Source organism: Larus michahellis, chromosome 2, assembly GCF_964199755.1.
Source record: "Larus michahellis chromosome 2, bLarMic1.1, whole genome shotgun sequence".
NCBI classification, from domain to species: domain Eukaryota; kingdom Metazoa; phylum Chordata; class Aves; order Charadriiformes; family Laridae; genus Larus; species Larus michahellis.
This window is the reverse complement of record NC_133897.1, coordinates 4,299,268-4,443,446: the sequence shown is the minus strand read 5'-3', so window position 1 is coordinate 4,443,446 and position 144,179 is coordinate 4,299,268. Positions and strand designations below refer to the sequence as shown.

The 144,179-nt window shown below is 42.9% G+C and overlaps 1 protein-coding gene across 2 annotated transcripts; it reads left to right on the top strand.

Moving 5' to 3' along the window:
* Positions 1 to 22,520: 22,520 nt before the first annotated feature.
* On the top strand, positions 22,521 to 142,913 carry VIPR1 (vasoactive intestinal peptide receptor 1). Of its 2 annotated transcripts, none has more exons than XM_074573975.1 (13): positions 22,521 to 22,793; positions 60,270 to 60,366; positions 79,982 to 80,089; positions 97,129 to 97,232; positions 102,334 to 102,434; positions 104,328 to 104,460; positions 120,718 to 120,871; positions 122,902 to 122,962; positions 125,350 to 125,419; positions 128,331 to 128,422; positions 133,323 to 133,452; positions 134,878 to 134,919; positions 136,432 to 142,913. In XM_074573975.1, exons 1-13 carry the CDS (start codon positions 22,737 to 22,739, stop codon positions 136,621 to 136,623), a joined length of 1,341 nt encoding a protein of 446 aa, XP_074430076.1. In that variant the 5' UTR covers positions 22,521 to 22,736; the 3' UTR covers positions 136,624 to 142,913. The 2 variants fall into 2 exon arrangements, with proteins under 2 accessions (XP_074430076.1, XP_074430075.1); XM_074573974.1 differs by lacking the exon at positions 22,521 to 22,793 and adding an exon at positions 36,465 to 36,592.
* The last annotated feature ends 1,266 nt before the right edge of the window (positions 142,914 to 144,179 follow it).

Genomic DNA, 144,179 nt, shown 5'->3' with positions numbered 1-144,179 from the left:
AGAAGGCAAATATGTAAAGGGTACTTAAATAACTAATTTCAATGGGAATGATGTTTCTTATAGCCCCTCAGAAACACTAACTTAGACACACACCTTTAAACTTTACAAGTTAACCCAGCTGACATCTAAAAGACCACCATTACAATCCCAAGGCAGATCTGCTCCCCCTAAAGACACAGAAGGATTCTTTTGTTTGGGATGCATCTCACCGAAGGTTATATATCCCCTACAAGGGTACTTTCTGCAAGAGTGACCCTGCTTTCCTTTACAGTTCATGGAGAGAAATATACCTTTTGAGGTACTGTTCATCTGCCCAGATTTGAACAGCTACTTTAGAGAGAAACAGATCATTCAGTGAACTTCAAAGACTGTAGTGACTAGATCTCTCTTCTCCAGAAAGGGAGTTGAGGTTTGTCGTCGCAGCAGCAGACATCAGATGAATGTCACCCTCTGTGGCATAAATAGTTACTATTTTCAATATATGTCTCAAAGACTATCATCCTTTCACCATCCAAACCTTCCTGGTTTGCTTGTCTGCATGCTCTACCAGGGCTAGCCTCAAAGTTTTTAGCTTTTTCAGCAACTAGAGCAAGGTTTCTCTCCTGTCATCCAAAATCTCTAACCCAGAAGCTCCCAGGCTTTTCTCACCTCTTCTCTCTTCCATAATCATAATATTACTTCCATTTATACTTTCATGCTAACCATTCTACTTGGGCCCCTGGTTACAGTGAAATCAAATATATGCTATTTTGGATAAGGATTGCAATAATCCTGCCCATCTGCTAAACATCTTCAGCTAAGCCCTGAGCTTCCTCCTCCAGAGTAGTGCTTTTCATGACCAGCTCCCTTATTAAAGCTCACCAATATCGTGTCCCTGCAATTACATTGCCTAGTTTTTTTTGGAGGGGTTTAAATTTCCAGTCAAGATGAGAACATGCTGGAGCTAATAAAAAGCAAGTGGCTCACTGCCACAATTTACTGGTATCCTAGTTCTGTTTGTTGCTATATATGTTTCTCCAAATGGTTATTAAGCAGATTGCTTTCCCTCCCAACTAGTTGAGAATGTGAATTTCTTCTGATGGTAGTGCCTCATTCCCTCATTCCACCCTGTGGACTTCTCTCTTTGGAGTAATTTCTCTGTAAAGATGACACTCAATGACGTGCATTGTCCTCCTTCTTCCTCCCAGAGGGGACCTGGCACAGACTTCAAACCGCATCTCTAACTGCCTTTTGCAATGAGCCAGCCCTCACCACTGATATTAATATGTGTCTGCAAAACATCTCACTCAGGTCATCATCACCATTAACTCCTACCTTGAGCTTTCCTTTGGAGAGCACAAAATGCTTTGCAAAAGAGAGAGGACTATCAGCACTGCTCTGCAGATGGGAAAACCCAAGTTGCCAGTTCAGGCCAAGCTCTAACCTGAGGTTCAAGTAGTGACCTGCCAGACTGCCTGCTCTGTCACTCTGATGGTGGAAACAAGTGCACGAGCTCTCATAAACCACTTCAGGGTGAAGTTCAGGAGCTGATCTTAAGCTCTTTCCAATACCTGAGCACCTCAGGCATGCACACACAGAATGTTCTGCTGTGCAGTCCACAAGTGCCACCAAGGCAGCAGGGACAGACCTGGTCCTGGACGTGGAGTAGTCAAGAGAGATTGAAGGGCTGCTGCTTGCCCTTTTTATGCCATCCTAGAAAGCCACATGGACCCAGCAAGGCCACATTCTGCACCTATTGCATCTATCCTGCAACTATCACATCGATCCTATCCCATATCTGTCCTGCAACTATCTATTCACCCTACAGAGGACCACGCTATGTAAATCCAGCACTGCACCCTCTGCCTTCCAAAACATACAATCTGGTGGGCACTGCTGAAAACTTTACAGGTCATCCAAAGGGACACAACTCAGGTTTTTACTGTCATCCTAATTCATAAATTGCTTAGACTACATCTCCCATTCACTTCCTATCCGAGATCGTCACCAGGAGAAATCCTTTATGCCAGATATGGTGTGATGTGACTTGAGTGTGACTCATCTGGCATATTTCAGGATTAATTGAACCAGAGCCTAAGGGGTCTCTAGGGAAACCAAGTCAGACGTTGGTGTCTAGAGCTATGTGGAATTAATCTCATTTTTAGGCTGACTGTTTCCATATTTATTCCTCTCTGTGGCTCCACTGTTGTTTCTTCAACCCTCTGTTCTCACTCTGACAGGCATAAAAATGCCTGCTTACATCTTGGTAGTGTGAGTATCTATGCGTCTATATGCACAGGAGTCAACTCCCACGTACACCTGATGGTTTGGGAGCATAACCCCCATATGGCTTTGTGCTCACAACACCTTTAATCACATTTGAACATTTTTCCCAAAAACAATGAAAACCCCAGTCCTGGGGAGAGCGTAGCTAAGGCATGCTTGCAGGAGATCGCAGACAGATCACAGTGCACAGAAGAGGGAAGAAACAGATTCATCATTGTGGATATGGAAATAACTGACTGACTTCTTACAATCACTGTCCAGGAAAAGAGCAGAAAGAGGCATTTAAATAAAGATATCAGTTCTCTCCACAAATCTTTTAGCAATTGCCTTTGGTTAAATTCAGTCGAAAGTTTCCCACTGGAACTGTTGGCATTGGCTGCTAGTTAAAAGCATCCAAATGGATACATTTAATTTACCTTTTTGTCATGTTGCAATGCTAGAGGAGATCTAAGGCAAACAACATCAGAGAGGATTACTCATGTATCCAGAAGCAAATACATTCCTTAAAAAGGAATAAAAAATCTCTTTGTGATTACCTTTTAGAAAATTCCTGGAAGGTTATTCAAGGGATCATAAGAGACCAGAACGCTATTACAAATAATCAGAATATGTTTTTTATCCGAGTAAGAATATATGAGAAAAGACCCAAAACCAACAGCTGTACTTTTAAGAAAAGGACTGAAGGAATCCTATATTTTTTAACATCCTTCCTCGGTGCTTGACCCATCAATACTTCTACTTTAGAGCTTCACTACAGGCATTGAATTCACTTGCGTCCAACTGGAATCCCAGAATGATGAAGCAAATGCTGAATTCCCAAGTAATCAGACATCAGTGCTGAGGATCGATTTTGTGCACTCGTCATTTCTTCGCTTGCCACTCGACAGGTGAATCCATGAATGAAAACAAGACCTTAATGAGGTTGTAGAGTGTCGTTTTGAAAACATATTGAGTCAACAGGCAGAAACAGCTTCTATCAATGAATTTTCAGGTTTAAATTGTATTTACTTCAACTTAATAAATCAATAGTGCATGCTGTGACAGAGAGAGGATTGCTGCCTATGCACACAAGCTAAATCAAAAATGCCAAGGCAAGTGCGCAGGATGCAGACTCATACAAAACAAGCCTAGAAAGGACCTCAAGAAGTGGTTTAATCTATTCCCTCCCCATACTAGCCAAGCCCAGGCCTGAGAAATGTTTCTTTAACCTGTGCAGAGATCATCATTCCACGCTCTAAAGACACTGAATATGATTCATATAACTCAATATAACCATACAACCAATAGAAACTGATTGGGAATATAACCATAATCTCTTTCCTTCCCCCCACCCCCCCCACCCTCTGTAGAGGGTGTGTCAACATGGGGAATTGCAAAGCTTTGTGGGTGGATGTGGGAAAATCCCATGGATCAGCACATGCTGGGAACTGTTATGGGCATTAGGCCGTGTCCCTCAGCAGGTTTGCATGAGATATATACTGTGCTCCCTGACAATTTTGGTAGCCCTTTTCTCAATCCCTTTTAGTTTCTTCACATCCCTCTGGAGCTACAAGGGGTGTGGGAGCGCAGAACTGTCTACAGGGCTTCAGTAGTGACCTCAACAGTGATGGACAGGGGAAGAACAACAGCTTGACTCTATCTATAGGCCACGCTGACCCTCATGAATGCTGATATGGGCTTTGCCTTAATCTCAGTTGGAGCACACCATCGGTTTATATTCAGTGTGATGTCCACCGTAACACTCAGATGCTGCTAGCAGGGCAGCTGCTCAGATATAGACAGGGACATATCAACATCAGAGTTAATTGAAGCATACGTGTAGGATTTATCAGTCTGGACTGGGTATTACATCTCATTCCATAACCAAAAAGGCAAGTTGGACCAGTGATTAGGGCTAGGAACCAGGATTTAAATGCATCATCTTTTACAAACTACTTGGATTATTTCAGACAAATACTTAAAGGCCCTGGTCAGGCCATCTGTTACAGGTACTCAGCATCCTAATTACAAATCCCATGGCCTTTTTGTTCGAAAGAGTAAAACAGATGACTCAAAGTTTAGGGTTCCTATTTCCATTTAACTGTATAGTCAATGAAAAGAGTTAGACATAGTATCTGAATTAATCTATATCAGAACATGTGAGTGTATTCCTTACTTTATCCATGGCTTTTCTCTATCCATGTAGTTATTTCCTACTCCAAAAAGGCATCATAAACCAATTCATTCACACTATAATATGCTCAGGTAGCATAACAGAGAGGAATATCAGTTTCACAGGCAGGTCTGTCTCAAGCATTGACCAATACTACATATTTCAGAAGAAGCTGCCAGAAAAAGTACAGATCCTGTTACCTTTTTGTTGGTTTGTACCCTGCCATTGCTTTTAGTTTGTACTCTGAAGCATGAGCTATTTGCTCTGCTTAACACTGCTGCAGATACAGCCTATTATCCACCAATTTTCAGTGGAATGTGGTCATCCATAAATGCCACCTACAAATATGTGTTCTTGCTCTTACCCTTGTGTTTGGCTTTAAATTTATCTGGTGGCAATTAATTCCTTGGGTTATTCACTGTCTCTGTAATTAAACAAGCTTCTTTTTACTAATTTTAAATCGGTCACCATTCACTTTTATCAGTCATCTTGTTTTAGTATCAGAGTGTGCCTGATTTTTCACAATGCACGTTTTCTCAATACTCATTTTGTATTCTCCTATCACATCCCTTCATGTTCATCTCCCCACTCCCTGCCTTCCCTCTGCCTCTTGTGGAAATATTTCCCTATCAACAGTCATTGCTATCACACACCTCTGGAGATCTCTCAATCTTTTGGGACGTGAAGCAGCCAGAAACAGGGAATGGGGATGGATTCATCATAGTAGAAGGCTCATAGGCAATGTCAATCCAGTCAATAATACCTTTGGAGCTTGGTTTCTAATCACAATGGTGTGAAATCAGTGACACAAGAAAGGAAAGCAGTGGATTCTCCATTTCTTGACACTTTGAGGCACAAACTGCTCACCTTCCTAGGAGCTACGCTTCAGCCAAAGACTATTTAGCAAACTCACTGCAAGAAGTCCACAGTCCCAGTAATTTATACATCTTACATTCAAAATCTATTATAGAGAAGAATGAATTACCCTATGCAGGGAATAATCCTTTTCCGTTGATTGTACAAGCAGCAGAAGGAAACCAGCTCATTTTAGAGCAAGTGGTCTATCTCTAACTTCACTGCTTAAATAATGGTGAGGTGAATCCCATCCCTCATAACTATGTAAGAGATCAGGGTGGATGAGCTAGTGACCCCATCTGGCCTTTAAATCCATGAAAATTACTGAAATACGAGCTGATTCAGAGGACTGCTTTCCCACACAGTCAGCCAATGTAACCAATTTCTGCAAGAAGCTGAAACCAGCCAAGATTTTAAAAGGCGTATGTAGAGTTAAATACTATGATTTAAAAATACTGGAGAGTTTTGGGGAAAGGATTTACATTCTTTGCTTCAGAGATAAAAGAACCAAGAAATGGAGATTAGGAAGAAACTACTCATGTGGCTAAATTATCCCAGAGCTGACTGCTTCATGACTCTTTCTACTTGCAAACAAACCAGATCTGCCCCATTTTACGCTGTGACCATAAGACACACTTTTAAAAAGTCCTATCTTCAACCCACTCACCTTGTACCAGGATGTCATGGGTTTGTGATGCAATAACACTCCATCCTCCGGAGAAAGATCCTCCATCCTCCCAGGATCTCATTCATCAGGCACTGATATCAGCAGATCAGACAACTGTTCTTTGCGTATGAGGTCTCAATGGATTAAGGAAACCATGGGGATTTGCTACTTGGCAAGGAATGTGACATTAAAAACCTCATTCCCCAATACTGGCCTACTATTATGGGTTTTATCCTTACTGTGTGACCTGAAACTGCGTCCATCAAGTGACTCCATATAGAAAGTCTATATTCATGATATGAACAGCTGTCTCCATGACACAGCCCAGTGTATATCTTGCACGAGGTTTTGAGCAACTTGGAAGATCTGCCACATGTTTGTCACTATCAAAGACAGCCTATGGGACCAGAGAGACCATGATTTGATCCAGGATAGTAACGTCATACTTAAATTTTACTTAGACAGCTATAATTGAAATGGAGCCTTCTTCACAAGGGAAATTTCCATGTTGGATATTTTTTTTAAAGTCCAGCATCAAAAGAGAATGTTCAATCCTACTAAATTAGCCTGAAAAATGAATCTAGGGACACAGTCTTACATTTCTCCTCTGAAATGAGCATGCAATTAGACATTCTTTTTGCATTTGAGTAATATCTGTGAATTTCAAGCCTTTGGGCTACAGTCTGAAGTGGCAGATTGATTTTATAGAGGTTTTGATGAAAAACTGGCTATATTTTTGAAATTGATTCGATTTCTGTACCACTTCTGAGTGAGATTCATCCCCCTTATGATTCCAATGACTTCATTGGAGATTGATGCGAATTAAATATATCTGGTGGTGCCTCACAAATTTCCAGATAGATACCCAGATGGTAAATGGTTCTGCACAGTTACAGGACTAGTGGCTTTGGATGTATCTACAATTAAAGACATTGCAGCATGGCAGATCACTATTGGAAGGTATTGTCACTGACATACTGTTTGAGTGCTGCCTTTGCAGACAGCCTCCTCTGCTCACAACTACGAGACAGCTAGTGTAGCTGTTTTGAAATGGCAACAAAACACACCTCAAGCCTGAACAGAGATTTGCAAAGCATTGGCAGACCAGCCAGGTATGGTGTAAGAAGTAAACTAATCACACCATTGTGGTGATGTGCCCAAGTTAATCAGACAATGAGTTTATTTATTAATTATCTATTAATTAATTGTCAAGAGCATCATGCTTCCTTCATGTCTTCATTTCATTGTAAAGGCCAGATCTACTTATCACCTCCTAAAGAAACTTTGGAGAGTGTACATAACGCTGCTCTTCCTCAAAGACACCCACCTTGTGCGTGTTTGTCAGTTGAGGGAGATCATGGTGCTCAGATCAAAACAGGATCACCCTCCAGGAGCTGATTCAGCACATTATGGAAAAATACATCCACTTCTGAGGATGCAATCTGTGTTCCCTTGCTTCTGGACAGATTTGGAGGGTGGGTTCTTCTTTGGATTCATTTCTCACCATGTTGGTGTGAGGTTTCCTCTGGTACCTCAAATGTAATCAACATTTTTGTCTGTTGATCTAGCTTATCAGTGTGGCATACTCATGAATGGTATATATATGGAATGGAATATAAATAGTGTGCTGATTAGTCCCAGCATTTGAAGGCTGGCTATGTCTGCACGACAGCCTAGCCACCTCTTGAACTCCAGATAGTGCTTTCCTTAAACCACCTTCTGTGCAAATACGAAGGACTTGAAAATTTTCTGTGGTGCTGAAGCCCAGCCCAGTGGGATGGCCTAGCCAGCGTGGGAGATCAGAGTCCTGGCACTCCCTGCCGTGTCACGTGAAACATCCCACTAGCCAGAAATCAAGCCCTGAACAGACACACCTTGTGACGAAGTCGAGCAGCAGACCTGGAAGTCACACAGGCAGTCGAAGTATTTTGCCACATTGAGCAGCGCATGCAAAGTTCATATGCCTAAAAATAAAAGCTGCCTCAAGATCTCCATGTCATATCTCTGCAAATATTATCACTGTTACGAGATACACGTGAAAGAGGATCATAAGTACATAGTATGTCAAGGTTTTATGGCTTGGCCTCTATAAATATGCTTCAGAATCCTTCCACAAGGTGATTATTAATCCACCCCTGGCTAGGTAAGAAAAGGAATTTTTTCAATCCTGCTAATGACAATCGTGGATTTTGTAGTTATCTATCTGCCTCTATTTTCCCCCTCTCTGTAAACAATAGAGAGAAATAGAGAAGTCTTGATAGGCTTTAGAAATGAATAGAATATAAAGGGTTACACTAATGTATCAAAAGTTTTTAAGACAATTTATCATGTTTAATTATGTACCAAAACCCAAGTATCATGCAGTGATATTTCAAAGTGGATTTCAAGCTGACGACCATCCTTCGAAGGAGCCCACAGGTGATTGTTTCCCTGTTTCCCAACTCAACGTAGAAGTCAGTCCAAGCAAATAATTTCAGCTCTGATTGCTATTGTTTGTATAACCATTGTGCTTATTGGCTTTATGGATTGGACAAGTAAGCCTAAAATCTAAGCAAATTGATGGGATAAAAAGGAGAAGTGACAAGTTGTTGAAATAGCTGGAGTGAAGATCTCTAACAGATTTTAACTGAGGGTCCACGTTCACAGGTTGTGCTGTCTCTCTGAATTAAACCCTCAAACCCACAGTGTTTTGGAGCATTTCAGCATCAAGATTTCCATTCTGCCCACGATTCTAATGCCTGAAGTGACCTACTACATGGCCAAAACCAGAGCGCAGGGCACATCTGGAGGAGATATCACTGGCACGCCTAGATCAAGCACTCTTAGATGAGAGCATTGACAAGGAGAAAGGTCTAGATTGTGGTCAAGATGAATGGGTCTCACACAGGCTTTCTGTTAAAGTAGTCACAGCTGGAGACAACAAACCCCTGAATTCCAGTGAAATCTGTGTTGCCCAGCTTTAGACATCTATGCTCTAGCCTTCTCACCTGACCTAGTCAACCCTAGCCTGCATTACTGTTGAAGGACAGAACTAGGTTTTTTTCCAAGGGGATTTATCTGATTTGTTTTAGATGTCTACATTAGGATGACCTACATCAGGATGACCTACATCATCCACTGAGTTCAAGTAATTAAACTTCCAATGATTGTTAAAAGCCTGGGAACACCTGTAATACAATGCTTCATAGCTCAAGAACCACAACCACAGTTTGAAAGAGCAACGCTTTTTCTCACACAATACCCCCATCCTGCTCAGCCTTAGTTGCCTGTCCAGAAAATCATAGATGTATTGCAAATCCTGTAGATCCTGTATCATGTTTGCCACACTCACACAGCTATGATGGGGCATCTCAAATGACATTGTCTGCCTTTGTTTAAGCAAACAAATTCCACCCAGAAAACCCAACAAAGAGGTTGTATAAGGGAGCAATACTCTTTTTTATGTACAAAAGACACAGTGGCTCCAGTAAAGCTGGAAGATTATCTAAAGATGAAAACTGTGGTGCACTGTGATAACACTTCACTATTTACAGGCTGGTTCTTGACAGGGAGTGTGCTTGCTTTTGTGGCCACGATCAAAGAAATGTGTAAATACTGACATTTGTTACAGGGCCCTTTTGCTGTCCAGGAATAGACAAAGCCTTGCACAGCATGAAAAGCACAGGTGGTGTGGAGCATTGCACAATGCTGAGTTTTGCTATCCTGACCACCTCAAGGATCTTCACTGTGGAGAGACTCTCTGGAAAATAATGTGGTGGGTGGGACTGGGATTTCCTTTGCAGTGAAACTCATTCCACTCGGGACTGGCTCAGCAAAGGCTCAAGCTCTATGGCCTCGACAGGCAGGGCAGAAAGGAAGTTATCAGAGGAGGTATAAATGCCATCGCTTCTCCTTGAGGTGAAACAGGTTCCATGCTGCTTGCATTAAAGAGTTAAAACCAGTCACCTCCCCTGCAGAGTGCATTTTTTTCAGCCTGTGGTTCACGAGTGTGGCATGCACTGGCAGCAGAGAGCAGATCTATCTAACCCTATATGATGTTTGACTCCTGTCTGGGCCTGGCTGGTTGCTCTGATATAGAGTCCTATTTATCTGATCCGGGATGCTTTTGACACAGCTCAGGAAAGCCCTGAGTAAGTCCCCAGACAGGAAATAGTTTGAATAGTTGTTTAACTTTAATCACTTACTATAACCCCACCAGCTTCAGTAGGATTTGAGTAACTGAAACACTTCTATATTTTTTTTCCCTGACTCTGGATAATTTCTTAAAATGAAGACTTTAGCTGATTATAACCCTCAATTAAGAGATTCCTTGTTAGTTTACATTGTTTAAAATTATTATTTTCTCACTTGTAAGCAAATTGGGAGACTGGATTTCATTTTGGAGGTGATTATGATCTCACATTTTATAGTCATACTTGGTATACAGGGTAGCAGAGAACCTTAGTTTCACCTGGATGGGGATAAATGGGCAAATCAGAACATCTTTAGATCTGCAAATTGTATCTGCACATCTGATGCTCTATCCTGTGGTCTCCACCCATACTGCTGAAAAACTTTAATGGAAACTGTGAAGACTTGATGCAGTAAGTTTCCAGTGCCGCATGCATCATCGATCAGATATGCCTGGAACACACACATAAACAAACGAAAACTGGTAAGCTGCAGTTAAACAAGATGGAGATGACTCACTGCAGAGTGAGTACAACCCACTCACCTCCCCAAACAGTATGAGATATGGCACAGCTGCCTTTGAATTCACACTCAGAGAACTAGTGGCATTAAAGAGGGAAAAGATATTGTAAGTTTTCTAGCCCAGCTGCTCTTGTCAATGCATTGTTTTATACACAAAACACATCCATCACCCTCAGTTTCTCCTGGGAATCTTGCCTGCTATGAATACCTGAAGACAGCAGGATCTCAGTGGGGTCAGCACAGAGTCATAGAATCATTAGAGTTGGAAGAGACCTTAAAGATCATCTAGTTCTGACCCCCCTGCCATGGGCAAGGACACCTTCCACCGGACCAGGTTTCTCAAAGCCCCATCCAACCTGGCCTTGAACACCTCCAGGGGTGGGACATCCACAACTTCTATGGATAGCCTGTTCCCATGTCTCACCACCCACAGGGTAAAGAATTTATTCCTAATATCTAATTTAAATCTCCCTTCTTTCAGTTTAAAACTGGTACCCCTCATCCTGTCACTCCACTCCCTGATAAAGAGTCCCTCCCCAGCTTTCCCATAGGTCTCCTTTAAGTACTGAAAGGCTGCAATAAGGTCTCTCTGGAGCCTTCTCTTCTCCAGGCTGAACAACCCCAACTCTCTCAGCCTGTCCTCATAGGAGAGGTGTCAGTCCCCTGTCTTGCCTGTGACTAAAAACTTGGGTACCTGAGAACAAAATTTCCAATGAGCTATCCATGAATGCTTGATACTGTCCTCAATGTTTGCATTAGAATATTTTTTCCTTTACCAACTGCATACAGCCCAGTTTTTCCAGCCTGGGATGAACCACAGATGCCACTCCTGATGTGCATGAAATTGTGGAGCCTGAGTGATTGCTCTTTGCTATTCCAAGCCAAAGCATTTGTTTGCTGACCAAAATGTGTGTGATGTAGCATGCAGAACAAATGAGAAAAACTGCTCTGCTCTGAAGGGTTTACAATCCAAAAGTTGGACACAGAAAAGAAGTCACTGTAAAATCACAGAGGACTGAGTGTAAATAGAGAGATAAGGTAGCATTTGGGGAGAAGACTGATGTTATAAATGCCAAGGGTCATATTTTTTGTTGAAGCAAATAAAACTTTGTTCAGCCCTAGCGAACCTCACTGGGGCTATTCCAAGCCTTTAATACATAAAGAGCAAGTCCGAGGCACAGCAATGTAGCACCTTGGAGGCAAAAAATCCACTACCAAACCCTTCTGCCCTTCAGAAAGGCCAGTCACCTCTGTGTGAAATCCCTTTCAGAGATGAGCTAATACAGGAGGCATCAGCACAGAGCCTACACATCACGAAAGCTTAACAAATTCAATACCATTATCTTAACTCAAAAGAACTGGAGCCTGATGTTTCACTTCCCTTGACATATATTATGTCATCTTCTTGGACAATGTTTAGCTCTCTATGGGAAGCATGTCTTTATATGCCTGATATTTTTGAGATGGCTACAGCAGCTTCCACAGTTGAAAAACCTTTTTTATTCTTTTTTTTTCCCCTGAAAAAGCCAGTGCCAAACCTCCCAGAGACGGTTGCAATTCACAGGTACCAAAGTAATGCCATACACTTTAACTCCTTTGCTATCATTCATCTTTTGATACAGAAAATGAGAAGGGGGCCTCTCTGGGAATGCGATTGCTTCTGGAATATCATTATGTCATTGGTATTTACACTGTCGAAAAATGATAGGAACCGTGGAAAGTCTGTTGTTGTCAATCCAGTTAAATCTAACATGATTTAGTCTGCAAATACCCCTGGATTAGAAGAGAGTTTCCCTGTTTTGTATCGTCAGTCTGGAAGGTTTTGGGCATGAAACTATTTTCTGCTTACAAGGAAAGAATAGTTATCTGGAAAAAAACCCACACCAAAATGGTCTGGAAAATTACTTTTATGTCAGACAAATTCTTCCCAGACAGCATTCATTCAAAAGAATGAACTGTAATTTCTTATTCCCCCTAGAAACTCAGTTTTATTTTTCATTGAAAGGACTTAGAACACAACACTTCTCTCCATTAGTAGATGTAGTGTTTTGCTAACATATAGTAAGGATGCTGAATTTGCTTGCACAAATGTATCTTCGAGACAGCAGATATATAAGAAATGCATCAGATGAGGGAATCAAGAAAGTGGCATAAACCCATAACTGCGATATTCAGCTGTTCAGCCAAGAGCCATGAACTGCAGCAGACAGTAAGTCTTTCTTTAAGATCTAATTCATAGTAAGAAGGGAAGGAGGAAGAGCTCCCAACCTGGATGGACTCCTCCTCTCCGAGAGAATATAACTCTGAGCAAAAAGGGACAAGCAGAGCTGTTCTCATTTCTTTGCTGCAAGAAGGATTTTGAGTAACAGGTTTGAGTTGGAAACGAGGGATAACCCGGCTAAACAAACAGAAGAAAAAATCAATAGTCTTACAAACGGTGTTCATCGACTGCCAAAAATAAAATCAGGGGACTGCGGGAATTCATTCTTCATTGATATGGGAATAGCATCGGTTTTGTTGGGGAGTGAGACAGTGAGATCACTGGAGAGACCTCCGAGCAGGCAGATACCTTCACACTAACCACTCACAGAGTCTCTGATTTAATTTTTTTCTTTGGAAACACACAGATTTCTCAGATGTGTGATAGAGAGCCAGCAAGTTTCAGACCCAGGTGTTTTCCTACTGACCTGCAAAAAACTCCCTCAGTTTGGGGAGGAAATGTCACTGTATTCCCCTGTCCCTATTCGCCACCACCCAGCCCTGGACTCCAGCAAGACCTAGTGATCTCTGACCGAGGCCTGCTGGGGATGAGCTTGTGTGGCCCGGGCGTACCACATGGCTGGCCAGCGGCCAACTGAGACTACGGCTCCTGTGCAAGCAATTGACTTGAACACAGCTGAAAAGACCAAGGCCGTCGTCTGCTGAGATGAAAGAGCTCCCTCTTTGCATGCAAAAGAGGGGAATGAAGGCAGGCTGAGTTTGCTGTTCATTTTGAAAGAGGAGTGGAAAATATTATTATTTTTTTTTAAATTGCAGGAGCTCTTGTGACAGATAAATTCCAATGAGTGCCCTGGTGTATTTGGATGACAGCTCGACTTTTCCTTATGCTGGGGTTGGACTTGGAAAAGAGAAGAAGGTAACTCAGCCCAGCAGGTGTTAAAAAACAGGATAGTGCTCTGTACTGTGGCCATAAATGCTCTGCTGGGCACTGACTGCTGATCTCCAACTCCTTCCCCAGGTCTGGCTACCCATAAATGAGTCTAGTGTCCCCCCAGGGTTCTGCCAGACCCCTCGAGGCTCCAGCATTCACAGTGGCCCCACCAGTTGGATGGATCATGCGGATCTTCATTAATATCATGAAGGCAATGAACAATACTCACTTTTGAAATTCCTGCTGAGACAAATGCAGCAGTTCAGGCTTCTCAAAACTGGTTTCAGGCTCCTGACAAAGTCAAACACATCCAGTCTCATGGATTTTGGAGATTTTTTCCACAACTGGTAAAGGCAGAGGTGGATGAAAGCTGGGATCTGGGAGAACCAGTATGAGCAGGCAGCTTGGAAGAGCCCTGAACCTGTTATTCACTGTGTATCACACTTGTCAGTTTACATCATGATTTGCAATATTCATTTACAACATAAACCAACATGTATCACAGAAATTAGTTACAGTGTAGAAATTCCTGTTTTCAGCTGGTAAGGTCTTAAACACAGTTCATGATATTAGCCACACAAGTTCTCATCACCCAGTCAGAAGGTGTTTGGGGTTTGATCTATGGAACACCAGCAGCAAATACCCTCTGTTCAGAGCAGCTCTGTGGTGCATTTGACCAGGCTCTGTAAAATGTTCCATTTCCTGCCTCCTCCACAAAAACATCAGCTCTGTCACATCCTCTAACGATAAGGTGGAGCCTTTATCTCAGTCCCTAGAGCGTCTCTTTTTAGCCCAAGCTTTTAGCTTGTATAATCTCTGGTGTTAATCAAGTTGGGTGCCCTGCTTCATGGGGCTTCTGCTGCCAGGCTCTTCTTTGCAAGAGCAAACTGCTTCTTCATGGTGGCCACAACCTGGGAGGAAACCTGCCTCTGCTGAATACAGTTTATCTGATGAAATATGGTTGTAGTGATGCTAGACATTCTGCTTATCAGCTTTCTGTACACATACCACCGCCATTACTGCCTCCTCTCTTGTCCTTTGCTCTGCAAAGTTCTAAGGAGAAAGTAGGGAGGGAGAGGCAGGCGCCTTGCTTCCTCTGTGTCTTTAGCACATCACATACCCTGGAGTGGTTTTACTATGTTCCCAGTGTAAATAGCGCTGTTTTAATAATGCATGGTTTTCTACTCACCTTAATTCATTCTATTTCCAGCAGACTGCCATCTTGAGTTCAGAGGAAGTTCTTGCTTGCTTGTTTGCGTACTTTTTTTTGGTTTGTTTGCTCTTCCTGAGCACAGAGAGTTTCTCTTTCTCTGCCCAAACACAAATAAGATTTTTTTTAAATTATTTTTAAGAAAACTGTTTTATCCAAGTACTTCATGTGTGAATGCTCCCCTGTGGATATGTCATAGTAATTGCAAATCTTATTTTTCTGTTCCCAGTGGCATTGATTGTGTGAAAATAAATGTTGAGTACTATGAAGCAATTAAGCCTTAACTCTCATGGGAGTTTGGTAGGTAATTATTACTATCTTGAGCTTACAGAGTGAGGTGAGCAACAGAAGCTGGATAATTTGCCCTTGCCCCAGAGACCAAGGGTAAGACTGTAGTCTGCGTGTATCAAGTAGATCCTTTTAATTGGGATATTCTACTCATGCTCTTCAGTTGTCTCATGTTCTGCTCCGAAATATCCCCCTCTGCTGGTCTCGTAGCTTTAGGAGGCTACATCATTGGCCAGGTGGAGATTTCTAGTTGAACTTCTTCACTGGGTAACTCTAGGGGACAGAAAGGGAAGAAGGTTTGAGCTTTTAGCCCTGGTGGATGGCGGTCAACTTGCTTTAGATTTCTCCTAGGGCTGCACCAGTGTTTCACACAAAGCTAGACCCCACTGAACTGTGCTGCTATGCTCGACAGGTAGCTAGTTCAGAATTATCTGTGCTCCACTGAACAGCAGAGACGTAGCTAGGATATGAACAGGGACCATCAAAAGCTGCTCCTCTGACTTTCAGAATAACTGAAGTCACTGAACTCCTTGGGTGGGATTTAGCTCCAGATCCAGGCACCTGTATCTCGGTGTTGACACATAGCTGTCTAAAGTCCCATGGCAGTCAGAGGAAAGCTGGTCAGTCTAGTCAGTGGAGCCTGGAGAGCAATCCAGCTCATCTCACACATATATTTGGTTTGCTGAATCTCTTTTGAGGCTCCATTGACTTGAGGCTCCATTCACTTTCTGGATATAAAAACAAACAGACGGAGCTCATAATTCATTGCAAGACGGAAGGAGACTTCCAATGCTCTGTTGCTCTCATGGCTCTTATCTGAAACATTTGCAATGCTCTGGATGGTTGGCCTCACATTCAGGAATAATATTTCTGCTCCAAGTGCAGTGGTCTTCCTGGCTGAAGGTTCACCTTTAAGGATGCTTTGTAGATGACATCTGCTTATGGAGAAAGGGGTTGATGCTTGGAGAGAACTCAAAGCAGATGGTAAGTGGACGAAAGATGCTTTACAGAGGAGGTATTTAGAATTAGGATCACGATTAAGGCAAGTGAATGGAGAGTACACATTCTCAAAATAACATGGCCTTTCCTGGTGGTTGAACTCAGGCATGGCAAATGATGTTTGCTGGATCTGTGCATAAACTAAATGTAGTGTTATGATTAAATCTACTGTCTTAATCAAAGATTGTAATATTTCTCTGTGTCCCTTTCCCTAGTGGTCTCATTTACTGAGATCCTAAGGGTTACCTCTTCCTCTCTACCCACAAAAAAGTGAATAAATCCCAGTGACATGCTGAAGACCTCAGCCTGTTTGTATATTCTTAAATCAGAAAAAAAAAAAAAAAAAGAAAACAGGCCAGGAAACAGAGTTGTAACCTATAACCTATCACGCTGGCAGTACTGTTTCACTGAGTCTGAGCCCACCTTCTGTATCTTGCATTTTACTAATAATATAAGCTTGACAGAGTAAAACTTTTTTGTTCTACATTAGTACAGCACAGTGTAATCCTGACCCACAACTGGAGGCCATAAGCACTAAAAAAAATACAGATATAAAAATGAATAATAATTGTTAATAACCTCATAGTGCAATAATGGTTTAGTAAAAGGTAAGTATGATCTATATTCAGAGGATTAGGCCTCCAGATGGTAAAAAAAATCCAAGAAAATCCCATGGATATGATATGTGATGAAATGATATGATATAGCTGATTTACACCAACTGAAAATCTGGTCCTTCCCAGTATTTTTGGCTTGTGCAATTGCTCTTGTGGAATGATCAAATCAAATGTGGTTTTCCTATGTTCAGTCTCATCATTCATTCACTGAAACAACTGGTTAGTGTTTCAGTTGTTTTAACTTCTCTGGTTTTGATAGTTATAAGTAAGCTATAAAAGGGGCTCACAATATATATTTTATGGACTGTTCATAAAGCTGGCAACTGTATACAAATACATGAGACAGCTCGTTTCAGTTTTAGTACCTTGTTTATCTTTCTCCACTTTTGAAAGCTTTTTCTCCATAACATAATATCTCCCTGTACACACATGAAATATTTTTTATTGAAGTGCCATAGCCTTGATTCATAACTCTTTTTGCTTGGCTTCGTACAGAGTGATCTGAATTGTGAATGGTGAGGAGAGAGATAAGTCAGGTTCAGCTGGACGTTTGATGCCCTACCTGCACGGAATGACACCTCATCAGCTGTTTACATCTGCCAAGAAAATCATTCAGCAAAGAGGTTTTAGGGATATAGGCTGACTTCGAGTGGTGACTGTCTACCTATGAACACCTACACTTCATGCTTGTCATGAGAAATCCTTTTAGTCAGTAGAGATCTAGTCAATATAGTCAATAGAGTCTAGGGCTCAAGTCACTTCAGCCCAAAGGATGCAAAATAGATTAGATAAAATGTTTTCATGTGGCAGTATTTAAATTCTAAACATCCACAATTAAATAAAATGCATCCATTCACTAAGCTTAGAAGGAATTGATAAAGCCCATACTCGTGCACTTCTCATCACCATATTTCATCCAGCTGCTTTGTCCTGAGCCCATCTTCTGTGAAAGGCATCCAGCGGTTATGCAAAAACACAGAGAGATGGAGAACACTGAACTGAGTGGAGTTTTCTAGGATCGTTAGTCACCTCCATTAATTTGAGAAAGTGGGAAGTCTCATTCCTCTTTCAAATTTTCCTGCTTTCAACTAACAGCCATTGCTTTATGCTACCCTCTTTTTTATTTTTCTAATGAATTGTCATTTAGTACCCAACGTCTTCTCATGAAGCTGCTTAAATTTAAATAACTCACCTGCCAAATTTCATTAATAAATTGGAGAATGAAATATTTCACATTCTCCGTTACTGGTGTTGCTCTGTGGATTGAATTCTGCTCTGAATTAAGGAAGGTATTAAGATCTCTGGTTTTGCAATTAAAGACTTGGAAAGTAACTTTGGCTAAGTGTCCAAGCAGGTTTACAGACAAGATGTCCTACTGAATCTCTTCAGTTGGTTATGTCTGTGGACACCTGTACTTCTTGGCAGAAATGGGTGCACAGATCAACAGAACCTAATTTTGAAAATTAAGGCTGCTAAATTCATTTATTCGTTATGACATTGGAGTAAGAAACTGCACTGGATAAATAGTTGGAGTAAATGGAGAGGGCTCTCTGCATTGCAGTGGAGTGATGCTGGTTAAACCAGCTCAAGGCCTGGTCCAATGCATTGATAATAAATTAGGGGAAACCTACAAAAAGAAATACAGGGGGTGAACTGGAATAATAATTAAAAAAAAAACCTCCTTAGATCCACCAAACCTGAAAATCTTCCTCTACTGATTGAGAAATAAGGAGACTTAAAACACAGGAAACCACCAACTGTTTATGCTACATTTTGCAAATAATGAAGTCCTGTAGGTGGATGTAATTGTTGTGTTTGCAAAATGACACAGTAAATGTTTTCTTGTCTCTAATCCCAATGCAAAGACTACATGGAAATACATTTCACAGTTTGTTTAGGGAACGTGGTGCTATTACTTTATTTAAATAAAGTCACAAACTGGAAAACAGAACAGATGCACTGTATTGGGTTTGGAGAGAAAGCTAAAAGGGGAACATAACCCCAAGGGCACAGAGGAGTAAATCCAGCCTTCAGCGAACTGCCGCATGAATCAGCTTTTAAATTTTGTCCTTCCAGACACTACTGTTAATAGTCTTTGTATTTTCAATTGCCAGGGGCAGAGAAGCAAAAAATACGGGACAGGAAACACCCCAGTTGCTTTTATTTACTGCTACTATTAGTCTTCACCAAAATTTTGTATATTCATATATTATCCCAAGCAATGTCCAGAAAAATAAGCCATTTTATGATGGGTGCCTCAGCTCAGATGTTAATTATCTTTAAGAAGAGGGTTAAATAATGGAAATGAGATAAGGCAGCCACAGACAAGGTGCACGAGCCCAAGACAGTGATGACTGAAATAACTCTGCTGCTACTGATGTGAAGAGGAATTAGATCTTGAATAGTTTGTTGAATTGTGCATGACTCAGATGAGAAAAAAAAAAAAGCCTCCTAATCTGCTACATCAATCTATTAGTGAAGAGCCTGTTCAGCACCAAGCAGCCACTAGCCTCCCAATCTCACAGCACAGTCCTGAAGAGTCATAAAATCTGTCGCAGAGGTATGTCAAATGGAAACACAGCGGGGCGAGTGCCAACCTCCCAGCAGCACAGCAAAATGGCAGCTGAACTTCAGCAGAGTTTAGTGGAAAGTGAAGCTAATGAGCAAAATCTCCCACAACATATCCCACAGATTTATACAGAGATAGGCTCAAAACAGAACCATCCTTTGGGGGAAATACATCTTGGCATTATAATACATCAGTAAGTCAACTTAATACTTAGAAATGCTCCTGTCCCCACCCACCTAAGGTAAAAAATAAACATTTAAACTATGACCATCATTTTCCGTGGTTTAAACCGTGACCATCGCAATTTTTTTCACCCTGTAAAACCACAGTGCACCAACATTTTGAATCCTTCTGGCTTCCATCTTTGTCTCAGATAGGAGACAGAGGGTCAAGAACAGGTACAGAAGAGGGCAAAAAGGATGCCAAAGGTATGGCCCAGGCTCCAGGCAAGAGAGCGTGGGCTCTGCAAAAGGGGGATGGATCCAGTATCTTAAGCCACATGGAGAAGGAGAATGCGCTGTCACTGGCAGTGTGAAATTTGGAGGCATGGGATGAAATGAGCAGGAGGTGGGTTCAAATCAAACAAAAAGGCTGCTCCCAGCACCGTGGAGTTCACTTGATCCCTACAGGACATTGGGCTACCTGGACCTCCACCCAATACAGTCTGTGGGTCAAAATGTACCGTTCAAAAGTGGTTAAGGCTTTTTCTGTAGAATCACTGCCACAAGACACAAAACCTTCAGATTCGCTCTCTGTAAAGAAACTAAAGTGCAACATCTGCCAATACCTTCGCCTCTTCCCGCCCTCCCCCCCACCCCCCCGGGAAATCTGTCCTTAACAGGCTACTTGAAAGCATTCAGGCTGCATGAATAAATGAAATAAGCAAACATAAAGTGTCTATTATTAGCTGTGAGAGGCAGTGACCGGCTAATCGGCCATTCCCCTGTCATTTACGATCCAAACTGAGCTTTATATAGCTTTGTTGCGTGTTCAAATCGTTCTACAACTAATTGATGTAATTAACATCTTGTCCCTCTTTTTACACTGGCAATTAGAAGCCACCATTAGGCCTACAATGAGAAACAAGAGATAGGACTGTGATTTTTCTTGTCAAATGCAAAAGGGGGGGAAAAAAGTCCTTCATATACGCACAGAAGCACAGGTCTTTCCATAAAGGGAGAAAAAAGATACTAAACTGTTTTTTCTTATCCTTTGCACATTATCTTTAAAAAGTGAATGTTTTAGCAATTTGTTAAAGAGAGCTAGAGATTGGATATAACTTTAGGATTTTAACCTCTTAAGCTCTTTCCTAAAAATGCCAGGTTTACTGGTCGTGTCAGTAAATTGAACAACCTGGAATTAGGGAGGTGTCCAAAGGGCCTCCCAAACACGAGGATTTTGTTTTCTCTTCTTGGCAGGTGGTTTAAAAGACAACAAATCTGTCCATCTTTTTAAGCCTGGAAATCTAGTAGGATTGGGGAGAAAAGAACAGCAAGGAGGATATTATTTTTCTTATTGTTAGCTTTATTTATGGGACTTGGTTGGGTTTTTGCACTAAAGCAAGCCTGTGGTTTCTCTTGAGTTGAAAAGAGCATTGCCCTTAATATGAAGTGAAATGCTTCACATCATGCTGGAGAGGGGAGGGATTGCCACATTTGCATCAAAAATGCAGGTCAAGCTGGTCTTGAGTTGTTCTTCCAAAATGAGAAATCCCAAAATGTCACGTCGTTGACCTGCACCTTGGAACTTTTCTGTCTTTTTCTGGGGAGAAGGACAGGGAGAGGACATACAGATTCACTGGATCGGGTTGTGATTTGCAAACTTTGGTCCACCTAACCTCTTACAACCAAGCAGCCCTTTCAGAGGAAGGCTAATGCCCCAACCAACAGTTCCTCCCCTTTCCCAGCATCACTGGGTCTCTTTCCCAGCGTGACTCAACCCACTTGTAGAGCTCAGGGCAATATTGGGACATCTCCTGTGCCTCTAACTACTACTCCTACTAACAAGACCACTTCCTATCACCCTCCTCAGTGTCTCTCAGGGCTGAACCCAGCAGAAAGCCCCAGGCTCTGCAAAAAGATGAGATGCTTTTGCGTCTCTGCGGCTCTGCAAAATTCTCACTCTGGAGCTGGAGGAATCCCATAGTGACTGCATGGGTTTGTGGGTGAAAATGGAAAATCAAGCTTTGCTCCTTTCCTCACCCTTGGCTTCTTTCCAGCCCATTGCAATGATTTAAAAAAATTAAATACAAGGAAAAAAAAAAAAAAGAGGGAAAAAAAAGAAAAGGAAGGTGAAAAAGAGACAAATTAACAAAGGAAGTAACAAGGAAAGGAAAGGAAAGGAAAGGAAAGAAAAGAAAAAGGGAAAACAAAAAGGGGGAGGGGGAAGCAGAAAAGGAAGTGGAAGGGTGAAAAGGGGAAAATGGTGAAAATGTGAGGAAAAAAGGAGACGGGAGAAAAAATAAAAAGTGGAGGAAGGAATAGAAAGGGAGAAGAAAAAAGAAAGGTGGAAAAAGAGAAACAAAGAAAAAAGGGAAGAGAGGAGAAAAGAGGGAAACAGTGAAAAGGAAAAAAATAGAAAATAGAGAAAGGTAGAAGAAAGGAGAAGAGAGGGAAAAGAGGAAAATCAAAAGAAAGAAAAGGAAAGAATAGGAAAAAAGGCAGCAAAAATGAAAAGGGGAAAAAAGGCGGGGAGGGAAAAGGGAAAGAGGGAATAAAGGAAAAAGGAAAGGGGAAAGAGGGGAAAAAGGAGAAAGGAAAGGCGAAAGAAGGAAAAACAGGAGAAAAAGAGAGGAGAAAAAAGGAGGAAGTGGCAAAAGAAGGGCAAGGAAATAAAAGGGAAAAGAAGAAGGGAGAAAAGAAAGGGGAGGGAGAAAACGCGGAAGGAGGGGAGAGAGAGAACGGGGGGCCGGCGACGGAAGGAGGGGAGGCCCCGGGACGCGCAGGCTCCCCGCGGGCCCGGCGGCACCTGGGGCGGGGGGCGGGCGGGGGGCGGTGCCGGGCCCGCCTCGCGCAGGGAGGCGGCCGGGGGCGGGGGCGGTGGCACGGCCGGCTCCGGCGGAGCGGAGCGGAGCGGTGCGGTGAGGCGCGGAGCGGGGGGCGGTGGTGTCCCTGCCCTTCCTCCCTCCCTCCCTCCCCCCCCCCTCCCTCTCTCCCTCCCTCCCTCCCTTTTCGGATGTGCTCAAGCCGGCGCCGGGAGCGGAGCTCCGCGCTGCCCGCAGCCGCGCCGGGAGTTTGGGGTACGGGGTGTCCTCTGCTCCGGTGCGGGCAGCATGGAGTACGCGGTCCTGGCTGTCGTGGTGCCTTTGCTCGGCTGCCTCCTCTCCGCGGTGAGTGCTCCCGGCGGGACGTTGCGCGGCTGAGCCCCGCACCCGCCGTGCCGGCTCGCCCCCGGCGCCCGCTCCTTCGGTTTATCGCTTCAGCCTCGGGCAAACTTTGGGCAACTTTCATAGTGCTGTTGGTTTAAGGCAGGTGTATCTCTGTTGGCTTTCCTTTCCCTCGATAATATGCAAAATAGCAGTGGCTTAAATGTCTTTTTGTTCAAGGTATGGTTCCTCTTCAAGAGCGAGAGGATCTCTTGAGCTAGATCAATTCATTTTAGGGTTTTAGCGCTTTATTTCAAGACTGGCGCTTGGTTTCGTTGTCATTTCAGGTTTGCAGCCTGGCTTTCGGTTTGCTTTGGTTTCTGTTCAGGAGCTTGATTGTTTCGTGCAAAGCTCCCCACTCTCCCCAAAACTGGGGATAACGGGATGAAATTTCCCGGCGACGATTCATTGGTAGGGTAGGGGGCTCTCAGACGCGACCTTGCTCTGGTTGAAGAACAGCCACCCGTGAGAAGTTCAGCAAAGTGCTGCTCTCTGACACTGAGACCTCACGTGGATGCGCTGTTTGGGGGAAGAGCAGAAGCTGGGAGCAAAGCATGTGTTTTCTGGCTGTTGTGTCCCTTCTGCTTATGATTTCCATGCTTGCAGGTCCCTGATTGGGGCAGTGCTGTTTCCTCCCCCCGCCGCAGATGGCTCGTAGTACAGTGTAGAATTAGCAAACGGGATTGTTTCTCCTGGCGATGTGTCTGTGTGCGCACACACACACTTGTGCACGCAAAAGCTAATTCTCTGTGCAAACAGTGCGGACACGGTGCTTCTGCACATTTCACTGAAGCTTTGTTCTTGCAGTTTGTTTCCTTACACCGTATGATTTCTGCTGAGACCTCTCATTTTTATTTATCAGGCTGGGGTGGGGAGGAGATTGGGTGCTGGCTGGGGCTGAGTTTCTCTCTTCTAATCTTCTCCCACAGTGGTTTTCTCTCTTTGGAAGGTGAGATAGCCCCACCAGCATCCTCTTGGGTTGGTTGAGGTTGCCCACAAGAACTGGCCCATCAGTACTTGATTGCAGGTGGCTTCTGATGCTCTGCTTGGCTGGTGACAGTGGTTCAATCAATGCCACTCCAGCCCCCAGCAAGCAGAATCAGATTAACTGAGCTGAGCTTCAGAGAGTGGAAGCTAACCCAGATCTGGCACTGCATCACTTATCTCTCCTTTCCTCTCCCCTTGTCCCTTAAGAAATGAGACAAATAGCCTTATTTCAATTTTTTGTCTATCTATCTCCTTGAGCCAGCCAGCCATCTGCATCACCAGAGACTTTCTTTGCGGAAGAACAGGCTGGGAAAACGGTTTAAAGTATTAAAAAAATGACCAGGCAATTAGTTCCTGGAATTCTACAGGCTTTGCTTTAGGGAAGATCCAAAATAGCTTGTGTCCGGGGCTGGAGCTGGGGAAATGAGAAGGGGGCAGCACTCCCATCCGCTGCTGGAGCTGCTCCAACTCTCACTTCCACTGAAGTCCATGGCAAAAATCCCATTTCTTTAAACATTGTTGGCATGAAGAGGTCCTCTGGGGCCAGATCCTGCAGAGAGTTGAGTCATGTAGTCTACTGAAGTTCAACGTGTAAGTGGTGGCAGGATCGGGCCCTTATGCTCGTGCTCTTGGGTTCAGCATTCCTCTCGGTAAACACAAATCCCTAAAGCTTTGGGACAACAGCAAGGCACAGCCTAGGTGCAATCCTCTACTGGTTCCTTTTCAACCCTTTTATTATCTTGTTGTTTTATACTTTGTCTCACTTCCTTGCCCTTGGTTTCATGGAACCCTTGGTTGTTTTCTCATTCTTTCCCTGTGTTGATGTTCCCAGGACCTGGTTCATACCAGTGGGTTAATAGATTCACATGCTCCTTATCAGTGCGGATCTGCAAGTGACTAATACTGAAGTGCCTCAACGCTAGAGAAAATCCCTGCTGGTTTTGTTGCTCGGTTTAAACCTAGAATTTGGTGCTCATTTTTAAAGTAAAAGTAACTCTGGGATTGTAACAACCTGGGTCTGGGACCTACAATGGCTCAGCAGAGTTTGGTGGTTTTTTTTCTTATAACTTACTGTGATAATTTTTATTGGTATGTCCTTGGAAAAACTTTGAACAAGAACGATTGGCTGATTGAGAAGTTCAGCGCTGTAAAACTGTTGCAGCCATGTGGTATCTAATTGCTGTTATAAACTTTCACCTCAGCCTCTCGTGATCTACAAATGTGGGGAAAAAAGGGAACTGAGGAAATCTCATTTGCTGTCATTCATCAGCCCATGCTCACCCGAGACCTGCCTCCTGCCGCCGTCAGCTTTTAACATTTTGAAGAAAAGTGCTGAAGCTGTTGGTGGTGGGGACATAGTGTAAATCCGGAATAATCCCTTTTAGGCAGTAGTGGGTCAATTCACCTTTTCAAGGGTGTAACTAAGATAATCTGGCCTGGAGAGGTAGAAATTGGACTATTTCTTTTCAGTGTGTGTCTCGTAAATGAGATGTGGATAAGTCGAAGCAGTTGGTGGATTCCTTCAGACTGCAAGCCCGTTGAATTATCCAAATCTGTCCAACTGGTGTAATTTGTGCTTTTCTTCAGAGTTTTATTTTGCCCCAGCTATGAAGTAGACACATGATGAAAAGGAATAAAAAACTCAGATCAGATCCTTTAGCAATCCAAGTATAAATGCTGAAAACGGGATCATTGAGAAAAACCAGTTAAATTTAAGCTTATGGAACAACCACTTCAGCCGTATCTGTGTCTCTTTCACCCTGTCATTAATTGAGAATTTGAGAAGTGAGATAAATACATTTAAAACAAAATAATCGATGTTTTTGGCAAAGAGGCAAGGTACTCACTAGAATCCTTTAGCCGAATTCTTGTATCCGACACAAAGATCTTTTAGCAATGACAACTTGTGTTTAACAAAGGCTTTGCCACAAAACCTCATTGTATTACCAGGTGTACAATTTATTAAATTTATACATGTATAAACGCATGACTGACTTTATTTAAAGCCATCTAGGAGAACCAGTTGCCCAACCCCATATCTGGGTAGCTCTGAAAGTCTCATTGCCTCTCTATAATGCTGAAAGTTTCCAGAGTGGGTGTTTTTAGCAGTACACACATTTTAGAAACACTTATTCAGGGCATAACAAGGTAAAAGAGCAAAACAGGCAAAAAGACAGTTATCTGAGGAAAAAAATCCTATGTGGAATATTTAAGGCCGCTTCCAACAGCGTGTTGCTCCAGCCCACCAGTATGTATGTCAGCAGGGGGATTCACACCGTAATTATCACACCCTCCCCGCAGAATGAGAGGTCTGCCTCCTGTAGGAAAAACTCCAGAGGACCAGACAGGAAAGGGAATCGTGATGTATCGTAAGAGGACCTGAGCCCACCAGGGTGTGTTTTTTTTAAAAAAAGAGGGCTAGTTGCCAAAAATTCAGCATCGGGAGGCAGATGGAACCATGGACAGGGAAAGCTGCCTGCTTTGTGAATTTGGATGTATGTATTCATTATTTCTTTTTCCTCCTTTGTACGCTGATTTAAATATGTTCTGCTTCAAATTCCTTCCTGTTGTAATATCAGCAGTGGTGTGACAGCCAGAGGGCTGTACCGGATAAAAATGCGAAGTAGGGTGTGCTGGGTTTTGTGCTAAGTCCTACCAGTGCTGACTTGTGAGGCTGCTGGTACGCTTTGTTCTGGTTTTCATTGTTTCCTAGTGGCATGGCTTTTCTGAGTGGTATTTGTCTCTTCTCACTTGAATATCCAAGGAGGGGTCACGGTAGTTGGTGGATGCAAAGCAGGGAGGTGCTCTGCATGTTTTGCAAATGGGCAACTGGGGCGTGAGTAACTGATGGGACGGGTGTCATGAAGAGGTGTTTTAGCTCTCCCAAGGCACCAACTGCAAGGTTGCCTTGGAAATGGCAAACATACAGAGTTTCTGTTATTTTTCTGTGGGGAAAACCCAAAAAGGATAGCTTTTTCCCTTTACCAGATGGTCTCCAGCAGAAACAACTGGGAGGACTGGTATCTTGTTGAAATCAGCCTTCCACTTGCCTCATCATATGCTGGCTTAGAGTCTGGTAGGACTGGGAAGTCACCTGTTGTTTGGGCTAGCTTGTAGACACAAATCTTTGTTGGAGATGGAGAAGAGAGGGAAGAGAGACAGGAAGAATATCTCCCTGTTCAGCATCAAGTGTCCCATTTATTGGCAGTCTGAGGAAGGGCACCAGACACTCTGTAGATCAATGAGACCCAAGATGAGATGATTTATATTTTTTTTTTAAGTCAGACCTTAGCAGACTCGGAGGAGATTTGTCACACTCTGCATGGCATCTGTGGCTCAAATTCAGGAAAGGAATCAAATTATCTGTGAGGAATAAAAAAATGTTACTCAGGTTTTGATGAGAAGCAGGACTTTGCTTGGTTCCATGAACATGGTAGGTCACGTCCTGCACTCAGACCAAGTCAGCACAAGTGTGGTAGTGTCATTTCCCTGCTGCGAATGGGATTGTTGCTGCATCATGCTGGCTCAGTGGAAATGGATATGTGGTTTTCCAATACCTGGGAAAGCTTGTGTGATTAAATACAACTGCATTCTCTGGTCTCATCAACTTTCTCTTTTCCGCATTGGAAAGAATAGGAAAGTCCTTGTAAAAAACAAAATGTAAGAAATGTAGCCAAGAAAAAAATCCTCAGCCCTGGGCCAAAAACAGATAAAATGGGTTAGAGATGTCTGGAGACCCCAGAGCAGGTGGGGCTGGAGTTCTGGCCCAGCAGTTGGGATGGAGAGCAAGGATGGACAGACAGACAAGCAGGTTAGAAGTTCCTGCTCCCTCCGTGATGCTTGTTGAGCCTGCCTGTGCCGTGGCACTGTTTCATCCGCCAGCCCCATGCAGCCAGGCAGGGTTTCCCTCAGTGAGTGCTGAGCACTTGCCATTTCACTGCTCCCTCCCTTCCACGCTCCCAGATGTTTTCCAGAAGTCACAGCTTCGTTTGGGTGGGAACCGAGCCAAGAGGGTCTTTGCTTCTGAAAGTGAGATCCCAGAGGATTGCAGTGGAAGAAAAATCAGACCTCAAAACAGGACGAGAGGTGCAGGGAAGTGTTGCCAACCATCAGACTGGCCTCCATGCAGAGCTAACACAGCTAACACCATGGCAGGGAGGTCCTGTGCATGTCTGGGGAAGGCTGTTCACCAGCTGAGCAGTTTTCTTGTCACCATTCCCTTTTGGAGTAACTTGCAGCTTGCTTTGGCTTCATGCCTGACCACCAGGGATTTCTCTGGGATGATTCATGTCTCCGGGCATGAGCTTCACCTTTCACATTACAAGACCAGTAACACAGGGAGAGTTCATTCATTAGTACTCAAAGGGCCTTGGGGAAGGTTTAAGAAGAAGATGGGCTCCACTGCTTGCTGGATGCTCCTTGCATCGTTATACAGCCCTTTTATTTGTTGAATGGAGTGATACAAGACTTCTTCAGCACTGGGTTTTTAGAAAACATAAAGGTTTCTGGAGATGTAAATAAAAGTGTAAAGTTTCTTTCTGATATGGTGGTTGTTAATAAAGTACCAAGATGTTATACCCCTTCCATGGAAATGTTCAAGACCAGACTGGATGGGGCTTTGAGACCAGACTGGATGAGGCTTGAGCAACTGGTCTAGTGGGAGGTGTCCCTGCCCACGGCAGGGGGGCTGGAACTAGATGATCTTTAAGATCCCTTCCAACCCAAACCATTCCATGATTTTCTGTCCTGAAATTTCAGCTTTATTAGAAGCATCTACTGGCTGTTAACTTTGCTACAAATCACTTCTAAACTGCTTAGCCTCATGCATAAACCCTTATGAGGGAAGAGCTATAATAGCAAAAGCACCTATGTTTAATAATTGCCAATCTGCACCAATATAAATAGCCGTTGTGAACACGGCTTGACCTGCTGGAAGCAAGCAGGTAAGGTTAAGAGGCGGAAGCAGGTGTGATATTTCTTTGCTGTTACAGTCCTTGCCTCTGATATTCTTTCCCCTGCTCATCCATCAGTCTAGCAGATGCAAGGCAGACGCGGTGCCCTGGAGTCAGTGCAGCCCTGGTATGAAGTTAGCGTAGGTGACATCAGAACTCAGTCCGGTAATTTTTAGATGGTTGGTTTATAAAGTGAATTTAGGGACATTTTTGTGAGAAAGGAATATGTGTTGTGGGTTGCTTAAGGCTGGAAGACACACATTAGTGCTGCTTTAGTGGCGGTTTATCGTGTCAGATTTTATATACAGCACTAACTTATGTATATATAGTAATTCCGGGATTTAAGGACCTATTTTAGCTTCTGAGCTGTCCATGAATTTTAAAGACCTTGATGTACTTTACATTAACAAAGTCGCTTTTCCAGTCAACTGAAACAGTGTTTGCTAACAGCCTTAAACTCCTCCATTAGTCACATTAGGTAGGTTTCTCACCCCCAGGGCAGTCACTAACCACCCGTTTCACTGTTTGCACTGCTGGGAGATGGAGACTTACACTTCTGTCATTTGCATTTAAATTCAAGTGTTAGAAATGAATTGTGATTATTTTGTAATTCAGAACCAAATCGGGATTATTTTCTAATGCATTTCACTAGTGGGCTGGACAACACACTTGGTGATGTTGTTTGGATAAACTCTTATGGATGTCATGCCTTGGCTTCATTGATTTGCATTGATTTTTAAAGTTGAGAAGAGACCAAAGGAATGAAATATGGATACCCCATCTCTGTTTGCTGAGCCACCATCCCTATGATCCCCTTCTTGCTTTTGCAGCAGGCTCAGGGATGTTCCTGCTCCTGACAGTTGGGAAGCTGAGTATGACCTCCATGGTTTTTTTTAATCTCCATCCCTGGGAAATTGCATCTCATCAAGAGGGAAAAGGGGAAAAAAAAAATCTATTTAAATACAATTCTTGTCAGGAGGGAAAAATATCAATACTTTGTGTCTCCTTTGTAAAGCTGAAATCTATTGTGTGTCTTTTAAAAAAATGTTTCTTCGAGGCTTCAACCTTGATTCTGTGTTTAACAGATGTTTCAATTAATACCGGGTGATCTGTAACATCACAACCAACATCTGAGCAGCGAGTGTCTCCAGGGCCCTTATAAATGTCATTGTCTATCACAGCTAATCAGTCTGTGAGCTTCCCTGCAGGTGACCTCGGTGTGGGATTCACCGTGCAGATTAGGACACCTACGTTTCGGTGTTTCTGTGTAGGTGTCTACGTGTGACCCAGCTGGTCTGAACTCCTGCTGTGGCCAGCAGTGTTGTCAGGCTCATGTCAGCTGCCTGCTCTCAGGCCATGTGAGATGCAGGAAAAGATCCCGTTGTCCCACATCATCCCTTCTTGGAGAGCAAAGCCCCCGTAGGTGCTGTGTTACCTGCCCAGCCCCATGTGGATGCTATCAACACAGAAAAAAAAGTTCTCTCAGATGGCACCACATGCACCTTTTTGAACCCTCATTGACTCCAGCAGCAGTTCAGTCACCCTCAGATAGACACCTACATTTAGAGATCTTAAGCTGCAAGCTGAATCCCTCCCCATATTTCACTTGTGTTGTGGAAGAATGAAAAAAAGAAGAAAACCCGCTCACGCTGAGCTTTTCCCTGCAGCCTGCTTTATTCATTACTGAAAAGCAGCTTTGATTTCATCTTTCCCCAGTGGCCAGAGTGCTGCAGATCGAACTTTAAGAAAGGTATCCCTTTGCCAGGCAAAAAGGAAACAAAATTAAATACGCTGAATGTGATGCCCATTCCCCCATTTAAAAAAACAAAAAAAACCCCAACAACAACAACAAAACAAAAACAAAAAAACCCACCACCCTGTAACGATTCTGTTGCAATAAAATTAAAAGCTGCTTCAACACTGACACTCAGCATTTTTATGCACTCAGCTTGGAAACAGCCAGAATCCAAATCCTGCTGGAGATTATACCTCTCCCACCTTTATTTTGCTGTAGACAAATTCAACTCTTATTTTAAGTGAACGCAGTGATTATTTTTTATGGGTTCTTTCCCATTACAGACCCTTAGCTGCTTGTCAGGGGAGGGGTGAACCCCTTTAGAAAGTTCATCCCATTCATGGCTGTGTGGGATGTACGTACTTGGGGGTTTTTGTTGTTGTTTTTTCTTTTCTTTTAAGTCACTTTTCACAGCCCTCAGGATTTTGCTCAGCAGAGATTAAACCCCACTGCCCTGGCAGATGTCCTTTCTTGGGGAGGAAGGGAGCAAACGAGGTATTCCCCGGGACCATTCAGCCCTCGCTGGAAGGAAAACTGCTCAGGTGTGGAGCTGCAGCAGCGTTGGCTGATGCGGTTGTACGTGTCCTGCTGCTAAAGCCATTCCATCCTCCTCACCATCAGTGACTGGGCTCAATCCTGAGCCATGCCCAGTATTTCCTGGCTGTTTTTTCCCTTGTAATTTGGGACGATTCAGCAAGGAATGCAAAGGGACATGGTGGTTTCCTTCCCCTTGCTGAGTCCTGCCATGTGCTGGGAGCTTCCCAGAGTGGTGATGGAGCCCCTCTGCCAGCCTGGCGCTGGCTGGGGACCCCTTTGGGACTCCCTCCCTGGGGAGATGACAGGGCTTTCCTATTGCCCCAGGGCCATTTCAAAGCAAGGTGCAAGCATGAAAGAGTCTGCATTTAAACAAGCCACTTGTTTCCTGCAACGTCTGCATCCATTTATTTGCTTATTTTTCATTTGCACCCCTGGCTCTTAAACATAATTAGGCTTTTCCAGCTTTTTTCCACAACAGAACCAGGTTTTCTTTTTGCTTGACACACTCAAAGGGAGAGAAAAATGCTGCTGCTGAGATGGTTCCCAGCTTCACAGGGCAGCGAAAGGAGGCCAAACACTACGTGAAGAATTACTGACATGCTCAAGTATCGACTGCTAGGCTGCTTGCATTTTTTTGGGAGGGGGGGAATGACATTAAACACAGCTACAGAGCCGTGTGGGTCTCAGCTATGCCATGCACTTAATTCCAGTGCGGCAACGATTCATCTCAAAGAATTTTCCTGCCCCTTCTGCTTTTCTCCACTCTCTGAGCCTTGTACAGTTCCCTTTTTTTTGCACAGTTTCTCATTGCAAAGCTTTTTTTTTTTTTTTTCAACTTCTGAAGCTGGTGCTTTACAGTTGGGGCATGGGTTGTTGGGTTTTGGATGCAGGAATTTGTGCTCTTTCATCCTCTCCACTAAATTTTCTTTTGCAGCACCGTTTGTAGCAAAATGAACCTTTGTTCCTCCTTGTCCCGCTCTCTCCTCCCTCCCTTGGGAAGTCATACACATTTCGGCAAACCATGTGTCAAGGGTTTGTCTTCAGGCTGTTTGTGCACAACGTAGATGAGGCAAGGTTTGTCAAGAGAAATAACGGCATATATTGGAAAAACTGAAATATGTATTTTTTATATATGTATGTAAAAATATGAATATAAGATAAAAATACTTTCAGGCATGGCAATGCTTCCTGAGGTCTGAAGGAGAAACAAAACTGAGTAGTAATTGCTCTGCGTTTAGTCTGAAGGTATTTATGAGCGGGACAACACGAAAGGAAAGTGTGCTGATGGAGAGAGTGGCTTATTGCAAAACAATCGCTGCCATCCTTGTGTGTTATAGACCAACAACGTACCTCTGAAAGCCAAGCCCACAAATTAACCTTCAAGGTTCTGCTGGGCACTAAAAACCTTGAACTCAGTGGAGACACTGATTTTTTTGACATGCCGCAGTTTTCTTCATGTTTCACCACCTGCCTATTCCTTGCCGTTGCAGATGTGGTAACTCTCACCACCCCTGCGGTCCTACAAGGGCTGATGGTCTTACCATCTCCTCCCTGGCTAAGTGATTCATCTGCTGTGCAGGTGCTAATTGCACTTTTTTTTTTTCCTGTAATTAATTAACTTGACTAAACTCAGAACAATTATTTCAGACCTATGCGTATCCTGAAATTTCCTGAGTGTGGTTCAGAGTTAAAGAGCTACAAAACCTTTTTTTTTTTTTTCTCTAGCTGTACTAGTTGGTTTAATAAAAAAAAAAATAAATATGTCCCATATGTGAGTAGTCAATCATGGCTATAATAACAATAGAACTGTGGTGTGAGATGTTACCTTTAGAGATCCATTTGTCTTGGTACCTAGTTCTTTTGGAGGTTCAATGACTGTCAGTGGCTGAAGTTGTGCTGGAAATGCATCATCTGCACTATAATTAAGTTTACACACTGTGAGGAAGAGACTCATAATATTGGTGTGTGTATTTGTGCCTTCCACTTTGGCTGTTGTTTTCTTTTGGATCTTAAAAGCTTGTGGATATGAGGCAGGAACAACCTTTATGTCTCCTTGAGGCCTCTGACAACATAGGGCTCCTATTGTATTCGTAGGGTTATTTACCTTTCACTTCTTAAAGTTCACTTTTTTCGCTGTGCTCCTTTGACTGGGAAGCTGTTCCCAGAGCCAGACAGCTCTGATGGTTAAACTGTGTTAGCCAAGCACTGACAGTTTTGTAGATGGAGAAGAAATTAAAAATTGGAGCTTGCTGCCTTGGGTCTACTTGACCTGAGCCTCAGAAATGGCTTAAGGGACCAATAAGCATCTGGAAATATTTTTAAACCTAGCTATAAAGCTGAAGCTTTGGTTGTCTGTTCAATTTTTTTAAAATTTTTTTTTTTTTGCTATGTATTGTTGTCACAGGGAGATAAAACAAAGCCAGGATTTATTGAAGGAGCATCTTCCAGAAACAGAAAACTCAGTTGCGGAAGAATAGCTAAGTAAAGGGCTGAGGTTTTCGGAAGGAAAAGCATCTAATTTCTCAACAGCACTGCATTTACTCTTTGCAAAAAGAGATGCAGAAGGGAAAAGAGTCCAAGGGGCTGTTGCAAGCTGTGATGGAGGCCTCAGGGACCCGGTGGGATCTGTGATCCCAGCATGGTGTTTGCTTGGGGATATGGTGAGGACTGGGATAAGGGAAAGGAGAAGGTTAGAGTGTGGAGGGTCAGCTGGGAGCAATTAGGCAAGAGAAACATGAGGGCAGCAGTCATGAACTCCAGCTACAAAGAGGTTAGGAGCCGCAGTCTTTAGGTGGATCAGTTGGGGAACAATTCCACATTTGAGCTGAACCTGTTGCACAGGTTGATCACCAGATCTGCTGATGCCACTTGGATCTCTGCCCAGGAGCATCCCAGAGCCGTAGCACTCTCAGGGACAGCCTGTGCTGGGAACACTGAGCAGCCTAGGTGCAGTTGTCTCTCCTGTACTGCCTTTTCCCAGTACATTTTTTCACTGCATGTTGCTCTAATAGTGTATTTCTGCTCCTGTTCCTCTCTCCTGCAGATCTGACAGGATTTGTTATTGCAGAGTTGAAATCATCATCATAATAAAACAGCAACTGTGCCTTTGATTCGGGCTCGCTGTCTTCCCCACTACGGGACTGCTGAAAAGTCAAGTGTCTGTTTCTAGGAGGGGTATTAAAATGCTTGCCAGGTTGATGCCCCTCTACTTCATAATTCTTTCTTCTCTTCCAATTCCCCACTCAAGCTTCCTTGTCTGTCAGCTGTGGAAACGAGTATTAAATATATATTGCAGTCCTGGGAGCAGAGCCCAGCCAGTCAGAGTACAATGCACCTAAAAATAAATGCTAATTTCCCTTGCAGAGTAGCCTGGGGAGAAGTACAGGCAAGGAACAGCGTCCACTGGGGTAGCCATGAGTAGAAGGAGATGAAACAATAAATTCAGCTGCAGCTGGAAAGGGCCAACAGTTCAGGCACAGGATGAATCTAAGAAGCTCTTAGGTCAGTTCCAGGCTCTGTAGATGAACCTTCTGCTAGCGGTGGTCTGAATGCATAAAATCCAATGGGAATGAGAAAAATAGATTTCCTTTACTTGTCCTTCACTTATTTCTTTCCACTGTTGCCTGCCTACGCCATAGTTAGTGTTTGGTTAGGTTAACCTTACAAATCGATGTCATGGGGATGATGTGGTCACCCCCTACATGCGCACTCATGATAATACTGGGGAATGGAAGTGTCTTGTAAAGGGCTAGTGCTGGTGCAGGAGCGGTTGTATCCTTGATGGGATTGGATTTGGCTGGGTACGGGAAGGTTTGTAGCAGTGAGGGGAGTGAGATGTGAGAACAGCCTGTCAAGAGCAGCACTGCGAGCCAGAAAGCTGACTTCTTTTGTGGTGGAGGTTGGCCCATTTCCAGATGGGCAGACAACACAATCTGTTGTCTGTCACAGGAACTGCCTCAGAAGGAGCCTGCCTATATCACAGAATCATACAGAATGATAGGAGTTGCAAGGGACCTCTGGAGATCATCTAGTCTGACCCCCTGCCAGAGCAGGGTCACCTAGAGCAGGTTGCACAGGAACGCATCCAGGCAGGTTTTGAATGTCTCCAGAGATGGAGACTCCACCACCTCTCTGGGCAGCCTGTGCCAGTGCCCTGCCACCCTCAAAGTAAAGAAGTTCCTCCTCATGTTTAGATGGAACTTCCTATGTTCAAGTTTGTGCCCCTTACCTCTTGTCCTGTTGCTGGGCACCACTGAAAAGAGCCTGGCCCCATCCGCCTGACACCCACCCTTAAAGTATTTATAAGCATTGATAAGATGCCCCTCAGTCGTCTTTTTTCCAGACTGAAAAGACCCAAGTCCCTCAGTCTTTCTTCATAAGAGAGGTGTTCCAGTCCCCTAATCACCTTGGTAGCCCTTTGCTGTCCCCTCTCCAGCACTTCCCTGTCCTTCTTGAACTGGGGAGCCCAGAACTGGACACAGCACTCCAGGTGCAGCCTCACCAGGGCAGAGTAGAGGGGGAAGATAACCTCCCTCCATCTGCTTGTCAGAGTCTTCTTGATGCGCCCCTATACGATGTGTACGCTGTTCAGCTGCTCCGCAGGGAGCACAATTGGTGTGATACTGTTCACAATGCAGCGCTCGCCCTCCTGCTTAAGGAAAAACTTAGCAAGGCAAAACCACCTTTAGCAGGAGCAGAGCATTACCACAGTATGGATCTACCCGTCAGTGCAGGAATGGGAGGCTGGCTGGGCTTGGGGTCGCATCCATGTTTGTCTTTGATACTGAGTAGGAGATGGAAACATATTGTCTTCGAAAGCTACTGGTTTGTTGAGACATAGGCAGGATGTCTCTAGGGTTTCATATAGTCCCCCCAGTACTGCAGCTTTGCCAGTTCTCCAGTGGGAAGGTCCCACCAGTGATGCCTTTCATGGCAATCTTCCCCTTGGTCTCCTGGTTACTGAAGGTATGTGTGAGCACATTTGGGCGTGCTCTTGTTGCAGGACACTCAAAGCCAACCAGAGGGCTTCACTCTGTGTGTGACAGGAGTCACTGCTCTCTCCCACTTTTACCCCTTGTTTTGAAGGATCCGCCCACAGTGGACTCAGGCCTTCCTGTCCCAGCCAACAGTGTCATCATTCAGGCTGTCATTGAGGTCATGGCCGTGAAGGGAAAGAGGTGTTTTGTTAGGGAGCAGAGGCAGGGATAGTTTTTCATCAGGATGACCCTGGCCATAGCTGGGGGTTGGGTTGACAGTCCCAGCATGGTATTTCACAGAGCAGAGGCGATCTGTTTCTTGTAAATTTTTTGTTTCAGAGGCAAGGGAGAGGGGGATTAATATTTTTTGATCTCTCTCACACGAGCAAGAGGGAGTTCCCAGATCCTTCACGCCATGCTAAAATTACACCGGCAAGTTTAAAAATGGTGCCTCTCTCCGGAAAAGATGCGGTCAGCCATCTCCAACTTCACATGGCCATGAGCTGCTTACAAAAGGTGAGCAAAAGACAAGTTTAAAATTGACATTGTACACCAGCAGTGAGGTCTACAGTGGGGAAACCATTGTGCACAGCTCACCCAATTAGTGGCTGCAGCCGACCTCTGATTGTGGGGTGCATGGTCACTGTGAAATGAGATTTAATTAATCTTAAGGACAAGATATAAAGAACGTTGACTGATCTCTTCACATTAGACCTTGATGACTATTTGTCTTCCAAATGTATTTTCTTTAACAAAAAAGCTAACCTTTCACTTCAGGAATATTTTCAGGAAGGTGGGATTTTTTTGCTTGTAAAGTTGCAGGGGTGAGGGAGATATTCAGCCTTGGGGATTTTAATTCTTGATTGATGGGGGAGAACAAATAGAGTAGCTTTTTCCTTTTTGTCTTCCCATCAAGAAACTGGAAAAGTTAACACGTTGTGAGTTATTTTTATTGACAGAAGAGTGAATAAAGAAAGAAACCTTGCTTTTTATGGATCATTTTTAAACTTTCATTTTCTGGACAGAAAATGGGCCAGAATATGCCACATCTTTAAATGATGACACAGCTGTTTCTGGGAAGGAGGCAAATAGCACTTTTTGCAGGTTGGAAGGCTGACACAGTCAGAGAAGGGATAATGACCTGTATTTAATTTAATGACCTGTATTTTTTTAGATCATACATCAGATAGTGGAAAAGTTTCAATTTTGAAAGCTGCTCGGTCACAACAATTAGTTGGAAGCATATTCAGTCTTAGAGTCTGGGGATCTCTAACTCACTTCAACAGCATCAGATTTAATGGGGGAAGAAAATTTCCAGGTCTGCAAGGATAATATTGGGCCAAGTCTAGAATTTAAAGGTATTTAAGAATCTAAGAAAATCCTGACCGGTGTCATCAGGGTTTTGGTGTCTCCTGTGGAGTATATCAGGGGTACCCCCAGCTTATGTTTTCCTGCAAAAGGGTGACATTTAAATGGTGTGACTGAAAACAGCACATCTGAATTTCAGGAGAGGGAGGGCAAGAGGGGTTACAAGAGTAAAATTGCATTTTCTTCGTTATGTGGGAGACATTTGGAGAACAACGTGTCTGTTCTTGGATTTGTTTGGGAGATGGTTATTTCAGCCTCTGGAACTCAGCACCTTATGGCTGCAATGGGCTTACTGGAACTAAAAATAGAGTAACTTTCCCAATTGAAGTCGTATCTGATCTCATTTCTGTCTGTAAGGAAAATGCAGCTGAGTTCCTGTGACAGTGCTATTCTGATGGAAGGTCCCATAGGATTGTTGCGAACAGCATGGGTTCAAGACCTCAGTTCTAGCATCTGCCTCAACATCCCTTTCCCTAGCAGGACCTGGCACTGAAAACAGAAAGATAAAAGCATGCAGGCACTCAGTCATATATTCATTCAGGCCTAGGAATTTAACTAATAGTTGCGCTTGGGAAAATCCTACCCTGCAGTCACCATCCTCAGCCAGAATAAATCAGCTTAGCTTCACTGACGTTAACATTGCTGTGCTGTGCTGTCTGAGAATCTGACTGTGAGTTTAATGCTCATGAAAATTGTTACGGGAGCAACCCTGGAAGGTTGAAACCTAAAGGTAACACAGGCAGCAGCAGTCCTCCCTGTGGCCCAGAGCCTGTGGCACGTGAGATGTTCCTCAGGGAACACCTCAAGGTGTGTGGGTGGCATAGCTTGTGTGACCCAGCCTTGCCCGTATCATGACCCATGAATTTTGTTGTCACCATATGGGAAGGCCTCCAGCAAAATAAGCTGACTCTGGCAACAAGCCTGGATGATGGTGCTTGTGGAAAAAAGAGGTCCTTAACTATTGGAGTGGGATTCTGGGGTGTATCTGCTAGGAACAGGTGAGGTGTATGGCTCAGCCTTTGGCCTGAGGGCACTTTCAAGACAGTAGGAAACCCTTCAGTTGCCTATGAAGTTAAATAACAGCACAGCCAAGGAGTTGAAATTAAATGCGTAGAGATTCTTTGCTTCCTTAGGGAAGTGCCAGGAGCCAGCAAATTAAAACAAGAGTGAACTTCAGCAGGTTCAGCCAGAGAGAATGAACTTTTGTATATACCTTTTTATAGAGACTCTGTATGTTCTATATGACTTTTTCTAGTCCATAAATGGGGTGAGGAGAGCTTATGTAGGGCAGTCTCCAAAGGGTTTCACGTGGTTTAGCAGAGTGAGTTTGCTGCACAGCCTGGCTGGAGAACAGGGAACAGGATGCCAGAGGTTTCCACGTTTCTTTTGTAATCAGTTAAGTGTTCTCACTCTGATAAGCAAAGTATGATTTTAATTAAAAAGCCATTCCAGCTGGATTTAATTTTTATGCCACTGAAGAGGCAAATTACTGTGGATATAAAGTGAAAAAAAATATGATCGTCTTCTCATTCCAAAGAGTTTTAATCCACAGTGGCTTGGATCCCAGGTCAGGATAATTTCCCTACTCCTTGGAAGAAGTGTTGGCATTTTTTTCCTCACATCTCCTTGGCCGAAGAATCACTAAGATATCCCTGGCTTTGACTCCACATTTTAAGGAGTTAATTGTGCCATCCCAGGGGCTGCGGCACTCAGGGAGCCAATCTTGACCTTTGTTGCATTTTAAACGATGGCTTCTCAGAGAAGATCTGTACATTTCGGTGTACCCTGATGCTGATGAAAGCACTTTCCTCTATTTTCTATCCCTTTCATGTGCTGCATTTAATTTTGTGGAGCAAATCCTGGAGCTGGGCTAAATCTAGGGGACATTTAACTACGTTTATAGAAAGTGGGTGCACACTTAGAAGAAAATAAAGATGTTTTCCTGTTCACTTACATTGTTCGGTCTTATCTGCTCATGCTGTTTAGCTGTGGCTGAGATGCTTCTGTCAAATAACTCTAGTAACAGCTGTCTGATAGCAACTTGTATCAATGAGGATATGAATGACAAGTGTCTTTCCCAAAAACTGAGGTACAAAAAGAGCAGCTGGACTAGAAAAGCAGTAAAGTGATAAAGACCATCCAGAACTCTCAAAGGTCTTGCAGATTTATTTTTTTTTTAAGGTGTTATTTTATTTTATTTCATTTCTTCACCCACAAGAATATTTCCAGACCGTATAATCACAATTATAGTCTGGAGTGTCGCTGTAAATAGATGGGGCAGGATCTCTGAGTTTCATTTTCCTTAAGCACTTCGGGGGGCTGGGTTTTGGCTGTGTAGCTGGACAGGCATGCTGGGAGTGCGCACCAGCGGATGGCTCCTTGCCCAGGTTGGGAAAGCTGTGGAGGAAGAGAGTTCCCTCCTCACCTGCGGTCTTCTGAGCATGTAAAGCACATCAGTTACAACTGGCAGTAAATGCAGCTATGATTATTGAAATAATAGTCTTTATATCACTCTCTTCAACTACCTGAAAGGAGGGTGTAGAAGTGGGGGTCGGTCTATTCTCCCAAGTAACAGGCGATAGGACAAGAGGAAATGGCCTCAAGTTGTGCCAGGGGAGGTTTAGACTGGGTATTAGGAAAAATTTCTTCCCTGAAAGGGTTATTAAGTATTGGAACAGGCTGCCCAGGGAAGTGGTTGAATCACCATCCCTGGAGGTTTTAAAAAGACGGGTAGACATAGTGCTTAGAGTTACGGTTTAGTGATGGTTCTTGTCGGAGTTAGGTTGATGGTTGGACTAGAAGATCTGAAAGGTTCCTTCCAACCTAGGCAATTCTATGATTCTATGATTCTATATGCCTCTTAATAAGGTACTGAGATTTGATTTTAGGCTTTGTCGCTTCTTTTTCTTCCTCACCCTGTGCCACTGCTCTGTCTCCTGTGTGGTACCCTTGATCCTAACTGCGGGAATTTAAGGATGACATGAAGAGACAAAGCTGCATTTCCACACGTAGAGAAGCCGCTTTTTGTCAGAAATAACCATAGCTTGATAAACCTATGAGGGATGCACAAGGGCCACGTGTACCCCAGTGCCAGTTTCATTGTGATTTAAAAGCATTCCAGCCTTGTTGTATGTCAAAGTGCCATAAATTCTCTTCTACAAATAGCAGTCCTCGGTAATGTGTGCAGGGCTGAGAATGGGATGTTTTGGGCAGGAAGAAACCCCTTGAGGCAGGAAACCCAGTTAAGGGAAGTTAATGGCAAGAACCAGATGACGGTGAACACAATTTTTCATTGTGGTGGGCAGGCACAGGCTTCTGAACGGTATGTTCTCATTTTTCACTTGTCTAGCTGGTAGGGTGTGGAGCTGGGAAGAGCTTCTTAAGGACTCCTCAAATATGATGCCTGTTGGCAATAGGCTGCCCTACCTTGTCTGGAAGATCTTCCCTAGCTGGAGCAATCTCTGCCATGGCAGTATGAGCTTGTGCCACTGAGATGCATTTTCAGCTCTGAACGTAGGTGAGCCTCAGGGAAAAAGTTAAATTCTTCACAGGAAGAATAAAGAAATTGGGTTGTGAAATCCCAGCACTGCAGATATGTTCTGAGTCCATGTTCCCGGATTAACACCCAGATGAGTCTGATAAGCCACGTACAGCATAACCTTCTTTTATACGTATGGGGCATCTAAGATAGCAAGTGGGTTGAAACGCTGTCTCTCGGCACATCTGCTGTCACAGAAATTGCACAATCCATTTGTTTTCATTAGGTGAAGTACATCCAAATAGTTCGTAATTGTCGTAGGCAGCCAGAGTTCACTGTGTCCCCAGTTCAGTACTGCAAGCCTGGGCTTGTAGGGTCCAGTAAACCCAGAACTGACGACATGGATGTTCTTGCTTTGAAGACCAGAAGATAGCAAAAAAAGTGAGAATGGTGTCTCTTCCCTGGAACAGCAGGACAGCTCCTTCGTTTGAGATGGATTTCTTTCACCTGTACACTGGGGCAGGGGAAGAGGTTGTGCAAAGGACTGATAGGCTCCCAGCATCCTTCATTCTATCTATCCTATCTTCCTTTTCTGTGCAATCAAGATGACTAGTTTCCTGATGAAACCTTGGGGATAGGCAGCACCCAGTGGCTCCAGAATTGTCAATATGGCTTTATCTCTTCTTGATTCATGATGTGAATATTTAGACCTTGATCAGGCCTTTTGTATCAAAAATGCGTTAATCAAACACGAGTGCCCCTAAAGTGGAGTTTGTAAGGACTTCTGTGCAACATTTCCTCTTCTTGAAGTTCAGAACACTATTGAGACTTAATTATTTGAATGTGTTTTTTTCCAAACGTACACCAGCAAGATCAAGTGGGCTTCCATGATTATAGGCCAGCAGATATTTCAGAAAATCCAAGTGGAATGTAACGTCTCAGTGCCTGGGCCAAGGTCTGACATCAGAAACCCAGGAAATTTGTGCAGTTGTAGCTATATTAAGATTAGAATAATCCCTGATGGGAAGGGTAGATTATTTTGTTTGGCTGGTTATTGAGAGCAACTAATTTTCACCAATTACCTTCAGCAAGTTGAGTCCAACAACCTGTTTCTGATAAAGCATAACTCAATTGAACACTTCTTTTCAGGAGCTGATATGGACAACTCAGCACATCTGTTTCCCCTTGCCCTAGCTATTAATCGAGGCACCTTGGAGAGAGTTATGAATTTGCATAGATTTCCACTTTGCATCCCATTTTGCCTTTCTCTGCTAGATTGAATTGCCTTTCAGTAGAGTATCTCTGAAGACATTCAACACCAGATTGAGTTGCCTAAACATAGGTGTGCAGTGTCTACTGAGATAACGTTATAGTGAGGGCATCCAGGTCTTGCTCCAGAAGAATGTGGACCTCCTCTAATTGCTTTTATGTTTCCTTTCTGCACTCTCCCTTGGTCTTTATTGCCCTTTTAAAATGCCTGACCTTAGTGTCACAGCACAGGTCTTTCCAATACCATATAGAAAAGCAATATTATCTTCTTGTACTTCCTTGCGGTTCAGTTTATAAAGCAAAGAGTTGTGTTAGCCTGTTCTCAGCAGCATGTACTGGGAGTTCACAATGAACTATTTACCTTTTTTCAATCCTCAAATCTTCCACCACATTAATTCTTTACAGAATTCAGGCTACCATACTGGAGGTCTGTGCTGAATTTGCTCTTGAGTGCAGTTTTTGCACTTGGCTGTATTCAAACAGACCTTCTCAGCCAACTATTATAAGTGCTCTTAGGTGAAAGTTATCCAGGCCTGCTGATTTTAAATGTTTATCTCTCGTAGATGTTGTTTAACATCTGCTTTTGTTACTAATGGACTGGAAAAAACTTCTTCATCATCATCAGAAACACGCACGTTGCCCTGCTACTTTCCAAATACAGATCAAAATCACACGTTGAACTTTCCTCTACTGGCCTGTAAGATTTTGTTTGTTGTAATGCTTTTACAACAAACAACAAAAAAGCCCCCAAAACCCAACAAATCAAAAGTCCAAAACAACCAACCAAAAACCCCTGAAAATAATAACTTCTCATTAATGTCTTATTCTTACCAGCTGCAGATTGTTCCTGATGTCTTGAGGTTCCCATGTAATGCCTCTGAGCTTCATGCCCTTCCGGTTAGTAAATATTACTGGGTTTGGGTTGTTGGTTTACTTCTTTATTTCCACTTCTGATCCCTCCTTTTCATTCATAGTTGAACTGAGATTAGGTTTTACTCAAAGTTAATCATTTGGATTGGGAAACCATGCTTGGCTTAGTTGGTTATCTTTTTGGCCACTTGGCCCGTCCTTCCAGAAGAGCTGTGACCCGTCTCGCAGCACTGTGTACAAATAGGGCAACCAAGGACAAGTGGTGAAAGAGGTACCCAATCATCAGGCTGGTGCCTGGCCATCAGGAGGAGAAGGTTATGTGCCAGGTCGAACACACAGATCATAAGAAGAGTGAAGACAGTTTTTATTACAGAAGCATAGTTTGGGGGACAGTGGGGATATTGTAATAAGGTACCACAATGCACTGGAGTTGCTTTCTGGAAGATAGATCAGAAGTTGGAGGTGGGAAAAGATAATATTATCTTAATGACACAATTCTGAAATTGTAGGCATACATTCCCTGAAAAGGTATGAAGGATCCACAGAGAAGTGCACCTAAGTGCAGCAATTAATTTGCTACAACAATTGTTTACTCAAAAATCAACTTTTAATAAACATTGTGATCAGTGCAGTGAAATTTCCCACAGTTCACAGAGAGGATCTGAGAGGGGAACTTCATTCATTTCACGGGGAGAGAGTTTTAACATTGTTATGAACAATTTAAGTGCTGTTTCATTAACAGTTTTATGGTTAGTACAATTAATAATACTAGAGAAGAAAAAGAAACGTGCAAATGGGGATCTCCTGTTTGGTATTGTTGTTTCTAGAGATATGTCTGTGTTTATAGAATATATTCCTATTCATGTGACTTGGATGGCAAGCTGCAAAACTTGGCTGGGTTTTGTCAGCTAATGTTTTTAGAAAATTCCTGGACTATGTTTGTTGTGTGTCCATGCTTGAATTGTTACTGTGGTGAATGCCTCTGAGGGAAACCTGTGACTTCCAGGGGTTTGTAATGTGGCCAAGAAACCTCTGCTCAAGGTAAAACTTTGGAGGGAAGAGGCACTGTATTTTTTTCAATTATTATTTTTATTTTTTTTTATGATGCGCCTTAAGTGGTTTAAGATGCCTTGGGTTTTGTGGTCATTTCCCCTAAGTATTTTGTGTCTAGAAACTTTGACAGCAGCTTGAGCTATTGCAGAGGGATGTTTAACAGGGTTTTAAATCTGCTTGTAGTTTCATCTCTACATACATCCAGAGTTTCTTAAAGCCGTGACATTTATCCTCCTTGGATGGACACACTTGGCTGGACTTGTTGTTAGAGAAACAGAAAGTGCATATGAATGGCTTAGCAGGTGATGTCTTATTTCCCGTTGCATCCTGAATTAATACTCTAACGAGACAGTGGTGTTGGCTGGGGATTGCAGGTGAAGATCTTACACTGGTTGCTGTTAAACTACTAGGTAAGACTTCGCTTCCATGGGAAGTTGTTGTAGGCAAAAAGGTGAAGGAATATCACAAATATTGTGATATATCACACAAATGAACTAACAGGGCCCAGGCATCTGGGCAGGAGGGACAGCATGAGGAGCTACAGCCACCTCAGATGAAGTCAGATGCTTGGAGAAGCTTTCAGCAACCTGGGAAGAAGAGCAAACGTTGCAGCTGGGCGACTGTTGGCCAGAGCTGACACCTACCCAGAGAGAGTGTGTGTTTGAACAGGGAGTGCAATGTCTTGGGGCTGCAGGTGCACCACGGCCACTCCAAGGAGATCTTGCACACCTTTGCCCACAGCTCCTTGGAGACTTGCGCTGCTCACATCAATGCTTAGCAGTGTTGAAATCTCAAAGACAGGTCAGAGTGGAAAACAGCCTTTTCAAGAGCAGTAATGTATTGTGTTAACAGTGTCCCCCTCCGACAGATGCTGTGTTCAGGTCTGCTCACCCCAAGGGACAGAGAGGGTCAGATGTTGAGGATGACTCTGTTTAGAGGATGACGTCAAGGTCTGTTGGTTGACTGGTCCTGGTCGGCTGGACAAACCCTGGGGAAAAAAGTAAAACCACAGCAGAGATACCTCCTCTGCAGAATAATTTCCCTGGTTACCTCCATTCCTTCAACGTTCATTTAAACCTCCTGATGTTTGATGGCAATTCAATCCTTATTTATAATAAGGAAAGTCCCAAGTACGCTGTGAAGCCCACCTGTCTGGGGGGCTCTCAGTGAGGTTCACACATTAGAGCTGCTGGGCTTTATAAATGGAGATGAACTAAACTGAGGAAATACTGGGGTTTTTTTAATAAATTTTTTTATCAATTACCATTATTTTTGCAGGGTAAAGCTGTATTTTTACCTTTCTATTTCAAAGTGAACTTATAAGTCCAGGAGATATTGGAACCTGTTGTGGCACTTAGGGAGCTGGAAGGTACAAAGGGGGATGCCCTTTTCAGATAGCTTTTCTGCTCCTCCTCTGGAATGGAGGACGTTATTCCCTGTTGTTATTCCCCGTGGTTTATTTGTCCTGTTCAGCTGTAAGTGACGGTGCAACACAAAGTTCATTGGAGTGTGGCATTCACCTACTGCACCGATATTACCGAAATTTGCTGAAAGGTGATTTTGTTCCTAAGACTTAGATAAAGGATCTGGAAGAATTACCCTTTGTTCCTACTTCTGATGAAACTTCTTGCCGTCCTTGACTTTGTGAGCTTCTCTTCTCTGTCTGCAAAATCAGGATTTCTTAGTCTTTTTTTCCTCTTTTAGTTTTTTTTTTTTTTCTTTTTCCCCCACGTCAAGGGTTCAGAGGAGGGGCTGAACATGTAGGCAACCCCTTTTATGTTTGGCTGCTGATTATGTCAGGCTGCAAGTAACATAAACAATAAACTGGAACCAAACTTTTGTTTGGGTTAAAGGAAAAGAGACAAGTGATCCCTGGTAGACTTTCAGCTGGAGCAGATGTGTCTATTTTGGGGTAAAAGCCCTTGAAGAAGCCAGAGAGAGTCCAGGCAGGGCCAGAAGAATGATGAAATGTCTAAAAAATGCTGTCGGAGAAAAAACTGAAAGAACTGGGGATGTTTATTCTGGAAAAAAAAAAAAAACAAAACCAAAAACACAGAAAGGAGAAATCCCAACTTGTCTTTAAGTATGTGAAAAGACTACTGCAAGTAAGAAGCCGGGGCAGGGGGCAGGGGTGGGGGCAGGAAATCTGTTCTCCAGAACCAGTCTGGGTAGAACTAGAAATTTGTGCCTTAAATTGAAGGCGCAGAAATTTTGTGTTTCACAAAACAGACAAAATCTTTCTGATGGTGAGCAGAGAGAAGCCTAGGAATTGATTAGGGACTGTAAGGACACTGTGGCGTCTTTGTCACTGGGGACATTTGAGAAAGAATGGGACAGAAGCATGTCATAAACCATTACTGGGACTTCTTACATATCAAGCGGGGATAGAATAGTTGGTTCCTTATGGACCCTCCTAATCTTTGTTGGTTTTTCTTTGCCCTCAATCTGTGAATGTGATAGCTAGATTGATAAGACTCCCAGGAATCGCACCTGCTCCCTTTTCTCTTGGCCAGCTTGAAATCATTTTCACCCAGTATCACAGACTGGGTGAGGGGTAAGGGACCCCCGGAGGTCATCTGTTGGACTGTGTTGGACTGACCATCTGCATAGCCCCAAACTTTAGTTTCTGCTTTGGACCGGAATGATTTGAAGACACTCTTCCAGTAAGTCGCGCCAGTCAGTGTTAAACCATTCCCAAGCAGTGCTTTACTTCTAATCCACATTTGTCTCATTAGAGAATTCAGTCATGGGAATTTGTTAAGCCTTTTTTTTCCCATTAAATAGTTATCCTTGGTAGGAAATCTTCTTATGGTTTAGGCACTTGCTGGTTGTGATTGATTAGACTTCTCTCTCTCTCTCTCTCGCTCTCTCTCAGTTTAGCCGGGATGTTTTGTTTTGGCACTAGCAAGTTTTCCAGACCTTTAATCATTCTTTTAATGCCATTCTTAATGTTTGCTGACTCAGTTAGCCAAGGTGTATGTTGTGCCAGCTACCTGGAAATTAGGTGAAATCCTGGCTGTTTCCAAGTCAATAGAAATCTCTTTGACTGAAGTTTGTGGCTTACAATTTACTCTGCAAAAATGCTACTACCTCCCAATGCAAATTTACTGGTTATTATTTTTAAAGGTGAAAAAGTGGACAACTAACTATGCGGATGACCTTTTGCTGCATAAGACATAGTGGTATGACTGTTCTTTGAGCTCAAGTGGCATTGTCCTCAAGGCTATATTCAAAAGGTACTTGAAGAGTACTTGCCAATAAGACAGATTTCTACACTACGATAACTCACACCTATGTTACTTGGCTATAATGTTGGATGAACTTCCACCAGTTTATGAGACAATTTGTTATGAAGGCCATGGTTATGTTATTAGTTGGAGGCATTATACCAATGTCACTAATAGAGGATTCAGTTTTTCTGGGGCTCAGGCTCTTGCGTTCAGCTTGCCAGAGCATCTGACTGTCTCAGGTTTTGTTCTGTCAAACCCAGAAATCATCACTCAGTACCACTGAGAGATTATCAGTAGATTCCTAGGCTATATTAGGAAAAATGACCGCCCTTCTTACTGGCTTTGTGCAGAACCATGTTTCTTTATGTATGCACTGGAGGGTTGAGCATCAGTCTGAAATCACCCCATTTCATAAGGTTATTTGAGAACTGAAATCCCAGCGAAATCAAAGGGACACCTGAAAGCCTCCTCTTCTGTTATTCCATATTATATTCAGTGTTTGAAAGTCATACAAGACAAAGGAGGCATAAGCAACAGGTAGGATTGATTTCTTAACAGTAGTTTCCCTTTCCTCCCCTCTTTCACCCTTCTGGAAGTGAATGCAGGGGAAGTAGAAGTTCCCTGTGCTTCTCACTGATACTCTTGCTGCTCAGCATGCTACTGCTTGTCTCTCAACTAATTCAGTTTACATATTTGAAGGAGTTTTGGAGAGTCAGCAATATTTTTTTTGCCTTGATTTCATACTTTCTTCCCCAGAACCAAAGTTGGGTTTAGTTGCTATATTTTTTCTTTCCCTTTTCCCCCCCCCCTTTTCCCCCCCCCCTTTTCCCCCCCCCCTTTTCCCCCCCCTCCCGTTTCCCCCCCTTTGTTTCCCCCTTCTTCCCTTTTCGTCCCATTTTTTTTCCCATTTTTTTTCCCCTTTTTTCCCCTCCCTCCTCCTGGCTTTCCAGCATTAATGTAGCTAACACGCAGGACTGCAGTTTCTGGGGCAGCTGTCTGGTATCATTGCTGTCTCTTGATTTGATATGACCAAGCATTCAGCGTCAAGGGATGCTGGAGAGGAACCAGGAAAGATCAGGCTCTGGATGAGAAGTTGCAGCACAGGTGGGGTCTGCAAAAGCATGGAGGAGGTGGCTGTGAAGGGCTAATTAATCCTGATTAATACAGAGGGACCAGCATCATCCTTTAAATTACCCCTCTCTGTCCCTTTTTAAGGGCTCTTGCCCCCAGCTTCCATTGTAGGCAGATCTGCATTGGACATTGGCAGGCGTGTGAGAAGACACGTGTACCACCCTGCTCACCAAGAGTATTGTCCTCTATGGGGATGTTCAGAAAATGCCCCAAGAGGGGTTTGCTAGAAATAGAGACCAAGGGGAGAAGAGTATGTTGCCTATAATGTTTTAGCTGGTCGGCTTTGTTCTATGTGGTCCAGCATCCTTCAAGTTCAGTCACCTAACAGGTCCTTCTGCCCTGTCATTTCCAGCAGAGGTTTTAGATTCTCATGGACCTTTTTGTTGGTAGTTCCCTCTTTCCTCATCTTTCTGTCACTGCATTTCATTCCATCCTTTATACTGTAAAGCCTGATACTGTAAAAGATTCTTAACTAATGCCACTGCAGACTTCCCTGTGGTTCTGTGTTTCTGCCTTCATCCCAGCCAGAGTCTTCATGCTTACCCACTTCCTTAGTAGCCTTCCAGTTGTATTAATCCCCGTATCTATCGTTAAGGCAGTCATTTCCTTTTGGCATGCCATCAGACTATTTACTGAAGTTAGGAAAGATTAGATCCACTGATTTTCCTCTCTCCAAAAAAAAAAAAAACCAAACCACCCCAGGAATCTTATCAAAAAAAGCTATCAGTTACAATCCCATGATTTACTTTTGATAAACCACATTTTGTATTTTATCCAAATCCGTTTGCTACCATGCTTTCAATTACTCCGTCCTTCAAGTGGTGTTCAAAAGTCCTGTGTACTTTTGTGCTCGGATTAACTTGCTGATAGCTGTCTGGATCTTTTTTTTTCCCCTTCTTCTTATATATAAAAAAGCATTACATTTGTTGACTTTCAGCCAGATGGTACCACTCCCACCACCCAATCTGAGCATGTTGTTCTCTTTTGAGTAGCTTTCACCTCATGTATAACAGTTTCCTTACCCTTGTTTGCCTTCCCAGTCAGCCTTGTTGTTGTTCTCAATTATTCAAGCAATGTCATTTTCACCACATGTAACTATTTCACTTTTTTATTACTAAAATTATATTTTTAACTCTGATTCTTTGGAAAAGCCAGTGAACAGAAGTGGGGGGGTGGGGCTGCATGTGACTTCTCCTTTTCTGGGGCTATGTTTAGTTTTGTCTTGAATTTCAGCATTTTGCATAGCAATCTCACTTTTTTTTTTTTTCCTTTTGTTGTTCTCTTTTTATTCGTATCACTGAAAGACTTTTTCTGCCTAGCTGAGTTGGTTTTGACACTGAAGGCAAGACTTCTAGCAGTGCTAAGAGGTTTGCTGCTCCTGGTACTGCTCTGATCATCCTTTTCTTCCCAGAGCCATCAGCCACTCTGTCTGGGTGTTCTGATCACTCCTAATGTCCGGCTCAGGTTTTATCTTCCTAATTATCTAATCTATTATTTTCCTCATATTTGATATTCCTCATATGAGACTTGGAGTCTTTTCCTTGTCCCACGGAACAAGAGCCAGCTCCTTTCTCACTCTTGTTTCCATCCAAATTCTTCTTTTCTCTGCTGGCTCTTTGCTGGCTGACCAGCATATTATGAGGAGAACATTTAAATATTTCATATCAAGCAGGACACCTCTGACAGAGTTGGACATCAGCATAAACTAGCACATGGAAAGGTCTTTTAGACCTGAAGCTAACAGCCAAGCTGGGATGGTGAGGCCATGCAGGAAGCGAGGGTGAGATCCTTGCTTCCTTAAAGCCATAGGTGAACTCTTTCCTGGCCAAGTCTTGCCATGTTCAACCCATGGAAATTGCCGCTGGGTTGCTTTGATTTGTAATGCAGGTATTTCTAGCATCTGACACTTGGCTTTGTTCATTTGTTTCCCTTGACACTCAGCTGTGTACTCAACAGGAGTGACAGTAGTTGAGATGTAGCCCTGTCACAGCATCCTTGCATTCTGGAATCTTGAGTCTATTCTGAGCATTATTAAGAGGAAGGTGGTTGGCATTGTCAGAAATACTAGATGTGACCCTCATGCTCCTGGGAAAACATCAATGCTCTCTTCAGGTGGAAGTGTTGCATGCATTCCTGGTTTAGACAGTGTATGTGAGCGTGTGTCAAGTCATATTTGTTAAATTTTTGTGTGTGTCTAAGGCTCTTAGGCTCACGTTACAATCTCTTTAACCTGTAGCTTTCAGTCCTTTTCAGCCAGGAAGAGCGAAACCATATTTTGATTTATTCCCATGTTTTCATACTGATCCTTCACACAAACCACTCAAAATTGTGCAGGGTGAATGCTGGTAGTTTCAGCTCTCTTTTACTGTCCCCTTCAGGAATCTAAGTCCCTCCTAAAATCTCCATCTTCAGTCAGCCCACCAAGTCCTGATGAGAATATGTTCCTCTTTATCAATTGGTCATGTTTTCTATGTAGACTAGCCATTGGGCACAGTGAGGGTTACCAAAAACAATCTCTGCATCCAAAGCTACCAAACATAAACATAATTAACAGCTTTCCTCTAGGAGAGCTCTGGACAACCAGACAGTGGTTTCCGCCATGTTCTGTTCTTCTCAATCAAAGCTGTGTCCATGTGCAGGTCCAACCTGGGCTCTCTTAGGAAAGGATCTCTTCTGTTGCTCTCTGCATTTTCTCCATTCTTGTGAATCTTCGTTCTTCATGGCAGTGATGCTCCCTCGCTCTCTGTCACACCTTTTAGTGAGTCACTTGCCCTTTTGCTTCCTTCCATACTCAACCAAAGAAGGGAAGAATGGCCTTGTCCTCATTTTGTTGAAGATGGTGGCTCTTGTGCTTGGAGTGGCTCCAAATCACTGCGGTAGTTTTGACTCCCTCATTATTAAGAACAATGACTTGATCCTTTGTTATGAAACATAGCCTAGGCAGGCAGCTCATCCCAGTAGGCTCTTCTTCCTGGAAAACATGCCTGGATGCTTCAGACTGTCCGTGAAGAATCTTTCTATAGAGAGCTCTGATTCTTTACAATGGATGCTTTATAAATCCATAAGTAACTTCCTCAAACAGAGCCTTGTTGACTGAATCACTTCTGCTTCATTTGAAAGAGGGAAGACTCGTTTCTTCCTGATCTCTGAATGAAACAAACTCATCTTTTGCCAATATCTTTGTATTTTTTGTACGCTGCCTTGTAGGTAATGAGTCTTTTTGAAGTGAACTCTTTGAAATTAGATGCACTTACAGATTGTTGCAGGCACATACCTGGATTTCAATAGAAAGCTTTGAATAGTGGCACACATAAGCCCTGTTAGGGGCACTTTTTCACTATGGGGAGTGATGTATGAGTAGTAAAATCATCTTGGAGTTGGTCCTAATCTAATAAAAGATGTTGAAGGTATCAATAGCCAAGAAGGTTAAAACCTTATCACCAACTGAATTATAGAAAGGCACTGTGGTGACTGCAGGAAGACATACGCTATAGGAAGGATTATAATATGTGTGTCTTGTTTCTTGTGTTTTCTGTTTCTTGTTCCTTTATCTCCTCCTGGTTGCTCTTGGGGAAGTGGTACTGACCTTGATAAACCTGTGCTCTGACCCAATTTCCTTTTTCTTATGGTTGCTGTGCCACAAGATTGGAAGATCCATGTCCTACAGTCATTTACTGTTTATTTTGCTCAGGAAAGTTTCAAGCACCGAGTGCTCCAAATGCTGAATGTGTCCAGTTTTGACTGCTCAGCTGGAGATGCTTTGGCTGCTACACTTAAGCAAGGAGAGGGCACCCAGTAAATGCCAAACCCCCTCTTTCATCCATATTGCTAGTGCCACTGAGCTTCAGAGTGCCTGCGCTGCCAAGGAAAAGCATACCTGGGACACTGGCTGCTGTAACTTTGCCACTTTGCTGTTCAGTCCTTCCCTGACTGCCTGAAAACAAACAAACAAACAAACAAAAAAAAAACAGCCACAAAATCCTAAGCTTGCAATGAGAAGCTGGGCACAGGAAACACATTGTCTCCAGAGAGCCCTTGAGCTACGGGTGAAGTTGCTGCATATTGCAGCTGTGAGGATTTCCAGCATGAATGGTGGGCAAGCCTGGCGTCCGTCATTCTAGCCCTTGCTTTACTGATGGTGCAGTAATGCTGGATTAACGCTGGGTTTCTAGACATTCTCAGAGCTTTCAGTTCCCCTAAAAGTTAAAAGGAGCTGCCCACGCCGCTAACCAAAACTATTGTTCCTCAAACCAGACCACTGCAGTATTTCTGAGAACTGGAGAATATCCAGCTTGCTTTATCCAGCTCCCTGGTCATAAATTATATCCAATAGCCAGCTTTGCAGGAGGCTGTTGGGGTCCTGTTTGCCAAAGGTTTTGTGTACGTGATGTGTGTACACAGCTCCCAGGCAGTGGGAGAGGTCTAGGGGATGACTGAGAACATGAAGTGCACGGAAGAAACCACAGGGATTTCACTGTGGTTTTGATCTTATTTTGTCACAGCCTCCTGTGACACTGAACTGCCCACTTACATGCTTGGATTCCCCCAGGGTGTTGCTATAACTGCTGGTCTCCATTGCTCGGGATTTGGGAATCCCTTCTGCTCTACACCCCACCCAGAGCCTTACAACTTTCTGGGGCCATCTGAGTAGATCTGAGTTCAGTGGCAGGTCTTCAATATTGTGGCAGGTGGACCTGGTGGCTAGTAACCCCTGGGTTGGTTTTGGGAGGAAAAAGGTCAAAGGCCAGCAGTTCAAGGAAAACTGCAAGTTACTTTGCTGGCCTCCAATTTCTATGGAAGTCAGATAGTGGAGTCCTCTCCTTTCCTTTCATTCCTGCCCCTGTCTACACTTGGGATAATCACTATTGTTCCTTGCTTATTTTTTTTAAATCACAGCAGAGATATTATAACTTTTTGCTCTGAATTGTAGCTCTAAACACCATAGATTTCAGTGTTGCAGTATCCCTCTGTTTCTGCAATAGCCTTAACTGAAATTCTGCATCTGATCTTCCTGGAAAGGAAATTCATACTTACGCACTCCAGCTGATAATTTAAAGTAAGGAGCTAAATGTGCTTACCCAGCCACCGGAGTTGTCTCCTTTTCAGTTTTGGGCATTTACTTAAGTGCTGCCTCTCTTTTAATTGCTATGTGTCATTACGCCGGTGCCAGGGTGTCTCACTTCTTCCTTAAGACCCTAATTCAGCTCTGCTTTTGAAAAGAGGCATATACAAGCTTGTCACTAAGGAGTTAAGCAACACAGCTGCTCAGCTTCCCTTTCCTTCTTGTTCTCCAGGCTCTTTGCAAAACACTCGGCACATGTTTCCTTGATCTTCCAACCCCTCACACAGAAAGGGGACAATCAGTCTAAATGAAGGCCTCCAAGCTGCTGGATTGATTTGGCCAAGTTGCCTTTGTTTAACAGGGCCTGTTTAGATGAGTCGGAAAAGAACATCTGCTTTCCTTGTCAAATGATAGATCTGTTATTGGCATGATTATATTTGGCAGGAGCATAAAATGGAGTGATTTGAACAGTGAAGTGAAAGTCAGGATACTTGGGTATTTGCCTGGACCTCTTTTATTTGGAAAAGTCTCCTAGGGACACATGCTGCTACCCGTGCTCTGAGAGTCCTTTACTCATGGCTGGGCGCAGAGTAATGTATTTACAACATGAGTAGAGGTCACAGCAGAATATAGGTTGCCTCTGCTTAAAAAGATTGGTTTTGCAAGTTTCTTTATTGATCCTACAAAGGCCACATGGGGTGTTCAGTATGTTTTGAACTTGGTCTTATCTCTCAGTTTACGTCTGTGTTATTGATATCTAACATTTACTTGGTCTTGCTGTCATGACATATTTATAACATGTTTTGGATTCTTAGACAAAGGTCCATTAGAAAAGTAAAAAAATTGTAATACTCCATAAATACTTTTTTTTTTCCCCCTCTCAAGACCACTGGAGCTTTTGCAGCTTTTGTTTGACAGTGTTATTGTCGGAAATTGTGTTACCCGCCAGCGTAGATAAAAATCCTGTGTTGGTGTCTGTCTTTGGTCCACTCCCCTTGCTCATTCTTGCACTTGTACACAGTATTTTTAGGAATAGGGTTTTTAGGAATAAACCTGTATTTTCCTGAGGGTGTTCAAAAGGAAGAAACTAAAAAGAAACCGAAAATCTAGTTTTAAGACAGAGGTGAATGTAGTTATGAAAGAAATCAAAGCTGAAGTTGTTGCATGTGAAGTTCCTTCAGTCCCATGTTCCTGCAAATAATGAACAAAAATGAAAAGCCCCTGGACTTAAATTAATGGTCGAATTCTTCTGGCAATTAGCCAGAAGTAGTTCCTTCAGGTTATGCTACTGAGGCTTGAAATAAGACCTACCTGCTAAAAGCTTTCATTTCCTTTGCTGTCCACATGAAAAAGGCTTGAGAAACTTCATCTCCACCTCCAGCAGCGACTGAAGTCGTGTTATAGAGACTGTAGGAAGGTGACTGATGCTCTTGTCTTATACCATTACTACCTCCACAGGAGCTTTGGGGGGTTGGACTAGATGACCTTTAAAGGTCCCTTCCAACCCAACACATTCTATGATTCTATGATAGTAATGGTATAAGAGATCTTTGTTCAGGTAACTCAAAGTGTACCCATGTGTCACTGTTGTGTAGGCTGTGGGAGCTGAACAGAAATGGGTGAGGTACGTGATTTCATCATCTGTAGGCTTTTCAATTATATTCCTTCCTTGTTTGACTCCAAATCCTATTATCACTCTGGTCACCCTAGTCCTTGTCTCTTCTGGAGTCTCCGTATGGTGAGCTCCAGGTGAGCCCGGGAATACGCTGGAATCAGGAGAAAAGAAGGTGCTGAGGTTCACATCACTTCTTGTTAGCTCATACTCCTGCTTACCCACAGCTGTGGCTTCCCTGTGAATCCCACCTGCCTTTGAGGAGTTGCCATGTGAGCAAATGATTGGTCCGTGTTTAGCCAACAGCATAGATGAGAGTAAAAATTTCCGCGGCACCTTCAGTCTGTGACAATCCTTTGAAATGTGCTTAATTAAAGTGCGTACACAATGGCTTTCTTTGCAGTAGCAGACTGCAGTAATCCTCTAACAATTGTAGGGATCCAGCAGGAAGGAAAACTCTCATTAAGAAAGACTTTGGGGATAAATCCACATGAGAGTTGCTGCAGAATTCAGAGCTGCAGGAAATAGCATCCAGAAAAACATTCCCTTCATCCTTCTGCTCAGGGCTTCAGAGTGTATGCAGGAAAAATTACCTCTGACGAACCCACTGCAATTTTTACGTGGTATCTTGGGCATGCCAGGAGGCCTTAGTGAAGGAGGATTTACTGAGTTTCGGCTTCAGCCACAACGGATATGCCCAGGAAGGTGGATTGCTGTTCACTAGTTGATGTTAATGTGAGCCAACCAAAGCTGGTCATGCTTTCCCTTTATCTACATTTTTTGGACAGGAAATTGTGAATTAGTGTAGTCCTCAGTCGCATGTCTGCTTGGCCAGTCACTGGCTGCAGTGAAAGATGCCAAAGCCCAAAATCTCTGCCTTTTTCACAGGAAGAAACAAACAAAACAAAACTACACAACAAAAAAACAGAGCTGGGGAAGAAGTAAAGTGAGTTTGTATCAAGTTGTCCGTAAAGTCTACTTCAAGCTTTTCTAGGAGGAATACACCAAGGAAGGAGAGTTATTTAGCCTCTCATCCCAGGGAAGATCCCCCTTGGCAGGCAAGGCTCGAAGATCTTGAGTGGTCTCGTCAGCCATGAGCATTTTCTAAACTGGGAGGTGAATTAAGGCAGCTGAACTTGTTGCTTTGCTCACCATCATGCCAGCTGAACTGTTGACCTACCAATAAAAAATGACTTTTCTGTCAAAATCACACCTGTCTGTTTCCCAGTAATGCCCCAAACCGTGATTTTTTTTATTTATTTTTTTTTTTCAATTTCAGCTGCCTTAGTTAGTCTATAGCAACGATGGTTGTGATATGTGAGGGTTATTACTGTCATCACTAAGAAGGCAGAAGGAGGGTTGCTGTGATTCTTTGGGTTATTTATTTACTTGTTTAGTTAATGTGGAAAATGAGCCATAAACTAGAAGGCCTCCAATGTGAGACTGTTTGTTGACCTTGATGATTCAGTTAAAGGTCTTTAGACATTAAATTCACACATCACTGACCTTCTCCAGCTGAACAGTAGGTATTTTAGTTTGAACTGGTCCAACTACAGTCGGTGAAGTGGGATGAAAGCCTTCAGGGCTGTTGCTCGCTAGCTCTCTGTGGACTAGAAGGAATGGTAAAAAACAGTTCAGACTATATATAGAGCTTTTACACAGCTAAAATGATGGAAGATGTGTCCCACTGAGAGCAAAGGTGAGATACATCCCACTCTTTCTTTCTTTCTTTCTTTGTTTATAAATAATAGAATTATTTATGTTGGAAAGGACCATTAAGATCATTCAGTCCAACTCTTAACCTAACAATGCCAAGTCCACCACTAAACTATGTCCCTTAGCAGCACGTCTACCCATTTTTAAATACCTCCAGGGATGGTGACTCCACCACTTCCCTGGGCAGCCTGACAACCTTTTCAGGGAAGAAATTTTTCCTAATACCCAATCTAAACCTCGCCTGGTGCAACTTGAGGCCATTTCCTCTTGTCCTATCACTTGTTATTTGGGAGAAGAGATTGACCCCCACCTCTATACACCCTCCTTTCAGGTAGTTGTAGAGAGCGAGAAGGTCTCCCCTCAGCCTCCTTTTCTCCAGGATAAACAACCCCATCTCCCTCAGCTGCTCCTCGTAAGACTTGTTCTCCAGACCCCTCACCAGCTTCATTGCCCTTCTCTGGGCTCGCTTTAGCTCCTCAATGTCTTTCTTCTAGTGAGGGGCCCAAAACTGAACACAATACTCGAGGTGGGGCCTCACTAGTGCTGAGTACACTTCCCTAGTCTTTCTGGCCACACCATTCCTGATACAGGCCAGGATGCTGTTGACCTTCATGGCCACCTGGACACACTTCTGACTCATATTGCATTGGGCAGCTCTCCAGCCACTCTTCCCCAAACCTGTAGCATTGCATGGGGTTGTTGTGACCCAAGTGCAGGACCCAGCACTTGGTCTTGTTGAACGTCGTACCATTGACCTCAGCCCATCGATCCAGCCTGTCCAGATCCCTTTGTAAAGCCTTCCCACCCTCAAACAGATCAATACTCTTGCCCAACTTGGCGTCATCTGCAAACTTACTGTTTGTTTGCTTTTAAGTATCTAGTACTGTTCTAGAGAACTTAGTAAATATGAGGTTGCTGGTTTGGAGTTGGCCTATCCAACATACAATTTACGCAATCCTCTGCCCCCTGGAGTAAAATGTTGTCCACAAGGGATGCCCTAGGACATCTCAACTGAGGTTAGATAGGTCTATTCAGGAGACTAAATCCCACCTCAGCATCTGGCTCTGCTTGAAATCAGTGGGGATCAGGGTTCCTGATCAGTCAGGAACCTGATCCTATTCCTTCAGTCACTGGAGCCGCCAATTGCTTAAAAGCTCACAGTAAGTCAGCACCAGCACTACAAAAGCCAAGATCACATGTATTCTGGTGTTTAAACTGTTGGACACTTTTTCCAGTGGTTTGCCTAACATAGATATCTTTCTTCTTGGACTGGATGAAAAAAAGATGAGATTTTAAAAATTCTATCTATAATCAAGTTTACCTGAATCTATCGTGAGCCCACTTTTCAGAATATTAACGATGAATCAGCCTCTTTTTTAGTTTTTTTTTTTTTTTTGAAAGGTGATAAAATATTTACACAAAAGTAAATATTGGGCCATTAAGGTAAATGTGCAATCAACCAATTTAGATGTGTATTTTTAGTGAAGAGAAGGTGCAGCAGTTAAGTACTTGCTAATGGGCTTGGTAGAAAATTTACTGCATAAAAAAAAAATATATTAAAATATGTTGTAGAAGTACACAGTGCTTTGCCAACCCTGATCAAAGTTGGAGCTGTATGAATTAATTTATAAAGTGAAAACTTGAGTTATTTATAGATGTGAGATGAATTTGGCAATAGTTTAAGTCCAGAGAGTTAAAATTTTCCTTTGAAAAAATCAGAATGTTTTGAAAACATTTCAATCTTTACTTTTACAGTAACTGTTCCACAAATCTCTCACGCTTCCCCTCATGCTTTTTTAAGGTTAAAATAAAAAGGCAAGAAGCACTGTAAATCAAACCAAAATGAATTTATGGTATTTTAGATAAGCCAAGATAAAATTTCCTAAGATTTGTTTCCAAGACAACTCCAAATAATTCCCCCCCTTCTCATATTTGTTTTTTTTTATTATTATTTTTGACTAGAAGACCACATAATTAATTGTTTATACACTACTAATCAAGGCCAATTCCCAACCTAAAGGAAAATACAGTCTGAACAAGACATGGAGTGAAACAGGGAAGAGAGCAGGCTGGGTTAATAAGAAATGCTGAGAATAAATTTAATGTGCTAAATTATTTCGTAATTTTAATCCAAAGGGCAATTTACATCAAACAATTGTTCCTTCAAAGGATTTCTGGGCCTTCTGTCTTACAAACTTGTCTGGCAAATATATGGACAGAGAAATAGCTCACACATTTTGCAATGAGACATGAAAAGATCTTTTCTTCCTTTTCCTTTCCCTTTCCTTTCTCTGCCTATTTCAGGTGAAAATATATGCTTTTTTTCAAAGTCCATCAAGAGCGAACACTGAATCAATCACTTCTTACAGGCAAAAGCTCATCCCATGTCCTCAAAATCTGACCCTGAAGCTCACTCGTCTCATGTTTTTTTCTGCATCAAAATTTAACAGTGGCGGTATAAACTCAAACCAAGACTTCTGCTCCTTCACATCATTCCCTTCTTGCCATCTTGTTGCAGCTGAGCTTCTGCATAGGTTTCTCCTGTTGAATGCTGTTTCCAATCTCTTTGAAAGAGATGGGGGTTTCTGCAGCACCGTTCATAATAGGACCTCAAGTTCTGCTTGCAGTTGCTAGATCACGAAGCAAGGTGTTCCCTCTGAGCTGAGAGTGTGTTGTTGACAAGGGGACGCTGTTATGTGACCCGTTGTCCAGCTTCTGCTTCTTTTTGGGAGTGCAAATTGTTACTTGCATATTTTATGATTGAGGCAGTTTATGAATTACATGTTGTAAGGAGTCCACGATTAATTACCTGAACATTTAAAGCCAATGTTGTGTTGTTACAAACACAATGTAATTATGTCTGACTGAGGAGAAACCACTTGGGGGAGAAAGTCTTGTCATTGGGAATTTCCTGCTTTTTAGCTCCTTGATCTCCTAATCTGCATCAGAGATTTCATTCTTATTTGATTTGGGTTTTGTTTTGCTTTGAATTAGCATGAGCCAGGAGGCAGGCCATGTGAGAACGGGGAGAATAAACCATGTAAGCACAGATCCCACTGCTCTTGGCATGAATATTAAAACTGCTATCTTCCTGCCCTAGATAGCTGTTGGTGTTAGGTTAGTCAGGCAGGGTTCTGGGAGCATAAAGAAGAAGAATTGCTCCTGATCTTCAGAAAAAAATAGGTGGGTTTTTGGTTTTTTTAAGGAAGGCATGGAGGAAAATACTGTTTTTTCAGTAGGCTCTCGGTTACAGTCCCTTCTCTCAAGCAAACAAAAAATAAGGTTGCATGCGTATCCCCATTGTGCGGTGGCCCAGGAAAGCTTAGATGGCCATGAATCCCCAGGAATGCATCCCTGAGGATAGATGGGTTTTCTCACTCTCTTCTTCTCTACCCTTTCTGCAGGCATCCAGCACACGTCCGGAGTGCAGTATCATGCAGGAGATTGAAGAGGAGCGCAGCCAATGCTTGGCAGAGATTGTTCGGGATAATCAGACTTCAGGTATGGGGTCACTTCTTCCCTCCCTGGCCTGCAAGGCAACATCACCCAGCCTCACATCTGCCTTGTCCATGTCATTTCTCACCCCTTCTGCTGCTGGAGCAGGGCAGTCGCCCCAGATGATGTTGAGCTCTTATGTTAGGAGGGAGAGAAAAAGGTACTTCCAAAGTACAATTCAATCAACCGAGAGTTTGAATAGCTCGCTGGGGATCACTTGCTGCCTCCCAGCTGGGTAAGCCTAGCTTAGGTGTCTCAGTCTGTTTAATCACAGTCAGTTATCCGTCTCTCTGAACTGGAAATGCCTTAACCAATTTTTCCCTGGATCTAAAAGCTTCAAGTTCTCATATCCTTCATTTGCTTTTCAATGGAAGTCATGGCAACCTTCTTCTTCTGTTGAACTGCCCTCCCAACCCCAGGCCAAAACTGTTCCTGTCCTGGTGGTGAAGAAGAGGAAGGAAGGGTGTGCTCCAAAGCTGCAAGGTATCTACAAAGTTGGGTGAGGTGGCTGAGATCCTCTCCTTGTTCATGTGACATGGAGCACACACCACACTGGGCAGTCCTCCTGGAAGGCTGTCCAGTTGCCTTAACCCACTCCGTGCTTCAGTGATCAGGAGAGGAGGAGCAGGTCAACGATGCCACGTTTGCCCTCCAGCCTCCCAAGGTTTCTCCATCCTGGCCTCAGGCAGCAGCCATGGCGCTGTGCCACCCTCAAAGAGCAGGCATGGCACACCATGCATTGGGCACAGCACACCACGCGTTGGGCACATGGGGTTTCAGAGCAGGAGAGAGGCTGCAGGATGTTGCTGTGAGCAGAGGAGCTGCAGAGCAACCTGCGAGACAGGACACGGGTGGGTGATGTTGATGGGTCTACACTAACACAATTGCCCAATGGGCAGCCTGCAGAGAGCTTGAGAAATTTTAACACAGCCACCCATGCTCAGTCTTAAATTGTAGATAAGTGTAGCAGAGAAAACAAGCTTTTGGTTTTGATGCTGTCCCTTCCCATCCTGTCCCATCCCATCCAGCAGCAGTGCTGTCAAAGCCTCAGGTTGAGGCATCAAGTTGGATCTCTTCCCCTCCAAGTGCCTCCCTCAAGTTACAGGTCCTGGTTTTGTGAGCAAAGGAGGTGTAGGCACCAATGGTAGGCTGTCAGGCTCCGAAAACAAGGGATGCCATTGCTGGGGGAAGGGGCGGAAAGACACGTATCCTGCTTGATATTTGTATCTCATCTCCTGGAAGAAGATGTCTTCTCATCCTCTTTCACTTGGCATTGCTTGCAGTTAGGCTACAGACTGAAGGACTCTTCTGCACAATGCGTCTTAATGATAGAATAGCATCCTGGGGACAAGCTGATCCCTGGAGGAGTTTTACTGCATGCAAGGATGGCTTTTGGCCCCTGCTTTTATCTACTAAGATAAGCTTTTCTTTGATTCAGAAACTATTTCAAGTGTCCCTGCACAGTTAAGTGGAGTGGTTTGAAGAAACATTCTCCTGGAATCCAGTAAAGAGAAAAGTCAGGATAGTTTAACACACTCATCTGAAAGCCAACTAAATGCTTCGTTTAATTTTCACGGACATTTAAAGAAATTCTATTAAATACAGTGCATTCAAAATAGAAGAATAAATGCTTGAAGTGTTAATATATTTTTCTGCTTTTTCAGAATTATTTTTCTCATGGGAAAGTTTAATCCAAAACAGCTTTCTTTTCTCTCTATTGAATTAAACTGTTGAAAATATTTTTCCCAATTATGATGTAAAAACACACTCAGGCATGTTGCAAGCCCTTAATGCTCAAGCATTAGCAAGTATATAAAAATCCTTTGGAGTTTGTTTTTCATAATGGAATGCTGAAATATTGGACTGGGATAATTCTGCATTTCCACCAGTCACTACCCATAGTCTGGGTACCCATAGTCCCCATGGGACTGATTCAGAAATTGCAGTTGTGAGCAGCATAAAATTTGTTTTGTTCATGGAGATGGTACCTGCTACTCCGGAGTTAATGTCAGATGTCATTTATGTATGTCTGCATGTTCTGTGTAGAAATGGTCATTGGTGACATCCATGTGGAAAAAGCGTGGACACAGCATGTGTCCAACCAAATTTCACCATGCAAACTGTGTGGAAAGCAGTTGGCATCCATTTGCCTCAAAACATCAGCAGGTATTTTAGAGCTCAATACCTGACTTTTATGTAGACACTCGTGGCTGCCCTTGGAATCAACAGAAAAAAATCAGCATCTCTAAAGTGTTGGCTCTCAAATGGGTGACTACGGGTACATCATCTTATAAAGAAGTCTGCTTTGAAAGTGGTGTGGGCAGGTAACTTCAAAGTGCCTACATGGGATGTGTTTCCCTCTGGAGTGTTCAAGGTACAGCATGTGACCACAAGTAGGTCGAAAAAGATGTTTTTCTGGAGTGGGGCTCCATAACTCGCTAAATGTAGCTGAGCATGGCTGCAAAATAGAACTTTGAACTTTGACAGCTGGGGGTGAGGGGAGAGTTTGGGGAAAAATCTTATGAAGGCGATATGAGGTCATATGAAGGTGATGACTCTTTAGTCCAAGTGTTGCTGGAAAGAAAAAATCCTAGTAAAACTCCCAGGAAAAATGCAATTTTAACACAGTTCAGTCCCCCAGAGAAGGGGAATGGAAAGCAGTTGAGATGCCCTGCCATCCGTAATGTAATACCTTGATTTATGACCAGGTAGGTGTGTTGCCTTCTGCACATTCCACATCCTTTCGGCAAAAAGAAAATCACTTGAGGTTTAACAACCGATTTGTTATCCTTTCTAATTAAATGAGTGGAAATAAGGAAACACACCATTTCAGTACAGTCGGGAAATAAAGCTTTGTTTAGAAGCCATTATCAATTTTATTGATCGGAGGGGCTTAATCACAGATGTAATTTGATGTGTCATATAGATTAGTCACTTATTAAGAACACCTGACGGTAGTGCTGAGATTGCTCACTGGCTTAGGATAAGCAGGTAGATTTCCACTGATAACAATCACATCTGTCTTACTGCTATTTTGTGTTTGAACACACATTCCTCATAGTGGGTGTATATGCATGGGTGAAACCAATGGTTTCTTTTCAAATTAAATCCCTGAGTTTTCAGTGCAGGTAGTAGGTGCCAATTGCCGTTCCTGGTATCAGCAGTCCTGGACTACAGGACAACTGTTTATTACTAGCAGGATGGGAGTCTCTCTATTCCCTATTAGGAGCATGATTCAGTATCCGTGAAGTTACCCACGTTTGAAGAAGCTTTAGCAGGGACGCAAAAGAGACACAGGGGTCACAAAAGCGTAACCACCTCTGATGAGAAGAGGTTATCTTCTCAGCACAGGAAGGGCAGCAGAAGGTGCAGTCGGGGAGAAAGCATCCAGGAAGACTTAAGCCAGCAGTGTGTACACAGGAGAATAAAACGGCTGTTAGATCAAAGTCTGGACTTTAAAGGAAGTTTGCAACCATCAGAGGATACTGAACAGCCTTTCTGGAGGTCTTCAGGAAGGAGTGTTTTATTGGTTTCGTGGCAGAGCTTGCCCATTTTATGAAAGGGTGTGTAGGATGCAGTTGCGAATTGCAGCACAGGATTGATTCCATGAGCTGGGCTGCCCTTGCAGTCCTCTGCCCTCTTATCCTTTTACCTCTATCCTGAAATATCCAGTAAAGATGTAAAGTGACAATTGTGATTCAATGGAGAAGTGGATTCTTTACCATTAAAATCAAGACTAAGTAGACTGAGAGCGGTTTGGTCCACACAGGTAAATAGCCATTCTATGGGAATGACTTTTGGCAAAGGATTTCTTTCACTTGATTTTAGGTAGATCCAGCATTTTCTGGCCAAGTGTAGGCACCTCTTTTAGGATGTGATGATTCATGTTCAGATTGTCTTGCCTGTTGACGAGATCTTCCTTTACTTATAAGGGCATTCTTAGTAAGCAGCTCAGCTGTGTTGGAGATAACTACACTTTGCAGATGATTCCTGGTCCTGGCATTCACTGTCTTGGAGGGCATTTGGACAAATGAGGTGAAGTCCCAATTACATCATTAGGAGTGATGAGTCCGTTTGTTCACATGCAGAATTGCATTTCAGGGAGGTAAACTTTCACTTGGGTATTTGTTAGATGATCTTTCCAGCCCTTTGGCCCCCAAAGGGTGCTCACAATGTAATTTGAGGCTTTATTAAAAAAAATCTTTTGAAAAACCTGTTAGTGTGCAAGTGGCAGGATTTTTTCCCTGCTCAAGGCAGGAGACGATGTACAAAATGCCTCGTCTCAATCTCAGAGCAGACTGTGTTCCCAAAGGACCTAAAACTCAGCTCAGTAAGATTGACTGCACCATTTCTATCAGATCATATAGCAGACTTTTTTGCTGGGTTTTGACATGTTGGAAAAGGAGTTTTGTTTATTCCTTCCCTTATGACACGGCTAAGGAGAAAGTGCTGCTGGTCTGCAGCACACACAGACATACCTGGGTGTTGGACTCATGAAATTTATAGTTTTGTTATGTGTGGGATGTCTGGCTTTCCTTGCCAGAAATGGGCCATTCTCACAATTTCCCACACTAAGCATGTCTTATTTCCACTCCATGCTAGTTTTACAGTTGGTCTCCCTGCAAACTTTGCCTTGTTTGATATCCATAGATCCTTGCAACTGCAGCAGCACCATTTCTGCGGTTAAGGTGACTCCTGGGTGCCTTGCCCTTAGTTTTCCTCCTTTAAAATAGAAATATTAATATTTTCCTCTCCAGCAGAGGTAAGGTAAGGACAAACAAATTGAAAAATGTCCAGCTATTTTATGACTGGGACTTATAAAGGATACTGTGCGTTGACAGAGGAATAGAAAATGCAGTATTTTGCAGCACCCGCAATTTAAATTCACAGGAAGCTACTATGTATCTGACAAGAAATAACATCCCAAAAGAGAAAATTCATGTCATCCAGGTTAGGTAGCCTCTTCTCTTTCTCCACCTCTCTTGTTCCAAACAAATCTTTGCATAGTAGCATACATCAGTCTGCGGGTGTAGATTTTTGTGGATGATATTTTCCCAGCAGCTGCTTAGGGAGTTCCTTGGGAATGCTCAAGTTATATCTAACACACAGAAAGCCACATTGCCCTATATTCCAGTGTCAAGCAATGCAGTGCTGAAATGGGTACACAGAGGCAGGACCTAAAGTCCTGACAGTGCTCCATTATCCAGAAGAACAGGGACATTCAGCTCAGCAGCATATTGATGCAGCTACACCACCAGAGACCCTGCAGCCCTGCTTTCTGCAAGATCAGTGTGCTGCAAGGTCAGTTCTGGGGTTCAGTCGCATCATTCAAAAGGCTCCCAGGTCATCCCAAATTTTCAGCAGCCAATGGCTGTAGGAGTCCTGCCTGGGCAACTGCAGGACCAGTTCAGCCAAGTCCATCCCAGGGTTCTAATGCCTTCAGTGAGAGCTCTCTCTGCTGCCCTGCTGGGCAAACGTGATGAGAAGTTCTTGAGAATTGCTTTGCGGAAAAGAGTTTGCAGGCTGCCAGCAGCTGCGATGATACCAGCAACCTGGGCTGTCTTCTTTCCCCCTCTTTCTCTCCCTTCTCTTTGCTCTCTGAGTGTACAGGGCTCCTTCTCTGGTGGCACGAAAAGTCTACCGCCGCTGCAATGTAAAACAAATAAATGAGTGTTCAGTTTTGGGCCCTTCACTACAAGGAAGACATTGAGGTGATGCAGCATGTCCAGAGAAGGGTAACGAAGCTGGTGAGGGGTCTGGAGCACAGGTCTTGTGAGGAGCGGCTGAGGGAGCTGGGGTTGTTCAGCCTGGAGAAAAGGAGGCTGAGGGGAGACCTTCTCGCTCTCTGCAGCTACCTGAAAAGGTGTTGTAGTCAGGTGGGTGTCGATCTCTTCTCCCAAGTAACAGGTGATGGGACAAGAGGAAATGGCCTCCAGTTCTGCCAGGGAAGGTTTAGGATGGATATTAGGAAAAAGTTCTTAACCAAAAGGGTGGTCAAGCATTGGAACAGGCTGCCCAGGGAAGTGGTGGAATCACCATCCCTGGAGGTATTTAAAGGACATGTAGACATGATTTAGTGGTGGACTTGGCAGTGTTTGGTTAACAGTTGGACTTGAAGATCTTAGAGGTCTATTCCAACCAAAACGATTCTATGATTCTAGTGCAGTTCCACAGCCTGGGCTTCCCCATGACACGTAGTAGTTTTAGGAGCTTATAAGAAATAGAGGTCCTCAGTCCTCTGCATTACTTTAACAATGCTTACAAACATATTTCAAAAGTGAGGAATGCAATCCCATCCTCACTGAAAACCAGGCTTTTACTCCAGATATTTTTTCAGCCAAGACATCTGTATGCAGTACAGTGGGTGCTTAGCTGATAATACAGTTAGCAGCAGTAGGGAAGCTCTCCCAAGGGTTAGGAGGAGAGGGTGGCTGAAGGGGGTTTTGCTTTCTAGGCCCACAGAAGGTGGCAAATTTCTCTCTATATGTGAAGTGTGTCTGAGGTCCTAAAGGTTTGCTGCAAGGCAGGTCTCACCACTGCATTGCTTCTTGCTGACTTCCACTTACTTTTTTTGTGTACTTTTTTTTCCCTCTTCATGGCTGCAGTTTACAAACAGTTCAATTTAACCTAAAACACTCAAATAAAAATTAAAAAAAAAAAAAGCAACCCTCTCTTTTTTTAAAAAAGGGAATAAAAGAAATCAGGTCTAGTCCGATTGGCCCAGCTCATTATCTGCTTATCCCATTATTGCTAATCAATTTCCCCTGCAATCAGATATTTTTTCAGAAGCAGCAGAGACATTTAGGGATGGTAGTTGAACAAGGTACAGTGACTTGTGTTTGGGTGGGATGAGCAGCTCTGGAGACCATGCCACTGCGCAGGAAGCATGGCATCGCATGGTAAACAGCCTTTGTGGAAAGCAGTGGGAATATCAGGCGCAATTAAGCACAGGAATTCTGGCCCAGATTTGGAGATAACTTCAATGACATGGAAGTTTGGGTATGAAGGAAAATATTTAAGAACATAGAGAAGACCTATAAACCACAGAAGACTTTTAACACTAGAGCCTGATGACCTGAGCAGATGGGATGCGGTTTTCTGCATTAACATAGTTCCTTGGCTTTGTATCGCAAAGTCACTGAGGTTGGCAGGGACCTCCTGATATCACCTAGTCCAAACCCCTGATTAAAGCACAGCCAACCAAATCAGGTTGCTCGGGGCCATGGCCAGTTGGGGTTTAAATATGTCCAAGGACAGAGACTCCACAACCTCTCTAGACAACCTGTTCCAGTGTTTAAGTATGTTAACAGGTGAAAAAAATAGAATCATAGAATTGTCTGTGTTGGAAGGGGCCCTTTAGATCATCCAGTCCAACCATCAACCTAATCTTATGTTTAAATTGAATTTCCTGGCTTTCAGTTTATGCCTGTTGCCACTCTGGTTTGTTTTTTTTTTGCTTTCCCCTGAATGCCATCGCATTAATAAGACCCCACCTGAGCTTTCTCTTCTCTAGGCCAAACAGTCACAGCTCTCTCAGCCTTTCCTCATATGTGAAATGCTCCAGTCCCTTAATCTTCTTTGCATCCCTTTGCTGGACTCTCCCCAGTATGTCCACGGAGCCCAGACTTGGACCCAGCACCCCAGATGAGTCTCAGAAGCACTGAGTAAAGGGTAAGGATCACTTCCCTCAATGTACTGACAAAACTCCTCCTAATTCAGCCCAGGATACCACTCACCTTCTTTGTGGCAAGGACACATTACTGGCTCATGTTCAACTTGGTGTCCACCAGGACCACCAGGTCTTTCTCTGCAAAGCTACTCTCCAGCACGTATGTGTGCACAGCATTATTGCTTCACAAGTTTAGGACTTTGCATTTCCCTTTGTTGAACTTCTGTCACTTTATGTTTTTTTCAGGACTTTTTTTTTTCCCCCCTCCAAATCAGAATAATTTTCATTTGATTTGGATCCTAAATTCTTGCAAAAGTTAAGTGCAAGTGAAACGAGCTCAGAACTTCACAGCTGGAGTCTGTCAGCATCTCACAGAGTCAGACTAGCATTTAGTCTATCTGTTCCCCACAGTTCAGTATCGTGGAGATAGCTGAGATGATTTTCTAAGCATCAGTGAAAATTGCCAGTAGCCATCAAGGGGCTGCTACAGTCGAGCGGCTTCTGATACCTAAAGTACTTCAGCACTGCACTTTATATTTGCAATGTAGACCTGTCTGTCTTGCAAGCAGGATTTGAAACCTGATCAAAAAGTCAGAAAAGTCAGAAAAGTGGAAAACATGAAAAAAAAATAGTGCCAATCCCCCCCCCCCCCCCCGCAATGCCTGTTTATATTGGCTTAACTTGTAAATGCGTCACATTTCTTGTGGGTAATAGAGCTGAGTCCCGTGAGCTCATCACCAGTGTTGTCACATGCAAAGAAATCCAGGTGGGAAATGGCCCATGTTGTTTATTCCCTGTAAACTGCTTTTGCTATTCCACAGGCCTAGAGTGGAGGCTGGCTTGAAAAGCCAAATTTGGAGCTTAGAGTTCTTTGTCAGTCTCCCTTGAAGAAGTCAAGGCGTGTTTGATGGGAGAAGAAGCAGTGAACATATGGAAATTAAAAGTCAAGCTGGAAAAACGTTAATGAAGTTTAAATTAGGAGGCTGTTTATTCATCACCATCTGTTTATAGTGCAGTAAGATAAGAAATAATTAATAGTTCCTTGCTTGCAAAAGTTCAAGTGAATTCTCACCTTCCAGTTGCATAAGACCTCCTGGGATAGATGATGTGTTGGTTGGATTTGTGTGTTATCAGAAGGTCTCCAGGTGCTTCATCGTTAGAGCAGAGACCACGTGGCTGATGGCAGCTGAAGCGCTCGAGGTTGTGCACACAGCAGGGTGGAGAAGTGGGTGGATGGACCACTTACCCGAGGCTGGAGAGATGATGTGTTTTCCGGCTGCGTCAGGTTGGTGGTACATCCCTGAGACCTGCCTAAGTGCTCACATGAATGCTCCTTACACCTTCACATACACGAGGATGGATGGTTTTGTTAGCAAAACACCACTGTTTTAAACTCAGTAGCGGAGGGAGCATTCAGATGGGCCACTCAGCTGGCAGATTTGAAGGGTGGTAACTTTCAGGAGAAATATACATCTTGGCAGTACCCAGGGGGACCCTGGGTAATAATGTTAGGTGGCACTGGTGCAGTTGGAGGAGAGACCTGTACCCAGGCTGAGAAGGTCTGCAGGGGGGCTTTGCTTGCAGGGGAAGCAGGCAGGTTTGTACCCATGGTTCATAACAGTCGAAGAAAAAAGTCAAGAAAAATAGTCAGACAGGGGCTGACTCTTGTGAGCCCTTAGCCGTATGTCAAAGTTCTTAACAGGTGCTCTTGGATAACCAGTGTGACTCCATTTGTCATTTCAGAATTGTGTAGGGCTGTCATAAGCCTTGTAGGATATCCACCAGCCCCTCCAAAAATCTTGTGTATCCTGGGACATCAGGAACGGCATTAAATGACTACTGCTGGTCAGCTAAATCAAGCCCTGAGGATCTAGTCAACATATTCAATGAACCCTGGAGAACAATTTAGTTCAGTCTGAAATAGATACCTACATTTGATCTTAATGTTCTCTTTAAAGGCAAAGAGACCTGCAGGGCTTCTTTCTGTGTTGTCTTTCTTTAGTTTTTCTTTTACTGTACTTTATTACGCTGGTCTAGGTGATACAAAGGCTGTGTTGGCTTCAGTCTTGCTATGACCAACAGCATCAGGCAGCTTCCAGATATGACATCAGTCCTCTTCGTTCCTGCACAATGTGGCCTCTCCTACAACAGCAGAAAATTCAGCCATGTAACATCAAGGCCTTAAACCCCAGACTCTCGTTTATCTCTCTTAGAGGACCAGTACCGGAGTCGAGGTGCCTTTTATTTTACAGAAAGTTTTCTTCCAGTTATTGGACAGTGGCCATGATACTCAGTTGGGCAAGCCACTGCATGGTATGTTCAAATGGTCTTCCTTTGTTAATGTTTTCATCATCTGCTCTGGGACACTTCCCAGCCACCAACACCTCGTGCTGCAGCTCTTACAGAGGTGGAATCACCTCTCTGGAAATTCAAATGAAAGAAATTTGCCCTGTGTTTTTCAGAAGATAACCTTCCCTTGACCACGCTAGGAAACCTGGCATGTGAAACATGAGAAGGAAGCACGTGTTGCCGTGGTGGTAAACCCAGCTTCAACCCTTAGATGTGTGCAGCCCCCAGGCTTTTGTGTTGGTTGCTCCAATCTGCTCTGAAGCTGATGGCTATTCTTCCAGGCCATGAGTCTCTTTCTGTGGAGATAGTACCCAAAGGTGTTATCTGACTGTCTGTCCTTGCTTGGTAACCTGCTGCTCAAGGAGGGTGCACCTCTCCGCTCAGGACTGCTCATTCCCAGTTGAATAGTGGGTACCTCCTCAGTCGCTTGTCACTGTCTGAGCCCACCCTATCACCCAAAGTCCAGGCACCTACCAGCGACAGCATGAAATTCAAACACAGATCTACACAGCACCTCATCATTCTTCCTTGTAGAGCTAAGGAGCTGATTTTTGCCTTGACCTCACCTTTCTACAGACACAATCATGAGATAAGATGTTACAACGTCTGTTTTCTGCCTTAATACGCATTAGGGTTGGAGGTTGCTTTTGTTTTGCCTGCTGTTGACAAGTCCTGGCTGCAAGCTTTCTAACAAACAGCAGCGTTTATTTGACTTGGGAACAGCTGTTTTGTGGCTTGTCAGGATTAACAGCCATTTAGTGGACATAAGTCTTGAACTGAAAAAGACATTTTCGTTTGGAGAATACGTAACATTTTTAAATGCCATTAGACTTTCTGGTTGCTTTTTTTTACCATGGGATAATATATAAATGCACACAGCCTTAGTTATGCAAAGGTTATAAAAATAAGGGGAAAATGCCACTGCTACAGATCGATGGAAAGCAAATTCAAAATATTTTCGAAGCTCTGGATAATTGCTGAGATGAAATCTATCTATGCGGAGATTTTGTTTCTGACAATGGCTTGTATTTGTCCCCCTCACACCCCGTCAGATTTCTGGTTAGGAAATCTCTCCTTCCTCATATTTTTTATTTTTCGTTTCCTGCTGGCTGTATCAGAGCACTTTCATGATGGTATCCACCCTTTTTACATAGGGTAGGTACATTGTAAAATGTTGCATATGCCATAAATTATGTCAAACTCCTGTTATAATATATGGCCAAGATCCAAAACCTGCTGCAGCTGCTGGAGATTTTTCAACTGATTTTACTATGCGTTGGGCTTTCTGTAATCTAGGTGCCTTTATTTCTTGATATCCAAACCTTTTAACATATGAAAGCAAAACTGTGGAGAATATGAGAAGGTGAGGTCAGAGGTACCATGCTTTACATCCACCAGGCTGGGGTAGGGTTCCTATTATGGAAAGCTTTTAAATTATCAGTGTCTTACAAATTTAGCTTTTCTTTTTTCTTACCTTCTAACCATTGAATATGCCTCCATGTGAAACGAAAGCTTTCTGGTCCCTCTTTTCCCTAAGGTACATGGCTTCCACACAACCTTTCCTGCTTCTGCAGATGTCCCTGTATATTTATGGGCGAGAAACACATTTCAGCACAAACTTCATCTCATTTAATAAGCAAGAGCCAGGTCATGAAGATTTTACATGGTGAAGGTCTCTCAAGGTTTGCATAAGGACCACAGTATCTTTCTAGTAGCAGGAGAAGCAGCCTGTGGCTTACAGTTTGTAGAGGAAACTTCCATTTTGACCTTCCTTTTTTCAGTGGGGTGTCATATCTTAGTCCAATATTTACCGTGAAGAGGCGCAACACAGCATTGTCTGAAAATCTCCTCCATTGCAAAGCACGTCATTTGGTCTTGAAGGTACAGGATGATCCTTTAAAGCAGCAACAGGGTAAGATTCCTCTTAATCATGCCATAATTGCTATAGGAGAGACCTCTCCACAGTTTATTCCACATTGGTAAACCATGAGCACATTGTCACTTGCCCGTTTGCCTTCAATGAGCAAGTCAAGCTGAGTTGGTCAGTGGGGGAATTTAAACTTCATTAGCGTGGCCAGGTCTCCTGAGCTCTCATCTTGATGCTACCATTCAAGTTGCCATATACATTTAAGCAAGTCAAGGAATTGATGCAGATTGGACTAAGTGTAGGAAAGTTGAGGAAAAGTCTCCTGACTCTCACAGCACTTGAACCACCAGCGAGAGCTGCTGCACTCATGTCCTGGCCTTGCTTGGCCTGTTTTGTTAGGAAGACCCACAAAATCTCTAATACTTTCCTCCTTGCAGCATCCCTGTCTCCTTCTGGTAGGCAAGACAGTGAGGTACAGAGGAGCTACAGCCTGGGTGAGTCCTATTTTAGATCTTACATTGTCAGGCTAGTCACTCTTGCCTCCCCAACAGTCAAAAAAACATTGCTAGGGGTTGAGCATAGTCATCTTGACTATGAATTGCTGTCTGGATGTGCTAACATGGGAAAAGCCCTATTGGAAGAGTAGGTACCTAAATTCAAAGTCTGTTTCTTTATGAATCCAGTCCTCTACAACTTCTGGAAGAGCAGGGGAATTTAAGTGAGGAATGAGGAAACACTGGAATAATCCTCTACGCATGCTCCATGTCTCTAGAGATCTATCTCTTGTTTAGATGCTGGTGAGGAGATAAATTGTGTTTTTGGCAACCCACTTTGTAAATCTTTGCCTTAAATCTCGGATCTTTTGTTTCATTATACACGTTCTGGAATTAGGCAGAAGGGCTCAGCTCACAAAATTGATTTATAAAAAGAGAGATCTAGAGGGATGAAAAAAGTTAAGCGTTTGTGTAGTTTGATGGTTAAAGAAAGGATGAAATATTAGAAACTTTTTATTTTTTTTAACTTTTTTCCTAGTAGATGTTGATGATGGAAAAACACATAGGATTTTCGTGCTTAAAAATAATCCTCCAGAAATAGTCTCTGGTGATTTCTTCCACGCTGTTAAGAATGACTCAGTCTGGGGGCTTAAGGTGAGGTTCCTTCTTCTGTCTTTGAGTCAAATTTCTGCAAACATTTAGGAAGAAAGATATATTTTAACATTTCCTGTTGAGTGCTTGGACAGCTTCTGCTGGAAGCCACTGTGAAGTGCGAACCAGTTTTTATAGCAAGTAACAGAGTTCTTGTTACTCTCCAGTTTGTACACAGAGTAGGAAAAATGAAATCAATATCTGTCTTGCAACAGATATTGAGGCAAAGTCCAGGGTAAACTCTTTTCAGTAACCTTAAATCTGGGAATCCTTTTTGCTTTCTGTGATTGCCTGAGTCCATTTTCTGCTGAAATGGGACTGCAAATCCCTCACTGAGGAAAGAATAAAGGAGCATAAGTGCACCACGAAGAGCACAGCAGTGGTGGGAAGGAAATGCTACAGTGTCAGGGTTTTGCGTGCCCTGGCAGGATTGTGGTTTTCCTTCGGTTAAGTGGTTTCTCTGTCATATCCTGCCCACAGTGCCGGAGTGATAGCAGGCAGCACAGCAGGCAAAAAATATCCAAATTAAATGCAAAGCCATGGAAAGTTGAAAGGGGAGCTCTGAAGAGGTGGGTTTGCTTCAGAGCAGACTGTCAGCAATGATAAAAACAAAAAGGCGATGAGATGGAGCTGCGGGAGGAGAGATGCCCGCAGGATGCTTGAGTGGGGCTGAGGCGGAGGAGGGCACAGCAGTGAATACAGAGGGAAAGGGTTGAATTTTAGAGGGAAGTGGGGGAGGATTCATTTAGTGAAACCTTGGAGGCAAGCTAGCCCCAGTCAAACCCAATCTGTCACAGAAAAATAAGGTAAAACCCTATTCTGCAAGTCCAGGGCAGGGCAGGATGGGGTAGAGTTAAAAACACAAAAGACACAAGGGAGAAATGATCGGGAACTGTTTCCATGCTAGAAGCAACTAAAAGGGCTAGGACACTTCAGCTTGAAAAAGGGATGCCTGAGGAGCAATATGAAAGAGGACTTTATGTTTTTTCTCCCGAGGGATTTTCTGTCTTTGTAAAAGAACTAGGCAATTCCTAATGAAACCAGCAATGAGCAGGTTCAAAGTGAATTCAGAAAAGGATGTATTTTTTCTTTCAGTGGACACTTAAACTGTGCAGCTCCTTGGCCCAGGAGGTTGTGAATTTTAAAAATTTCCATGGGTTCAGAAGCAAAATCAAATTGCATTTAATTTCAAAGATTCATGGAAGAAAAAGAATCTATCTAAGGTATTTTTTCTTATTACATACAACTTTGAAGAGATAAATAGAAGATTATCTGTGATTCAGGAAGTCTCTGCGCATTGGAGTTTGGGGCAGTGGTAGTAACCCAAGGCTCACGATGGATTTTCCTAGCCTCTATTGCAACTGGATTCAAGTTGTCCATCTGGAACCAAGTCAGTAGATTGTTGCAGGGACCATCTTTTAGGGTTTGTTTTCTTTAGTCAAACAAAAGCTGAGTTCTTGACTGGGACAAGAAGGTTGATACAGTGATAATTGGTTGTAATGAGACCAAACTGCAACCCACGGTTGAGCACCTGAGCTGCACTTCTGCATGAGCTTGTCAGTGGGAGAATAAAAATCACCCAATAGCTATTTACAGTCCTGACTCCAGAGAGGCTGGAAGCTGCCTGCTGATATCAAATTGGAGTGAAAATGAGTTTCCATTGCAAGCACACCAGCCTGTGATGGTACCCAGTGGTACGTCAGCCTGGCTTAATCAAGCTTAATCAACCTTTGCCTTGCTGTTATCTACCTGTGGGTAGTGAGAGGTATGCAGAGAACCCGAGATATGCCAGGCATCAAATGGGTATATTTGCATCTGAACATAGATTAAAAGAACAAAAGTCTTGTATGTGAACATCCTTCAGAAGAGACGAGCAGTGACCCCATTCATTAGGGAGAATTGGTGCGAATGAGAGATGTGCTAAAAGGGCTTTTTTCTGGATTGGGAGTTCATCTGGGTTAAAAGAGTGCCTGGTACCAGCCTACTGCCATTCATTTCTCTCCTCAGCCAAACCTATTTACATCTCAGAGCCGTGCCAGTGCTCTGGAAGTCATGTTTATTCATGAAGGGAAGTTATTCTCTGCTGCTTCCTAGATAAGCTTTGACCACATATTTACTGTAAGTGTAGATATGACTCAACTAAATGTTTTTTGTGCTCTAGTCTGCTGGTTCTCCAAACCACTGTATACCTGCGCCTTGTGATGATTGACCTGTTTTCTATTTATTAACCTTTTAAAGTGAGAGGAAATGAGGGCTTGAGCTTTGATTCACATTTAGCATAGACAGTGGAAAAGGTTATCACCTTCTACAGCTGTGATGGGATTTCCTAACCCACGGCAGCCAGGACTGTCAGTGGTATTCGGCCACTTCTTCTGAGTCAGAGCCTCTTAGAGGAGGGCTCTGCAAAGCCCAGCTAAGGCTGATGCAACCCTTGGCTTACACTTGGGGCATTTGGCTTGTAAAGAGGTGATCTGTTGGATGTAAAGATCTGAGCTCCGGTATGTGGCCAACAACCTCCAGCCCGTTGGTTGATGGACCTCCTTGAGCAAGACTTCCGGAGGCTGCTTCAAGAGGGAGAGAGGTGGCTGCAAATAATTACACTAATTGCGTACCTTACAGTGTAGCGAGGAGCAGTTTGATCTGCTTATCTGAAGCAAGGTTAAAAGGCAGCTTCATTAGAATAGTGAAGGATTTCTCCCTGCAGCCCTCCAGAAGATGATGTTTGGCTCCAGAGAGCACTTCATGATCTACCAGGCAACAGCAGGACAAAACTGAGTGTCTAGAAGTCACAGTTAAAATAATTGAAAAGGAAAAGCTTCTCTTATATAGATATATATACATATATGAGAGGCTTTTCCTATATATATATATATTTTTTTTTTTAATGACAAGAGTTTAAAACGTATACCTGATTAGCCAGGGACATGGTAAATGCTACTGTCTTGAAAAAGTCACATGCTTGTTTTTTACGCTGCTTCTCCAGTCTCACTTATGATCCTTTTCAAAGCAAAACACAGCCCTTGGCAGTGTGTATTCCTTGGCTTTCAGTAACAAGCAAATGAGCAGAGGAGTTCTTTAAATTGAAACGGAGTGGAACAGTAGGTGTATTCATGGCTTATCTCTACCTGCTGCCTTGGGTAGGGCTTAATAAATACCTTTGCATCCTTCCTGCAGATACTGAGTGCAAGGGAGAAGGCAACATTTATAATTAACTAAAGGAGAAGCACTTAGCAATCACCAAACATGATCGGATCAGGCAAAACAAATTGTCATTTTTATTACATCCGTGAAGGCCAAGTGATGCCACGGGGAAGACAGGGATTTGGCTTTCCCCTTTCCAAGGCACATTGCAGCTGTTTCTGCCCTCAAATAGTTTTCTCAGGTATTGGTCTGTCACGGTGACATGACTTGAGGCTGCCCCTTGAGTACTGTGTTCAGTTTTGGGCCCCTCACTACAAGAAAGACATTGAGGTGCTGAAGTGTGACCAGAGAAGGGCAACGAAGCTGGTGAGGGGTCTGGAGCACAAGTCTTATGAGGAGCGGCTGAGAGAGCTGGGGTTGTTCAGCCTGGAGAAAAGGAGGCTGGGGGGAGACCTTCTCGCTCTCTACAACTACCTGAAAGGAGGGTGTAGCCAGGCGGGCGTCGGTCTCTTCTCCCAAGTAACAGGTGATAGGACGAGAGGAAACGGCCTCAAGTTGCACCAGGGGAGGTTTAGGATGGATATTAGGAAAAAATTCTTAACCGAAAGGGTTGTCAAGCATTGGAACAATCTGCCCAGGGAAGTGGTGGAGTCACCATCCCTGGAGGTATTTAAAAGCCAGGTAGACATCGTGCTGAGCATCATGGTTTAGTGGTGGACTTGGCATTGTTAGGTTAATGGTTGAACTTGATGGTCTTAAAGGTCTCTTCCAATGTAGACAATTCTATGATTCTGTGACTGAATATTGCTGACCAAGCCCCTGTTCCCAGCAGTTTGCCAGAGTAAGGTCTATCAGTTTTGGAGAAAGAAAACCATTTTCTGGAAGCCTATTTGGTAAAGGTTGCCTGTGTCCTCGTTTGGATGGACAGGCACAAATTTTTGCCGGATGTTGCAATGGGCTGATGACAGGGTGAGTGGCAAGTGTTGGACTGCAAATGCAAACCAGGTATCAATCTTTGTATTGTTCCAGTTCATTAAACTCGAGTTACTCATGCAGGCCCTCTTCTAGTCATTGGAGAGAAGACAACACCTCCAAAGAATGATTCATTTGCTGAATGTTAGATAACCATCCTACAGTGACATGAAGTGCCAGCCAGGGCTCTGGTTTCCATTGGCATCTTCAGGTTTACACGTCTGACTTTTAGATGCATAAATTTAGGGATATGACTCACACCTTTAAAACCTGGACCCTTGCAGGCAGCTGCACAAATAGTGTCAGCTCATCTAGGGAGAGCAGTAAGGAAGGATGGTGTTGGAAGAGCTCACAGGCAGATATGAGAGGTCTTCACAGAGGCAATAATTTTAAAGATCCACTTTGTGTATTTTTCAAGGCCAGTCTTGTGTATCTTCACTTTATTTTAATCAGAAACAGCTTTTTTACAAAAATGAGCCCTTAATAGCTTTTTTCATGCATCACAGGTGGTGGTGAAAAATTCTAACACAGGAAAAGATACAGATCACAAAAATTCTCGAAGTATGCAATTCAGGACATTTAAAAAGCCATCTGATACTATCACCTGGTATTTCATTTTGCATTACAACCTGTCCTCAGGTAATGGGTGCACTATAATTTATTGAGGTTGATGGAAGTAAAGATTGTAAAACATGAAAGATCCTGTCATGAAAGCATCTATTTTCCATGGGCAGAATATCTAATATCTTAATACTTTTGGAGCTGCTGGCTGTTTGGCAGCAGATAAGTATGACGCTGTGGAAACTGAGCTTTGCACCTGATGTTAGAAACCTGAAAACTGAATTTTAATGAACACTACAGAAAAGCTTGCACGAAGAAGATACCATCAGTTATTCGTTTTTTCAGGCTCTGATAAACTCACCTCAGGACTTCATTTGAAAAGTTCTGTTTGCTCATGAAAGAAGGAAGGTAAAACCTCTAAAATAACTTTGAAAGAGAGCTGAGGGTTTTTTTTTTCATCTTCAAAGCATTTTTGTGTGCTCTCTTTATTGATCTGAGACAGCATGCTGCCACAGTCTGAACAGACTGATGATGACACCAGACTTTTTCTTAGCTCAAGTAGTAAAAGATGATTTAAAGGAGGAATTTCAGACCGGGATATAATTACTGAGCAATGCAGCTTGACGGTGGTTTTCATGGTTCCCTTTGCTTGCGTGTAAAAAGTATTTTCTCAAAGCTTTCTTCTTCATATTCTAGTTTCTCTTGTTAGGCTGTTGACCTTAACAGCAACATGTTAGTCACATTTGGGGAAGTGTTGCAATCTAATGGGGCATGACAAATAACTGAGAACAGAGGTGCTATAAAAAAGTGAGGTCTGTTGACAACCCATCTATCTAATCCAGGCAGCGATTGAAGTGCCTGTCTGTTGGAAATTTAAAGGGTAAAAAAAAAAAAAAAAAAGTTTTCAAAATTCCAGTAAGAACTGTAATATACGTCACATGTTGAGGCAAAACGACGTCTGATTTTTTTTTTTAATTCAGGTCTGCCAACTCCTTTTGGCGTCAGTGCTAATGTTACATTATTCAACAGTGCAGGGTGTATGTGATGCCTTTTGGGAAAGCAGAAATCAAAGGACAAAATCATATTATAACTCTGTAGGAAGGACATGCTTGATGATTTTTTTTTCTCTAAGAAAGTTTTTGTTCTATTTAAAGCATCTTCAGAACTGCTTAATTTTAACAAAATCCTAAGTTTTCTCCCTGAAGTTAGCTCCATTAGTTATACCTTCATTCCTAGCTTGGATAGCTGGGAGCGTACTACTTTGCACCGCCCTTCCATAAAGAGCATCTCTTGGAGACAGCACTGTCCCTCCTCAGCCTCCAGGAGTGTTTTGTGCCTTCTCCCTTTTTAAGGTGCAAAACTGCTTCTTGAGAAGGGATTTGGCTTCTGATCTCTTGATTGTCTTCAGTGTCCCCTTCCTGCTGAGCACATCCCTGGCACAATCATCTCATTTCAAGGGGAAGAAAAAGCTGGTGACAGAAGTTTGAGGGAAGCAGAGGAAGGAGGGGAACATGTCTCACATGTTCACACGAGGTGTTCTAATGCAACAGGGAGGGATAAGGGCAAGGAAGAGAGATATTTAATTAGGCATTTTTACCTTTTTCATCTCAAAAAGGGCACCTTTCTCTATTAACTCTGATTTGCCTGGTTCTTGCACGGATCTGCTGTTCTTTCTGTGCTGATTTCTGGAAAATTACAGACATCACCAGTGCTGAGTTTCAGGACTGGGGAAGCTGAAAACTACATGTTTAAGGAAAATATTTCTATGTATGTCTTTCATTCCAAAAGGTGCCTGCACCAAAGTGGTAGGCTCCACATGCCTTTGCACAGCTGCTCTGCTCTGCCCCCGGTTCCTCTGCTCCCTCCAGCAGATACCACTCGTGCTTGCTCTACCATCTGCTTTTCTCTTTTCCCCAGGTTGCAGAAGGCAATGGGACAACATCACATGCTGGCCTGAAGCGGAGGTGGGAGAAGTTGTGGTACGGCCGTGCCCGAAGTACTTCAGATTCCTCACCACTTTTCTCAGTAAGCAAAACCAGACACCTCATCTCAGTGAAATGGTTTTGTGGTTTTTCTGCCTCTGGGGTTTCACATCACATCACTGGGGAAGCTTCTTGATATAATCAGAGGGAGAAACAAGACCTTTGCACTAAGTAAAGGATGTTTCCAAGCCATACATGAATGTCCAAACCATTAGAGCATCCTCCCTATCCTTCTTGCAGCACCTCGTGCTACTTTGGATCACAGGGATGCAAAAATGACTCCTGGTGCAATCCAATAATATGGATGTTATGCAGTGAAAAATTGAATCAACCTGTTTAACAGGATGTTTGTTGTACAAAATGAACAGTTTAGCACTGTAACTAATTAAGTCTCTGACATAAAATAAACAAGCTGCAACTGTATGCAGTAAAGTATTTTTCTGCTGAGATGACAAATTTGGCCACAGGCCAAGAAATTAACCTGACAAATAGCAGCCTGGGTAGTTTAATGGAGAAAGTAGCTTAACTCACTGTTCGGCATGTTCTGGGAAGCTTTAATTTAAAACTCAGGTCTCAAGGGCCATGCAGCGACAGGAGTCTTTGTCATCTGGTAGTTCATAGTCATTATTTACTATTTTTATTATAGTAGCCCTGCAGACCTCCTCAGAGAATTAAGCTCTTTTGCACTGCAGATTATGAACCAAGCTGATAAGTCTCCACTTTTAGAGCCTTGCAGTCCAAACACACATGATAGATTATGAACGGGAGTAAGGATACAATATCATCCCTGTTTAACAGACCAGGACACTACACTGATTAACCAGCACACGCTGATTCCATGACTTGCCCAAGACCCCACCAAAAGTCCTTGCAGACCCAGAAGGGAAATTAAAAATCCTCAGAGTCCTGTCCTAGCGCTGTAACTTCCCCATTTCCAAAACTTCCCAGTAGTTCATCACTGCAGCATCAACACCCAGGGAAAGCAGGCAGAAGCTGCTGTAATATCCCATCTTGCAGGATAGGGCCCTTGCATGTTGGTCATGCCATGTGGAGTAATTGCCTGCTGTTGACGTTTTGTGCCCTCTCCTCTCCTGAGTACAACATTTTCTCACTGGGTTTTAGAGACCCAGCAGAGTCAGTTAAACAGGAAATAAAAAAAAAACTCTCTAAGAAGATTTTCTAATACTTTCTAATCCCAACAAAGCAGAACTATGACAGAAATATAATATATATATTATAGTGTGTGTATATATACGATCATATATATCTCTCTCTCTCTCGTTGTGTCTATGTTGAACTTAAGCTAATGAAAGTGGGATGCCTTAATTGCGCTCTAGGGTAGACTTATGAGACTCAATAAAGTTGCCCACTCAGGGGCATCTACTGCTCTCTTAGATATCGTAGGACATCTCAGGTGGTCTCCAGGTTTCCCTGCAGAAAGGTGCAGTTCTCCCGTAGTTCACATGTCATGCGATGTCGCAGGTACTTCAGGGTATCTCAAAAAACCTACGCTTAGGCAAGTGAATGTTTCTATTCTGGAAAAAGTCCAGACTCCACTGAGAGGCTCTCTGTGCACTTATCTCAATGTGCCATGCCAAGAAAGAGCCTCAAACACAAGCCAGCCCGTGACCCTTCCCTGCATACCCATGTTGTAGCATGGCTGCTGGCATTTGTGTTATTCTGTGATCAGTGAGCCCCACAAATGTCATCTAGTCATGCAGCTGGCAATGTCAGCAGCCTTCCAGGGGGATTTCACATTGCTTTGGATGAGTTTCCTCTGGTTAAATGTAGTTTTCTGCATCTGACTCTCATCCAGGATTTCCAGTTGCTGGAGATCTGGCTGGTTTGGTCAGTGGTGGATAGGACATGATTCAGCTCTTCATAGATTAGTCACTCTAATCATAGATTAGAGATCAGATGATTAGCACCGTGAAAATATCTGTTTCTCCTCATTTCGTATGGTAAAGCACCGAGTGACTTGCTTTGATGGAGAAAGCAGATTCAGCACTCTTAATTTCTGCTGTTTCTAATGCAGATGTTTCTGTACAAGATAGATGTCTGGGATGCCATCAACATCAACAGTAATCTAGACAGTGCAATCAGCAGACAACTGGATAGTAGGAACCTGAACAGGTCTTTAGATGTCATTTGTTGTATTGATAAATTTTCTGTTGAGTGTAGTAGAAGTGCAGACACTAAGGTCACAGGTAGGCACCTACACTGTAGACACTGAGGTCTCTATTGAGCATCCTAAACAAGCATCTGGTGCCATTTGAGATACTTTGGGGTTTCTAAGAAATCCATGAGGATGCTTCAACTGGTACTAAGATAGCTGTCTTTACGCAACTGATTTCTAACCTGGAGTGACATCCATGTCAACTGATTTTAGAGTTTCCCATATGTAAACCTATCTCTGATTTACAGTCAGTGGTGAGAAATAGACCCTTTAGAGGTGCAGTTCAGCTGACTTTTAGACTTCGACTTCAAGATGAGTTGAACAAAAATTGATAAACCACATATTTCTCCCCATTTACAAGCAAATGATTGTAGAGCGGCTCTGGCAGATGTGAATGTCTTAAAATACAGGTGAATCCCACCTTTGCAGAGTATATGTGCTAGCATCTCCTTCTGTAAACAGAGAAACTGATGCCATTTCCAGAGCAGAAACTACTTTGATTTTCTTTGAGCTATGCAGTGTGTACAATCATATACAAATGTGGAAAGCAGATATGGTCTTAAATAAAGGGAGGGTAAGATTGCCTCTTGTTTTATAGGATTTGTTGCAAAATTAATGCCATTAAAGTTTGTGAAGTGGTTCTTCCTTTGTAGTAGTGAGTATCATTGAATAGCTTTCAAGGAAATCAATCATCTGGTTAATGTTTATGTCTTACTCTTTGATCCTTTTGCAAGAACATGAAAGCTTATACCAAAGTTGCAAGCAAGAGAAAATCTTCTTTATATTTATAGCAGGAAAAGGGTGAAAACAAAGAGTTTGGGAAACAAAGAGTTAATGTGATTTTCCTGCCTAATGAGGACTATGCTCTTCAAATGACTAATATCCCGTCTCATGGTAAATAAAGGATAAAATATCTCGTGGCATTTGGAAACCTTAAATGCCTAGCATAGTCCTGATGTCATTTGACATTAAATTTTTATGTCATTCACAAATTCAGAAGATTTTCATTATTTCATGGCATTCGTCAGTACCGTATGAAGGAGATGGATGAAAATATTTCTGGCACCTTTCATTATTAAAGTGCATTACTTGCTATCCCTTGACCAGAGCATTCCAGTTTTCTCTCAATAAATAGAAGATGTCATTTATAATAGGGATTTGTTACTCACAGTTTCTCCAAAAGCAAATTGTCCATTGTGCACAAGTTAAACAGTAAAAATTAGCACTAACAGTTTTTAAGCTTCAACTATGAGATTAATTGACATAAGGGGGCGGGGATGGAAAAAAACAAGTTCTGGAATCCCACTCAACTAGGGTGAGATCCTTCTGAGTTTCAGGGTTGCCAAACTCCTTTTTCCCTCTGGTGCTCTAGATTTATTTCTGCTCTCCTTTCCCCTTCCTCATGAACACATTTAACTTCTTTTTCCTGCTCTACTTCTCTTCCTTGTCCTTAGTGGGCCTACTGTTTGCAAGGACTGACCATTAATTCTGGTGTATACCTATCTTCAAGCCATCTAGAACAGAGCTGTCTGGATCCTGCCTCTCTGCAGGCAGATATTGCTGCTTCTAGAGTTACCCAGGCATGGCAGCTCCCCTGTGTGAAGCTGAGCACCTTCACATACAGGCATTTGTGTAGTTCAACTCAAAATCCTTCAATGTTGGTCAAGTGCTTTGAAATAATCCCAGCAGTGTTATCAGACATCACTGCAGCTTCAGCCATATCTGCCCTCTCCTGGTCCATGAGTTCCTGATTTCCTTCCATTCTCCAATGCATAATGTCTTCATCCCCTTACTTGTTTTCTTCATTTTCGTCTTTTTTGCACCAAACACCAACTCTTTCCCGGTGTTAGAAATACACTGCCAAGCACTGAGCGTGGGTGATTCTGGGAAATAGAACTTGTCGTCATTGACGGATCCCACACCATGAATTTATACTTTTGCCAGAATAGTGGAGAGTGCATAATCTCAGAGGTGTAGCTAAACAGTGACAGTGCCGTCTGGAACAATGTTGTCACCAGTGCATTTTTATGTGGGTAGGAAGACATCAGAGATCCTCTTTGGCATTGCCAGACAGCACTGGTTCATGCCCTGCCATCCTCCTGTTGCATTTAGATATAACCTGCTCCAGCACACTGAAATTCTAAAACCGTATCACAAGAAGACAACAGAAGTTCCCAGAGAACTATTGTGATATTCATGCACAAATAAAGAAAAAGAGATAATTCAAGGAAGCAGTCAGGAAACTGATAATGGAAATTTGCCCAATATATCATAGACCACGCATTATGAAAATAACACTTTTATTGACCACCTGAAGCATTTATTAAATTTCCACATGTCCTCTTGAATAATGGACACCATCATTCCTCAATCCTTGGGCCAGGGTTAGTACTTGGAAGGCTCCTGAGAGAAACTGTGAGCCACTGGCGTAGGGTGACTTCTTCATGGCTACCCTTGTTCCTCCGGAGTACCAAGAGGGTAGGAGATGATTTTTATCATCCCACAGTGGTTTACAAAAATGCTGCCACTGCTTTTTAGTCTCCCGCTGTTGCATATAAATGACAAAGATAAGCTAAAGTTGTGGAAGATAAATATTCTGGTAAATAAAAAAATTCATCATACTAGAAGAGTCTGGAAAAGTGTGACTTAGTGACACTGGCTTCATTTATGAAAACAAAAGGTAAGAGTCCCCGTTGTAAGAGTAAAATCAAGGAAGAGAAAGAGCAGTTTAAGCCAAAATCCAACAAAAGCAGAATATGCAAATTGTGATGAATAGAATCACAGTAGAAACTGGAGGAAGGTTCCAGTGGGGGTTTATGTGGGAAGTAAAGATTAATTTTGGACATAGTTTTGATCAGCTTTTAAAGTGATTAGATGATGTTAAGGGTCCAGGACATCTCCAGGGCTGCTTCTGTGAGTTCTTCTGATGTACTCACAGCATTTCACATACAGTGAGCCAAAGATAGAGAGAGGGAAAGAGACCGGACCATGTCACTCACTGAGGGTGAGGGACTCAGTTCTGCACCTGTTCACTGACTAGTCAGGTATGATTTGTGCATTATGAGCTATAAAGGCAAGCCAGGACTGTAAGTATTGGTCTCAGGTGAATTGTCTCAGCAAAATTATCTCCCCTCCTTTGAATGTCATTGCTAAGAATGCTGTCCATCTGGCTCAGGACATTTCCTGGCTTCAAGCTGCTGCTTTTTGTCCTGTGTAGCAGTCCCAAATCCTCCATGCTGAGAAGCAAATCCTCCAAGTCATATCTGGCTTTGGATCTCCATGGAAATGATGCTTTTACTGGCTACCTGGAGTCTTAGGACAAGCATAAAGATGTCTGTCCTTGTTGTTGAGAGCTTTTAGGTGCACTCACAGTTTGTTAGGCTGGTTTCCCTGATGCTCATTCAGAAAGCTTCGTGCAATTCTTCAGAGAAGAACTAGGGTGGGATAAGAGTCGTGTAACCAGACTCCCGTGGGTAACAAAGCTACAAAAGTTGGCAGTTGTATTCTGTGTCGCTTCTAAGGTACATGTTTGTGCAGAGCAACACCAAGTGTTTAAGTTTGCAATCTTTTCTCTTAAATAGGAATTTTGAAATGACATTAATATATATCAGCATTGTTTCATGAAAACAGCAAGCTTTTCTTTTACATGGTGATTGGGATCTAAGAGGTCTAAGCCACATGAGAAAGTTGATTTTTACTTATTTATTTGGTTTACATCCTCATCATTTTGAACTTGTGCACTCATACACTTCTGTTATAGCTCTTTCATTTGAATCTAAAAGATATATTTTTCTCTGTGGTACATTTAAATTCAATAAATATAAATCAAGAGCTATTTTGTTGTCTTTTTTTCATTCTCTTTTTTGTTACTGTGCCCAAAGTTATTTTAACTATCATTTGATCCTATGTGCAACTCAGGTATTGTGATTGCTTATAAACCAAACTTATAAACCAAAAATGATACCGTGGTTGGTATCATTCCCGGCCTCTGACTGATGGCCTTTCGGCAAATTCAGTACGATGGGCAGCAAAGGTCTAATTCTGTCATCTCATTTTTTTTCCTGATTCATCAACAGAGAGTTTTGGAAATGACACCCTCTCTCCACTCTAGACCTTCACTTTGAACTACATTGACTAATCCTTTGTAGCATTAACTTCATTAAGACAGAGGCAATCAAGTCAAGTTCATTGGGTGTATGGCATTTGCTGTTAATATACAGATCTTAATGTTTCAGACTGAAGGAATACCCCATTATCACTAATCCCAGCCCCTTCCAGTTCTGACACACGCACAAAACTCTGCACAACTGCACAGAGCAAAGTGAAGAGCTCCCCATGAAATAACATGAGAACGAGCTCCTCATTGAAGCAGGTGATTAAACAGACTACTGCAGGTAGCTCCACTGATGCCACCTGCAAGCTTGCAGGGTCCTCATGTGCTCTGTATGGAGACATCCAAAGACTCTTTAGTCCCTGTTGGCCCAGAGTGAGTCTTGGAGCAGAGTATAGCTGTGTCTTGGGGTAGTCAAATGAGATTCATAAGTAGGACATGGATAGAGACTCCAGGGAGCTGGTATTCTGCCAGCTATCTTTTTGATTAATTAAACATATGGATAACTCTCCTTCCACTGAACTGTGGGTACCTAACATTAATCATCTAATCTAAACTCCTTGTCTGATTTCTGCCTCCAGCAATTTCAGGACATGGGTTATCCCATGACATTTCTTAGAAAGGGATGATTATGACCTTTGGATGTTTTCTATGGCGTCTACAGGGAACCTGATAGTCTCCTTCAGAGTAGACTCCCTACATTTCCATGTCAAAAGTTAGGTGAGATAAATCCCAAACTTTTGCAAAGGAGAGCAATAATGATTAGACGAAAACAAACAAAAATGCAGAATCACTTAATTTTGCACCCTCCAAAAATTATTCTCTTTCATTAACTTGAAAACCATCTTAATCTCTCTCTCTTGAGCCAACATGATTTTCCTCAATCTCTTTTCTCCTTTTTTCTATGTTGCTTTTGAAACTGGAACAAAAACAGAATAAAATGAGGAAAGGGATAAGCAGATGGCAGCAGATAAGCAGAAGACATTATCACTACCATCAAGAACCCCAAAATGAACCAGACCTGCTATTTATTTACTACAATGCTCATTTAAAAGGAAACAAGTAGTTGAGCCCATCTGCTGTAGCGGTTTGTTCACTGAGGGCCTTTGACCTGCTCGGATGTTCAGTGCAAATGTGTCTTTTTTTCACAAAGGGAGAATTTCCAGGAAACCTTCTCATTTGCATGGAATTGTGCCAATTATTTGCAACAGCCCACTCTGAAGTCAGAGAAAAGGGGAGAGGTGAGCCAACGGTCCTGCTCCCTGTGCCCATAAAGGCAGCCTCCAGCCCTATTTGATGCTCATTTTTCCTCGTTTGTCTTGGACAGCAGAAGGTCCAAAGCAGAAACTAGTGATAGTTTATCCCATTTCCACAGATCAGTGTTGATTTTACATTAGCATTTAAGAGTGCACCCTTCCTGTTAGCTGGCTCCAGCAACATGCAGGGATATAATTAACTGAAGAAATTGGTGGCTTTATGGATATATGGCTTATTTACAGCTTGGTTTTCCTTTAGACCTTTGAGATTTGATTGCAGCTGAGGTGTCGTGTTTGCTCTGCTGCTCTGAAGGATTGGCGCTGAGATGTTTTGTAAGCAGTAGCTGAACCTCCCCACCACACTGTGGGGCACCCCAAGTCATGTATGTCCAGTGAGAGCAATGCACACTGTGTTGAGGTCCTTAGGTTGAAAGCCCACTGCCAGCCCATGGCTTGTGGAGTTGCTCTACCTCCACCTACCCAGGAATGTGCATCTTTTTCTTGTAAATATTTTCTAGTATACTGTGATTGCAATATCAAAAGCTCTATTGAGAAATTTGTCCTAGAGTTTGACAGCCCTGCTTTCAGTGTGAGAAAACAGACAGAGTTTACAAAAGGTGCCTAATTAAGGGGATTATGTGATGTTAAGAAGGGAGGAATTATCTGTATTTATTAAGGATCGCGATCTTCACACTTAGAAATGTAATGTACAGGAAGGGGGAAGGAAGAGAAGGGAAAATTAGCATTTCCCAAAATCCAGGGTGCCGTAAGCTTCAGGGCACTGGAGATGTGGCAGGAATAACTACAGGCCAAGTGGTGTGAAAAAGAACAAATGAAGAAACTGAAGGTTTTGTCTATTGTGTGATATGCTGACCCCATGCCACAGGTTGTACTATGGCACGAAATTATGAAATACTGAAAATATGAAATAGTATGAAACGCTAAGCAGAAATTGTACTGAAAGAATGGTCTTGTGAGATCATGGCTGAGGCAGATCAAGCAAGTTTGGAAAATATCTTGTCATGACTTCCCCACAAGTTTCTCACAGATCTAACCACTTTCACATCCAGTTTAGTGCAAGCTATAGGTGTCTGAAAGTCTCAGGTGTTTCCCAGTGACAGTAAAGCAGATCAATAATAAAAATGGAACTAGACGTGTTCCAGTGGGCTCAGCAGCATCTCAAGAAGAGTAAATGCTAAGAACTGCTATTGCTTTAATAGCTTCTCCTTGAAAAAATCGATTTCTGACCATAGAATGCGATGACAGAGAAGCAGGACAGATTGCTACTCAGAGCAGACCTTCCTCTCTCCTTTAGAAGCTATTAGAGGAAAGGGTAGAGAAGCAAGAGGGAGACAAAAGCGAACATCCCTTAGAAATGACTGACCTTATGTCTCTTTGTATGAATTCAGGTTCCAGTTAAAAGCCAATAAGAGGTTTTCTTCCACTGAGATCAAAGAGCTAAAACCTTCACCTATGACAAAAACTTTCAGACATATTTCTGAGTCCAAAGTGTGCATTTGAAACAGATGAGAGGCAAAAAGAAATTAAGAAAGAGAAAAACCTTACAAGATCTAGATATAGGGGACAAATTACTTGGAATACAGTTATCTCTCTGCATTTATTCAGTTCACCTGTTCAGTGTTTAACTCCTACCCAGATCAAACACCTTTTATAAAGAAAATGTTCTGTTTTTATCTTGGTTCCACTAACTCTTCATTTCTCTTCGTCAATGCCATGAATAATTCATGTCATTCCGCAACCCGGCCCTTCACTGGTTGGTATAACACAATCTACAAAGTGGTTTTGATTCACAGTCTCTTCCAAATCATTCCCAAATACTTTTATAAATCAGGAAATTTAATTAGAAGTTTTGCATGTGTTAGTTACTGTTACAGAAAAATCTATCCCAATTCATAAATTGTGCGTGCAGTGTTCTACTGTAGAAGAACGTCTGTCTTTTTTCCCCTGGGACCAGTGATGAACATAAATAAATATTCACGGCAGAGCAGAGTTAGACCCCTTGTATAGGGCTATGAGGATCCTGGAGGCAGAGGAAGAAGGCTTGGAGTCACCCCTCTGGGCTCTTTGTGTGGGCAGTGGAGGGACTAAGTTCAAGCCCAGAAGACCTCATGGAAGGTGGAGCTGAGCAGGTCTGTTGAGTGGTAGTGAGAGGTTCATGCCCAAAGGAAAATAGGGCCACCATCATTGGAACAACGTATGAATAAAGGTATGGACAGACACTGGGCAAGTAGAATATCTAGATTAATGCTCTTCCATCTGGAAAAATGTGCATTGAAAGGGTGCAAGTCAGAGGTAAATACAGTCATGAATGTGTGGGGAACTTAGGTGGGCAAAGATTGTTCCATGGTATATGAGAGAAGGGATTCCAAATGAAATTGTCTATCAGCAGGTCTAAAACAAACATATGGGGGTATGTTTTCACACAGCATATAAAGAAATGGTAGGGGTGATAGACCTGGAAGATACAAGTGAAAGCCAAAAGTATAAAGAGCTATCAGAATTATTAGAAAGAGGTAAGAAAAATTCAGGGTATAGGAATAAGATGAATTCAGTGGTTAGGTATGTGCAACACTGGCTCATATGTAACCTCCATTTGAAGGAGCTGAGAAGATAGATTTGGCACTTCAGGGCATGCTCTAGTGGCAGAGATTGTAGGTTGGTCGGGTTTTTTGGTTTGTTTTGCGGGGGGGGGTTGTGTGTGTACGGTTGGACTCGATGATCTCAAAGGTCCTTTCCAACCATGAAGATTCTATGATTCTATGATTCTATTTCCACCACCATCAAGATATACAATGCCATAAAGTCATTTAACTGCTTAACCTGCCATGCTTCCTAGGAAGCTACAACAGCTCTTCACCCAACTGGGAGAAAAAAAAGGCAGGGGATAAAGACAAAAAGTCCCCTGTCTCCTGATCAGTATCAGTACTTTCAATTCATTGTTTTTTGTCAATCCAACTGAAAAAGATAAGAGTGGTTTGGGAGAGGAAGAGAGGAGGAGAATCACGGAATCATGGAATCACGGAATCTTCAGAGTTGGAAGGGACCTCTAGAGATCATCTAGTCCAACTCCCCTGCTAGAGCAGGATTGCCTAAAGCACATCCCTCAAGAATGCTTCTTTCCTCATAGGAAACTAAATTAAAACAATTAGAAAAATCTGAATATACAAAAACTGAATTAAAAACAGGAATACTTGGACATTTCCATTATGAGTTTACAGGTTTGGGGTTTGTTGTTTTGGTTTGTTTGTTAATTATTGGGGGGGGGGGGGAGGGGGAAGGGTTAATGCTAAAAAGAAACTTGTGGAGTTTCTTAACCAAAAATTGTCTTTAGGCATTTCTACTTGTTTTCATTGAGAGGGATTTCCTTCCCTCCATCTTTGCTACCAGAGCAGAGAGTTTCTGAATCACCCTGCGAGCGAGAAAAAGCCACTTGGGATAGGTGTGAGCCATGTACCAGATTTTGAACAACTACACGAGCTAATCAGAAGGAAAGATGGGAGCATTCAGCTAATTGCTTACAACTCTCAATTCTATTTTCATAATAGGCATGCCATCAAACCATGCAGATTAGGAAATTAGAGAGAGCTTTGTGAACTCTAAAGAAGCATTTACTTAAACCAGGAGCAGCTGCTGGGCCAGATGGCGAAGTCCTGTCCTACAGCAGACATGATACTAGAAAGATGCAAAAGCATGGGGAGGAAGTGCAATCTTTCCTCCTGCTTCATATGGATGATCATTAATTGCCATGAACATTGCAAGCCGGTTTTCAAGGAGTAAAGGCAGAGGTAGCGCATGAGGAAGAGCCGTGCTTTATTATACATACATATATTGGTCTCTTCTTACAAGTAAAAAGTGATAGGACAAGAGGAAATGGCCTCAAGTTGCACCAGAGAAGGTTTCAGGTAGATATTAGGAAAAATTTCTTCACAAAAAGGGTTATCAAACACTGGAACAGGCTGCCTGGGGAAAGGGTGGAATTACCATCCCTGGAGGTGAAGACATGTAGACGTGGTGCTGAGTGACATGGTTTAGTGTCAGTGTTAAGTTGATAGTTGGACTTGATGATCTTAAATGTCCCTTCCAACTTAGACAATTCTGTGATTCTATGATTCTATATATTATATATACAGCAGTTTGCGTTGACTTGGATGGACAGGCCCATCCTGTCTGCCTAACTTTGCAGTTGGGTAGCGTTTAGTGTGCTGCAGACCAGCCGGGGTTGAGCTCGGGAAAGACCCTTCTGATCTTGCTGGGACTTGACCTGAAGCCACTCACACGTTTGCACTTCTGTGGTCAGTACATCCGCAAAGAGGCAGAGCTCATATGTTGGGTTGGAACAAGAAATGTGGGATTTTGATTAAACAATTATGACCCCTCATGCTACTCAGAACCTTTAAGACACTGTTGCAGTGAAACTTACCGAAAACTGGTTATTCAGGCCTGCTGCTTCACCCCTTGCCTTTCAATAGTGTTTTATGCCTTCGCTGTCATAAACACTGATATAAATGAGTCAAAGGTCTAGCCTCATATTTACACTTCTAATTCCCTTCTGTAAGCAGTGCCTTTTATACCACAGCATACTTTTGGAAAGCTGAATGCATAGTTTCCCATCCTAGTTCTCTGGCAGTAGCTATAGTTTCTTTAGCTTGTCTAAGGATTATGTCTGCACATGATATTTGCCACCTCTAGAGAACTAACATCTTTTTTTTCCTTTCATTTCTGCACTGTTGTATTGCTCCCTTTGTACATCCATCCCCTCCTACCTGGCAGGGAGCCTTATGAAAAGGTCATCACCTTGTTCCCTTTAAAACCTCGTCTTTAAACTCCTTTGTCCTGACATCTGCAAAGAGAGAAGACAGCAGTGAAAGAGCTGGCCTGCTGAGATCCCTCTAATTGTCTCCCTGTGATGCTTTGCTCAGGACTCAGATACACAATCGAGTTACTGCACCTTAGCAATTATTGTGTGTCTGCCGAGCCAGGATAGCTCCCAACATGCAAGATTTACACCTTTGGCAGCCCTAGAGAGATTTCACTTAATTTACACTACAATGAAAACAGTTTAGCCTAGTTGCCTTACCTCCTCTTTGACACACACAGAGTCTCTGTGGATGAGCTGGAGAGCTGTATATCACTGCAGCATCAGCAGCAGCATCTCATAAGCAATATCCCATCCTCCTAGGACCATATGCCTAGTGCTTCTGCAGACATTGGTCACCCCTGAAACAGCAACCAGGGATTTTGTTCTGGCAACGCAGAAAAGGACTTCTGGTACACATAAGGCTCCCATTCACAAATGCCCTTCTGAAGTAATGAGACCCTCTTGCACTTTCTAATTACCTTTGCATTTTCTAACCATGGTCAAACTGAAACACAGGAGGCTCCATCTGAACATGTGGAAACACTTTTTTACTGTGTGGGTGACGAAGAACTGGAGTGGGTTGCCCAGAGAGGTTGTGCCCAGAGACCTCCAAATCTCCATCCTTGGAGCTTTCCAAGGATATCCAAAAGCCATCTGGACGTGCTCCCAAGCAACTAGCTCTAGGTGGCCCTGCTTGAGCAGGAGGGTTGGATCAGATGACCTCTAGAGGTCTTTTCCAACCTCAATCATTCTGTGATTCTGTGAAAGCAGGAAGGTGCGTTCTGGTGAGACATGCTGTGATGTTATTGTTGTCATAGGTGAGAGTTAGCTGTGGCTTATCAAATGAAACTTTTGTTTTCTTTTTTTTTTTTAAGTGGAAAATCTCATCTTATTGAAATGGATGTGGTTTTTAGGAGCAGATGTACCAGTTTGACAGTTGCATCATTTCTGATCAAAATGAAATACAAACCCCACAAAAGGCAGATTATTTCATGGCTGTTAACCAATACCACCCCATTGAAGGGACTCTGTTCACACCAGGGACTTGAACCTCCTTTTTCCACAAGGTAGAGGGGAGCCTAGAGCAGAAACCTACAGGCAGTGGGATGCTTTCCAGCTCTTATTGTGAAACTCCTCCACTGTGCACTGCTAATTGTGTGTTACCAACTTATAAACCCCTGGTCTCCTTTCTGATTGATTCTCCAGGAATGCATTTGAAAAGGTTTAGTTTCAGTCTGATAGGAAATAGGAAAGCTTTGGAAACCTTGTGAACTTTCAAAGGCTGGAGATACCATTTCCAAGCCAGAAACTGTGTCTTTCCTGATATTGACGCTTAACGTTTTGCAGCTTCAGTGTACTTCATTAGTGCATCATTCTAGGGAGAATTTGTGTTACACAGAGGAGTGAGAAACACAAGTTAATGGGAAACTGTTCTGGAAAACAGCATATAAAATTTCTGGTGCTTTGAACACTTTTCCTTCCCATTGACAGAAGATCAGACTTTATTACCAAAGCTCTACTATTGTTGAGGAAACGGAGACCCAGGGAGATCACAAGAACTGGCTGCTGTTTCAGTGGGGGTCTGTGACAGAGCTGGGGTTTGACCCTGTAACATAAAAATTTCAGTTTAATACTTCAGTCTAAAGTTTGCTGCCTGTCCACTAGTTAATCTCAGAGTAAGAACTAAGCTTGTGAGGTGCTTTTCCAAGTGCTTTTGTGTTCATGTTCAGTACAGAAAGTAGTCTGGTAAGAAGTAGTAGCAATTAGAACAGTTGTTTTCTCTGGGGGTAGACATCATCCATCACTACAGTCAAAATTGTGGTGTGGTAAAATCTATATCTTCTAACCTTGAACTTTTTGCACCTCCCAGGCATCTAATAAAGAACATGAGCATTATTAGAAAGGTTTGTTGACCATGTGTGTGAAATTGCACATCACAAAGCGACATGAGCAGAAAAGGGTAGTAGAAAAACATCTCTGGGAAGTGAGTTTCCCTAAAATCAGGGAATTTTTATTTATTTATTTATTTATTTTAAATCTCAGTGATGCTGTATCATTGTGCTTCCCTCTACCTGAGTTTCCACTTCAGTTAAAGCATTAATACTATTTTGAAAAGTATTCTTGAGAGCAGTGAGGAGAGGAATTACAAAATAATCAAACAATAGTGGGGCAGTGCACTTAAAAAGAAGAAACAGGAGAAATATGAGGAAATTAAGCTGAAACAAGCAGCCCTTAGTTCACTGAGAATCAGAAGCAAAGAATCAAAACCACTGTGAAAGCTAAAGGCATCCCCAAACAGAGGGGAGGAGTCTTGAGCAGGAAAGAGGAAGCAGAAAAGTGCAGATAATGGGATCCATTGTAAAGAAGAAGAAATAATAGAAATTACACAACACCTCCAAAAAAAACCCCCAAGCTACTGAACAGTCATGTCCTTGATTTGTTTGCACAAGATCTCTTATGATCCTGATATGAACCCTGGTAAAAAGAAATGCAAATAATGACCGTGCAGAAAAAGCCTGGGGAACAGGAACCCACCAAACTGTTCTAAAGTTAACTACTTTTGGAGCAGCTGTTAAAATGAAGAAAAGCTCCAGAAGATTAAATCTGTGGTAAAGACACATGAGAAGGGCAAGTTTTAGCGTCAAAATCTACCTGTCATGGGGATTTGGGAAGTGAATTCATCCAGGGGACAAGTTGCCGCTGATTTCAGTGCTAGACATGTTTATGGTTAGGAAGATGTTCAGATGACTCAACTGTCAGAAACTCCTGGAGGTGATGCTTGAATATTTTCATGATTCGTAGCTGCATAATTGATTTGCTCCTGTTTGCAGAAGTTTTATTATTCCTGTGTGCAAAGAACCCCATTGTTGGAAATGTTTGCAAAGCTTTTGAGTTTCACTGGTGTAATTCTTCATCTAAGAAGTGAGTTTTGACTACTGTTTGTTCATTCTGGTGTGTATTGTACCAGTTTTCCAGTTGGGGATGGCAGGCAGTTTTGTGAGCAACAGGCTCCCCGGTTCAAGAAGGACAGGGAAGTGCTGGAGAGGGTAGAGCAACGGGCTACCAAGGTGATTAGGGGACTGCAGCACCTGTCTTATGAAGAAAGGATGACGGATTTGGGTCTCTTCAGTCTGGAAAAAAGACAGCTGAGGGCAGATCTTATCAATGCTTATAAATAATTAAAGGATGGGTGTCAGGAGGACGGGGCCAAGCTCTTTTCAGTGGTGTCCAGTGACAGGACAAGGAGTAACGGGCGCAAACTTGAACATAGAAAGTTGCATCTAAACATGAGAAGGAAGTCCTTTACTTGGAGGGTGGCAGAGCACTGGAACAGGCTGCCCAGAGAGGTGGTGGAGTCTCCAACTCTGGAGACGTTACAAACCCACCTGGACGTGTTCCTGTGCAATCTGCTCTAGGTGACCCTGCTCTGGCAGGGGGTTGGACTAGATGATCTCTAGAGGTCCCTTCCAAACCCTACCATTCTGTGTGATTCTGTGTGATAAATGACACCAAAGGATGTGGTGTCATTGTGCCACAGTAATGTGATTCGCAGGAGATGGGCAGGATAGGGACTGGTGAGGGTTCGGAACAGGCGTTGGGGGAATTTGCAATGTACTGTTGGATGTATTGCTTCTTCATTATTTCTGTCTGAAAAACATCTATCTTGGCCTTTTAGACTACAGAACTTTTAGGGTAAGGCCTATCCTGGTCAGATTGCTGGTCTTTTCTTCTTTTGCTTGATTAATGTCTGCACAGTCCCTAACCAATGTGGTTTTGGGGTCCAGAAAGCAGAGATGTCTTACAAAGTGAGAAATGCTTTGCACTGCACAACCCCTTACAATCCCAGATGGGCCAGGAAGTGCAGAGTACCAGAGGGGGATACAAACTTCATAGTTTTGTCAGTTTTGGCTGAAGGAGAGAGATGTCCTTATGTTAATTAAGGCTCTTTTTAGCTGGTTGGAGGCCCTAGGCATTCAACTTGCTTGAGTCCAAGAAATTTTCTTGCCTTTGAGTATACATGTTAAAACAGGAAATGCAGGTTGCCAGTATCTGTTTTTTCTCCCCTCATAGCCAAATTTCGAAGTGTTTGGTTCTCAAACAAGAATGCAGTATATTTCCCAGGAATCACATTTGATCAGGGTTCATCTTGTAGGCAAGGTCTGGCTTTTGAGGGCTGCATTCAGTTCCCAGACCTCCAACCTTACCTGCCTAATGTGAAATGACCACTTTATCTAGCCATGTCTTGGCTTCTCACAAGTGAAGTGAAAGATGTAAATACTTCACTGTTCTGTTTAGATGAAAAATTTTCCAGGAACAAAGGCAATATGTCAATAACAGTCTCAAACAATATTGGTGCAGTGCCAGCAACCAAAGGTCTGGGTACAACTGGCATTATGGTACTATTTATTAGAAGAGATGTTTTGTGGGCACCTCAGTATTAAAATGTACTTGGTTTTGAGGTCTGAACTGTACAACCCAATGGGTCCCTCACATTTATGTGGCTGTGTGATATGAACACTTGGTAGCAGAGAAGTATGAGAATTTTACTCTAATTGTTTCAAGAAATGTGCCTTGGCATTTGAATCAACAAAAGACAGGTATTTGTTTTACAGCAAGCTGAACATTTCTTTTTAAATCATCCTTTTCTTTTTTCTTCCAGGGAACGTGACCAGGAACTGTACAAGCCAGGGCTGGACGGATGTGTACCCTGCACCGTATGACCTAGCTTGTGGATATGATTCCAACAGCACTCCAGAGGAAGAGGTTTGTAAACCTGGATGGGTAGACATCAAGATTTACCAGGGATTGATATGAGAATCACATGATCTTCCCATGCCCATTTTTTCCATTCCCACTCTGATTCCTCAAGAAGTAAGCATCATCCTGGGGATCCTTGGAAGCAGAGATCAAGTGTCTGGCCAAAGAGGTTATCCTCCCTTTAATTTCCAGGGGTGTGGCAGGAAATCAGCACCTGAGAAGATCAGACCAGTGTCTCTATGATGTGCACACATAACTTCAGGTGCTTGATTTCCCATGTTCAACTTCGGAACAAGCCCTACGTGTTTATATTTATCCTTAAATAGATAAGTTGATTCCGGTATTTCTAGGCCAACATAAGCATCAAAACATCAAAAGGCATAAAAGGATATAACTCATTTGCCATCAGTGCTGCTCTGCTGATCTCAATCAGCTAAAGATCTAGAAAACTGTAGGGAACACACAAATTTTCATGCAATGTTACTGAATTTTGTAAGGAAACCCGCAAGCCCTCTGGGAGAATGCTTGTATGTAAATTAGTAACCACTGAGCTAGGTATAATTAGCTTTATAGAATATTGTCATTACACAAGAAGCAGTTTGTTATTGGTTTGCTGCATGCTGAGTCATGAAGGGTAAAGTCTAAGAGGATAACAAATGATTTTAGAAGCAAGATTCACCTCACCTAACTAAAAGTGCAACATCTGATCTAAACTAGTCACCTATAACTGTCCCATGGTCAACAAGAAAAAGCTTATGCTAGAAGAGAATTATATTTCACTGCAACCATGTGTTTCTATTAAACCTATGGCCATGTTTTATTTTTTTTTTATTGTTGTATGACATATGTCAGTGTTTGTGAATGTTGGACATAGGAATCCCAATAATGAATGAATATATATGGTGAGACGTCTTTGTGTTTGGTCACATATTACCAAGGCACTCAAAGTGTTAACGGAGAATCTGAACAGAACTGAGACAGCCTTAGCAGTGAAAGAATACAGAAAACAGCAAAGGGAAAGTTGCACAAAGAACATCAGGGCTCTACTGAAGAGAGCTTTAGTCTGCCTTCGAGGTCAGCCACTACTTCACATCCTCAAGTGTCCCGTTTCTCAGATCGAGCTGTGTGGCACCAGTTGCACATTGCAAAAGTCATTGTTACAGGAATGCTCTGGGAAGGTCCTTCACCGAAAGCTCTGGTTTATGTTCCAGCTGCCAAGGGGATTTGGGAATTCCTGGGACATGCTTTGGCGACCCAATGGATTGCAGCGTTGCCAGAGCGCTGCGTTACCAAGAGAACCTGTATTGTGTTCTTTTAATTCTTTCTTAATTATTTTCTCTCTATTTCCGCAGTTTTGTCATGCTGTTTAAGTCTAATTTGTGTGAAAGGTGGCTGAGGGGGGTGAACATGCAGTACTAGCCTGTGAAGAAGAATAGATTTTTGTTGTTGTTGAGTTGGCTGTCGATTTGTGGACAAAGAAGTAAAGGGAATAGAATAAAAGGAGAACAGCAGGCTGTATGGGACATGAGGTCCAAAACAGACTGATAACCTTCCATACTTAAAACACTTCATGCACTTTTAAAACCTACCAGATTCAAGTCAGAAACAAGAAAAATACGAAAAATAACTAAGGGCTGTGTGTAAGATTTTAATTGTGAGTTCTGGTAGTCCAGATCATGCAAAGTAGTGCACTTATGATCTTTGCAGTCATAATGATTCCTTCTCCAGCCTTACATTTAAAAACCACATATTAGCAAATGGGGGGGTTGTTTTGCTGTCTTGTTGTCACATGTGATGCACAACTTCTCCCTCGTGTGCCTTTGTCAGAGGCTTTGTGTGTCTCTGTCAGAGAGAGGCCACCCCACGTGTCCCCATAAGCTCTATCTGAAGCTGGTGAAGAAAAGAGACGTCTCCAGAAGTCGGTTCACCCCACGTTTCTCTCCAAACAGGCCTCTGTGCGTTTACTCTAGAGGCAGCCCAGATGACTTTAGGCTAGGTGACATGAACCCAAAACATGAAAGCCTTGATGTCATTATTTCTCTTCTTTTTCTCTCACTAATGTAAATGTTTCACATTCTAATCTCTGTTATCAAGGGACAGAAACCAAATAAGATAATTCTTAGTTAATTTCTGTTTAGCATCTACCTTAACTAATTCTTCTTATCATGTTCCTGTGAAATTAAGCAGAGGCTTTTAGAAGTCAGAGAGAGAATGATGAAATTGCCTGGTTTCATTCTGTAAATCAGTCTAGGTCTACAGCTAGAACCCAGGCATCCTGGCATGCTTTTACTTCACTTCTTTAAATCCCCATTTTTTCTAATAAGAATATTTTAGTAAACCAAGTACTGAGTGAAATTCCAATTTCATTTATGATCTCAGGTCAAATTCTCTGCTTTGATATCTGTAAAATAGGAAGTGGTTGTCATTAGCAAGTTCAAATGAAGAGTGAGAAATCATTATGTGCTGTTTCCAGAGCAGAGATGACCCCACATGCTACATTAAATCTGAATGCAGAGCTATTTCTCTGTACACAAGAAGAACTGGTCATGGTAAAATATAAGGGCAAAATAACCTTGTTGAATAACACTGAGGCTTTCTGTGCACAAATTGCTTCTATGAAAAACTCTAAGAAGCAAAAGGCCAATACTTGTATTCACACTGGAGAGTTTCCATCCAAAGCCACACTACTGGCATCTCCTGTGATATCTCTTAATTTTATTTCCCCCATTTCTCTACTCTCCTAAATACAGTGTGGGACATCCTCTTTCTCAAACTCAGTCCCCTACCACAAGCTCCTTCCTTCTGCTGGCCAGGTCTTTCCTGGAGCATTTCTGTTCTGGTGACATCAAGAAGGGAAGTAGGTAAAGAGAGAAAGACAAAATCATGGTGAAGGAAGTTGACTGCTTTTATTGGAAAAGTCTCAGCTTCCTTTGGGAGCCCAAACTCAAACAAGACTGGAAAAAAGACTATATTTAGTTAGCTTTGGGTGGAATCTGCAAGACAGTGGGGTAGATAGGTGGAACCTTCACTGTTCCTTACTGCAGTGCAAGTCGCTCCATGCAGTGCGGATGACCAAGGCTTAGGCGTCACCATAACATTCTCTGTGACTCCTTCCCCACAGTAGCCTTCTGGCATCATATGGACAAGATCAGGTAGACAAATTGGCCTGAAACCCTTGCTATGAATCATGTATTCAGAGTTACTGACCCAAAGCAATGTGGATTCAGTGAATGGGGCTGTAAAGACACCGTGTTTTTAGCCATCTCTGAGATCTGTGGTCTAAGAAGACATATAGATATGACCAATTTAGCCTTTGCACTCTCTGAAAGCTCTGTCTTAACACCTCTCCAAGCTGGCTTGTGCAAATGCTAGAGGATTACTGCTCATCTCAGCCTCACTGGTTCTGTAAAGTACCTAGTACTTGTCAAGGTCTATGAAAATGGCATATAAAAATGTCAATCCCTGCTGTTATTAAAGAGTGTTTTCCCAAACAAGGTTGGGTTTACATTTTCTGTCTAAATTGCTCCTTGTGGTTTTGGTTTTTGGTTGGTCTGTTTTTTGGGGTTTTTTTGTTCGGTTTTTTTTTGTAGAAAATAGCGGCAAGGAAGGCAGAGGAGGGTCAATCAAAGGCTGGAAAAATAAGATTTTCCACAAACTGAGTTAGATTTTCATAAAAACTTGCCTTTTTCGTTGATAAAACAAATGTCCAAATACCAACTGGTCTTTTGTCATTTTTTTAACCTGAAAATCAAAATATATTGATTTAGATATAGTGTTGCTGGAGAGCCTTAGGAGAGCTGCATTTTGTTGCCTTACTTCCCCATTTTATGTAGACCAGGATTCCCTGTTGAATTTAATTCCTGTGCTCAGAGATTTCCTCTGTGTGCTTTCAAAGCCAAAAATCATGACCTGATTTCCAACTTAACATATATTTCTGAATTAACATACCTGTGATTTTAGTGAGAACATTTTAAGTTTTTACTTGCTGAAACACAATATATAGCTTCCACAAAATCAAACCAATTTCCAGACCAGTTCTGTCTTCAATCTTCCTCAATAAGATGAAGCTCATCGTACTCACCACCTCAGAGCCAATATGTCAGTGTGCTGTTTAGCTGAACATTAGTCATTCTTGTTCCTCAAGATTATGACCATGTAGCTGTCTCTGCAAGTGTCAAATCAGACTCATTCCTGCATGAACTTTTCCCCTGTGTAACTGTAACCTGGTTTTGGAGCGATCCAGGCGCTACTGCAACTGGACACATTCTCCTTATTCACACTGATGGTATTTGAGTCATGTACTCTACTGGATGTGATTTTTAAGGGTGAAGGAGTTGGAGATTTTTTGATAAAATCGTAGAATCATAGAATGGTTAGAGTTGTAAGAGACCTTAAAGATCATCTAGTTCCATGGGCATCTAGTTCCATACGCAGGGGACACTTTCCACTAGATCAAGTTGCTCGAAGCCCCATCCAACCTCTCCCTGAACGAGTCCAGGGTTGGGGCATCCACACCTTGTCTGGGCAATGTGCTCCAGTGCCTCACCACCCCCACAGGAAAGAATTTCTTCCTAATATCCAATCTAAATCTCCCCTCTTTCAGTTTAAAACCATTACTCCTCATCCTATCACTACACTCCCTGATCAAGAGTCCCTCCCCATCTTTCCTGTAGGCCCCCTTTAGGTACTGGAAGGGGCTACAAGGTCTCCCTGGACTCTTTTATCCAGCTAAACAACCCCAACTCTCTCAGCTTGTCCTCATAAGAGAGGTTTTCCATCCCTCTGGTCATCTTCATGGCATCCCCTGGACCCACTCTAATAGGTCCATGTCCTTCCTGTGTTGGGGGCTCCAGAGCTGGACACAGTACTCCAAGTGGAGTTTCACAAGAGCAGAGAATCACTTCCCTCAACCTGCTGGACAAGCTTTTTTTGATGCGTGGATGTAGTAGGATGATTTCCTTGATGATGATTTTTTGATGCATCTAATGGAGTAGGATGATTTCCGTGTCTCACCAAGAAAGTCAGTAAAAGCTCAGTGACGGTCTTTTTAGGAACACATGTTGTCAGCTCTTTGACAGACCTGTTTTGTTTCTTTCCTTCACATTAGCAAACAGTGTTCTATGGAACAGTCAAGACCTGCTACACCATTGGACATACCTTATCACTCATTGCTCTCACGGCTGCTATGATCATTTTATGCCTCTTCAGGTAAGACCATGAGCAAAAAAGACATAGGTAAGGGGATGACTCAAAGGACATAGTGGCTGTTTAAGTTATAGGCTATGGGTGTTACAGATGGATGCAAAAGACTTCTGTCAAGGCTCATTTGGACAGGGGAGGAAAGTTCCTTCATCTTTCGGTACCACTGTTTTCTGGTATGTGATTTGTGGCCTTTGTGTGAGAATTATAACCCAAATCCATTTATTTAAGTGGGATCCATCTCACTAAATGTAGGTTGTTACATGATGGATCTCTGTATTAGAGGCCTTTATCTCCTAATCTTGTTATAGTCCACAGAGGCCTAGTCAGTATGGTATATATCGATCTATGGAATGATGCATTTCCACTGAAGTAGGTATTCAAAGTGGGACACGTGAATCACACCTCAAAACTATCTTCCAAAGCCTATTTCTGAAGCACCTCCTGCTATAGCTCTGTGGCAAGATGTAGACACCAGAGCCATTTTAGACAAGCTAGAGCCTCTGAGATGTGCAGGACCTTCAGGAGACCCAGGCCTTTATGGATCGATGGGCAGATACTCTACAGCATATCAAATGACATTAGATGCCTAGATTGCAGCAAATTAATTAATCCTCAGTCTCCATTTGTAATAAATTCAGGCATCTAAATTTGTGTGCCTCCAATGAAGTCTGCATATAAGGTAATCTCCTATTGTAATGTTATTTATGTGTAAGGAGAACAGCAAAAAGGAAACTTCCATGAGATGGAAGAACCTTCTAGATGTGATTCCATCTCCTCCTGCCACTCTCCAGTGGCTTCCCTGAAGTGGCATTATATGGTTGTCCAATTTATGATGGTCTGGTCCAGACATCACCCCCAAAGAAAGCTATAAGAAACAGCATATTTTCTAGGGTAACTAACTCTCATGCTTACATAAGATTGGCCTCTCCTTTCAAGATCTTTGCACTTCTCAGCACACAAGCTCTCACAAGGCAAGAGTGAATCAGACACACGTGCAAATTATCTCATCTCAACAAGGTACAAGGTGCCAGCCGAGCTGGTGAAACTGCTGGGGTTCACGCTCTTCATTTGTGGGAAACAACATAATTTGACTTGCCTTCACCTGCAAGTACAGAGGACTCAGCTCAGTCACACTATCTTGCCGTCACCAGAGATTAAGTGCATAAACTCTACCAATGCACAGTGACTCATTAAGAGGTGGCAATTTAATCATGTTGCTGAGTGAGGTTTGTTGTGGTTCTGATGACTGTACAAAGTACCCATTTCCAGAGTATTAGGCCTTTCGCTTTAGCTGATATGAAGTCTTGCTTGAAAAAAAGACCTTCTTGATCAAAATTCACCTTCAAAATATTAGTGGGCAAGGGACAGAAAAAAACCTGGTGGTGTTCTCAATATCATTAATAACTAGTCATTTTGAAGTGAAAATGTAGTTCATATTGCTCCAGAAAGCCTGTAATGTGTATTAATTTTTGGCAGCAGTTGCTAGGAATTTATTTCTCTTCCTGAAGAAATATTGCATTTTGAAAAGAATTATTGAAGTACAAACATTCTGCAGAAAACAGACCTTTATCGTGAGCACAGTTTTCACAGTCAAAAGCATTTATTTTCCAGTGGAGACCAGTGTGATGGACCTGTTTTCTGTCATTCTGTATTTTGACCCTTTTTCCTAAAAATTGGAAATGTAGCAACACTGCTGCAGATGTATGGATTGCCACATCTTTGGTGGCTTTAAAAAGGTTTATGTGGATTTGCAGTGATTTACATCAGAACATAGTCTGTCTCAGGGTTTCTAATGTTTATTGTGAGTCTGTATCTTGGCAGAAGAAACATATAAATAGATAAATAATGCTTTTGAGAAGCCTTGCTATTCAGAAATGTTGTTTCATCTCTTTCCAACAGAAAACTACACTGTACTCGAAATTATATTCATATGCATCTCTTCATGTCCTTCATAATGAGAGCCATCGCAGTCTTCATAAAAGATGTCATCCTATTTGAAAGTGGAGAATCTGAACACTGCTTTGTGAGTTCAGTAAGTAGCCATGAACATTGAAGTTTCGACCTTATTCTGTTGCCCCTCTTAATGCACCAAAAATTACCTTGCAAATGCATGTGAGAGAGTGGGAAGATTTCAATTTTTCTCTCATTTGAAAGTAAGAAGAACAGGTTTGCTGCAGTTTAATTTGTATTCAAAAGGCACAAAGTAAATTATCAGGGTTAAAAGTTTTTAGGCATCTGGTCCCTTCTGAGATCAAACCCACAACTGGACCTCTACAAAATTTTAGGGCTCCTGTCAGTCCTATCTCCATCTCCCAGTCCCATGCTAATTTCTTGGATATCCTGGGCTAAGGAGACTTGCATTCCTGTGTTTAGAGATTCAATTAAACCTTTCCCTTGGTGAGGGTGGGAGTCAGATCTAGATTCACATAACTAACTATAGGTATCTATGGGGTAAGTACCTATAATGAGCTACGAGTGTAAAGTGCAACCATAGTCAGTCAAGCTCCAATTAATATACTCACTGGAGTCTGGAGAGCTTTTCACCTTGCTTTGAAGAAGGCACCTGCATTTGGATGGCTCTCTGGTCTTCAATGATTGCAGTGACCACATCTCTGCAGGAGTTTCAGCAGGAAAACCATGTGTAGACATCATTGTCTATTTTTCATCTGGATCTGTATCCCATGCTAGCTGTCTGCAACTGGGAGATTTCCCCACTGGGAAGATAAATGAGGGGAATAAAGGAGTTGGGATGTTTTTTTCACTTTCAAATTTGGTGCTATCAGGTGGAGCAAACATTAAGGAGGGAGAAGAGCTGTTTATCTAAAGGCCATATAGACGTTAAGAGGACACTGGTCATGAATAAATTTAGGCAGCAAACTGAAATCACCAAAATAGAGATGTGATCAGAAATCACCAAAAAAAAAGAAAAAGAAATCCTTCATAATAAATTGATAATGTTAGATGAGCTGCTTGCTGGTAACAGCAGGGGACTGGGCACAGTGCTCCAGCAGATCCCTTCAGGACCTGTTTTTTTATGTCATACAGCACCAGAAAAAGATTCTCTTTTCTCTTTCCAACTTCTTCCTTGCCTTCTGACTTTTCTGTATCCTTACCCTGAGTCCTGTCCCTGCTGTTAGAATGACCTTTCTGCTTGAGCACCTCTCAGTTGATACCAAAGAGCAGCCTGCTCCCAGCTTTTCCCTGAGAACTGTCTGCAACACAACGTGTTCCCGTTGCGCTGACCCTCTGTGGGTTTTTTTCCCCTCTGTGGCTCACTGGAATCTGCATTCTGTAGCAATGGGGGTTTATTGTGAAGGTCCGTGAATGGTTAGAATGACACGTAAACTGGAAGAAAAAATGGCCCGGCGTCTGCTGCCACAGATAACTGCCAGTGCTAATTGGCAGAGCAGCCAAGAACCCAATAAGCCATGGAGTTTGAACTAACCTCTCGCCCCTGTGGGAGTTCGCACTGGGTCATGACTGAGGTACAACTGCAGAAAGCTGTGTGAAAAGTGTTTGCTTCAACCATCCATCCAGAAACACTTCTGTATATAAATGAAAGACTTTGTCCTGCAGAATCCACAGCTCCTGGAAGCCAGCATGCTTTCAGGCAGACCCATGGCTACCACCACTCTGTGTGTTTCTCCCCATCAGAAGATTTTCATGTTAAATGCCAGGTCAGGGTGAATAGCTGGATGATACTCAAGGCTTATAAAAGTATGTGGAACAAATCTGTCTCCACCACTCCAGGCTGAGCGCACACCTTGCAAAATCCGTGCCTGTCTTGACCCAACATTTTGGAAAATCTTTTAGGTCATAGGGAAAAAATACCTACATGAAATTCGGTCAAAATGCTTCTCCTGATATTCATCTGTTCGCAGAAATAGTTATAAAATCCATTGTATTTATGTGGGTTTGGTTGGGTTGGTTGGCTCGAGTTAGATTAAATAATTGGTTTGTTTGTGCTTTGAACTTGCAGGATAAAGTTTTGACTTGGGAGACGTGGGACTAGGACCCAGGGTCTAATACACAATTTTCTGGAGGTTTTGTGTATAATGGTTAGATATGGCCTTGAGCTCATTCAGTCTGAGATTTGAACAACTTCAATTTACTGAATGCTCTCACCACTGTGCTGTTTTAGTAGAGGGCAAAACCAAAGTAATAACAGTGTTTTATTACAAGAGGAAGTACTGCTCTTAGTTCCTTTAAGGAAAAAAGAATAAAGGTATCCCCCTTCCAGAACAGATTCAGGGCTATAAAATCCAAATTACCTTTCCCAGCATTTCTGATGAAGGGACCGAATTCCTGAATTTGGCATTTTCTGTTACGGTAAGAAGACTTAAAATTATGTTTTCTGCACCAGCCACACAAAAATATTTCAAATGCTCCACCAAAAAAATGTGTCAATGCTCCGATCAAGTAGGGACTCTGCTACATGTAGGTGTATATGTTACCAAAAGAAAACCCTCATTCATAGGCTTTGCCGCAAAAGCAATTTCACTTCATTTACCTAGTGTGGGAAACCTCAGTTACAGTGTTAACTCTATGCCATTTTAAACTCAAATAGTTTTGGATTACCATTGAATTCAACATGAACACCCTGAAAAATTAAGTTCCTTGGGCATTTCTATGGGTCTGAGAATGTGGCAGTAAGCGTTTCAGGCCCAATGCAGCCAAAACACACACAATGAGCATCACCAAGCCATCACGTGAGCCAGAACATGCACCATGCACTGGGGAATGTTTACGGAGGGATGTGTGGCACCTGTAGGCTCCTCAAATTCCTTGGTCCTTCTTTCTGGATAAACAAAAGTCTTGCTGCTTGGGTGAAAAACTCAGCCTGTTTTCATGGGGCAAAAACTCTGAGTTGGCAAGCAAGGCTTGTTTACATAACTAAATGTAGCAGGCTTAAAAGATCATTGACCCCAGGACCCGTGCAAAGTGGCCCAGGCCCCCTGTCCCACACCAAGGAAACTCTGCAACAGTAGCTTTACAAATGTCCCTCCCGCCTTCTCCTCTCCCCAGCTGCCCAAATCAATTAAGCTTTTTTTTAGGCACAATGGGGATCCTTTGGCTCATGTAGAAGCATTTTGACTGACCATCAGAGACGGCTGGTCCTCCAAAAGCCCACTGTGGGATTTTCCAGTGGGAAACAAAGCACTGCAGTGACCTTGAATTTTCTAGGGGGGTAGAAACAGCAGAGGAGTCTGATGGCCACGTATACACACAGTGTATTGCCCAAGGTGCTACCAGTCATTAGTAGAACAAAACCACTTTCTCTCTGTCATACGTTAAGTCATAATGTATATCTGTAATTATGTGTAACTAAATAATCCTGTTGGTTTATATTGCTTAAAAATAGGCATATACTCAAGTGTGTTAGTCAATCTGGGCTTCAAGCACTGAGATGTAGAGATGATCAGGCTAGGAGAGCTCTGTGAAATCACCCATTCCGAATTCTTCAATAACTAGTTGTTTCAATTAGCTCAGAACATGTTCTGTCCCAGTAATCGGTCATTTTGGATAGAAAACTCACCGCACGTGGCTTCATTGCATCCAACGATTACTCACACTGCATGAAAAATCGTGACACTTTCCAGCCTGTATTCGCCTGCATTCTTCTGGGTTTTTTTCACTGCCAGACTCAAGAGACCTCCTTACTAATTTTATTTTTTCACATTCGTTTTTTTAGGCCTGGTGACCTTCTGCCATGGCATTCCCACGCTTTGTCTTCCCCTTTCCTTCTCTCCCTGGAGAACACCCTGTGAAACACAGTAGTCAAAGCAGAAAACCTGGTAGAAAGATTGAACTGAACCCTTAAATTGTCATTTCATTTGATTTTTTTTGTTTTTATGGATAGGTTTCGATACAGTTTCATTACTGTAATATCTTGATAGCATAATGATGAACTATTTATATTTCCAGACTAGCTGAAGATAAAGAAGCCGACCATTTGATATAAAGAAAGATCAAGTTCTACAGATTAAATTCAGGCTGACTTTTTCTGCGCTCTGCAAATTTGCCTTTGCTGAAGATTCAGCCAAGGGGGACTAGATCATTTATCTTTTTCCTTTTGTAATCCAGTAAAACAATCAAATTCTAACAAAAAATCTTCTTTGAAAAGGAGGGTGGGATTGTGAACATATACACATATCTCATATTTTCAGTGTGAAAAGTTGGGGTTTTCACACGAGCTTGCTCAGGTCAAATTGATAACAGCTGCAGGCCCCTACATGGATTTTATATGCAGAAGTCGAAGACAGATACATTTTCTTTTCCAGCGCACCACCATCTGAGGCTACTCAGATACGTATTCTCTCCCTCATGTGAGAGTGCCCCGATATGCAGGCGGTTGGAGAGATGGAAGAGTGTAAGCCTTTTTATTCACTTGTGTAAAAATGAATATTAGACAATCAGCTCCTTCTTTGTGTTATATTCTCTGGGGAAAACATCTATTCCCACCTACAGAGAGGAGGGTGAGCTCTTCTTAGCAGCACAGACAGGCATCTGCTGAACTTTGTCTGACTGACTTGGGAGAAAAGCCTGGCAGAACTCTGTCTGAAGACAAAGTGAATCTTTCCCTTGCCTTTAATTGTTGGGTCTGACGATATCTGTTGATATCTCCATATTTGCTGATCACTTCTACAATCTAAGTTTTACAGCAGAACAAATGACAGAGGGGAAGGGGAAAAAAACACCCTAGAGAAAGTTCCTGTAAATTAAACAAAGAAGTAAAAAGCAACAGAAATAAAGCGGGAGAAGGAATGGAGGCATAGCATGTTTGCCAATTCTCTTTCAAGTCTCACACCTGCACTTTAAATTTCACTTCACCAAAAGTATTAAGACATTTCTAGAAAGGACCACAAAATAGAGACAAGGTGGGGAGAGAAGAGACAAAGAGAAAACAGCTACATTCCCTCATTAGCAGAGGCCCCAGTGGTGAAAATATTACCCAAAAGTAAAAAACAAAAATAAAAAATGCCTCAAATGTGCTTTCAAAAATCAGTGCCAGAATTAAATTAGAATATATCAAGAAGTTCAGTGAATGAAAAGTGTATGAAGAAACGAGAAGCTATAAGAGATTTTGAATGTTAACTGCCTATGGTCAGTAGCAGCCACGAACATGGGAGATGGACTAATCATCCACCTTGACTGTTTTAATGTTCTTGTTTGGATGTTGAAATTGTCCAGAGACACCCCATCCAGGAACGTGTTATCTCATCATCTCTTCTAGAACACAAGAGGTCCCTACCTGTCTAAGCTCTCACTGACATTTATGAAGTAGGCCTAAGTCATCTCATACGTGCCATAGGGAGGGGGCCTGAACACAGGTAATTGCTATGGAGCTGATGACAAAGAGTAACTTCCTTCTGTATTGGTGAGACAGCAATTTATGGCTGCCACACTTGAAGCCTTGGTTGCTACACCATACCCCTCACAGGGGCTCAACCACAGGGCTGGCAGCAGCAAATGAAGAATAAAAGAGGTTGGGAGTTGGTTGTGGTGTTTGGAGCTGAAGGTCTCCTAAAAGAATGTAGCAGAAGAATGAAACATGGGCTTCAGCTTTGAGTTGGGAAGAAAGGAATGTGCAGTGATGAAGGGTGAAGGGAAACTTGAGTGTCAGAGAAACTAAAGGTGAAACCTCATCATTTTGAGACAGGGAGGCAATGAAAGGCAGTGGAGGATGAAGCTTGACACTTGGCGTGTGGTTCTGGAGGCATGCCAGGCTAGGAAGTGAGGAAGGCCTGTGCCATGAGATTGGGATTCTGCTTTAGAAAGATGGGGTTTGCAGTAAAAGGTTGGAGAAGCAGTGGGAAAAGGCTGGATTTCAGCTATAAATTGCCCAACATAGGCATCCCTACACAGAAGATAAACAGGATATTCACCAACTAGTCCCACAACAGGATCAATGGGAAGTGACAGAGGGAGAGCTTGATGGGAGCTTTTGCTGGGCTCCCTCCCTAAGAGTTGGCCACAGGCCCACAGAAAATGGATAAAGTGATCCATTTCTCCAAGGAGAAAGTATCAGATTCTGGGTTATGCCCCTTCTGCTCCTTGGACTGTTCATATCAGGCAGCCTTTGAGAGGATCTGGACCATGGAGACCAAGCTCTAGCATGACTTTACAGTTTTGCTTGGATGAGTTATCCTCATCTTCTTTGCTCCTGGAAATAACCCAGGAGTGAAGGCAGAAAGTTAGACCTTGGAAGAGCTCTGGAGCAGGAACTTTTCTTGCATAAGTGAGCCTATTGTGCCTGACACAGCCATGCCCCAGTCATGGGCTGACAACTTAAAGCAATGCAGTATTGCCAATAATGAGAGAAAATGTGGCAAGTGCAGAGAAGGGCATTATTAAAACTCTGATCACCTTCTCCATTTAGTTGCTGCCTTGTGGTTGACTTGCCTTATTACTGAAGATGTGTTCGGAAGTGTCATTACTCTGCAACTGATGAGGGCAAAATCAGGACAGTTACCCCATTTACTGAGATAATTCTATTTTTACGTCTAAACTCAGCTCTGAGTCATCTGACGCAGAGGCTAGACCAGCTAGAGCTAATCACCATCTTAGAAATAGTCACAAGACTGCCCCCAAAAATCAAACAAGTATTCCAAAGAGACAAAATAGAACGGCCGAGTCCTTCAAAGACTGACAGTTACATAACCCCTGTTAAAATCAGCAGAAGAAAAATGCTTAAATCGCCTTGAGGATCACAGTCGCGGGGCTTAAACTTGCTTCTTATGTGAGGAAAGGCAGACATTAGAGCTTCCTACTGAACTCAACAGTGTTGTATTTGAGGAAGTCTGCGTGGGAAGTGGGCAAGGCATAAAGTGCAGTCATGTGGACTGCATTTTTTGTTGATGTAAACTGGTACAGCTCCATTTATTTTACTGGAGTTCACAAGGTTTCTGCAAGTGCAGGAGCTGACCCTGACATGCTTTGCTGTGTTGCAAGCAAGTAAAATAGAGGTTGTCTTCTGTAACTTCCATAATAGCAGAGAGAGACTTTTAAGTGCCCTGCCATTTTCAACTGGCTTTCGGCTGGCATTAAAGAGGTGAAAGCACAAAGAAAGGCCAAGGCTACCTCATGGGGCTTTGGGGTCCATATGAGTTGAACTATTGCTAGAGAAATGATACTCTAATGAGAGAAATAATACTCTATTATTGATACTCTCACTCTTATTAATACTCTTTTCTCTATCTGAGAAAAGGAGGCTGAGGGGAGACCTTATCATTAGGTGGTGGAGTCTCCAACTCTGGAGACATTCAAAACTCGCCTGGATGCGTTCCTGTGTAACCTGCTCTAGGTGACCCAGCTCTGGAAGGGGGGTTGGACTAGATGATCTCCAGAGGTCCCTTCCAACCCTATGATTCTATGATTCTATGATTCTATGATTCTTTACAACTACCTGAAAGGAAGTCGTAGAGATGTGGGGATCAGTCTCTTCTCCCAAGTAACAAGCGATAGGACAAGAAGAAACAGCCTCAAATTGCACCAGGGGAGGTTTAGGTAGGCTATTAGGAAAAATTTCTTCACCCAAAGGGTTGTCAGTCATCGGAACAGGCTGCCCAGGGAAGTGGTGGATTTGCTATCCCTGGAGGTATTTAAAAGATGCAGATGTGGTGCTGAGGGACATAGTTTACTGGTAACTTAGTGCTAGGTTAACAGTTGGACTTGATCTTAAATGTCTCTTCCAAAAAAAAAAAAAAGATTCTGTGATTTTAGGATTCTATGCGGGTTTGGTAGTAGCCCAGCCTTGGTGCAAGTGGAAGTGGTAGCACAGGAAAGAGACATGGAGATTGAGCTCAATATCTTCTTCCTAATGTCTCCATCCTTCCACGGTCTTGATGGAAGCAGGCCAGACTTAGCTTAATGAAGTAGTGTGTGTACGTGCATGTGTATAGCTGTACAGCAGTGGTCATCAAGGCTAGAAATAGCATTTCTTTTTCATGAAAGTGGTAACAAATCAACAAGCTCAGACACAAATCCAGGTTATAATGGTTTAATAAATTGCCCAGTGACAGCTGACATGGAGTAAGTATTCCAGTGTGTGCTCTTAGGCACTGATGGGCGCGTGAAAATGTAATGCATTGTAACCTAGAGGAAAGCAGGTTAAGATAAATTGAATTAATTTGCTATTGCCAAGGCTTAAGAGCACTCTTGCATAACGTTTCTGGGGCACCATTGATGCAGAGCAGCATGTTAACAGGGAAAATGTGTGTATGAGGTCTCTCATCCCTCTGCCTGAGATAGATGGTGACCATGAATTCAGTTACGTTGATCCACCTGCCAGGACTGAGTTGCAGTTGAAGCCACTAAGGGCAGCAGGAGCTGAAGGGTCCATCACCAAAACATAAGATTATTATTCCCATGAAGGTCTTTAAAGACTTTTTTTCTTTCTCATAATTCCTGATAGATGAGAAATTTCTTTATGCAAGGCTTTGAACTTGACGACTTAGGCCCTCACAAACTGAAGGCTACGTGCCTCAATCAGAAGCTACCTTGTTTCTATCAAGATGGCGTTTTAAGAATTTCTTTAGTCAAGTTTCTTCATGCATAGATAGTGTTAAATCCTCAGCACCCAAAATTTCTGTTCATCTCCCAGGAAAAATTTAAGAATCATAAAAGAGCTAAGCACCAGTGTAGCGATTTATCATTTAAAATTACCTGCTTTTCAGACTCCGTGATAGGGAAGGAAAGAAGGAAAGGAGGAGTCAAAGGCACCCGACTGATTTAGGAGGTGATTTCTTGTTTGAATAGGCTTTGATTCCCTTTCATGGTAGAACATAAACCTTGTGGGTCTTTTTCCTTGCTAACCAGTTGGAATCTAGTCTACAACTGCAATTAAAATGAGGGAAGAAATAAAGGTGATGGCTTTTCGCCAGGCAGTCTTGTTTGTTTGTTTTTAATTTGGTTTTTTTTTTGTTGTTACACAAAAGGTTGAGTGCACTAAGGGTAAGTTAACACTTTTTCTTTTTCTTTTCCTTTTCCTTTTCTTTTTCTTTTTTTTTTTTTTTCCATGGCTCAGCAAATTGGTTTGACCTAAGGGCTCATTTTTGGAGGAACAGAATAGCCCAGTAAGAAGCTGTTTTATTTCTGTCAACAGTTTCCATTGACATCATGCTGAATTTCTGCAAATTAGGCCTCCAGCCCTGTTGAAGTCAGCGGCGGCTTTGCCACTGACCTCTGTAGGTTCAAACCATTACCCTCTGTAGCCACATTGTCTCTGCAGAAGACTAGGTACAGTAGCAGAAGGCTGAGATAACAAATTAATATTCACATTTTCAGTTTGCCAAGTCCACTTCTGGAAGTGTCTTCTCTACTGTAGTTTCTCTTCCAGGAGAGTGGCTTGCTTTTCCACTCTTCTGTCAAAGCCAACTAAGTAGTGAAAAAATAATATGTAATAGTCAATATTCTTGAGCATGGGAACGAGATGAGAAATAGCCTGGAGCTATGAAGATACAATATCATATCTTAGCCACCTCCTCCAGAAAGGTCCAAGCCAAAATCAACAGTCACTAGTGAAAAAAAACACCTCTGATCCTCTGGGAAGGTGACTTGTAAAAGAAGGTTACTCTACACTCCAGAGGGAAGAAAAATACCCGCTTTAGTGGGCAAGAGAAGTTTTCTTTTTGTTTCCAGTAAACTGACTTGGGCAACATCATCCTAAGCGAAGCTCATTGAACATCCTCACCCTTCCTTTCTTAACAGAGGCAGTAATATCTAGGCCAGTATAGTATATCCACTCCTCCCATCAACTTATTTTTCTCTCAGAGAGTAACCAACCTTATAAAAGTAAAGCTAAAAGCAGAGAGAAGTACCCCATGAAAAACAAAAACATGTATCTGGAAACTAAGTCTACCCTGCCATCTCCATGCAACGTGCACAGAAATTAATGGACAATGCAGAGCTATGGACAGCGCTGTACAATGTTTAGGTTATAAAATGTTTGGGAATTTGTCAGTTGTATGAATTTCAGTGCTAACATAGTGAGATGGGGCATTAATTACACTGTCTAATCTTACAAGCAGAGCAATTATTTGGTTATTGCATCCTCATTACAGATTACCTCATACCTTGGCTGAGGTGGACATCTCAACAGAAGAAGAACTGGGATGGGATTCAACCTGATTTAGGCATGTGGGATGGGAATCAGCTCAAGACTGAGACTCCTGAATTTAGTTATGATTATGAAATGAGTGTCTAAAATAGTATGATAGTTATGGAGATGTAGGGTTAGGTCAGTCCCTGTGCCTGAAGACCCTAATTTCAGCATTTCCAAAGCAGGTGGTACTTGCTCGGTGCTACCCCATCTTCCAGGTACAGGATCATGAATGAGATCTATAAAAAGCTTTTAAATAAGATCAAGGAAACCTACTTGATAAGGCTGGGGGAAGAGCGGATGTTGCTGTGGGTAAATTCAGCATGAGTCACTCAGCAACTATCCCTTCAGATAGGTCGTGTCTTCTGGGCAACATAAAAGAAAAGTGCTGGATAAATCTGTCAATGAGAAAATGAGTTTTCATCTGTCTTCTGATGAAAAGGCCTGCAGAAATCTGCGGAAATCTCTTCCTCCTGCAGCAGTAGTGGGGAGCCCAGGTAAAAGGACCTAACAAGGAGATTTTGAGGCCTGCAGGTTTCATGATTGTTGAGGTGAAACTGAGCCCACTCTTTTCCCTAAGGCACTGGAGACTGGGCTGAAGGTGCTGTTCCAGCTTAATAAATCATGCCAGGAGCTGCAGTATTGCCCAAGATTACATATGATGTCTTAAATATACCCTTAAGCTGACTTAAATATGTCTTGGTGCCCTGTGACAAACCTTCCAAACTGCACGGGGGTCACACCCATGTACAGTAGAGGGAGGGACAGGTCAGGTCTCCTGATGGGGATACACATGATTGGGGTGATGAGCCTCAAGCAAAATTTTTGCACTTAATGTATTCCCAGGCCAGCGATGGTGGGGTGGGTGGGAGTATAATAAATCATTCAAGTGCCCCTTTATACTTCTCTGGTCTAAATCCTTCTTTGACCCAAGTCCTAAAGCTGTAACACACCATGTCCTCAGTGAAGGGAGACTTTTGTTGGTGCAGTGCTGCTCTGTGATGCACTGCAGCATTTCCGTGGAGTTGAGTGACCTTTTTTTGTAGAGTTTTGTTGCATTCACAGGGGGCCGATGCATGCACGTGTGTTGTGTGTGTGTCTGTGTGTACCTCCCCTCAAAAACCCAGACCAACTCCTGTCTAACTAAGCTGCCTATATTGAGCTAGAGAAATTGAGCAGCTGGTCAAGACTGACAGTCCTTAGCAGTTATTAATGAGCAGGGATACCTCGAGCAGAGTTATTATCACTGAGGAGTAAGACATATGTGTATTTAATGCAATGACAGATTCAGCTCTGAGTTAATTACTGCCTCCGGCGTCTGAGCTGCATTTTTCTAGATGGATCAGCTGGTCGCTACTTCAGTTTTACGTGAAAGATGTTTTTCTCAGGACTAACATTATTTGAAAGTATAAAATGGTACTAGGCACAGGGCAGAAGCCTGGTAGGGTCATTGCTCAGTCTTGGTTTTCCCACCCTTATGTCCCTTCTCTTCACTTCTTTCTCAGAATGTCTGGCTGCATCTTGAGTACATTCTTCCTAAGACCTGACGAAGTAGCCTGTGTTTTTCACAGCAGCACGTGTATGCCGTGCTGCATGTTGGCTGTGGGTAGCTCTGTTGCTTTTCCCACCATTCCATATAGCTCTGAACTTGTCTCATTATTGACACCCTAAAATTTTTGCCCAGTTTCTCAACTAAGCACATTTCAATGTCATACTAGCTTTCTAACGAGCTATGTGCTTCGTCCCTACTCACCCATCTAATTTTTGAAAGAAGACCATACATTCCAGAGTATCAATGGCTCATTAAATATTTGCCCTAAAATGACTGCAAGTCCCCTTCTCTTTCAAAGCAAATGTGGTATCTTCTGCCTTCTCTATCACCTTGTTAGGTAATAAATTGGTGTAGGCTCAGGGCAGCTCTGTCTCAGAGGGCAATAAATGCCCCATTTTGAAATGAAGTCATTTCTTTGAGAGCCATGGTCCTGGTAGACATTCACACCCATGTTCAGGGAACACTAAACACTCCATAAGCAACAAGACAGTGTTTTACATCCACTTCATACAGGTGTGAATATCCGTCTAAAGTACAAAATAATAGAAATTACTTCAAAGAGTTGTCTACATTTGAGGAAACCAGCCCTTCGGGACAGCAGTACAGTGCAATATGCACATTTTTTCCCTGTCTTGCTAGCTCAGCAAGGATTCTCCATAAAGGGCAGACTTCTGCCATCTGACCATGGGCATCTCATAACCCTTAAAATACCTGTGAATATCCCAAAGGTCCACAGAGGAAATCCCCATCCTATGAAGCAACAGCTGGAAGCTCAACACGATACCTAACAGTGACTAAAATGACACTAGCGATCTACTTTTAAGCAAATGAATCTTGTGTAGTCTCTTCTTTTGAGATTCAACAGTCCTAAACGTAGATGCTTACAGCAGAGATGTTTGGGCACACTGAGGCAGGGGAGGGTTGACCCACAGAGTAGGTCTAAGACACGCCTCATCTCATCTTCAAGTAACCATCTACAATAATCAAGACTATATTTTCTTATTGGCTATAAGAAATTTGAAGAGAAGCACAAAAGTGCTTGATTGGGTCAAAGAGGTTTCCATCTCTCTCCGGCTGGAGGCAGACTCCATCTCAGTTAGTCACCAGCAGCACGTGCGGAAAGGGAGGGAACTTTCATGGGAAAAGCAAATGGCCCGTGTCTAATGCAGTCCCAAAGAGGGGAAGCAGAGAGGAGCCACTTGGGTAGATGAGCCATCTGCAAAGCCAAGGAAGACAATCTCACTGCAACATCTTGTGTGAACATGAGCAGTGCAAGGTCCCTAAAGAAAGTCAGGGAAATAAGTGGTTCTAAATGAGATAGTGGAAAGGCAGACAGTAAAAAAAAAATGTGCTGTAATGCTGCTTTTCCTGCTGAAAATGTCTTTTCTAAACATAGCCTGTATTAGTCTTTCAACACTGACACATCATGAGGTGTGCTCTTTATGAAAAAAAGTCTTCTGTGAGATGTAATAGCTCATCTCTGCCTAGCGTCTGTCATCTAAAGGGTAAAGCAACTTATATAAATGTGGATTTTGTTTCCCGGCATTATAACAGCCATTCTGAGGCTGAATCCGATCGATCAGGAAGGTAGAGACCCATTACCAAGCGCTGCATGTAATAAGGTCTCTCAAAAGCCAGAAAGAGCTGTTTTCCAAATGTGTCCCTGAGTTGGCTGACAAAGAGGATTCAATGGAAGAATGACACTGCAGTCAACAGTGAAACTGCATCTCTCTGAGAAATATCTGGTCTGGTTTAAACTTACCCAGCATGGACAATAGTAGCAAGAAGACCAGGCGGCGAAAAAATGCCATGACTTAATTTGCCAGACATGACAGTGCATCCAAATCTGTTCCAGTGCAGGACATCCCTGTGTCACAGGGGATCCCTGGCTACAATACGTTATTGCTGTATGCTCACAATGATGCATAAAAATATCTTTTCTCCAGGTAAAACAAAAAATGCCTGGGGTGGCAAGAACTGCTCAAATAGCCAAACATCCCTCAGCATGGAGCAAAGAATTGATCTTCTACATGTCCCCCAGAGAAGAAGTTGCCAAAACCCAACTGCTGCCCATGTTCGTGATCCACCTCAGGCTCGTAAGAAGCCACCACCATGTTAGGGAAGGAGGTAGGGTCAGAGAGTACCACAAAAGCAATAGTTGCCACTACTGGGAGAAAAGGTGATGGAGCCAGATCTGGCACTCCTGCTGCCACAGCCTTAGCTCAACACGGCTTCCTCTCTGTGACAGCAGTAATTCTGCAAACTCAGACTGGAGAACCCTGCCTGAGACTCTCTGTTAGGCAGAAGTCACACTCAATTTTTGTGAGGAGCCTTTCCTGGTCCTGTGAAGTATTGCAGTTTCTTGTGACATGCTCCAGCCTCATGCCTCTGCCATAGTTTCGACTCAACCATCCAGAAAGGATTCGCCAATGTTCAATCCCCAAAGCAAATCCATGTGGTTGAGCTGCATCATAACTGCCCCCTTAAACCTCATGTCTCACCCGTGAGCTGCTGAATTAGGGACAAATACTGGTAGAGTGAAACCATAAACGAATTCAGTAGCCCCGTTAGTGTTGAGTATGCTCACACCAGTGAATCCCCACTGGCTGCAGACACACCAAGCAGGCTCTCAGGCTTTGGGCAACAGAAATGAGGTGTGTTGATGTCACACAGCCATATGCACACAATAGCAGGGAGAAACAAAGAGCACAGGGATGCCATAGGGAGGACGCTGCCGCATATCCAGCCCTTGTCAGCTCAGCTCTGTGTCACCTTCCCTCCCTGGGAGTTGACTGCCTCCTCTGCCTCCATCTTCCCCCATCACCACCCTGCGGCAAGTATCTGCTTATTCCATCTGCCTCACAGGAGGGAGCTGATGTGCATATAAATTGATCAGCAGGAACCCATGAGGGTCCCCAGAGTGACATACTGGCATGTGCTAGGGGAGGGTTGAATTAATTTTGAGTAATCAGTGGGGACAAGTCCCTCTCCAAAACATGCGGCATCGAGAAAATGCTTTCCACACTTCCCTTTTTAACCAGCGTGTTTCATAGCAACTGTTTTCAGCAGGAGAGGGGAGCAGGGGGGAAGTGTGAGCTTGTCACTGGTGCAAATCAATTATTGCTCTAAATTCAACATATTGCACAGGCAGAGCACCAGGGAAGAGCAACTAACCAAAGAGTGCTAGCAGCCAGATTCTACTGCCCTTGCCCCAGTAAGTGTGCGGTATTATCCATGCAGACTCGCTGAAGGCAACAAGACTATTGCCTGAATCAGCATCTCAAGGATGCTTAGACAGCGTGGATATGTGTAATGATGCCACCAATGATCTCCTGTAAAGCTCCTGCTACATGCCGTGCTGGGGCAATGGCTGACATACTTCTTTGGGAAGCTGATTTCTACCTTCAGGTGTTTTCCAGTGGGCTTGGCCCCTGAGTCTCAGAAAGAAATTTCCCTTCTTTTTTTCCTTTGTAAGCTGACTGTTCTCATTACCTGCGCTGCAGTGAAATCTTCACACAGCAAGTTCCCGTGTTTAATTATTCATTTCCTGAAGAAAAACAATCCTCTTTCCCTTTTCAAATGTCTCCCCTTCCAATGCAATCAAATCTGTCCATGATTGTTAGTGTTTACCCTGCTTGTCCTCCTTATCCTTTTCTTTATTTTAAAAATATGGATCCCACTCCTTCTTTTCTTAACTGAGTATTCATAATCATTTGTAGACTTGACTTTCTTCAAATCCCTGTCTCAAATCTCCTTCGTTTTTGCAATACTTACCAGGCCATGAAGTGATTACAATTTTCCGGGGTTAATTCACACAGATATTTTTTTTTTATTTTTTTTTTTTTACCCTGTGGATTCAGTTTGTTCAAGTCAGAGGCTTCATTTCTTTGGGTTCAGGGAGCCAGGTCATTCTAGCAGACAGCCCCATGGAGAATTACAGAATCATAGAATTGTCTAGGTTGGAAAGGACCTTTAAGATCATTGAGCCCCACACTGCCAAAACCACCACTAAAGAATGATGGGGGGACCATGATGCCCAAGTCACTCAGGGTGTTTGTTGTTCATCAAGACACTGACGTTAGTGCCAAAAATAGCGTAAGAAATTCTCACTCATCCTCATTTACTCTCTGGTGCAGATCACTTTCACCATGCTGAACCAAGGGTTTGTGGGCTGCACCGTAAACCAGTCACTGAGCTGGTCTCAGGTCAAAGTAGCGCCTTTTTGGAGGGTTCTTCTGAAGCAGTGCAATTGTTTGCTTCACAGCTCAGCCCCACGAACACTCCCTGGTAGAGCAGAGAAGCTGGTGGGTGCACATCAGGGCAGGACCTTCTGGCATCCTCTCTGCCACTAAGCCAGCTTCCCAAAGATGTACATCCAAAACCCACAGAGAGCAGCACCATGCTGGTAGGGATCATGGTCCAGCGTATCAGCCTCTCACTGCCCAGCAGGGTTTCCAAGCTTGAGTGCGTGGAAGCTCATGCACCAGGGAGCTATTTACCATGGAGCTCATTCCATACGGGCTTCAGGTGCTGCAAAAATCAATCCCAAAGTTCCACACAGAGCAAGGTTGACTGGTAATTTGGTGTGTTTACTATGGAAACATGCTGCACTTCACTGTTCTTTTCTTCTCTTCCAGGTAGGCTGCAAAGCCATGATGGTTTTCTTCCAGTACTGTGTCATGGCCAACTTCTTCTGGCTCCTGGTGGAGGGGTTGTATCTTCACACCCTGTTGGTCATCTCCTTCTTTTCAGAGAGGAAGTACTTTTGGTGGTACATCTTGATTGGCTGGGGTATGCATCTTCTCAAAACTGAATGCCAAGGTGTGATCCTGGCAGGCATTTTTAACAGCCATTTAATATGCAAACCAGGGGGCTCAGACAGGGCAGAGATGTAGCATACATGCCAAGAAGTGCAACCAGGAGCAAGATCAAGTGATGGCCAGAGGAGTTTAACAGCATTAGCCTAAATCTTCAAAGGTATTTAAGAACTTCGATTGTGCTGGGTTCATTGATAGTTGAGCAACTCAATGTCTTTAAGGACTGAGGGCCTGAAACTCCACATCACCTTTGTAGTCACTTAGTCGTTTGATCTGGAGTGGGATCCCAAAGTTGACATCATACATTGACTTTAACATGTAAAGATGGATCCCAGCAAAGCAGGGCTCTTGGACTGAACCAGACACTGCAGTCCATCACTCTCAACTTGGCCTGCTGAATTCAGGCCAGGTAACTGTCCTGAGATTCCATTGCCTGCATGCTAATGCTGATAACCTTCTGATTACTGCATTCGTGATTTCTCCAGCCTTAATGTGAACCTAGTCTTAAACACATAAAGTAAAAAAAAGTAACATAACATAAAATAAAATGAGAAAATGCCAAGGAAGACAAAATTAAACTCTTCACAAAGTAACTCAGAGCTGAATTGCTAACTTATGCAAGTTAATCCTGCCAGATCAACTTCTCTTCTTTCTCCAAAGACGTAACAGAGATCTCTTTTCCCCTTTAAGCCATTTAGCTGAAAATTTATGTTTAAGTAAACAAAATGGTTTTCTATGCATGCTTTTCATAGCTGAAACTGAGAAATAATTAGAGCAGGGAAAAACCTTGAAAAGAAATAATAAAATAGTGTCATGTACAGGGGTAAGCCTGGGCTCAGGATTTGACCAGTTAGCCACAGAGTAAATTGTATCGAAAGTGACAGGAGTTACACTTGGGTTCACACTGCGGAAGAGAGACAATTCTCCGTGCTATAAGCATAAGAAGTGATGATGTTAGCAGACCTTGTTTCAGATGCAGTTAATCAGGCCAGACCTTCTTTAAACCTGCTTTGTGCACAGATACTCTTTCTTTCAGCACAGTAGAGCTGGCAGATTTTAAAGAAAAAAGTATGAAGTTAATGATTTTAGATCAAAGGAAGTCCCTTGCACTGGTAATATATTCTGCAGTTCCTTGGGTGAGGAAGGACAATTCAAGAAAATAACAGGTGCTTGAAGGATCTTTTGGCCTTTCAGTCATCCATCATTTGCAAGAGCATCAGTGATGGATCTCAAACGGATCATGCAGAAATTAATAATTTGGACACACTCATTGTAGTTCTGACAGTTTGTATTACCATTGCACTCAGAAATCACTGGTAATAAACAATACACAATACTGTGACTAATCCAGAACTAAGTGACATGTCCTTCCTGAAGTATTTCCAAGCTAAATCTAATCAAAGACATGAGACAAAGGAAAGAGGCACCACAAGGATGGAACAAGACCACCCTAGTCAGATCATGGACTGAGGAGCAGAAGCAGGTTCATCTGGCCCACAACAGACATCTACATGTGAACTTGTCACTCCAGGCTCCCTTCATAGTCAGTGAAGATCCAGGTAGTACAGTCAGGGCAGTCCAAGGGCATATTTCTTGTCCTAAAGCAAACATCTAAAGTAGCTCAGGTGACCTGTGTGTTAGGAGTACCTATTTCTCCTTGTTGATGCTAGAGACCTGTGGTGACAAGTGTCCACACTGGAGATGTCTAAAGTGATTCCTATTCCTTGCATTTCACCATCAGTAGGTTTTTTGGTAGGCATTGCAACAGGAGGATAAGTCTGCTAGTGAGGAGTTACAGGAAACTCATCTTACATGGCCAGTGCAAGAGAAATTTCGGCAACGTGTTTCTTGTTTGGCATGGGAGCATTGAAAACATGAAGCATTTGCCCACTTTTGAAGGAAGGCATCACCTCAGTCACTCAGGAGGGATGGGCAGTCAGAGACAACAGCCCTGAAAGCATTGATAATGATTTCTGATGGTAACACCATCTCTTCTCTTGTCAGGTGCCCCCTCCTTGTTCATCACTGCTTGGACTATTGTCAGGATTTACTTTTTCGATGTTGGGTAAGCCTATGGACTCAATTCTTTTTCCTTTATAATTCTTCCTTCCTTTATTGCCAAGGAAAGCCAGGGAAATCCCTGAAGTTTTAGTGACCCAGCCATCCTGCCCTGACCCTTACGGCAGTCAGAGCAGAGCAGAGGCTTTCCTCTGCCACCATGGACCGGGAAATGCTTCAAGGTCTCCCTGAAGACACACGGTTTACGCCAACTTAGGCCGGTCACTCACCCTCTTTGTTTCCCAACACCTTGGTCAGGCTATTTGCAGGGAATTTGTGAACAGATCCTGATTGTTGCATTTGGCCCTGTGATCCTCTGTATAACAAAGATACGAGCTGAGCAGCTGCACCGTGCGTAGAGCTTTGCATCCTGCAGAATTAGCCTTAAATATGCTGGCGTAACAGATACTTAATAAACATACCCATTAGCCTTCTCGCAGGAAAAATCTAAAAGCCCTTTTTTTTTCCCTGAGGCAGATCTTAAGATCTGTTTTTCATCCTCTTTAACCTCACAGCTGCCTTTGATACCTTGTATAAGCAGCAGATAGAATACAGCTAAATAAATGAGGCAGATATTGGAGCTATCCAAGGATATATGCAAGTAAATAGGATCCGATCCTGCAATGCTCCTTCGTGCTTTTACTCAAACACTCAAACTATAGTAATTGTGAAAACTTTTATGAGAAACCACTCCAGAGAGTTACAGAATCAGGTGCTGATTGTGTACTCACGGTGCGTGTCCTCACTTCTTGCATTTACAGCATATGGTTAACTCCATTTTCTCCCATCATCGTCTCTCTCCAAATGTGTCCTGGTTTGTCCTTATTCCGCTAAGAGAAGCAGCTCATATTTCTCATTGTGTTTTTGATTTATAGTCATGCTAACACATTTCCGGAGGGCTACTGACTTCTTGTATGGTTTTACTCTATCTGCATAAAACTGACCTTATTTACTCTGTTAAGAAATAGCCCTTACAATAACATAGAGACCAAAGGATTTAACCAGTCTGGCTACCAATTCTTCTTCCTATATATTCCCACAAAGCTTCAGCAATTCTTAATAAAAATACAGATGACTTTGCATTTTCTGGAAGCTTTAAAGCTCTACATTTTTGTGCCAAGTAAAACAGAGTGTGAACTTACAAGATATGTTAATACCTAACAGATTTTTTTTTGCATACTAAAATTACCTACAGAGAAAAATTACAGGAAATTAATCCAGATTAAATAAAACCTAATTATGTAAGATTGGTTAAACAACATTAAGCCTCTATTTAAACATTCTAACTCCAAATTAAAGTGACCTTCATTCAGACCGCCTGAATTTATTTTAAAAATGAAGTGCACTCAACATAATTAGGGCCACTTTAATTCTAACTGAAAGGGCAGCATGCACCTGACTAAGTATAAGCATCTCTATGTGAGCAATTTACTCTCATCTCCTTTTGTAGCTAGTGGAGGTTTAGTCAGCGTAGTCCATGGAGTGCCATTCTTTTCACCTTAAAGTTGATGCCTAAAATAGGTCTCAGGAACTGTGCCTTAAAAGTGCCTCTCTTCATCTACCATTACTTGCACTGTCAATGTTTTGAATTAGATGAGCCGAATCGGGGTGAAATTGTCTACGATGGGTTCCACTAATCTATTTCAAACACAAATGCGGGCCAATTTTCATTAACGCTCTCCTAAAAATACACCTTTGATCACCCGAGTGTTGTGAAGTCGACAGGTAAATGGGTCCCGAACAGTATTAGTCGTTTCCATGTCATTCCAATTCTGTCATTTCCTTGCAACCGAGGTGAGTGGTGTGGTCTGCAGACAGTTCTGACTTCAGGATGAAATAAATCACACCCTGGACCCTACAGACTCCACCAGACCCTCACTAGACCCATAAGTCAGATGCAGCTAGTTAGATTTGGTCAGACTAATCCCACACAGGCTGTCCATCATCTTTTTCAGAAGGGCATGTTAGTTTTTTTCTGATGGTGCCAATTGCTCTGTGCGTAACCCCCATCCATGACGGTAGATAGCATTGGAGACCTCATGAATCTGATATTTTGATAGCATTTCCTTGTAGCAGACCTCAGCATAGGAGAAATTAAGCAAATCACCATCCTCCCCCACATTCACGCTGACATAACATCCTCCAGCCCATTCTGTAACAAAGGGGAAAAGAGCTCACCACATTATATCTGGGGCAGCTGGTGCCTACCAGTGCTCAAAGCCACTGTAAAGCAAGTCTTCAGCCCTTCCTAGTTCATACACACCATGTTTAGTGCCCTTCACATAACCTGGCACAGCTATCTTTAGCATTTAGGGAAACCAGGTACCTGAGAAGGTGACATAGCTGCTTGCTTGCTTTGCTTGATGGTTTAAGTCTGGTTTTGTTTCTTTTTAGGTGCTGGGAGGAAGTAGTGGAATCCCCATTCTGGTGGATCATTAAAACTCCTATTTTGGTGTCTATTTTGGTAAAGTATCAGCACATTCTGCTGGCTGCAAAGCCATCTTTAACACAAAGTCTGGGGGGTGAAGGGGTGTTGAGAAGTGTTCTGTAAATGTCCATGGAAAATCATTGACAGATAAAGTCCCACTATGTACTGACTGTCTGTCTTAGGATAAGGAAGTCCACCCTCCAGATAAACATTTAACATAAACATTTAAACATTGACCGTGGGAAGAGTTTGAGTGACTAGGCAACCAAGGTGGAGCTCATTTGATTTAACTTTGACCACCTCCATCTCAGCTACTCACCCTGGGCACTCTAGTGCAGTAGCCATATGTGTGTGTAGCCAGAGGAGGTTGAGGAACATGGTTAGAGATCCAGGAAAGGTTCATCTTGTCTAATTCATTGTTGGATATCTAAATTAGGTCAGATGAATTGTGCCATGCATGTTTTTGTTTCTCTGAGCTGACCATATGCAGAGCCCAGGATGACTTCTTCAATTGTAGATGTCAACACTACAAAGTAAAATGCAAGGAGTCCTACCATAAATTTCTACCTACATAAAAAGAGGTTAGATGGATTCCCCCAGATGTTTGCCTCTCGTTATAGCTTCCAGTACAAAGTTGGATTCCATCTATGTGTTTTTTAAGTAAGTTCTTGAGAAGCTTGCATAATTTCCAGATAAATCATCAGAAGTGCTTGACTTCTTCCCTCTCTGGACACGATCCATTCTGACCACAGAAACCATGACACTTCTGAGGAACTCTTGAGTCTTTCCATCCTTGTTGAATATTAGGTGTTTTCCTCTGTCAGGTATCAAGCCAAAACTTAAAATCAAATGAACTTGAGATAAACTTAGCTTTGAGTTTTCTTAAATGAAGGCAAGTATGTGGGAAAGAAAGAAAAAGAATGCAACAGAAATCAACTCAAATAGATCTCTTTTAAACAGAAATCTTTTCTTAGACATACATTCTTCTTATTCCACTTACATTATGACCTTTACAAGAAGACTTCTTTTCTGTAGCATTTGTCATACAGGGATTCCAAACTGAAACACTTTGGATAATTGCACCTTACTCTGTTCACCTCACTGAATAGAAATACAATACTTAGATGGCACATCTCACAATGTTTATATTATCACAGAAAGCTATAGATAGTGTTTCCCCTTTCCCAAGATAACCTTTTGGTCAAGAAATACACTTGTTCTCCTCAGATTAATGAGTCTGTGTTTTCTTTTGGCCAGTAAACCACTTCCTCATTGACAACAGAAATTTACCCAGCAATTTCTGATTTTCCTTCTGCAGGTATCATATAAATCTCAAATCGCAAAAGAAGGGCATGATAACCAGTCTCTGATAAACAGCAGGTTTCTTCAGGGAGGAATGCAACATTTTCTCCATATCCGTGGGAATAAAGCATAGATCTCAATGGAAGGAAGAAATACATATATCTTATATATAAAAGATGTACAAGACATATAAGATATTAAGCACTGGGAACAGATCTAGTGCCTTTGATTATGCTCTAGGTTGAAAAATAAACTGAACAGCTTCACCAGTAGCCTAATAGCCATATCTTCTACCATGCAATGCTAAGGCTGTACTAAGCTCCGAACCTACCTTCAGCGCTGCAGCTTGTGTGCTATCAATGCTCATTAGAGTAATTGAGTTAGATAATACTGGTTTGAACTGATAAATTTTACTTGCCACCAAGTCAGACACAAACCATTTTTATAAGAAATAAATATGAACAGAAACTATGATAAATGGCATGGGATAGATAAAAAGTGATTAAGAAATGCATCATAACCAAGAAATACAATTAATTTCCAATCACTCATAGTCTTTGAAAAAAGAGTGAGCATCTAAATGAGAGATGTGCTTCAGTCTATTTTATTCACCTGTCATTGAGATAAATATAGGAATTGCTGGAGGAAATTTTACAACCTGTTTTTGCAGGAAATCGGATCAGCTGGTTAACACAATCCTTTCCAGCCTTTAAGCCTCTAACAATCAGAATCCTTTGTGCATTCGTTAACCATGAAAGGATAAAGGAAGAGATTGTGTGCCAAATTAAAACTAAACTAAGTCGACAGAAATCTGTCATCAATTTTCTATCGTATATGTTGCATGCATAACAGCATGATTCAATGGATAGGACCTTAAGAGCAAGCAGATCTGTATTTAATTCATGCCATCTATTACTTGCCATTAGAAAACTGCCATTCCTAGCTCTTCACCTTTACTATTAAATAAGGTCAACATTGGTTAAGTATGTTGGTAGAGCACTTTGAGGTTTTTTGAGTGAAAAGCACCATCTAAAATCTAGGTATCAGCTAGAGTCCTCTGGTATAACCTTGCAGGAGATAATGTTTTCCGCTGTATCGGTGAGGTCTATCCCTTGCTAGACAAAGTCTCCAGCTTCTCTCCAGAGAAAACATGCCCCATAGCATTAAATAGAGGCCCGCTGAAGTGGATACTGCTTTGTGTTTTGTTTTGGTTTCCTTGGCTCACCGCCTCAGTCTTTGACATGCTCAGCAGCTGGTCCCATGTCACCGTCTCCCGAGGGCTATGACGTCCATCGCTCCGCTAACTCCCAAGGCTCTTTTCTCGCCCTGTCGTCGGCGCTCCCCTGCGCAGCAGGACGTCGTGCATAGCTGTGCTCTATGGGTTTGACATCATCATACTTGGGATGTATGACACAAAGTCCCAAGCAGGCTGATGTCAGGCCCAAGATGGCTGCCATCCTGTGTCGGTTTACTATGTGCTCCCAGAGTGGGGTTCTCTGCTCATGGCTTTTTAAGAACAGCTTGCTCCATGTCAAAAATACTGCAGTGAAAGGAACTGCCCTCTAATGATCACTTCTTCTTTTTACTGGACAAAAATACTAATTTTTTTCATTTCTCTGTGTTTCCTTTCTCCCCCTCCCGACAGGTGAACTTTATTCTCTTCATTTGCATTATCCGTATCTTAGTCCAGAAGTTGCATTCCCCAGATGTTGGACACAATGAAACCAGCCAATATTCGTAAGTCCTAGACTTTTTCAACCGTATTGTTTGGGTTTTGGGAAACCTGTTTGGCTGGTAGCTCAGTATCGCATCTATCTGCACTGATCAGAATCAAGGATTTGTTAATTGATTAAAGCTGATCAGAAATCTGGAAGTGGGGCATTTGGTAAAACGGCTGGGCATGTTGTATGTCAATTTGAGCAGACAGGAGAGAAGGTTTTGTCCTGGGATTGACAATGAAGAAGTGCGAGCAACAGTGATCATGAAACAAAATAGGCTTTTTCTCTGTATATTCAATATTTATTGGATTCTGAAGGCAGAGGGACTCTGATGGAGGACAAGGAGTAGCTGCCCAGAGCATATGGGCTTTTTTTTCTGAACTAGTAACCCTCAGCTCCCTTTCTCAAAGAAGGAGAGGTCTAGAAAATTAGTACATTCAGTAGAATCTATGGCAAATTTTTCTTATCCTAAAGCAGACTCCTAAACTACATTGAATTAATTCAATACATTTCTCTTCACTGTTGAGAAGTAGGACTGTCTCAGACATTTTGTTTGACATAATGCTTTTATTCCAGGGACATAAGGTTGACCTTAACAAGGCTTTTTATAATGAACAACATGCAAGTGAGATCAACATCTGTCTCAGTGGCCAAGACCGGTCTTAGTTGCAGTATTCTAAGAGTGCGAGAAATCTGTCTATCTGCATGGATTTATTCTCGCTTCAATGCAAATGAAATAAAAGTTCAAAAACTGGCTTATTTTTTAATTTTGCCACTGTCTTGTTTGACTATCCTTGATATTTATTATATAATTCCTGGAAAAGAAATTAAAAGGAAAAAGTCCAGTGTCTACATGGTCACTGCCCATCAGTCTTTGTCTTTGGAGGGAACTGTGCACTTAGGTACCCTGGAGAATCTGAGCTCAGTTCATCTTTCTGCAAGATGGCAGAGAATATCAATATGGTCCTTAAATACTGACCATCCATGACACTGAGTCTTTCTCTCTTGTGATGGTAAATTATGCATTTCATCTGCTTCAAGAGTTTCTCAAATTTATGAAAGGAAATTCCAGTATTTGACCTTAGCTTCTCCCTGCAGCAGCCAAAGCCAATTACCTCTTTTTCTGTCATCTTAAAACACCAACATTACCAGACCCTGTGCTTTCTATCACCTCCCTTTATGTATTTCCAATTGGGCATTGTATCTTTGTACCCCCAGGATTGCAACAGCTTTGGCCAGGTACATAGATTAAATCAGCATATTGAAATATGTTCTAGTACTAAGCAGCAGCCTGGAGCGGTTGGCTCCTTTTCATCTCAGTAGAAGTGTTGCCAACACACGTCGGAAAGGTTATGCCTAGATTACCTTGGAGGTCATGCTGAGCTTTGGGTTCAGGGCTTTTTACTTCACATTTTCCAATGAAGTGGGAGCTGCCAGGAAAGCTCTCATTGCCTTGTGAACAAAGGTAGCACAGCAGGGCAGTAACACGGACTTCCCCACACTGGCCTGCCAAACAAGAGATGTTGCTGAAGTACAAATGGTCTTCACATCTACAGTTCCTCACGTTCCTTCTGCACCTGGAGAAACATCCAGTTCCATTAGGGCATGAATCAGTTGCTCACTTATAGGTGTCCAAGCCATACGAGATGCTCTAGGACATTTGAGATACTTGCCTGAACCTGGAATACAGGACCCAGGGCCTATGAGAGACTTGTACCCTAATACAGTAGCAGCTGGCCACCAGCCAGATTCTCTGGGGCATCTGGAAGTCTCTGTTGACTGTACTGATTGCAGTGGGACATGAGACACCCTACTTTCCTATGGAAATGAATATAAGTGTCCCAAAGTAAAGGCTAGATCCCACCAAGGGGAGTTCTCAGTGTTGTCCTAAGTTTTTAATGTTCAGACAGCTGTCTGTAGAGACATCTGGGGTCCAGACCCTTTTATAAATGCCATTGTAGGTATCTGCAATTGTAGGTACCTGGATCCTTTAACTTGTCATTCCCTTATTACCTGAAATGCTGCTGCTGGCTTCAGGGGTCTGGCCTGCAGGACCCACGAGATCTTAGCGAAAAACTTCTACTAACAGGTTCCTCCTCCCAAATCTGAAATAATTAAGTTTAAAACTAATGGCATCATGGATATTTCATTTGCATTTCTCCCTCTTTCTCTTGTTTATTTTATATTGTTTATTTTATAAAAAAGAAAAATAACATGCTGACACGTTGACAGTATTGTTCAATTCCAACCGGTTTCAGTTTAGCTGCAGGCTGGAAGTTCAGGTGCACTGCTGACTCACTCATTAATGCCACAGACAGTGAACTGGGCTTTAATGTGTTGGAAACTGTGAATACAAGTCTCTCAAAACAGTTTTCTGGAAATGACAGAGACATGCGCAAGAATGGGACAGCAATATTTCAGGCAAATAGAAGTTGGTTTCTGCAACAGAAATCTTCAGGAAAATGAATCTCTTTCTATTCTGTACATGTTCATAGATCAATATTATCATCAAAGTTTTCTGGGTAACTTTTCCGTTATGCATTCGAGGAGGATGACTAAAATATTGGTTCACTCTTATCCACTCCCAAAGAGAGGAGTAGGTTCAGTGCAGGCTAGTGGAGACGTGTTTTCCCTAAATTACCTGTCACCGTGTATATCTGTCAGAGAGAATAGTTCTCAGCAGTGCATCCTGTGCTGGGAGTGGAAGTAATGAGGTTTTTTGAGAAGCCATGGCTTCCAGCAGGCAGCTTTAACCAGCTTTGGACAATATCCCAAGCAGTTCTGCCTCCTGTACAGCCAGGCTTTAGATCCTGGAAGAAATTACACCATGACTGGGGAAGACGATTTTCCTCATTGCAGTGTTCAAGGGGAAAGTCTTTTAAATATCACAGGGCTAGATCATAGAGCTCTTGCCTTGAAGCCAAACTGAGATCTAAAGCATCACTCAATGTTCTGGGGAAGATCAGTGCTGGGAACAAGACATTGGTTTGGAGTGTTATACAAACTGCAGGAGGGAGTTCCTAAGGTTTGGCATTTGTGCCCTGTTCATTGCCACAGTCCAGTCAGGAGGGAAAAAGTTATAATTGAGGGGATGTTTTCTCGATGTTGTCTGGAAGAATAAAATAAAATTTTCTAATCCATTTGAGGTTGCAAACAGTGTCTCTATGAATACGGTACATGAAGGTAGCATCACATCAAATTCCTCTAGATCGAGTGTTCCTGAAAGACTGGGGAGAGAGGAGACATCTCTGAAAAGCCAGTATTGATAGTCAATGAAGTGTGGTCTGCTTAGAAAATGAGTTGCTTTTTTGTATGTTGGGGGCTGAGAGAATTAGGGCTGGGTCATACTATTGTGGGTCACACCAGCCAGAGCTGCTTCTGACAGGGAGAAACAGGTTACTTTGATGGTCACCAATGACAGTGACAGTACTCTGGCAGAGGAAGACATCCAAGAGGACTCATATTTTGGATCTATTCACTATGAGCAAGGATGTGTCTGCTAGCAAGGGATGTGATGGGAAAGGCAAATTCCTGGAAGGTTCCTTGGCTTCCTACAGGCTCTCGTTTTGCCTGGAATGAGTTGCAGCCAGCTGCTTTTCAGCCATCAGGTATTTCCTGGAGAACCACAGCCTCCAACAACAGACATAATGTCTTTGGGCCAGGCCCAGGGAAAGCTGGAAAGGTCTGCTGGGAGATACAGTGATGAGCGTCATCTACATAAAGCTGGCACATCAGCTTTCCCAATGGGCTTATGCAGATGGCAAATAAATGAAGATGGTCTGATGCAACTGAGCCTGATGAGACTTTGGAGGTGAAGGGTTTGCAGATGGAAGAACAAGTGTTTTCAACACCCCAGCCGTAGCTTCAATTCCTCCAGAAGCCTCTGGGAGAGGGGGATATGGGAGGATGTGGGTGACCAAGGGAATCAAAACCCCCATGAGCGTCCTTTGGGCCTTGATTTCATTTTATTTCCGTCAGCTATATTTTAATAATTATTATATTTAATAAATTATCATCTCTTCCTAATTAGACCTCTGATTACCCAGCCTGATGCCATTAAGTACTAATACTGTTCGTCTCCCTCCTTTGGAGACATTCATTGTGCAATAGCCTGTCATTATTCTGAGCTAAACATACCATTTCTTTCCCAGAAGCTGTAATTTTCAGAAATCCCAAGCAAACAAAGACAGTGTTAGATGATGATTTAGCTCGTACAGATGAAAAAAGATCTCTGGTGGGAGGGGAAGAAGAGAGAGGAGAGAAAGAAATAGCTCCATTGAAGTTGCTGAGAATAAAGATGTCACATTTTATGTTGACACCACATCTGAAAATCACCAGCCATCTGCGGTCTGCAGGCCAAGGAGAAATAATCTAGGGCTGATCACTCCATCTCAGCTGGAGGCACATGCATGTTTTTATGAGAGCTGTTAACAAGGAGGAAAGCGAGACTGTGGAAATGATCCCAGCACTGTCCTTGGTTAGTGTGAACTGACTGTGCCCAGCCAAGGATCTGGCTCCACATGTCATTGCGTCCCAGCCCAGGTCATCAGAGGCGTCCTGGGGAGGTTAGGCTGTGAGGAGCTATCTCAACTCCCTCCCTTTCCCTGTACTCCAGAGAAGTCTTCCCTCTGGGCGAAGGCAGCCTTCTGAAGCTGTCTCACTCAAGGCTGCTGTTGAAAGGCTGGATGTTCCCAGGGCCTCAGGGTAAATGGCCCATATTACATTTCCTAAGGGCAAACAGAGGCACTTAACATGCATGATACAGGCTACACCATCATGATCCAGGTAATCAGCAAATATGTACTCCAGCAAATTAAAGTTTCGGGATTGCGCAGGGCTCAGCTGCAGGATTTCTCATCATTTTACCCTTTAGCTCCTCTTCCCTCTCCCCTTCTGACTCATGTTTGTCTTTCCGACAGGAGGCTGGCCAAGTCCACCTTGCTGCTGATCCCTCTCTTTGGCATTCACTACATCATGTTTGCTTTCTTCCCTGACAATTTCAAAGCAGAAGTTAAGCTGGTCTTTGAGCTCGTTGTCGGGTCATTCCAGGTAAGCCACCCTTCGGTCCATCAGTCAATCACCAGGTCTATTGGCAGGGAGAAGTGTAACAAGCTTGACAAGGGAATAAGCAAACATGTGAGCTGGGTTTTTTCCTGGATATGCCCAATACTGCTGTTATACCTTGGGGGAAAAGCTACTCACTCCAGCTTGGCCAGGATGGAAGATAATTTTATATTTTGCCTCCTAGAAATCCAGAAGGAGATTCTCTCTCTTCATTTTAGGCACGCGAAAAGAAAATGTACCTCTATAAGTTTGTCACCCCGGGGGTTTTTTGTACTTAAGGGAGAAAAATGAGCACCTCATTTTGGTTTATACATTATGGGCATGGTGTAAGATAAGATAAATCACTTTTGGGAGGAGTGCCTTACTGTCCATTAACAGGAGCCTAGTCTGTCTTCAACCGGTTGACTTTCATGAACTTTCTCCTCTGTTAATAAGCCAAGTTCTGCCTGTAGATCCTGCTCAAGCAGGATTCCAGTTCGTTGGCATAGGAGGCAGGTTCCCCACGAGGATGGATAACGGGGCTGTCCTCTGCATTAATCTTTAGGAAGCCCTGATGAAGTTTGCTTCTTACACCCTCCCACACACTTCAGTCAATTCCCATGTTGGGCTCTTAACCTTGGCCCTGCTGTTGCATGAAAAGAAGCATTTTTTAATGTATTTCACCCCATTGCATCCATCCATTATCAGGTCTAGCCACTTTGTCTTCTCAGAGCCCGCGAGCAGGATCTGTCTGTCACCAGGTACCATACTTGTGTCAGTAGTATGCTTTGTTCAGTGGTGAATGAGTTAAAGTCCCTGTGTACATCGTCATCACTTCACATCTGGCATCTCTCCTTTGAGAGCTAAATGGATCTACACCCACTCCTTTTCATTAGTGTTTGCCACCATAAGGGCTAGACATAAGTTTGTTTTATTTTTTTCAGTGAAAGCTGAGATTCTCAAAAATGAGGTGTCACTGCAGGCAAGATGGGAAAGGAACAATTTAGGCCTATACCATGCCTAAGATCATTCTGACCTTGATGACGTACTAGGGAACATGTTTAATTCTCCCCAGTTTCAGCTGACAAGACCAAGCAGGAAAGTTGGGTCTAGTATCCCATCCAGTTGCCTCTAGTGTCCCAGTTTGAAGGCCCAAGTACCCCTCTTAGAGCTGAGCTGACTGTTGATGGCTTTAAACACCAGTCTGGAGCAATCTTTGAACTCACACCCATACACCTGCTGCAAGGTACCTCAACTGATCTTCCTCCACTCCTTTGATGATAGGGAAAATGCGATCAAGTGGTTTCTAAGGGGCACCTCAGCAGTCCCCCAGCAGTGTGACCTTTCTCAAAGGCCGCAGTGAGCCTGGGTTGTGATCTAGGGGAATATCAGCTATGAGGTGCTAAAAGCCTGTTCTCTCCTTTTCCCTAGGGATTTGTGGTGGCTGTTCTGTACTGTTTTCTCAATGGGGAGGTAAGATCCACGATGTTGTTTGGTTAATGTTTGCAGCTCAGGCAAACTGAATGCTTGTGGAGAGTGGATTGAGAAGTGTCCCGTTCCTTATGTTACCATAATGGGGGGAAGCTTCCAAATCAAATCTCTCACTCTAGAATAACCCTGACAGTTTCCAGCACAATTAATAAACCTATTAGGACTTTTGTATGCACTGTAGTGTTACTGCTGTTGAGTCTGCCCTTTACTCACGAGACAGCATCAGGAGAACTCCCATATGGCCTTGGATAAACCCTGATCTGAAGGGACCACCTTTAGCAGGGAAGGATAAAGCCCATCTTCTAAGCCCTACTCATGCTTAGCGTCTCAATGAATCCTCCACGGAATCAGGCCCACTGCCAAGATGGAGGCTCATTACTGCAGTGATATTTTTGTACCACGCTCCATCTGCCCGCAAGAAATTCAGCAGAGACTGATTAAACCCATATTGCGAAGGCTAACAAGTAGGTGTGAGCAGCTAAAAACTTGGAGCTGCTGTCAGCTGGAGCACTTTCAGCTTGATAAACTGAGCACGGGGCAAGAAAGAAGCAGCTGTGATCTGGGTTTGTGTTCCAGCTTCCTAGGGAGAGGTAGAGTGTCCAGAATCACAATTTCCCCTCTTACAGCTTCGATGCTGCTTTCAGCCAGGCTGATGCCATGTGTACCTCACGCAGTGGCGTGCAGGGTAGACAGCCCAGCTCCAGGCAGAGACCTTTGCCAGTAAGCCTGCACAGAGCAGGGGAGAAGCACACAAACTTATTAATGATCCAAAACTGATAGAGGCATCGACATGACTTGTTAGACACAATCCAGTGCCAGGTAAACATGTTTCCGCCTTACAGATATCGATCTTGCCTTTCCCACGTTTCCAGTCCTGGGGTTTGCATCCTGGATTTGTTCTGTTCCTGTGCTTGCTGATCCCAGAGACCCGCAGACACAGCTGTTTTATCTAATTCATAGCTAAAAATTTGCCCTGGAAGGCTGCAGGAAAGGACAGGGACGACGGCCAGATCTGTTCAGGATTTGAATCTGGACAACGTAAACCGGATGATGTCTGTAAACTCCCTGAGCAGGAACAAGTAGCTCCTATCAAAAAAAGTACAGCTGTATTGACAGCTTTGCAAACAAGTGATAGTTAAATCATTTTTATTTGGGCAAAAACAGGGCAGCGAAAAAAAAAAGCTTACACTCACAAAGCGTAGAATATGTTGGCATTAAAGTTAAGTAGTCTGGCACCTTCACTGTATCAGATAAGCAATTCCCTGTGCTCACCTTCCTGCTGAAGCTCAGGGATTTCTGCTCTAGTAGTTTACTGGCTGGAGCGTGACCTCTCTTCCATGAGGTTAGAAGTCCTGGCCAGGTTAAGTCTAGTGGCCTTTACAATATAACTCTTGGCCCCTTGATGAGTAGGTTACCCATTGCTGCTCACACAATCAAGGCAGAGCAATGGAAAATGCTCTGCTCTGCTGATTTGCTTGTCTTTCTACTTCCTAGGTCCAAGCTGAGCTCAAGCGAAAGTGGCGGAGATGGCATCTGGAGCGGTTCCTGGGCTCAGACATGAAGTATCACCACCCTTCCTTAGGCAGCAATGGCACCAACTTCAGCACCCAGATCTCCATGCTGACCAAGTGCTCACCAAAGACACGCCGGTGCTCTGGCTTCCAGGCTGAATTCTCTCTGGTGTGATGAGGAGAGGGTCTCCAAGCACTGAGCATCCAAGAGAAAAACTGAGAGACAGAAGGATCCCCAGGAATCAGTCATATGATGACAAATCCTTGAGAAATGACATGCTCCGCATGAGCCAAGAGAGGACACAAAACTGGAAAAGCCGCTGGCATCCAGAACAAGATCAGACAAGCCAAGAGGCAGAGAAATGCTTTTCCTCTGCGTCTTTTTAGACCTTTCACTCTTAAGTTTCAAGCCCTCGGGGGTTGATAGCTATGAGTAAAGGTCCCAGTTACTTGAGAAGAGCCTCGGAAATCCTGATGTGTCATAAATAATGAAGTACGGGGGGTAAGGGAGGGGAGAGCCTGAGTCCCTGGTGGTTTTACCAGAACCGGCATCTCTGAAAAAGATAAATTGCACTTTTCAAAAAATGAGCCAGTAAAGGAGAGAAGGAGGCAAGAAGCAGGAAAAAGAAATGCCAAACATATGAATGTGCCAAAAGTCCTGTTGGTAAGAGGTGGTGATAAGGCACCGGAGACAGAGTCGGGGACACGGGGAGAAGGGACAGGAGGGACATGAGCAGGGGGAGGCCAGCGCACGAGCCCTGCCTCTGCCTTTTACACGTGTGAAGACAAAGCTGCAGCACAAGGAAAACCACTCAGAGGATGCCCCAGTGCTGCAGTGTGTTCTGCTAATTGCCTGTCATCCTTGTTAGCAGAAGCTTTCCAAGCACCCTTGGGTGCCCTCTGGAAAAGCAGGTTGCTGAGAAGGAACAGCGTGAATGCCCTTCTCTGCACAATGTTCATGACATCGCGTTTTGTTTGGTTGTTTTCCATGAAGAGAAAACTCGATTTGCATGTATAAAAACCAGGTACAGATGCCAAAAGCAGAGCCTGGCTGTGTTTTTCATTCTTTTTAAGTTCGCTCATAGATCTTGGTGCATTAACGCACCCAGGATCATTAGGGATCAGGGGAAAACAATTGGTCTGTAATTCGTTTGCACTTGCTTAGCACACACTGCCAGGAAAGGGAGATGTAGAACCTGTAATCCTTAATTGAATCAGACCCGCCATAAGGAGCCACTCTCCAGATGAAAAAAATTAGTGTCACAGCAGCAGGCGAAATTGCTTTCATCAGAACAAGGTTGTCTCAGCACGTAACTGGCACTCCAGGAGTCAGGAAGGAGTGAAGGAGCTATTAAATTGATTTCTTCTTTGGCTTTTGCTGGGAGCTTTCATCCTATGATGAAGGCATTGTTAGATCTTTAAGATGTGTTGTGTATTTTACCTTTTTTCTGAAGGCCTATTAGCTTCCATATAGGGGCAATCCCCACGTAAAGAACATACATAGATCGTGTGAAAACCAAGGGAATAGTTTTTTTTTCTTTCCTTTTCTTGGTGGAGGGGCAAAGGAGAGGGGTGAAACCAAATCCTGCTCAGACATGCCAGGCCGGCGGCTCTCAGGGCATCACATGCAGCTCGCACACCCAGGCACTGCATGTGAGACAACCCCCGCAATCTCAGACTCTGTCAGAAGACAGACAACGCGACGATACAGATGCTCATGTTCGTGTCCCACCCAATTGCATTGAATGAGGTTGCACCAGTTTTATGCTGGGCGTGGGAAAGCCCTGCCCAGCTCAGGTGTACGCTTAGTAATTGTGCTGCCATCATCACAACATGACATAGCACTGTCCTTGTGAAGGAGAGTCTGGGTCCCCAATGCATGTAGATGGAAAGGAAGGTGGGCTCCTCTTTCAGAGTTCAGAGATCTCAACTTACCACGTACAAAGAGCACCTGGACTTCTTTTTCTTTGTAATGAAATGTAGTTCATTGAAGGGAAGCATCTTTAATGTGGGGGCTCTGGGGGTTGTTTTGCTTGCTTGTTTCTTGCTTTAAACGTCTGTGATTCACTGCCAACAAACCACACTGAGCCCAGGAGGAGAGTTGCAAATCTGGACATCCAGTTCCTTTCTCAGTTCTGAGAGAGCAGTTGTTCTATGCCGTAACCCTCCCCAGAGCTATACCTGGTATCGTTTGAGATCGATGCTTCCAAAGTATTTCTCCATATGGGGGACTAAGAACAGCACACAGGGCTGAAGGCATTAAGGGGCATGAGACGCTCTGATGCAACCGCTGTGAAGGGTAGACATGCAGTCATGAGTTTTCAGTGAGCTAGCTGAGATGCTTTCACAGCCTGCAAAACCTAAGAGGATAGGCAGATGTTGCGAAGATAGACATAATCAGCTCCATGGTCCTGGAATTAAAGTGCTGATGAGACCCCAGGCTGGCCAGGAGCAAGCCATCTATGTTATGGCTACATTGCACTGAAACCATATCGTTAGCACTTAGAATCCAACACTGACATGCCATAAGATCATCAAAATCCCCTCTTAGCAGCTCTCTAATTCCTAAAATCCAGAGAAACCAAGAGGATGCTTAAAATTTCCCCATGTTGCTTGCCCTGAAGCCCTTATGCCCTGATACCACAGGAACAAGGTCCCCATTGAAATCTCCATGAGGTTCTCAGAGGCAAGCACCTTCTTTATTGCTGGTGCTGCTCTGGTGAGTGCATTCAGACCTGGATTAGGACTCACACAGAAGATACTGGAGAATTCCCACCAGTGCCACTAATTCTACTCCTGTGCCTGGTTCAAAGCAAGGATTTGACCTAGCTTGCATTTCACCAGGTGAATGGCTAACTAGCAAGAAGGCCCAGAACAAGCAAGGAAAAGCGCGCTCTCAGCTTCTAAGATGTTCCACCTAGTGTAAAATGCTTCCTCTCACTTGGTCAGAGTTTGGAAGCAGCGTCAGTCTGGGAAAGATTTGGTTGATCAGGCTGCAAGGTCATTCACTCTCTTTATCTGTCGCAGTAGCTATTTATGCCCAACAAAATGGGTGGGCTGCAGGGGAGCACTGCCCAGTCTCATTAGTGCAGCCACTGAAGTGCCTGAGGTGTGAACTTGAATCCCAGGTCCCAGACAAGCAGAGGAGTTTGAGCACAGAGCTGTTGAGTATAAGTAAGTGGCACACCATTACCAGCAAGCTCTCTTCTGGGATGTGAGGGGAACCCTTCCCATCCATCTGTTTTAGGCAGCCTTGCTGGGGTAGAAGGTCCGTGTCTGTGAGCCATGAGCAGTGAGAGACATTGTGGGTTTTCCCTGTGTTCTTCACCTTCTTTTTCCTCTCCCTGTGCTTCCAGCTCCATTTGCAGGAAGACCCTTGGCTTTGTATTTCCAGCATCTCTTCCTTTTCATCCCTGTGCTAACCTGTGCCAGCATCAGCCCTATGCCAAAGGCAGCAAGAATGAGCTTGCCTTTGAGAGACACGACAGGGGAAAATTCCGCTGGTTATTTACCCATGCCACAGGGCCTTCTGCGGCCCATGAGATTCACCACCAGCCTATTCTGCGCGGGAACCTGAAGATAGGATGTGACCTAAACTGAGATGCTCCTTCAAAAAATGTTGACTACGTTAGCATGCCAGGAACGGTGCCCCAGGCATCTGATTTGCAATTATTTCATCACTGAACATCCAGCCACATCGCCATTATGCTGTCAAGGATGTTTGAGAGATTAAATGAATGTGCTGAATATACCTGCTGTGACAGGCATGGCAATATTAGTGATGGAGGCAGCACAGAGCTGCCAGCCCAGCTGTGTTGGCCTCATATTTCAGGAGAACAGAGGATTCAGTGGTGAAATCAGAGCTTTTCACTCTGGGGATATGAGCAATCAAGTGAACGATGACATTCGGATCAGGCCCTTGTTTAAGCGGCTTAGTGCAGGAATTTGGCCCCATAACTTGGCCTCCTCTACTCTGCTTTTCATTCAACTCCTCAATAAAATGGAGTTCAAGGACTTCACTGCAACCCCAAATGACAACCCAAACCCATGCAGAGCACACAAGGCAGTGCTCAGGGCAGCACCAGTCTGACCCCCTTAACTCCGGTATAAGACAGGAAAGTCTCCAGTGAAGGCATCTGAATTAATTTGCTGCAAAATAAGATCCCTGGATGTGACGTGACAAGCCTTTAGATATGTTTGAGGATCATGAATTTGGACTCCAAAACTCTTTACAGAACTCAGGCCAAATTCTGATCCCACTTGCACCCATCAGTTCACTTCAGCGACTCCTGAATTACACCAGCATTAAACTGGAATTTGCCTTTAGAATAATTCCTTTATGTTCAGCCTGGAACTGTTTATTCCCTTTTTACACCAGTGAGAGATCAAACCCCTCCTGTTAATTAGTCATTCTATATTTCAGTGATTAAACTATAAAAAAAAATTATTAATAAGTATGGAACAATTAAAATATAAAACCTAAATTATCGTCTCAAGGTCTAGAGGAGCAAGGTTCAATATTAACATTAGACTGTAGATATTTCTATTCATCTGGGACCTATATTGCTCTGTGGCCCTCTCATAGGCAGCAAGAAATGAGAATGTGACCATGTTTAGGGTTAAAAAAGAGCACTAAAGAAATTCTAGGCTGTTTCAGGATTTCAGGGCATTACCTTGAAACCAGTTTTTAAAACAAGAAGTATATATGCAGCATCATCATTACTGCAGTTATAGTATGAAAAAGTGATCCCAAGAAAGCCCAGGATACAAAACACCTGAATGTTCTATTTATTTTATTTTATTTTATTTTATTTTATTTTATTTTATTTTATTTTATTTTATTTTATTTTATTTTATTTTATTTTATTTTATTTTATTTTATTTTATATTATTTTTAATTATTTTTTTTTTTGCCTCTGAAGCAGTTATATTTTTTTCAAGAAAGGTGCTAGTGGGGAAAAAAATGTTTTGTACATTAACTAATCCACAGATTTACTTCTTTCTCAATGTCCCGCTTGGTTCCCATTCAGCTCAGAAGCCATGGGGCATGGTGGTGTCTGTGTCACAGGGCTATGCGAGCCAAGGGATTAAACCCAAATCTCTGCTCCAATCTGATGGAAATACTTTCAGAGAGAGATGCACCTGCTGATTAATGAAAGACTGCCAGTGGTATTTAAAAAGCACAATGAAGTTCCAAAGAAAGCTCAGGAGTGAACATCACTTGGCTCCATGGCAGGGTATTAAAGGGGTTTGGTGGAATTACTTTTAGTCCATTCCTTCCACTTTCATCACAGTGTTTAAATAAGGCAAAACCCAGTGGGTTTCTGCAGGAAATATGAAATATTTTCAGATTAAAAGGGAATGTCTCAAACTTGCAAATGCCAGTATGTGTCTTTGTGAAGCTTGTTTTCTTCTGTCCGCACAAATTCAGCTTGGGTTGATAAATGGCCTGTGGAAATCCATGTGGTATCAGAAGCTAGGAGACCAAGAAGCAAGGTTTCTTCGCCAGAAGATGCATCTGGGTTTAACACCAAAGCCCCTGTAAAATATGCATCCTCCCTGCAGTGTCCCTGCTTTGGGTTAGGGCTTTTAGCTGAAGAAAGGATCTCAACTGGGGTGGTGGCACAGCCCCATGCTTCTTCCCAAGGCATCTCCGCACCAGTGAATGTGCCAAACTCTCAGAGACACGGACTGCAGTCCTGAGCTCCCTGACTCACAATGCAACTTTGCACTTTTCACAACCCCGATGCTTATGATGGCAAGGACCGTAATGTTCCTTGCTTGTAGATGAACCTCAAAGAGCAGGAGGCCAAGCTCTTGGCCTCGTTTATACTCATATCAATCTGGAATGACTCTGCTGGTATCATTCTGGAAATAAACCGGTGTAATAGGGAAAAGAATTATGTCCTAGACTGGTGCGTGGAGTCAGATGTCCCAAAATCCAGAACAGCATAGACTTCAATCCATTTTCTTTCAGTCAGTCAACTTTTCACCCTGCCTCCAATCCCGCTATTTACATACCAGTCTGATGAGGTATAATGACAATGACTGATCTTGTTATTTCCCCTGGAGATCTGTGCAGTTGTAAACTCTTAGAAATTAGGAGTTTCCTGGGCCCATGGACCATCTCTTCCACCTCCAACTATCTGAAAGTCCTAACTCCTTGTTTGCTTGCATGGTGTTGTGCTATATACTGAAGAGCCCTGGGTTTGAAACCCTGGTTATTTCTAGCATACTGTGAAATCACAGGGAAGAAGACAAACGTTGGGACTGGAAACTCCGTAACAGGTCTGTAAGGGAAATAATGCCCGTTTGGGTTCTGAGGGCCAGGCCTACAGGACATATAAATTGGCATCAGAAGAACACCAGTGTTTTATACCCCAGTTTTGTGGATATTGTAAACTTGTACATAGAGGAAAACCGAATAGCACATTAAAAAATAAAAGATAAAAAAAACAGAAAAAACCCACAATTTTGGTACTCTGATAATGATAAATTAAGCTCAAAAAAGCACTTTTGAATTCAAAAGTGTGTTTTTTAGACTCCATTTCAAACACCTCAAACTGTTGTTCGGTACCTCCTGCCAACTGACTCTTTTCTTCTCACTCAAACTGTAAACACCTCTGCTCTGCCCTCCTGTAAATAGGCTTTGACAGCAAAGAGTGAAGAAAACTGGCTGCGTACAGAGAATTGCCTTCTCTGTGGACTTTTATGTACCTAGGTGCTTGTGATGTATTCCTCATGCCAGTGGGAACAGGCCTGCTTGCTCAGCACAGTTGAAATCCCTGCCTTGTTTCATGGCCTTTTGCCCAATGTTATTTATTTTGTTCTGACTCTGTACATATGCAATGAATTGGCTATTTTTTTTTTCCTTTGTACTTGGTTCATCTCCTTGCTTCAGAGGAGGTTCTTCTCTGTGGTTGACACTGCTGAAAACAAGCAATAAAACCATCGTGAAGACATTGTGTCTAAGATGTTCCACCTGATACTTTAATGTATTTCTCTCAGTCCTGAAGAAGACACAGACAGAGGAGGAAGGACTAAGAAGGAGGCAGTGAGCTGGTAAGATGGTTGCCTAGAGTTAGGCATAACGTTCTTATACTTTGTAAGGTTTGTGCCAGATAGACCAAATCACTCTCAAAATGGGAGACCTTCCTTGAGAACATCTGTGCCAGCTGAAGAGCTAGTGCCAGCCCCAGCATGAGTGATCCCAAAACCACCACGAGGAAGGCAACACCACTGCATGAGCTAGGTGGCTAGATGCAATGTCTTTTGGAGGTAGGACTCATGCATGGAGGTAATAATCATGCAATTACAAACACACCAGGGTTCTTTTGCCACAATCAAGAGATGTTAAACGATTCTTGTATTTGTAGATACGTGCACCCCTGAACACACATATACATGGATTGATTGTTACAAGTGTAGGGTTGGATGCTGGAATATCCTCCAACTGTCTCGCTATACTGTGCCATTCAAATTCATCCCCCTGAGAATCCTCCCAGCACCCTGGATGGACAGACTGAAACTAAGGTCTGGCTTTTACATCACAGACTGTCAAAGTCCACATCCACCCTCCAAGAATGGGAAAAAACCCAAAATATGTGAAAAACCATTTTTTTCTCATTCCCTTCAGGACTGAACACACTCAGACTGCCAGTCATCCAGGACATGTGGTTTGAGAAGCTGTGAGAAGCTTTTCGAGAGCAGACATGATGGGTCCATTTCACC

Excerpts from the sequence above, each read along its gene's own strand:
- VIPR1 (XM_074573974.1), top strand. The coding sequence starts at position 36,521 with ATGGTGCCTCTCTCCGGAAAAGATGCGGTCAGCCATCTCCAACTTCAC. Across the intron at positions 97,233-102,333 it reads ACAGCACTCCAGAGGAAGAG|CAAACAGTGTTCTATGGAAC; the intron begins GTTTGTAAACCT and ends CCTTCACATTAG. Across the intron at positions 128,423-133,322 it reads AATGAAACCAGCCAATATTC|GAGGCTGGCCAAGTCCACCT; the intron begins GTAAGTCCTAGA and ends TCTTTCCGACAG.